The sequence below is a fragment of the Amphibalanus amphitrite genome, unplaced genomic scaffold, assembly GCF_019059575.1.
Source record: "Amphibalanus amphitrite isolate SeventyFive unplaced genomic scaffold, NRLGWU_Aamphi_draft 001298F_arrow, whole genome shotgun sequence".
Lineage (NCBI taxonomy): Eukaryota > Metazoa > Arthropoda > Thecostraca > Balanomorpha > Balanidae > Amphibalanus > Amphibalanus amphitrite.
The window spans coordinates 1-143,808 of NW_024882791.1; the positions used below are offsets into that span (position 1 = coordinate 1).

General features: G+C 51.9%; 2 protein-coding genes and 1 long non-coding RNA gene across 4 annotated transcripts; 1 reads left to right on the forward strand and 2 right to left on the reverse strand.

Annotated features, from left to right (window-relative positions):
- Nucleotides 1-6,862: 6,862 nt before the first annotated feature.
- On the reverse strand, nt 6,863-16,743 carry LOC122371954. Its single transcript, XM_043348757.1, has 6 exons — nt 16,332-16,743; nt 15,840-15,986; nt 15,341-15,430; nt 14,543-14,677; nt 11,665-11,901; nt 6,863-7,490 (listed from the first exon to the last, which is right to left on the reverse strand). Exons 1-6 carry the CDS (start codon nt 16,458-16,460, stop codon nt 7,005-7,007), a joined length of 1,224 nt encoding a protein of 407 aa, XP_043204692.1. The 5' UTR covers nt 16,461-16,743; the 3' UTR covers nt 6,863-7,004.
- A 21,496-nt stretch (nt 16,744-38,239) lies between these two features.
- On the reverse strand, nt 38,240-101,949 carry LOC122371955 (organic cation transporter protein-like). 2 transcript variants are annotated; one of them, XM_043348759.1, is made up of 12 exons: nt 101,393-101,949; nt 100,851-101,145; nt 44,291-44,428; nt 43,755-43,858; nt 43,301-43,455; nt 42,857-43,025; nt 42,248-42,371; nt 41,505-41,688; nt 41,072-41,200; nt 40,655-40,845; nt 39,944-40,086; nt 38,240-39,046 (listed from the first exon to the last, which is right to left on the reverse strand). In XM_043348759.1, exons 2-12 carry the CDS (start codon nt 101,079-101,081, stop codon nt 38,965-38,967), a joined length of 1,650 nt encoding a protein of 549 aa, XP_043204694.1. In that variant the 5' UTR covers nt 101,082-101,145; nt 101,393-101,949; the 3' UTR covers nt 38,240-38,964. The 2 variants fall into 2 exon arrangements, with proteins under 2 accessions (XP_043204694.1, XP_043204693.1); XM_043348758.1 differs by lacking the exon at nt 101,393-101,949 and having other exon boundaries at nt 100,851-101,184.
- A 22,204-nt stretch (nt 101,950-124,153) lies between these two features.
- On the forward strand, nt 124,154-129,873 carry LOC122371957. Its single transcript, XR_006254795.1, has 3 exons — nt 124,154-124,270; nt 128,780-128,909; nt 129,784-129,873. It is a non-coding gene; the product is annotated as an uncharacterized LOC122371957 (long non-coding RNA).
- The last annotated feature ends 13,935 nt before the right edge of the window (nt 129,874-143,808 follow it).

Sequence of the window (143,808 nt, forward strand, 5' to 3'; positions counted from 1 at the left end):
ATAAATTGCCCCCCGGCCCCTGGGTGATTGGCTTTACCCCGGGCCCGACCATGTTATGGACACTCCGTTGAATAAGCGTTAGGCTGAACTACATGATAAGTACGTATGTACAGTAATGCCAAAAAGATTACTTCCTCTTTATCTCATTAACACAAACATTTAACACGTAAGTGAAAACTGAGAAGTTTTCCAGGCAGTTGCCCAAATATTGCAAGTGTCCCAATTTTCTTGAGTGACACATCTCACATCCTGAACTCTGTGCATACCTTTTAACCCTCGCCCGTAAACGGCGATCTGCCACCTTCGCCATGCAGGGGGGGGGGTTGGTGCGACCCCCCCCCTTGGCGTTTGAAAACGGAGCGTCGTAGAGCTTAGCGGAAAAGACCAACGGATTGCTCTCGCCGAGATCTCGCGATTGGTGGTTATTTTTTGGTCCTAGGTCAACATTTGACCTACTTTTGACCGGTCAAAGGTCAAATTTTCGGAAAAATAGACTTTTTTCAACTTTCCGCGGCGATTGCGGCAAAACGGTGGGAGATATCGACTTGAAATCTTCACTATCGTGTTCCTTGATCAATTCTCTATCGTTTGGTATGTATTTCGTTTCCCTAGCTCTAAAAATGGCGCGTTGGAAGCGCCGGAAGTCGGCAAGGTCACAGTCGGCGGCAGAAATTCGAAAAATCAAAATTTAAATTTTTGATATCTGATTGTATTTTTGGATTTGGAAGGTCCATTTGCTCCCTATTGAAGCTAATATTGCTGCATATTCCCATTGAGGTGACAAGAATTAGCAAAATAGTGGTTCGGGCGCTTTTCAAAAATAGTACCGGACGCTGTTCCTCTTGTGACGTCATAGCTCCGTGACCTGACCTGACCCGGTCAAGTTTCTTATACCATATGATAGCCAATACTTGCCCCAACATGCATGGGAAGTTTCATCACGATCCATCAACCGATGTCCGTACCACCGGCAGGAAACCTCGGGCGTTGGCACTCAGTTTGTGAAAATCCGGCCGGAGGCTGTTCCCTTTGTGACGTCATAACTCCGTGACCTGACATGACCCGGTCAAATTTTTTTTATCAAAAGATGCGCAAGGTTTGCCCCATAAGGTACCCAAAATTTGGCGGCGCTGCGCGCCGCCGTTTTTGCACTATTTCCGAAAAACCTCAGGGGGGGGGTTGCACCAACCCCCCCCCCCTACATGGGCGAGGGTTAAGTAATAAATCATTAAATGATAGTCTAATTTATAAAAAAGCAAAAAGTTGATCTGTGTTTGTTAAGAGTAGCTGCAGTCACAAGGGCTTCCTTACCTCCTGGGCGCCCACGTTCTGGTCGCGGTACACGTCGAAGTAGCTGACGCCGGCGTCCCTCTGGAGCTCGTTGAAGCCGCCGCCGGCCTGACAGAGCGCCCTGCCGAGCAGCTGGCAGCCGGCGGTGCCGTCCGGCAGCTGGCCGTAGTTGAAGCTGACACAGTCGTCCCGGCGCACACACCGGGCCAGGCAGTGGGCGCGCCGCGCCAGCGTCGGTCCGGCCGGCACTGTCTGCAGCGGGGTCAGCGGCAGCAGGCCGGACCGGTGCAGTCCGGCGGCCGAGTGGGACTCCACGGCGCACCGGCCGGTCCGCGCCAGAGCCAGAGCCAGCAGCGCCAGCCAGCCCCGGCAGCCCGGAGCAGCCATGACCGCCGTCTGCCGGCCGGCCACCGACCGGCGCCGACGCCGCCCCGGCACCCGACAACGGAGTCCCAGCGCACCCGACAACGGAGTCCCAGCGCACCCGACAACGGAGCCCCAGCGCACCCGACAACGGAGCCCCAGCGCACCCGACAACGGCACCCGACAACGGAGTCCCAGCGCACCCGACAACGGAGCCCCAGCGCACCCGACAACGGCACCCGACAACGGAGCCCCAGCGCACCCGACAACGGCACCCGACAACGGAGCCCCAGTCCATTTAACATCATGGAACTGAGGCGTGGATCAATCGGACCGCAGAAAGTGAACATTTGAAAACTGGTTTTCCTAGTGTAAGGTAAGGTCAATACAATAATGCTTGATATTGATGTTATTCATTTGTGACAGGAATATCTTCTCGTTGCCAGGTTTTTCATTTTCGTGTTCGTGCTTTTGACGCATTTTGCTAAAGTGTTTTATTCAAACAGACGGGCGACGGATAGGTACAGGTCCCGTGGGTTTTAAGCGTAGGTTTTGCCTTTCCGGCTATATCTTTTTCGTCTTCCGCTTTGTAGGCTTGAAGATGTGACCGATTTATTCGTATGGCTCCCTCCCATGAGCATGGAAAAAGGTTTGATCGTATCACTGATGTTAGTTGTCGGACTTTCGTCCCCGTCTTGAGTTGAGATGTTAGTTTCACAACGTTTCGGCCAGTTACTTCTCCGGCCGTCGTCAGGTGTTCTTTGGCCCTTAGAAGGACCTGGATGTTGGTGGCGTTGCGCCGTACGCGTCATACCGTTCGAAAGCTCCTGTAGTCGCGGTATGACGACTGCAGGCGGTATGACGACTATAGCGAACGGTATGACGCGTACGGCGCAACGCCACCAACATCCAGGTCCTTCTAAGGGCCAAAGAACACCTGACGACGGCCGGAGAAGTAACTGGCCGAAACGTTGTGAAACTAACATCTCAACTCAAGACGGGGACGAAAGTCCGACAACTAACATCAGTGATACTAACACCTCGTCTCAAGCATTCAGAAGAACTATGTTTGATCGTATGCCGGCTAGTTTCGGAGAAATTAAAAGAAAACCACAAAATCCGCCGTTTGGGGCATTCTGACCGCGGCTTCCCTGCAGTCGCCTATGACTACAGTGGTGCCACCCAACGGGTAGGACGCTGAAACACAGAGGCATGAATGAATCCAGCGCGTGGTGACCGGTGGATAGAGGCGGGACTCGGCAGAGGCTATCACTGCGGCCCGCGCAGGGCGTCCTTGGACAGCGGACGAGCCTTCGGGCGGTGAGGCCAGAGGTCACGACAGCCAGGCGCTGTTTGGCATGAAGGGAGGGGAGGCGCTCGCCTTAGCCAGCCTCGCCTCAGCCAACTCAGCCGGTTTGATGGTAGTGGTGGTGGTGTGGGGGGGGGGAGGCGAGAAGGGCTAAAACGAACGGGATAAAATAGAATGGAAATTTCGTGCCAATGTCAACTTACAATATTGTTTACCTAATATGCATTAATTAACCTTACGAAAGAACTCACCATATTGAATTGAGAAACATACAGATGTTATTTATCGATGTTACCGTTTACTTTTAATGGAAACCCTACTTTTTATTAGGGGTGATAAAATGAGCCCCTCTCCTTGGTTTTTTCCTGAATAACTCGTGTAAATAGTGGCGGATAGCAGCGAAGCTTTCTGTGCCGTAAGTTATTTTTCTCCCCATAAATAAATAAATGCCCATGCGGTCAGGAGTCAGGATAAGTTTGGACTTCAGGCCATCTGCAATTGAAAGCTCACACCTACCCTGAAAATCTCATAAACCTGACCAAAATGACCTCTGGTCTGTGACCAGTTTCTAGAGCCCATTATAGGCCAGAATTCGGCGTGTCATGTCTCATTAATCGTTCGTTTCTAGACTTAAGCTTAGAAACGTTCCAACATGTGAAATTGTGTTTAGTCCCTTGTGTCTTATTTGGCCGGGACCAGCGGTGGAACTTGGCCGGTGCCTTCAGGGCTGCTTAACTACAAATTTGCCGATCTGCGGAGCGTATGGAGCCAATCTAGCCAGGTTCAAAAGCATCAAAACCACTAGGAATAGCATTGTAGCACAGCCAATCTTCAAGCTTTCCGCGCCCCTAGAATATCTGCTGTTTAGCTGCCGGTTTCCGGTCACATGGCCTAAAGGCGAGGTCACTAGCGATGGAAATGGAAACGCGTTGGGCAGGCTAGCTGTGAGAAGGATTAACGTTCATTATAAATCCGTGCATTGTCGCTTAATACCTATACCGACCGTTTTCTAAAAAGGCTAATTTCTCTCTCTCTCTCTCTCTCTCTCTCTCTCTCTCTCTCTCTCTCTCTCTCTCTCTCTCTCTCTCTCTCTCTCTCTCTCTCTCTCTCTCTCTCTCTCTCTCTCTCTCTCTCTCTCTCTCTCTCTCTCTCTCTCTCTCTCTCTCTCTCTCTCTCTCTCTCTCTCTCTCTCTCTCTCTCTCTCTCTCTCTCTCTCTCTCTCTCTCTCTCTCTCTCTCTCTCTCTCTCTCTCTCTCTCTCTCTCTCTCTCTCTCTCTCTCTCAAAACTTCTAGGCAGGTCTAGACCCTTCCGACTTTGGGTCATTAAACTGACTTGGAAGGTCAACGTATGACCTATGATCAACGATTGGCCTATATAATCTATAAATTGGGTATCATCGGCTTCCTCTCTCACGTGCAACATGCTCCTTCTTTTCAAGAAGCTCTGGTTTGATCAAAAGCCGATCAACTGTGAGGTCTGATCCATCCCCGCCCAAACGTCTAGCGCCTGCGGAAAACGACGATATGGGTGCGAGTTATGGCATATTTCTATATAAACAATGTTATGTTTTGCTTTTTTAGTGGCTTACATCCATTTTGTTATAAAAATAACGCACAAAATCAGCATACAGTGATGTTACTTAAAGTTTTACGCCTAGTTTCCTTTTTAATATTGCTGCGATTGCATTCATGCAACATATTTCTTGGTCAGTTTTGTGACAAAGTTTTGGAAATATAGTGCGGCAGAAAGCAAAACTTTGTTGTGAAACGACCTCCAGCCTCAGCAGGTCACGGTTAACCCTCGCCCCGTTGGGGGGTGGGCAATATAGCGCAATATAGCGTCAAGCGTGTATTTTCCTGAATAGCAAGGAAAACGGCGGCGCGCAGCCCCGCCAAATTTTCAATAGCTACCCGGGCATCAATTTGACATCTTCACACAAAACTTCAAGTCTTAGCTTACCTAAGGTCAGGGGTTATTGAGGTCAAACTGAGGTCATGTTCGAGCAAAAATGAGCAAAAAAACATTAAATCTTGAAACGCTCACATGACAAAAGCTACAGTTAACAAGCAATTTCGAAGCTCTATATCTGGTCGTGTAGAGAAAAAAACGGCGCTACAAAACCGCTATCTGGGATCTTAAAACTTTTGAGCTTTTGACCCCCAAATTGAAAAATTGGTCTGTTATAAAATTAAAAAAGTATTTTTTCGAGTTTAAAAAAACGGAATATATATGATAGTCCCTGCTCTCGGTGATCTACATAACAGATTGTAGATCGATACCTCCTTTTTTGGCCAAGTTATGACGAAAAGCTGTTCAAAATTGATGTCGTCAATTTTTAACTCAATTTTTAAAAACTTTAGACTACGTAGCGCAAAACAAAGACCAGCTGCCAGCATTAGACTCCCCGTGACGAGCTGCATCGAAACGATACCCTTTTTAAGCAAAAATGTCAAATTAGAAATTTGACCTGATTTGACCTGACCTTTACCTGACTTTCACCAGAACATAACCCAAACTGGCGCCCAAGGGTTGCCTGACCCACATAATCGCATTTGTCATGTAAAATGGACCAGACAACATCCATCACATAATAGTTATCTTCATATTGTGACTCTCAGTGACCTGGCCTCTGTGACCTGACCTGGTATCAGTGACCCCAAATAGCAAAATATGTGTTTGACGAGCAATTCCCCATCAAAAATAATTGTTATTCATCGATTCCTTATCGATGAATGACATGCATTTTACTCGATTTTACAACACATTTCTTGAAATGCCTGTAAACGGTGAAAATTCGACATTTGACCTGAACTGTGACGTCATCGGTTTGACCTAGGTCAATGAACTTGAGCCAAAAGGTATTTCCTCGTTGGGGCCATCCAACACCGTTTGCTGCTTGTTGTTATTTTGCGTGGTTCTCGAGATCTTAGGGGGGGGGGGGCAAAATGCTCCCCCCCATGGGACCGATGCTCGGGAGACCATAACGGGGCGCGGGTTAAATGACAGAACTGTTCCCAAGAAATAACATTACAGTCGTCTCCCGGCTTCCGCTAAAACTTTGGACGACTACCTATGAATCGGCACGCTGCCGGCTCACCCCGCCCGCTGGCTACGGGTGGCCTTGACCGTTCAATGCCGATTGGCCAACGGCCGAGGTCGTGCGCTGGTCAGCAGGCAGAGAGGACGGGACGCGGTACTGCACATTGTGAGTGACCTCTGACCTTTCCCCGTCCCCTGACGGCATGCCGTGTCGCCGGCCCAGGCGATAGAAACCGGTTTAAGCCTCTACGCAGGCTGCCACTCTAACCCTTCCCTCCCCACTTTACTATGTGCCGTAGTACGCGCTCGCGAGTAACTGGGCGGAGCAAATGGTCACCGATACAGAGGCGGAACTGGTTGCCCTCCCGCTCGCCGAGCGACCTACCGCTAAAACCCGCGAGACCTGTACCTATCTACCGCCGCGCGGTTACCTGCAGAACGGCCGTCAGTACTGGCAGCAGCCGCCTGGCGCCGGTAGACTGTGTCGCTTGACTTGAGTGTTCAGCGGCACAGTCTACCCACACCGTGTGATGCCGGCGCGGGGCCTTTTTCACGGCACCAGAAGATGACCGCGGAAACATCAGTTTGCTGTTCTAAGCACAAAAATGTTACGCTATCGGACCCTGAAAGCTATTGAAAAGCCGTGATGGGGTTCATATTTCGGGAGTGATTGCGATGTGACGTAATTGCAATACCTACCATGCCGCCGATTCCATACATGCTGCCGATTTAAAATCTCATTATTTATCGACATTTTTCGCAGACGAGCGTATGTGCAATGTGCATGCCTGAATATTGCGTAGATCATTCAATAGACATATGTACCTATGGGCCTATGGCTCCGAAGATTACGTAAAGCGTTTGCAAACGAGCATTTATTGACAGTCCTGTACAAAGTCAAATTTCAAAACAAAATATCATGATATTGTCAGATGAGCTTGTCAAAAGGCCAGCCGGCTGTGCCCTATTGCCATTCGCCGGAGATCAGGCTGGCCGGCTCGCCTAGCGGGGACAGCAGCTCATTTTGCGTTTCTCCTGGTTGAGCATGGTGAGCCGTCGGGCCGCCTCGCTGGGGTCCTCCTGCAGCGCCACCGAGAGCCGCTGCTGCTGCATGGTCATGGCCGGGTCGAACTGGGCCAGGCTGCCGTCCTGGAACTGCAGCGTGCCCGGGCCCGTGTCCTCCTGCGGCTCCTTCTTGCCGAACACGCGCGACAGCAGGCCGCGCCGCTTGGGCGCGCCGGCCGCGCCGGCCGCGCCGGCGTACGGGTCGGCGCACACGCCGCCGGGGCCCAGCGGCTGGCCCAGCAGCTGCTGCTGGTACTGCAGCTGGTTCTGCGGCAGCTGCACGCTCGCCTGGAACGCCGTCATGTTGGAGCGGAAGGCCAGCTCGCGCAGCCGCTGGTTCTCCGTGCGCAGAAACTGCACCTCGGCTTGGTCCATGGCCCGCGTGGTCCGCTCGTTCGTCAGCCGCTTCTCGCCCTCCATTATCTGTCCGAGCGAAACATCACGATCAGCAGGCACCATTGTCTATCCGCAGCGCGGTCAGCAGGCACCATTAACCCGCGCCCCACTGGGGGGGGGCTATTTATAGCCCCCCTCCCGTTTTTCTGCAATAACTTCCAAACCGCTTGACGTATCGACGCCAAACTCTCAGTACCTTAGGCTGCATCAATTAAACACCTTGTGGCAAAATTTGAACTTCGTACCTACTATAGGTCGGCCGGAATTGACGTCAGAGTGACGTCATGTTCGGCCGATTTCGACGCAAAACATTGAACCACGACAATCGCTCCCAAGAGCTCAGTTTTTAAGCTAGATCCGATTTCTTTGCATGAGAGGACTCAGAATAGACTGCGCTATCAAACTGCTATCTCGGATTTTCAAAATTTTGAAAATTTTGATAATTTAATACAATAATATCCAAAATTAATATTTTTACTTTTTTCATTTTTTTGACTTTTCGAAAAAAAAAACAGAATATATGTGATAAAACGCATTATTATGACTAACTCTAGCAAGTTTTAGCTAAATATCTTCAAAAATGGCAGAGTTTTACGCATTATTGCAAAAAATTCACAATTATTAATTTTTCAAATCAATTTTTCACCACGTATTTGACATCGTACGCCAATATAAATAGCACCATCGTGTTCCTGAGCTCAAACTGCATCCAATAGACACCTTGTTTGTTGAAAAAAATTTTAATTCAAAATTTGACCTTTTTTGACCTGAAAGTGACCTATCATAAGCTAAATTCGACTCAAAATGACCTCGAATGACACAGACGACATCAAATTCGAAATCTCTGACCTAAATGGACCATAAAACATGTGTCACGTGACCGACGCATGATATAATATTTTCGTGACCTGTGATGACCTGACCTTAACCTGAAAATTAAACGACAAGTTTGGTACCCTCAGGGTAACTAGAGCATCTGTTCCCGAGTGTGTGATCCAAAAATGAGCCTGATCTGACTTGTAAGACGGCGGCCAGGGCCCAAAACGTGAACAAGCCAAAATGCTAATAATTTTTACTTTGACCTGACCTGTGACGTCATCGGTGACCTCGAGGTCAATGAAATTAGGTTTCGCGCGACAGTTTTTCCGGGGCTATCAGACGCCGTTTGAATTTTGACGATCGGCCCAGTAGTTTCGGAGTTAGGAGGGGGGCTATGAATAGCCCCCCCCCCCCCCCCCAGTAGGGCGTGTTATACGCAGGTCGCAGACCCCAGTGGGGCGCGGGTTAACTGTCCGAGAACACGTCCCGGTCAGCAGGCACCATTGTCATTCCTAGGGAAACGCTACGGGCGTGTTTTAAGCCACGGTAGTCTCTCTTGAATTGAAAGTGTCACACAACAGTGCGGCGTTGCTACAGAGCCCGGCCGAGGGAGAGCCGAGGGAGGGCTGCCAAATTTGAGTCACCGAACCAATTAACCTGGGGGATGGATGGATAAAGATGGCGGGGGGAGAGGGAGAGAGAGATCGAACCGGTTTTAGCCGTTAGTTCACCGTTCAATTAGCCGTTAGTTCAACCTCCTTTCCCCGTGTTGCTGCACTTCAAAAGAAAGACTGCAGCCAAGGTAGAGGATGATTTACCCTCGTCACATATAACAGCACACAAACCGACACAAACAGATTCCCGTGACAGTATTCATATGAATGTCAGTCCAGTGTTCTGAGGCCGACTCTGGCGGCGCCGCGCCCGGGCGGTCGTTACAGGCCTGCAGGGACGCAGCGCTGAGGTGGCCGCTGCAGCCGATGGCCTACATCCTGCACCCAATTTACCGAGCCACGCTTATCGCCACTTGGACGCCGATTGACACGCGTAATCGCAGTCGCTGCCCCTATTATGCCATTGAAGTTTCCTTATGGCCTGCATTAAGTGTATCTCAGGAAGCGGAGGCCTGCCGTTAGCCGTTAGGTACTTACCTACTGATAACTACTCTTATAACTAATTGCGTAGCAAAAACATCCAGGTACTTAGGCACTTAGATAATTCCTTTTCTTTATTCGAGGTGTATATGCAGGTCAATGGATTATTGTCTGCCTTCTAAAGCATCATCATCCTTCGCTCTCTGATACCTTATTCAACAAAATTTTGCAGTGGAAAGGACAACCGCTGAATACTGAACGAACAGCAAACACGTTTCTTTCTGCTGCGCAGAAAATTTCTTAGTTTCACGAACTAATGTCATTGTGTTCCATTGTTATTTGCAAATCAGGGAAAGAGAAAATTAGGAAACGATAGTCTTTCATCTCGTTACAAGATGAAACGTTCTATAGAGTGCTTCCTTGCCGGACGGCTGACTATGCTGCACGAGTTTAAAGGGACTTTCCCACCTTTGACCCTCGCCCATGTAGGGGGGGGGGTTGGTGCACACCCCCCCCCCCCCCCCTGAGGTTTTTCTTAGCTACACGCCGAACCGTTTAAGAAAGCCTGCTCAAATTTTCATTACCCTATGGGGCATCCTTTGCGCAACTATTGGTATTTTTTTGTCAAGGTCATGTCAGGTCACGGAGTTATGACGTCATAAAGGGAACAACCTCCGGCCAGATTTACGCTAAAGTGGAGATTGCTTCACATTGGTATAAATGCCGACTGACCTGACACACTGATGGATTGTTTTAGAATCATAACTGGCTGATTTGACATTGGCACAATGTCCGTTGACCTTTTCAAGGTTACTAAAGGTCAAGGTCAGGTCAGTGACCTCGGTTGACCTGTAATGACTTCTTGCACTTGTATGCCTTTTCGGGGTATTTTGATGCCCTGAATTCGAATTTGCTATCCATTTCAGGCATCGTCGGCTGTTTCTTGTAGTTCATTTTGGGTCAGGGTCAGGTCAGTGACGTCACACGCCTGACGTGACTCAATGCACAAATGACCTTGCAGACTTCCGATGCTCCCAACGCATCATTTTTAGAGTTATGACATCGAAATACACACCAAACGATAGAGAATTGATCAAGGATCACGATAGTGAAGGTTTCAAGTCGATATCTCTTACCGTTTTGCCGCAATCGGCGCGAAAATCTGAAAAAGTTAGATTTTTCCGAAAATTTGACCTTTGACCGGTCATAAGTAGGGCAAATGTTGACCTAGGACCAAAAATATACCACCAATCGCGAGATCTCGTTGAGAGCAATCCGTTGGTCTTTTCCGCTAAGCTCTACGAGTCCGTTTTCAAACGCAGGGGGGGTCGCACCAACCCCCCCCCCCCTGCATGGGCGAAGGTGGCAAAACACCGTTTACGGGCGAGGGTTAACATGGGGTTTGAGTTGAGATAGCCAAGTTTGCGGCGAGGTTCAGAAACCACTATCTATCTAGGTTGCAACCCCCGCGGCCTCTTGGTGTTGAAGAAATTCGTTCCCTTCATTTGAAAATGGGCCTTGCACAAGGCCCATCTTCAACATGGAGCGACCGTTAGTGTGACGTCACCTCGTTTAGTCATTCTGATTTAAATGGGTTTGTTCGTTGAAAAATCGCTTAAAACTTGGTCTGAACTTTGTCGTGGTGCCTACAGAGTAAAAAGAATCAGCTTTATGACTATAATGTGGCCTGGGGAAGGAGGTAATTTTGGGCTGTGACGTCACATATTTGAAAGTTTTATGTTTGGAATATGGGAAGCCTAAGATGTTTAATGAAAAATAAATGCCATAACCGTGTTCCTGGTCATCCAATCTATAAAGTCGGGCACAATTTAACTGGTTTTAACAACATTTAAGAAGGTGGGATAGTCCCTTTAATTGAAAGGAGGTAGCCGTAGGTCCGTAGGAAATTCCGTAGGAAATTGTTATTCATTTTGGCTATCATATGTTCTATTTTAGAAGTCCTTGTCAATAAATAATCAATATGCATATGTCCTGCCATTTTTGAGTTCCGATTAAATTATTTGCAGAAGATTCACGAGCGCATTCTTTCTTTAGTGGATATGCTTCTATCCGTTCGCCGTCACTGCAGCTGATGGCTGCAAATGGTGGTCGGCGGTCGGTAACGCCTCCCCCCCTCCCTTCCACCCCTGGGCAGTGCCCGGACAGACAGGTCACCCAGTGCCCACTCCCCCCCCCCCCCCCGAGACAGATCACCCGGTGCCCCCACCCCCACCCCCCACCCCAGACAGTGACCCGGACAGGTCACCAGTTTGCCGCCGCCGCGTCACCTGCTGAGCGGCCATCCGCAGCCGGTTGCAGAGCTCGGGCGCCTTGACCATGTCGTCGTTGAGCGACTGCAGCAGCTGGGCGATCTGCGCGGCCGTGTCGCGCATGTTGCACCCGTCGCCCACGGGCAGGTTGTTCATGGCGATCTCCAGCCGGCTGATCTCCTCCTTCAGCTCGTCATTCTCCTCCTCCATCTGACGGCACCGGACCCGGTCCGACTCCAGCTGGCTCTGCAGCATCTGCGGCCAGACATACAGTCAGACATACAGTCAGACACCGGACCCGGTCCGACTCCAGCTGGCTCTGCAGCATCTGCGGCAGACATACAGTCAGACATACAGTCAGACATACAGTCAGACATACAGTCACAGACATACAGTCAGACATACAGTCAGACACCGGACCCGGTCCGACTCCAGCTGGCTCTGCAGCATCTGCGGCCAGACATACAGTCAGACATACAGTCAGACATACAGTCAGAGATACAGTCAGACACCGGACGCGGTCCGACTCCAGCTGGCTCTGCAGCATCTGCGGCCAGACATACAGCCAGACATACAGTCAGACAACAGTCAGACATACAGACAGACACCGGACCCGGTCCGACTCCAGCTGGCTCTGCAGCATCTGCGGCCAGACATACAGTCAGACAACAGTCAGACATACAGTCAGACACCGGACCCGGTCCGACTCCAGCTGGCTCTGCAGCATCTGCGGCCAGACATACAGTCAGACATACAGTCAGACATGCAGTCAGACATACAGTCAGACACCGGACCCGGTCCGACTCCAGCTGGCTCTGCAGCATCTGCGGCAGACATACAGTCAGACATACAGTCAGACATACAGTCAGACATACAGTCAGACATACAGTCAGACACCGGACCCGGTCCGACTCCAGCTGGCTCTGCAGCATCTGCGGCAGACATACAGTCAGACATACAGTCAGACACCGGACCCAGTCCGACTCCAGCTGGCTCTGCAGCATCTGCGGCAGACATACAGTCTCAGACATACAGTCAGACATACAGTCAGACACCGGACCCGGTCCGACTCCAGCTGGCTCTGCAGCATCTGCGGCCAGACATACAGTCCCAGACATACAGTCAGACATACACATACAGTCAGACATACAGTCAGACACCGGACCCGGTCCGACTCCAGCTGGCTCTGCAGCATCTGCGGCCAGACATACAGTCAGACATACAGTCAGACATACAGTCAGACACCGGACCCGGTCCGACTCCAGCTGGCTCTGCAGCATCTGCGGCCAGACATACAGTCAGACATACAGTCAGACATACAGCCAGACATACAGTCAGACATACAGTCAGACATACAGCCAGACATACAGTCAGACACCGGACCCGGTCCGACTCCAGCTGGCTCTGCAGCATCTGCGGCCAGACATACAGTCAGACATACAGTCAGACATACAGTCAGACACCGGACCTGGTCCGACTCCAGCTGGCTCTGCAGCATCTGTGGCCAGACATACAGTCAGACATACAGTCAGACATACAGTCAGACATACAGTCAGACACCGGACCTGGTCCGACTCCAGCTGGCTCTGCAGCATCTGCGGCCAGACATACAGTCAGACATATAGTCAGACATACAGTCAGACATACAGTCAGACACCAGACCCGGTCCGACTCCAGCTGGCTCTGCAGCATCTGCGGCCAGACATACAGTCAGACATACAGTCAGACATACAGTCAGACATACAGTCAGACATACAGTCAGACATACAGTCAGACATACAGTCAGCCACCGGACCCGGTCCGACTCCAGCTGGCTCTGCAGCATCTGCGGCAGACATACAGTCAGACATTCAGTCAGACATACAGTCAGACATACAGCCAGACATACAGTCAGACACCGGACCCGGTCCGACTCCAGCTGGCTCTGCAGCATCTGCGGCAGACATACAGTCAGACATACAGTCAGACATACAGTCAGACATACAGTCAGACATACAGTCAGACACCGGACCCGGTCCGACTCCAGCTGGCTCTGCAGCATCTGCGGCCAGACATACAGTCAGACATACAGTCAGACATACAGTCAGACATACAGTCAGACATACAGTCAGACATACAGTCAGACACACAGTCAGACATACAGTCAGACATACAGTCAGACATACAGTCAGCCACCGGACCCGGTCCGACTCCAGCTGGCTCTGCAGCATCTGCGGCAGACATACAGTCAGACATTCAGTCAGACATACAGTCAGACATACAGCCAGACATACAGTCAGACACCGGACCCGGTCCGACTCCAGCTGGCTCTGCAGCATCTGCGGCAGACATACAGTCAGACATACAGTCAGACATACAGTCAGACATACAGTCAGACATACAGTCAGACATACAGTCAGACACCGGACCCGGTCCGACTCCAGCTGGCTCTGCAGCATCTGCGGCCAGACATACAGTCAGACATACAGTCAGACATAAAGTCAGACATACAGTCAGACGTACCGTCAGACATACAGTCAGACATACAGTCAGACATACAGTCATGGAGTCAGACATACAGTCAGACATACAGTCAGACATACAGTCAGACACCACGCTGTATGAAGTGAGACACAGCGCATTTTAGAGGCAAACACACACACCTGGCCACGGCACCTGACACCACACGGCACCTGGCCTGCGTGGTGCCGTCTGCGTGGCGCCGGGCGACCATCAGGGGTATACTTCGATTGTGAATATGGTCAAAAATGTAACCCGTTACCCGTTACTCCTACCCCTACGCTTAACCCGTGATTGTGCTGGGTTTGGTCAGCCGTTGCGCCCACCTGGGTGTATTCAGTCGGTCGCTGCGAGGATCTGGGTGTACTCGTATACTTTACTCGGTCACTGTGCCCACCTGGGTGTCGTTGTCGCTCAGCCGCTGCGCCTCCTCCAGGCCGAACATTTTCTCCTGCAGCTCGTGTTTCTGGTTGTTGATGTCCCGCAGCTCCTGGCGCAGTTCCTGCATCAGACTGTCCCGCTCCGGGTTCGACTGGAGGACAGAACAGCGCGGTGACACGCACAGCACAGTGACACCACACCACAGCGCGGGGACATCACAGCGCGGAGACACCACAGCGCGGTGACACCACAGCGCGGTCGCCGACTGGAGCAGGTGGTCAGAGAAAGAGAAGTGGTACCTGAGTGTTGATTTGTTCTGGCAAAGCGACTGTGCCACCTCTACATATAATTGGGTTGAGATGGCTGAATAGATGTTAAAGTCGAGAAGATCCCGAAGACGATATTCATTTGACTGTCAGTTCCACTTCCCATGGTCCGTAACCCGTCCGGTCCCCACTCACCGTGGTCCGGGGACCGTCCACTCCCCGTGGTCCGTAACCCGTCCGGTCCCCACTCCCTGTGGTCCGGGGACCGTTCACTCACCGTGGCCCGTGGACCGTCCCCACCCCCTGTGGTTCCGGACCGTCCCCACACCCTCTCCCTCTGCCCCGGGGACCGTTCACTCCCTGTGGCCCGGGAACCGTCCCCACTTCCTCTGCCCCGGGGACCGTCCCCACTCCCTCTGCCCCGGGGACCGTCCCCACTCCCTGTACCCCGGGGACCGTCCTCTCTCCCTCTGTCCCGGGGGCCGTCCCCACTCCCTCTGCCCCGGGGACCGTCCCCACTCCCTGTACCCCGGGGACCGTCCACTCACCGTGGTCCGCGTGTCGAGGAAGGCGGTACAGCGGCACTTGCAGCCGCCGCCGGGGGAGGCGCGACGCGACTGGGACGCCCGGCCCAAACTCTGCCGGTGCGACACACGTCAGCGCAGACTGAGAGAGCTGCAGCGCCGCACAACACGCTACTGAGCGCGCTACACGCAGACAGGTGCACCGAACACGGCGATCCTACTTCGAGGGTGACTGAACTTTCAACCTTCTCCGATATAAATACATCTCTCTACTGAAAAAGCCTTAAAATTTCTGGAGTGGACGACGTAACTCGTCGAAGTGACGTAGGGTAAGACAATTTGAGCCTCATGCAGTTATTCTGAAACCTTTAAAATATACAGCAGAAATACGCAAATGGGCTGATTCTGCCCACTACCCCAGCGTGACTTTAGTGCTTGTGTTTTAGGTACTTGAGTTGCCAGAGTATGACTGAAAAAAATCACTGTTACTGCATTCATTGCAATCACTTCTATCACTGCTTACCTGAAACGATCTGGACCTTCCTTTCCCCTTAGCGAGCTCTCCTGGTGATGAGCTTCGATAAGGCTCACGACCCCTGCTTGACGCGCCGTCATGTTCAAAATTATCCAGTTCTCTTTGGAGCATGTCGATGCGATCTTCCAAGCTTCTCTAAAGTTGAGTAACAATGAAAATATGATAACGCTGATAAAGTTATTAACAAAACAAATTGTTGATATCATATTTCCACACCAGAATTTTCCTATCGGACGAGATTCGCATCAAATTATTCGGTGCAGTTATGAACTGATATTATTAATCGATCCTCTACAACACCATCAATAGGCTAACAAAGGTAGGCATTGTGTATCGAAACTTCGTCTGACATGCGCCGGCTAGCATGCATTTAAAATAAATGATTGACAGAGATCCCAGCCATGGTAAAGTATAACCTTCATAAATAGGTAGTTTTGTACCCACCCGTAAGGAATAGCGATGCTTTTTCAATTTTCTTACCTTTTCATAGACCATATCTTCAGACATATTATCGGTGACGGATTGTAAACTCTTTTCGAATTGGTCCAACTTACAGTGTATGCTCTTGAAATCACAGTTTAAACTGTCGTCATTCCAACGTCCACTCATGTTTAATTTATTGTATCTTGTAGAGCTGCACAAATAGCTTCCCTCTGTGACGGTGACCAACTGTTACCCACGTGTTGTTTCAGTTAAAAAAAAGATGCCAAGGATTTTGCTAAAACTTTTGAATTTTCTAACAAAAAATGTTTGTTTCGTCTACCTACACATTACACAGATATCCAAAGACTGTCGGCGATTCGCCTCATTCGATCATGACGCGATGACTGCTACGATAATTTAGGGACATGTTGCTTCAGCTATGTTTCAGTAATCTTGGTTGTTGCCACCTCTTGATATTCAATTTATTTGCTTCGTGAGTTGTCGGCAGCTGCACCTCTTCATTAGTTTGTAAAACCAATGATTCAGTGCACTCGTAGGTACCCTGCCCTGCGTTTAGCTCGCTTAAAAATCAATGCATTCATGGTGACACAAGAATGTCCAAGTAAATATGCTTCAAATTATTTAACCCCCGCCAGGACACCGGGGGTCGATGTAGGTACTAACCCTGGCTCGAAGCGAATAATGGGGCCAACATATAGGCCGTCGTGAGGGCTCTCAGAGTCAGATGCCGCCCAAAAAGTCGGCGTATGGGCCAAGAGACCGACATGGCGAGCACGAGTATTGGACTCTCAATAGTCCCAAATCGGCTTTTGTCTCTCTTCGCAAGTATGTACTAAATGATTCGACGGGTTCCTTGAAGGGCAGCCTACGGATTAAGGGAGTGTCTTTCCCCATCAGGTCAGGGGGCATCTTTCCCCAAGGTACCGAATTAAAGGTAGTGTGCCACCTTTGAAAGATTTCCCATTTTATTTTTCCTAGGATAAGAAGCTTCTGTTTTTACCTAATATCGCAAAAAAAGTCAAAAATGGGCCTGGAATAGTGCCTTTTTCGCCTAAAAGTTTATCGATTTTTCGATATGTATAAGAACTGTAGTGGGCTCACCTGCAAACAGGCGTCGGCAACAATCGCGAATGCGGCGCACATGTGACAATAAGCAAAGGTCATTATAGAGTTACGACGTACGGGAATGAGTTATCAGCTGTCTAATCGTAGACAACACAATGTCGAGCCTTAAACTGTAAGCCTGTATTGGTATTGTTTCTTTTATTTGGCTGTCGAACATTATTTATGGTTTGAAATATGATTTTATGTAAAATAATTGATATGAAAAAGCCGCCTCTTAAGTTATGACCCCATTTCACCACGCAAGTGGCAGAAATGACAATGATCAGCTGACGCATTTTTCTTGGCCGAAGTCAGAGCGCGCGGCCCGACGCACCACCACCGCACCACAAAGTATGAGCAGAAGCCGCGCCCAAAGCCAGGGCCCCGGTAACGTGAGGTAGCCGAGTCGGGGCAGCGTGCGCTGACCCAAGCCGGGGCCGCAGCTTTGGGCGCGGTCTACCGCATCCCCGCGGGCAGCCCCGGGCTATCACATGACACCGGGAGGACGCGCGGCCCCGGCTTGGGTCAGCGCACGCTGCCCCGACTCGGCTACCTCACGTTACCGGGGCCCTGGCTTTGGGCGCGGTCTACCGCACCACCTAACAGGCGTGTTCGAAACCGCAGGAGATGATGATGAACGGGTTTATCGAAACTTGATTGGATGAGCATATCGGTATTAGCGATTTCAGTGTGTGCATTTATTGTTCATAGTGGTGTAAAATGTGGTTGGGGTACGACCGACAACCCGTCGGGGCGAATTTCGCACTGGGGTACCCAAAATTTGAAGAATTTAAGACGTTTCCATGAGTTTTGAAGGTATGGATAAGTTCTAAAAATCCGGTTCTCGTTATCTGGGCCATTAACTCCATACGGTCCAGGAAAGCTGGCACACTACCTTTAACATTTAATCAATTTGTTAGCACTAAAGCTACACCCGAAAAAAACTAGTTGGGACAAAGTACACGGATATAAATGTATCACGACCATAGCAAGGGACTTACAAATTATATATTTTATCTAATATTCACAATGTTTTGACACCAAAATATTTTTTGAAAGCAGCACACATAAAACAAGCAGCCACCAGCCCACCGTTGCCAAACTGAGCTTGGCAAATTTTTGTGCAGTAAACAAGGAAGGCTTCCGCTTTACGCAAAGCGCATTAATTTCCAGGTTTGCTTCTTTGTTTTCGCGTTAGAGGGATGGAGCGTCTTTCCCACCCAGGGCATCTTACCCCACTCTCCCCTACCCTTTTTATGTAAAAATATCAATGGGCCACAAAACACAGTCCTAGTATCGTTTGGTCCATATTATGACCCTTTGTGACCTGACCTCTGTGACCTGACCTGGCATCAGTGACCTCCTAAGCAAAACATATGGATTAGGCGACCAATACTGCATCGATAATTTTCGATAGCATGCCTTTTATTCGATGTTACGAGCATAACACATTCCTTACGAGGCCCGTAATCGGTGAAAAATGCTACCTTGGACCCGACCTGCAACCTCATCGGCTGCACCTAGGGCAACGAAATTGGTCACAAGCAAGGTAGCTCGCTGGTGGCGCTATCGAACGCCGTTTGAATTTTCAAAATCGGTCAGTAACTTACTGAGATCTTAGGGGGAGGCCATTTCGCCCCCCCCCCCTTCCCCCTAAGATCTCGGTAAGTTACAGACCGATTATAAAAATTAAAACGGCATTTGATAGCGCCACCAGGAAACTACCTGGTGACGTAGTTTCGTTGACGTAGGTGAAACTGATGACGTCAAATGTCAGGTCAAAGGTTGCATTTTCACCGATTACGGCCCCTCTAAGGAGTGCGTTATAACATTGAATAAAAGGCATTTTGTAAAAAATAATCGATGCACCGTTAGTCGCCTAATATATATGTTGCTTAGGAGGTTACTGATGCCAGGTCAGGTCACAGAGGTCAGGTCACAAAGGGTAATGGATCCAGGTATACCGGAGTCGTGTGATACATATTTATGACCAATTTTACATTTCACATTCAATGGTGTAGGTTAGACGACCATCAGAGCCAGTTAGGTTCCGTTCTGGACTCTGGTGGAGGTCAGGTCAAGGTCAGGTAAAAAAGTCAAATTTCCAAGTTGACATTTTTGCATAAAAAGGGTACCTATTCGATGCAGCTCATCACGAGGAATCCAATGGTGGTCTTCATTTTACTCTGCGTTGTTACGAGCGAGCGAGCGCAGCGAGCGAAGCGAGTCTTTTCAATACGAGATAACGGAAAAATCTCAGTACAGTCGCCGACGTCGGCATGTTACTGGGACAACACGCCAAAAGCATCAGCCGGCGACGGGATTCGAACCACGTGTCATTTGAACGCGAGGTTAGAGCGCTAACCACTACACCACGCAGCCAGATGGCGAATTTAGTTTGTTTTGTTGGGTTATGCCCTTTCAGTCTGACAAGACCATTTCAGAGCCGGAAGAATGATAGGATGGAGACATTGGTCTTCTTGGCGAGCACCCTGGGTCCAGTTCATATAGAGTCCCATTGCTGTTACGTGACACTTATTGGAAAGGGCGACCCCACAAATGGATTCATATAGCCACCCTTACACACCTGCACCAACGTTTCCCAAAGTGTCCCTTTGATAAGTGGCACTTTGACAAAGTGACACTTGCCGACTGGCCTTTCTATATGAACTGGGCCCGGCCCTAGTCAGTTGCCGGGGCTGAGCCTGACCAAAGGATAGGCCGAGCAGCCCCCAAGCACTCACCGCACCCGGCTACGGGCGAGCTCGGCTTACGGGCAATCCCAAATGGGATAAAGTTTCCCGTCCAGTCCGGATCAGGGGGTTGCGGCGTGGAGGAAGATTTGAGTTTCCTGAGGATATTTTGAGTACAGAAGCTCTTTATGAAACATGAAACATGCATTTTATATTATTTTAACGGTCAAAACAGCGGCCGATGTCGGTCCGACGTCGCCCCGACGTCGGCTGGACCTCAGCAATTGATCTTGGTCCGACGTCGGCGCGACGTCGGCTGGACCTCGGCTGGACGTCGGTACATGCGGGCATACCCGACATCCAGCCGACGTCGTGCCGAGGTTGGACCGACGTCGGCATGCCGATGCCGAGATGCCGACGTCACCCCGACGTCGGCCGACGTCGGGCCGACGTCGGCATGTTTATTTTTACTGGGACTATAGAGTTAAAAACTCGCAATCACTTGTGGCACACTCATATGCCACCAGTGTTCATTTACCGTGGATTTGTTTTGTCTGCATCGAATTGTCTGCGCACTAACCTTGCGTTAAAATGACACGGGGTTCGAATCCCATCGCCGGATGATACTTTTGGCGCGTTGTCCCAGTAAACATGCCGACGTCGGCGACTGGGGGCCGGGGGCTCGAATCCCGCCGCCGGTTCATATTTTTGGCGCGTTGTCCCAATAAACATGCCGACGTCGGCCCCGTCGATCCAACGACAAACGATCTCGTCAACCTCGGCAGACGACCTCGGCCCGACGTCGGCTGGACTTCGGCTGGACGTCGGTACATGCGGGCGTACCCGACATCCAGCCGATGTCGGGCCGAAGTTGAACCGACTTCGGGCCGACGTCGGACCGAGCATCGGCCCGACGTCGGCATGTTTACTGGGTATGGATCCATGGGTGAAACTTTGACATCATCATTGGGGTCCCAAACGTCCAAGGGGGCCTCCATTTAGTGGGGACCTCCAAGCAATTAGGGGCCTCCAATTGCGGAAGCGGTAATTTACGAACCACGCCAGGGCCTCCTCTAAGAAATTTTCATTGGGGGACCAGAGGCTCAGAAGCCAAACCTGGGGTACCCCCAAATCCAGTTTTCTCATCGGATTTAGGCCACTTATTTTTCGTCACAGCTCTGATGCCATGATTTTTTTTTTGAATATTGATAAAGAAATGGTAGGTCACCTGACCCTACTGGTGGATTCAGGCCAGCAGGGTGACATTGTATGTAAATATCCCCCGCGGCATCCGAAATCGACGAAAATTTCTGGCTTTTTCACTTTTGACAATAAAACACAATGCCTTTATTATAGAAAAAAATTAACGGCACAGCATTGCGCAAGGAATCTAGCCGTAAGCCGACCCCAGAAAGTGTGAGGGTTAACCTTCGCCCGCACCTGGGGGGAGGGTCGCCACCCCCAAGTTAGTTTTTCTGCTCTACACTTAACATTTTTAAAGCTAGAAACCTGATTTTTTTTTGTATTGCTGCTTTTCTATCTTTTCTCAGCGTCCATTGAAAATTTCAAGTTTCTGTGGCTTTTGGGTTTGAAGATATGACCTTGTTCTTCAGGTCATGTCATGTCCTAAATGACGAATACCCAATATCTTGCGATGGCTATGGGCTGGGCCTTGTGAGCTTTTGACACGCTGATTTCGGCTTTTTTGCCAGTCTTACCTCCCACATATCATTGAACATATTGTTCTGCGATGTACATATGTCAGGGTCATGGTCAAGGTCAACCTAGGTCATCTAAAATTATTGCGCTTTAGGCAAGCTGAATTTACTTTTCGTGAAATTTCTTTGACTGTATGTTTAGTAAAAGCTTCTCACTTCATGATCAAGTGTAATAGGGACACACAAACCGATCTGTGCACACATCAGTACATACACAGACATACACAGACGTACAAACACACAGGGCTGCGGAGTCGATGGATTTTCGGCGACTCCGACTCCGACTCCGACTCAGGCTTTCAAAAACCAGCTCCGACTCCGACTCCGACTCCGGGCAGAATTGTCGACTCCGACCGACTCCAACTCACGACTCCGACTCCGCAGACCTAGCAGGGCTGCGGAGTCGACAGATTTTCGATGACTCCGACTCCGACTCCGGCTCGGGTTTCTAAAATCGACTCCGACTCCGACTCCGACTCCGGTCACAACTGTCGACTCCGACCGACTCCGACTCCGACTCCGACTCCGCAGCCCTGCTGAAACACATATCATTGACCTTGACCTAACTTGACGTGAAATGACCACAGCCAGCAAATTAGTCGGATAGTGTGACAAAGAGCTGTTCTAGCTGGCTTGGCACTAATACGGCAGCGTAATCAGTATATGATGGGGTGGCCCGCTGCTTGTGTAGGTATCTTATTCGACATCACCACAATTTTTTCTTACAAGATTTTAAGCCTTGCGGTCAAGAGCAACAGATTCTTTGGGAAGAGACGAACCCAATGATACCAATTTTACCTCATCAGGTCAGTCATTGACCTTCCAGGTCAGGTCAAACTAAAGAATGTTGCTGTTTGGGGTCACCGTTGCCCGTTGGAATATCACGTGCGCTGCTCATCATATAGGGGAAGTTGGGGCAATGCCGGAGTTGGGGCAAAGCCGAAATTCGAGATATTTCGAAAACCGTACGACATGGATGCCACCTGTCAGTGATGCTCTGAAGCTTAAGTGACTACCAATTATCGCATGTTTGTTACCAGTCGTCATTCGGAATACTTCGGCTGTGAGGGCGCCAAGAGCGTTTTCAAGGTACGTTTCCTTTGTACTACATGCGTCTTCGAAGCTGCATTTCCTACTCATTATGCTACCGTTTGTCTGGCCAATTCGGTCAAGTAATCTTCAGCACGTCTTTGCATAAGTGTGCTGCCTATTTGAAATTTATACAGCACGTTGAAAAGTTATGGGCCTGCAAATAAAAGTATGGCTGGCTGGCCGCTGGGGTAATGCCGAAAACGTGCAATTACGCGCGTTAAAGCACGCTACGTGAACTTTACCGCTGTAGAATGGCAACGCGTATTTTTAGTCACACAAATTACACTTTTAACCGACACAACGGCCTGTTACCATAAGGAATGATTTACCTGGCCTTTTCTTATTATATCACACAATTATAACTTCCAGTGTGCACCAAGCGTCCTCAAGCTCTTAAAACGCGTGTCAGATTTGACGAATTCTGGATTTGACCGACTGCTTCCCTGGTGGCGCAGTCGGTTAAGGCGTCGACCCGCGGTGCGGGCGGTGCCGGGTTCGGGTTCGATACCCGGTTCCGCCCATTTCGCGGGCGTCGTCCCCGGCTGCGTCACCAGGAGTGGGGTAGGCTCCCACTTCAGCCGTAGCCTGGGGGGTGGGGGAACAAGGGCCAGGAGGAGGAGGAGCCCTCCTGTAAATGGGATACAAGTGCCCGTTGGAGGGAGGCCTGAATAAAAAAAAAATTGAGATAAAATAGCAAAACATCAATTTCGGCATTTCCGTAGATCATTTCTCCCATTTTCGGCTTTCCCCGCAGTCCGGGACAACGCCGAAAAAGTCACTTCTTTGATATTTTTAGTTTGTGCGCTTAACGGTATGCGAATTCATCAAATGCGCCTGGTATGTTTGAAAGGCAAAAGACTGGCCTCTCGAATGACGCCAACAAGAATAGCTTATGTTGTCTACCTTGCGTGCTACGGGCGTCAGAAAAAAAGTATTCGGCGTTCCCCCAACTTCCCCTACCGATGACGCTGCCGTATTGTGGTGCCAAGCCAGCTAGAACCTCTTTGTCACACTATCCGACTAGGTTTTTGCTGGCTGTGGTCATTTCAGGTCAAGTTAGCTCAAGGTCAATGACATGTGTTTGTATGTCTGTGTGTGTCTGTGTGTATACTGATGTGTGCACCGATTGTGAATGTGTCCATATTACATGAGATCATGAACTGAGAAGCTTTTACCAAAAATACAGTCAAAGAAACTTCACGAAAGTAAATTCAGCTTGCCTAAAACGCAATATTTTTAGACGACCTAGGTTGACCTTGACCCTGACCCTGGCATCTCTACATCATTGAACAACATGTTCCATGATAGGTGGGAGGTAAGACTGACAAAAAAGGCCGAAATCAAGGTGTCAAAAGCTCACAAGACCCAACGCCAGCGCAAGATATTGGGTATTTGTCATTTGGGTTATGACATTACCTGAAGAATAAGGTCATATCTCCGAAACAACAACCACAGAAACTTGAAATTTTCAGTGGACGCTAAAAAACGATAGAGCAGCAGCTATACGAAACATCCGACTTCTAGCAATCAAAATGTTTAGTGCAGAGCAGAAAAAAACTACCTAGGGCGGGGGGGAGGTGGCAACCACTGCCCCCCCCCCCCATGTGCGGACGAGGATTACCTTTCTAAGTAATTTGAATATCAGAAAAATAATTTATTGAATCAGGTATACCAACAGAGTCCCGCTTTTTTATAGGTGACCTCCGATTTGTGTTGCATCTAAGTTGCCCAGGGGGCCTCTTATTTGTAATTGTAGGTACAGTACAGAGAGCCTCCTACTTCGACTACTTGCACAGACAGCCTCCTAGTGTACACACAGCTAAGCTTCTACAGGTCGAGCGTCGGTCTCTTGTACGTACAGAGAGCCTCCTACTGTTACAGAGGGCCTCCTGTTTGTCTAGGGGGCCTCCTATTGGTTAGCGGCGCCTCCTATTTGTCCAAGCGGCCTCCTATTCGTCTATGGGGCCTCCTATTTGTCCAGGAGGCCTCCTGTTTCTCCAGAAGGTCCCCTATTTATCCAGGGGGCTTCTATTTTCCAGGGGGCTTCCTCTTTATCTAGGGGGCCTCCTACGTGTTCAGGGGCCTCCTATTTGTCCAGGGGCCTCCTATTTATCCAGGGGTCTTTTATTCGACTAGGGGTCTCATATTTGTGCAGGGGCCTCCTATTTGTCCAAGGGTCTCCTACTTGTCCCGGGGCCTCCTTTTTTAAGGGACTCCTTTATGTTAAGGGAGCCTTGTATTTGCCCAGGGGGCCTCCTATTCGTACAGAGGGCCTCTAGCTCCTACTTGTCCATGGAGCCTCCTATTTGTTCAAGAGGTCCTCTATTTGTCCAGGGGGCCTCCTATTTGTCCAAGGGACCTGCTATTTTTCTAGGGGGCCTCTTTGCCCAAGAGGCTTCCTATTTGTCCAGCGTGCCTCCTATGTGTTCAGGGGGCCTCCTATTTGTCCAGGGGGCCTCCTGTTGGTTAAAGTAGCCTCTTATTTTCCAAGCTGCCTCCTATTTATCCAGAGGGCTTCTATTTTTAGGGGGCCTCCTCTTTGTCCAGGGGGCCTCCTTTTGTGAAAAGGGCCTCCTATTTGTCCAGAGGGCCTCCTTTTGTGAAAGGGGCCTCCTGTTTGTCTAGGTGTAGGACCTTCTATTTGTCCAGGGGGCCTCCTATTTTTGCAGGGGGCCTCCTATTTGTAAAGAGGGCCTCCTACTTGTCCATGGGGCCTCCTATTTGTCCAGGGGGCCTCCTTTTGTGAAAGGGGCCTCCTGTTTGTCTAGGTCTAGGACCTCCTATTTGTCCAGGGGGCCTCCTATTTTTGCAGGGGGCCTCCTATTTGTACAGAGGGCCTCCTACTTGTCCATGGGGCCTCCTATTTGTTCAGGGGGCTTCTTTTTTGTACAGAGGACCTCCTATTTGTCCATGGGGCTTACTATTTGTCTAGGGGCCTCTTATTTGTCTAGGGCCTCCTATTTGTCCAGGAGGCCTCCTGCTTGTCCAGAGAGCCTCCTATTTCTCCAGGGGGCCTCCTGTTTTCCGGGGGGCCTCCTACTTGTTCAGGGGGCCTCCTACTTGTTCAGGGGTCCTCCTATTTGTCCAACAGGGCCTCCGATTTGTCCAAGAGACCTCCTATTTAAACAGAGAACCTTTTATATGAACATCGGACCTCCGTTTGCAAAGTAGCTGGTGCGTCTCGGGGGCCTCCACTATTGGGGTCCCAAAATGACAATTGGGGTCCCAAATGTTCGCATTGGGGTCCCACATGGGACCTCGAAAGTATACAAAGTTACACCCATGTATGGATCCAATGGGTCTGCAATGGCGAAAATATTTTTGTTGCTGTAGGAAAAAAGAAGCATTTCTAATAAGAATATGTTCGATTTCGATACTCACAGACATGTTAGCAATATTCATTCGTCACAGTTTATTATCGAATAATGAATGTGAAAACGGCTCTAAAAGGCTTCTGCACTAGGGCCTATATAGGAGCATACGCCTTCTGCACGAATCTCGTAAACGGCCTCTTCCGAAGCACTTGAGACCAACGAGCGACTGTACAGGGTGTCCCGAAATTGATGCGCGGTTGGTGCCGCATGTTATGTTGTCCCTCCCGAGTGCTGAAAAACTGCAATTTTACCGGCTCTGGCACCACTGACATCTTGCTGGTCACACGATCACGTGAACCAAGCGGCTAACCCGACCACGGCCGGTAGTGGGCGCGGGAGGCCACTCTTGTCCAGACAGGCAACGTGGAGAAACTGCATATCACCAAAAGTGAAAAGGCACAAACTACCGATCCGCTACCGCGCGGTGGGGATGATCAAGGACGGTGTGACCCAGGTTCCGGATGCCAGAGAATTGGGCGTCAACTCTGCGACAATTAAACTTTGGATGGACCGCAAACGATCAGGAGAGACACTGAAGAACAGCACAGTTCGAGGGCGGAAGACTGCCTTGAGCCGAGTGGCGAAAATCGTGATTGCAAAGTCGACCTTTAAAAAGCACCATTCAACATCGCTGACAAGAAAACTGAATGAGATGCATGTCCCAGCATCCAAATCGACCCTCCACCAGTATGTGAAGACTCTTGAAGCTGAAGCTGCTCAGATTCAGGATGCCGACCTGGCTTACCGTGGTCCAGAATTGCAGGCAGCTGGATTTTGCCAAGACCCACAAAACTGGACCATTAAGAACTGGAGATGCCGCGATGCGTCCTTTTTAGTGACGAGGTGCCCTTTGTGGTCTCTAAGCCCCTAACTGCCAGAACGATCGAAATGTAGGCCAACGGCAGCTCTGAGGAGTCCGCTGTCGAGACGGTGAAACGTCTGCTGAAGAATATCTTTTGGAGCATGATGAGCTACAGAGGCTCTCTGAGCTTCACGAGGTGCCTTGGGGACAGACCGTGACCGCTGATTACTATGTCAGCGAGGTGCTGAAGAAGAATGCTGCCATAAAGATGCTGGAGAAAAGGTAAATGGTTCAAAAACCAGAGTCAAACTTTTGTCGGACATGTCCAGGGCCATTTTCCAGCAAGAAAGTGATCCAGCTTATCACGCCAGGAAGACACAGGACTGGTGCCGAGCGAGGCTTCCAGGCCTCGGGGAGACGGGGACATGGTCTGGCAACAGTCTGGACCTGTCCCCGATCCAAATTATCTGGACAATCGTCAGAAAAGAGCTCAGCAAGCTCCCACGGGCTAGCTCAGAGAAGAAGTTTTGGGCTCATGCCTGACGCCTCCGTGATCTAGACACTCTGTTGGCTGAGTAAAGGCCGATCGCCCACTGGTGGCAGTTCCTGCTCCTGGAACCACCCGCCACAGTGGGGTCACGACAGGAAAAATAAACAAAGAAGAACAAAAAAAAATTGTTGAGACCATGACCGATGGTCCGTCCCCTTCGCTGGCAAGAGCTCGAACAGCCGTCGTCGCCCTCAAAGGCAAGCTTTAAGAGCTCGGACGTGTGCTGAAGCCTTCGAGGGCAGGCAGCAAGCTCGCCCCCAAGGGCAATAAGCTTCCAATAGCTCATACAGGCCATCCATCGTCGCCCCCAAGGGCAGTGAGCTCCTAAGAGCTCACACGGCTACTGTCGCCTTCGAGGGCAGCAAGCTCGCCCCCTAAGAGCAAAAGGCTCCTAACAGCCCGTACAGCCAACGTCGCCCCCAAGGGCAAGAAGCTCCCAAAAGCTACCGTCGCCCCCCAGGGGCAGCAAGCTCGCCCCCAAGGGCGATGAGCTCCCAAGCGCTCGTGCAGCCATCGTCACCCCAAGGGCAATAAGCTCCCAAGAGCTCGTACAGCTACTGTCGCCTCAAGGGCAGAAAGCCCGCCCCAAAGGAAAAATAAGCTCCCAAGAGCTCGTACAGCCATCGTCGCCCCCATGGGCAATAAGCACCCAAAGGCTCGTACGGTTACCGTCGCCCCAAGGGCAATAAGCTCCCAAGAGCTTGTACAACCATCGTCGCCCCCAAGGGCAAATCTCCCAAGAGCTTGTATAGCCTCAGTCGCCCCCAAGGGCAATAAGCTCCCAAGAGCTTGTACAGCCATCGTCGCCCCCAAGGGCAATAAGCTCCCAAGAGCTCGGACGGCTACCGTCGCCCCCAAGGGCAGCAAGCTCGCCCCCAAGAGCAATAAGCTCCCAAGTCGCCCCCAAGGGCAATAAGCTCCCAAGAGCTTGTACAGCCATCGTCGCCCCCAAGGGCAATAAGCTCCCAATAGCTTGTACGGTTACCGTCGCCCCCAAGGGTAGCAAGCTCGCCCCCAAGAGGAATAAGCTCCCAAGAGCTCGTACAACCATCGTCGCCCCCAAGGGCAAAGCTCCCAAGAGCCCGTGCAGCCTCAGTCGCCCCCACGAGCAAAGCTCCCGAGAGCTCGTACAGCCTCAGTCGCCCCCAAGGACAATAAGCTCCCAGGAGCTTGTACGGCCGTCGTCGCCCCCAAGGGCAATAAGCTCCCAAGAGCTCGTACAACCATCGTCGCCCCCAAGGGCAAAGCTCCCAAGAGCCCGTGCAGCCACAGTCGCCCCCAAGGGCAATAAGCTCCCCAAGAGCTTGTACAGCCATCGTCGCCCCCACGGGCAATAAGCTCCCAAGAGCCCGTGCAGCCTCAGTCGCCCCCAAGGGCAATAAGCTCCTCAAGAGCTTGTACAGCCATCGTCGCCCCAAAGACAATTAACTCCCGAGGGCTGTAACAGCTACCGTCGCCCCCAAGGGGCAGCAAGCTCGCCCCCAAGGGCAATAAGCTCGAGAGCTAGGACAGCTACTGTCGCCTTCAAGGGCAGGAAACTCCCAAGAGCTCCCACGGCCGCCCGTCAGACCCGCGATAGTGGTGCCCGTAGCGGTCTGCCACCCTCCCCCCCCCCCCGGTCATCCCGCGGCGCTTGCCCGGTCGCCACCGGCGCTCTGCTCCTTCAGCGCACCCTGCCGAAGCTTGTCTAAGCTCGTTCTTATCAACCAGGAAGCAGGTACCGTAAAGTGGGGCTATTTGAGACAGTGGGGCTATTTGAGACAGTATTTAAAATAACTATAAAATGAAGATCGTTTGATATTTTTGTGAAATGTTTGCTCAGGGTGGTGCTGAATCGAGCAGTGAATCGCCTGAGCAAAAAATTAAGCATGAATATCAAACGGTTTTCATTTTATTACAATTTTAAATACTGTCTCAAATAGCCCCACTGTCTCAAATAGCCCCACCCTACGGTATAGAAGAAAAAGCGTTTCTCGTCCCCCGAGCAAGTGATTGTTCAAGCTGTCCAAGCCAGTGTAACCTTTGTTCAACCATCTCCCGAAATGAACATTAGACAAATCGGAATTCCGAAGGTCCAATCCCAGGTGACACCACTAATCGGTCCGCGGCGTCGCATGTATTCTGCCAACCACCAGCGACCCGCACCACTCGGTCAAACTGGCCCTCGACCGCTCACGCGGCTGCTCCTCGCCCGGCAAAGGCGGTCAAGCCACGCAAAGACGCGGGCACGTCAGAGCCCGCGTGGTCCGGAACAGCGACAGCCGGTGGGTATCCGTGGTGTGCCTGCGAACCGACGGCGCGCCGCTGCGCGCGCTTTAGGTCTGTAAAAACTCAATAAGACATCATCTGGGACCACCACGATCACCCCGTTCCGGAAGGGTCACTGCCCCCTCGATTCTCCCTCAAACACCATGTTCCAGTTTCTCCTTGGCCCTGTCCCACTGCCCGTCCCATGACTCCAGCGGACATTCAGCCATGCTCCAGCTGTGAGCCATGCGGCCGGGCGCCGCCATACGACACCGTGACCGATAAGGCCGGGCTGTTTACTTTATTGGGTCTCCGCTGCCCGGTCCGCCGCGCCGCGGCGCCGGCGGGCCCGTGGACCGCGCGGACAAAGGGAGGGCCATTCCCGGTTTTGAGCGGTATTTCACTCGATGCTGCTACCACGCTGCTATCGCATTTTGCGAGCTGAAGTCACATATGTGACGACATTTTGGCAGGGTTGGAGATACGGATGTACGGATGTCAAGGAAACCCAATAAGCACGTGTGATAGCGCACGCTGGCATCGGCCGTAAACAGGGCCCTGGCCCGGCGCCTAGATCTGGCTGCGTGCGGCGTGCTTCGATGACGTCACCCACCCGGCTCCGCTCGCTCAGCCGGAGCGCAGGGGTTAAGCGCCGCTGCACTGTTGCAGAGCGGAGCGATACCAGGGTGCAGGTGGTCACGGCCAAACCTGATATCAGCCCTGAAAATGTCACCCGAGTTCACCAAGTCACTGACCGCGTTCGCCCCCAAGGGTACCGCACCGCACCCACCAGCCCCCAAAGGCTTCGAAGACCAACCAGCAGGCCCCTCAGCCGCTGCCACACTCCGTATGCACAGGGACGTCTGACCCCGTCCCGCTCCTCCGCCGCAGTCGGCAGTCGCGCTGGCAACCAGTCACCGAACTGTGACAACAGGAGACCAGGCAGGCGCTCACCCACAGTCTGGGTCCTCACGGAGCGCTCCCACGACCACAGCTGCCGCGGTGGCGCGCTTCAAGCGTCCAAAAGCTCTTGACGAAGCAACGAAAAACGTCCACGACCGACTCTCCCAAGCCGATATTGCCAGCCTATTCAATTTGTAGCACGAGATGTCGGACAACACCATCCAGATTAGACAGCGCGTGACTCCGCAATGACGCAAGTCGCGCGAATTCTGTCGGCCCGCTGATTATACATCGACAGCTGACAGCCATGACAATAAGCTCCCAAGAGCTGGAAAGTGGCGCCTTCGCGGTCTGCCCACAAAAGCATCCCTGCTCTCGAGAGCGCAGGTTACTGCGTCCATCAAGCTGTCGCAGCACCCGGCCAGTTACACAACAGCGAACTCGCCCCTTCGCTTACCTGTAGTCAGTGGCATCTACTGACAAACCTCGCGTCATGAGTCGTCACAGGCGGTTGATTCTCTGCCTCCCAGCTCCTGCGCTGCGCTGAATCGCAAGGCACCGCCCTTCTGAGTACCATGCCACCACTCCCTCTTTCGCCGTCACTATTCATAGCCTCTCTGTCACTCTGTCACTCCGAGTGTCACAAGCCAAAAAAAATTGTTGAGACCATGACCGATGGTCCGTCCCCTTCGCTGGCTCGCCTCTGACTGTCCTATATCCCGTGCTCCCCTCGTGCCTCCCGCCCCAGCCCGCCCGCTCCGCTTATCTCTCTCCCTCCCACCCTCCCTCCCTCTCCCTCGCTCTCCCCGGCATCTGTTTGCCCTCGCCCAACGCCTCTTAGCCGGGGGCCGCTAAGTTGCCAGTTTAAGAAGACATAAACGGCATGGCGTAGTTTCAAAGGAGAGACTCTTGACAGCCTGAAACGTGACACGCTAGAGTGCAATAGACCGCGTATGCAACTGAAAGGGGACTTGCTAACATATAAGCCTTGAAATAAATTCAAGACTTCATAAGTTATTGAGGATAAAACAACCGCGCATCAATTTCGGGACACCCTATAGTTATCAATGCGGCTAATCTCGGGCATTTGTTGCGAGCTGTGCTGGTCGGTGAAAGAAGCTGGCCGTCTTGCCCTACCCATGTGACCGTCTTACCCCATGGGGTAGGGTATGACGGGTTTTTGCAAGGTTTTGCAAAAATAGCTGCAGTTTATTTGCTGAATCAGGTCTAAGTCTCATCTTCTGGCAAATGGAAGCAAAATGTCTGAAAAACGTTTTCACTCAGTTTCTCGTGTTTCTATGATCTTTCTAACCGGCCGAAAAATGGCTCCAAAGTTAAGATGCCCATCTTACCCCACTTTCCCCTACCTTTTTTAGGGGTGTTAGATCCAAAAATTCATTTTTTCAACTTAAGGGGTAAAAATCCAAAATTTACAAAAATCCGAGATAGCAGTTTTGCAGCACTATAGGGTGAATAGGTCAAAAACGCCCCCCCCCCCCTAAGCGCGAAACCTTCTGACACTCAACCCAACACAGATTACTTAAACCTTTGGGCACCATCATGTAGCTCATTCTTTTTACTACGTTTTGAGACCAAGAAAAGACACCTGCGTGTGGTATTTAACCCCCCAAAAAGGTTTTCGCATACCCTTGCAAAAGGGCGTTTTGCCCCATACCCTGGGTAATACGCCCACACCCATGTGCAAAGCGCCCCCACCCCATCTATCAACAGAAAATGATGAACATGGCAGAACTTGACGTCATTCTGACGTCATTTGTGGTCAACCTATCATAGCCTTTGGAATAAAATTTTGTGGCAATGTGTAAAATGGATGCCCGGAGGAGTCCTGAAAGTTTGGTGACGATATCTGCAGTCGTTTAGGATATATTAGCAAAAAAGGACAGGGAGAGGCCTTTTCGGCCCCGACCTACAGGGCGCTACCCTGCACTCTCCCCAGTAAACATGACGACGTCGGCCCGACGTCGGGCCGAGGCTCGGCCCGACGTCGGCCCAACGTCGGTTCAACCTCGTCCCGACATCGGCTGGACGTCGGATATGCCCGCATGTTCCGAAGTCCAGCCGAAGTCCAGCCGACGTCGAGCCGACGTCGGGCCGAGATCGTTTGCCGAGGTTGACGAGATCCTTTGTCGTTGGACCGACGGGGCCGACGTCGGCATGTTTATTGGGACAACGCGCCAAAAATATCAACCGGCGGCGGGATTCGAGCCCCCCAGTCGCCGACGTCGGCATGTTTACTGGGACAACACGCCAAAAGCATCAGCCGGCGATGGGATTCGAACCCCGTGTCATTCGAACGCGAGGTCAGTGCGCTAACCACTACACCACGCAGCCAGCTAACGACTCAGGTTTGTTTTGTTGGGTTATGGCCTTTCGGTCTGACAAGACCATTTCAAAGCCGGAAAGATCATAGGATGGAGACATTGGTCTTCTTGGCGAGCACCCTGGGTCCAGTTCATATAGAGTCCCTGGTCCCATTGCTGTTACGTGCCACTTATTGGAAAGGGCGACCCCACAATGGGTTCATATAGCCACTCTTACACACCTGCACCAACGTTTCCCAAAGTGTCCCTTTGATAAGTGGCACTTTGGCAAAGTGACACTTGCCGACTGGCCTTTCTATATGAACTGGGCCCGGCCCTGGTGAGTTGCCGGGGCTGAGCCTGACCAAAGGATAGGCCGAGCAGCCCCCAAGCACTCACCCCACCCGGCTACGGGCGAGCTCGGCTTACGGGCCATCCCAAATGGGATAAAGTTTCCCGTCCAGTCCGGATCACGGGGTTGCGGCGTGGAGGAAGATTTGAGTTTCCTGAGGATATTTTGAATACAGAAGCTCTTTATGAAACATGAAACATGTATTTTATATTATTTTAACGGTCAAAACAGCGGCCGATGTCGGTCCGACGTCGCCCCGACGTCGGCCCGACGTCGGCTGGACCTCAGCAATTGATCTCGGTCCGACGTCGGCTGGACCTCGGCTGGACGTCGGAACATGCGGGCATATACGACATCCAGCCGACGTCGTGCCGAGGTTGGACCGACGTCGGGCCGACGTCGGCATGCTGATGCCGAGTTGCCGACGTCACCCCGACGTCGGCCGACGTCGGGCCGACGTCGGCATGTTTACTGGGTCACCACCGTGCAAAACGCCCCCCTTTCAGAAAACTGGGGGCGTCTTGCCCCATGCATCGAGTAGGCGTCTTGCCCCATCCACTCCATTTCCGGTCAACAAAATATTGACAAAAAACGCGCCACTAACGCCGCAGCATAATATATTCAACAGAATGACAATAAAACGCAGTTTTGAGTGATGTGCACAATAGCAAGGTTTGTGATATAAAGAGGGCATCAAAATATTAGGAATCTTCTGCAAAAACAACAAAAACAACATCCAAAACCAACATCAGCACCTACCCACGCTGCTCCTCAAGACTCAGAACCGGAAATAGAGACCTACGTAAGTCGTAAACAAGCAGCTGACTGTTCTGAAAGACAGGATAAAACACCTATCCGTCAATAAGAAATACGATTTTTTTTAGGGGAGGCGTTTAACCCAGGGGTGCGTTTTCCCCACAGTTACCCTAACCCTCGCCCGTATTGGTGTTTTTCCAGCCGCGAACGTACAGTAGGTACCAGCTTCGAAATCAGTTGTTAAAAAGCTCTCCAAAAGTTTCTTTCTTAACCAGTATCATTGATTCATTCAATTCAGTTTGCATGATGATATGCCTTGTGTGATAATGTAATTGAAAATCATCTTGGTTATCGGGTAGTTCTATTACCCGTTACCTCCTATTTCTGATTTCTTTCTTTCTTTCTTTCTTTTTGATTTGATTTAAACTTAATTTGATTTTGATTAAATTTATCTTATTTTTATTTTTATTTTACATTTTGTCTTTCGTTCTTGGCGTTTCTTGACATTACCTCCCGATTGTGTTATGTTGACTTATTTACTTATTTACTTTTTTATTTTAATTAAATTTTATTTCTACACTTGTCACCTCGGAACTGGCCTCTGTGGGCTGTCCGACAACAAGCCTTGCTTAGTTGGACGGCCCTGCAGGGGTTCAGTAACTGATCCTGCTCGAATTTGACCAGAAAGATCACCTTCAACCATCCACTTTATTTGTATGACTGCTCCCCCTCTATCACCTTCCTCCCACTAACATTACCCTGTATGAGTGTATATCTGTGGGCGTTTCAGGGGTGTAGGAGGGCAGTCACTAACTGTTTGCAGTTGTGACCACTTTGCTTCTCTTATGTTAACATATTAACAGCATGCTCACTCCACAGCTATTTGCTTTCTTTTGTTTTTTCCTTACTCTTAGCAGGGAGTGCCGCGACTTGTCATATTAAGTTTGGTCTGGTGTTAACGTAAGGTTCTGTGTGTCGCTGGGATAGAGGGAGGGCGCACTCCTGGTCACCTATTCATGGGTGGCGGCGTAGAAAAAAAAAATAAGGGGGGGGGGGGGTCCGTTGGACACCCCCTTGCCGTTTCGCCCCTGATCGAGCTAGAGCTTCGCGGAAAAAACGAGCGTGTTGCCCGTGACGAGAGGAAGCCGATGATACCCAATTTTAAGGTCCTAGGTCATTGGTTGACCTTGCAGGTCAGGTCAGTCAGGTCAATGACCCCAAAGGCGGGAAAATCGGGACCTGTTAGAACGTCGTAAAGTGTGGCTGCAATTGGGTTTTCGGGGTGCTGATCACGAATATCATGTTAGTTTTGATCACAGATGATGTCTTCATGTATTTAGGCCAGGTCGGGTCAGGTCAGGTCAGGTCAACCAGTAAGGGTATTCGTAGTAGGTGGCAACCGCCTCTGACAGCTTCGTAACATGTTACGAAGGCACCAAAACTACTTCGTAAATGTTCATATGGTTGCCAAATTCGAATTCAGCTCCAAAAACTGGCCTAGAAACATGTAAAAATCGAAAAAGTGAACCGAGGTCATCAAAGGTCAATGACCTGACCTGACCTTCAGGTGACCTTGACACCCACCCTAATGCATGGGGGCAACATCATATCACATGTTTGAACGCTTGAAACCACGAAAAGACTGCAAACGCGCGGCTAATGCGAGCCGACATACGCCGAATCGCGATTCCAGCCAAACATGGCCTCGAAAAGTAGGTCACAGGTCAAAGGTCATTTGGGTCAGGGTCATGAAATTTTCAGGGTGGGTGTGAAATTGATGAACGCGAGGGTACTGAAAGTTTCGTCGCGATCGGCCGCTTTTTACGCGAGTTATTCGCGAAAAATCATGGGGGGGGGGGTCCGTTCGACCCCCCCCCCCCCTATACGGGTGAGGGATAACTTACTATACTATATACTAATTTCATACTAATTTTACACCTTTGTGAATTTCTGGTGTGAAGTGCTTTACCGAGGAACATAGCGAGAATAAATATTTGAAGGATCACTGACCTTTTCCTCGAAGAAGTAAAAACAATGCCAAAATGTATATTTAATGTGGTGGGCTTTCGGATACAAGCCTTCGTCAAACCAACAAAATGACACGATTCAAAATTCACGATAATTTGGTATCGTTATTTGGTATCGTGTGTGTCATTTGTCATTTGCCATTTGTACTGTCAAGGCTTGATATCTTACGCCTGATTAACCGTGTGTGTTTGAGATCATGGGTCAAGTTCTGCATCTATTGTTTTGTCTTTTTGGTTGAAATTGGTACTTGGAACTCCCACCCCACCCAACTCCTCCCGTCGGTGCAAAGTTGGCGCAAACCCCGTCGGTGCACGAGCGAAAGAAACATGTGTTTTCCTGTAACTTTTTTAGCTGCGAGTACAAGGTCATTAAACTATAAAAACGCTTTAACCCGCGCCCCACTGGGGTCTGCGTATAACACGCCCTACTGGGGGGGGGGGGGGGGGGGGCTATTCATAGCCCCCCTCCTAACTCCGAAACTACTGGGCCGATCGTCAAAATTCAAACGGCGTCTGATAGCCCCGGAAAAACTGTCGAGCGAAATCTAATTTTATTGACCTCGAGGTCACTGATGACGGCACAGGTCAGGTCAAATAAAAATTATTAGCATTTTGGCTTCTTTACGTTTTGGGCTCTGGCCGCCGTCTTACAAGTCAGATCAGGCTCATTTTTGGTTCACACACTCGTGAACAGATGCTCTAGATACTCTGAAGGTACCAAACTTGTACTTTGATGTTCAGGTCAAGGTCAGGTCATCACAGGTCACGAAAATATTATATCATCCGTCGGTCACGTGACACATGTTTTATGGTCCATTTAGGCCAAACATTTCGAATTTGATGTCGTCTGTGTCATGCGAGGTCATTTTGAGTCAAATTTAGCTTAGGTCAGGTCACTTTCAGGTCAAAAAAGGTCAAATTTTGAAGTGAAAATTTTTCAACAAAAAAGGTGTCTATTCGATGCAGTTTGAGCTCAGGAACACGATGGTGCTACTTATATTGGCGTACGATGTCAAATTCGTGCTGAAAAATTGATTTGAAAAATTAATAATTGTTATTTTTTTGCAATAATTCGTATAACCTGGCCATTTTTGAAAATATTTAGCTAAAACTTGCTAGAGGTAGTCATAATAATGCGTTCTATCACATATATTCTGTTTTTTCGAAAAGTCAAAAACTTTTTGAAAAAAATGTAAAAATATAAATTTTGAATTTTATTATTTAAAATTTTCGAAATTTTCAAAATTTCGAAAATCCGAGATAGCAGTTTGATAGCGCAGTCTATTCTGAGTCCTCTCACGCAAAGAAATTGGATCTAGCTTAAAAACTGAGCTCTTGGGAGCGATTGCCGTGGTTCAATGTTTTGCGTCGAAATCGGCCGAACATGACGTCACTCTGACGTCATTTCCGGCCGACCTATGGTAGGTACGAATTTAAAATTTTTCACACAAGGTGTCAAATTGATGCAGCCGAAGGTACTGAAAGTTTGGCGTCGATACGTCAAGCGGTTTGGAAGTTATTGCAGAAAAACGGGAGGGGGGGCTATAAATAGCCCCCCCCCAGTGGGGCGCGGGTTAAACAGGATCCTTGCACAAGCACTGATAAAACTTGTAAACCATGTGTAGGTAAGCCCCACTGCAAGTGCAGAATGCAAAGTTTAGAGGTGTCAAGTTTATTCTCAGTACATGTTATCCCGTCAATTAATTACTGGAGCGATTGCGCTGAATCTTGGCATGTGGGAAGACACCAACCGGGCTGCGGGCAACGCATATCCAAATGTCACGGTTGGGGTGCTACTGCACGTGCATTCGTGCAGGTATCGTTTCCAGGTCTCGAGAACGGCTGGACCGATTGCGCTCAAACCTGGCACTCGGTTAGGGATCGGTGTGTGGGGTGCCGGGAAAAAGTCAGTTGAAACCCCGTTTGCACGTGCGTACATGCGCACTAGCGCATGTACAGGACTCACACTCGCACTCGGTCGTTTATCGTCCCAAAAGGCGGCATACTGGTAAAAGTGTGCATACCACCACACATATTGTTTATTCGCATTCGGTCACTTTACATGTTTGCGCTGTTCCACCGAACGGTATGCATGCAAATGCATTCTGAAATCAATCACGGATAAAAAGTTTTCAAGAAATATCATTAGCACAAAGAAAGTACCAATATATTTTTTTTTTGTCACACACAATAAAACATTTGCGTATCGTAGGTAGCATATTTCTTGAATATTCAACATAGCTATACGACATTTTTAACAGACCTACTTTGATAACCAACAACCCTAATTAAGCTCGCCTGAGTAACCAGGTTGCATTGCTTATATTGCAGGCATACGTCACGGCGTCTACAGTGTGTTGAGCTGGACGTTCCGGCCTGAACAGACGGCTGCCACTTTCCCGCCATCGGTCACAATCGGTTACAAAAACACACCTTCCTGTTTGGCATGAATGTCCGGCCGGCTTCCGTTCAGGTGACCTGAACCGGTCAGCCCAGGTGATCGGGCGGTACAGTCACCTGTACCAGCAGGTACCAGGAAACCGAGTGGTACAGTGACTCGTACCGGCCGGCCCCAGGAGACCGGGCGGTACAGTCGTCTGTAGCGGTCGGCCCCAGGAGACCGGGCGGTACAGTCGTCTGTACCGGCCGTTGTCCGTTCAGGTGACCTGTACCGGCCGGTACCAGGAGACCGGGTGGGCTGGTACAGTGACCTGTACCGGCTGGATGTCCTCACGCCGGCGCCCGCTCCGGGTGACCTATACCTGGGCCGTCCAGGGGCTGCTGCTCAGCTGTTGTGTCGTGAGTCTCAGACCTGGCGAAAAACGCTCTGTGACAACACGGGTCTGGCGCGTAGAAAATTATGTGACGTAACAGCCAAGAGAAGAATAGTAGATATCGTCAGAGATACAGGCAAGCTGGCAGCGCTGCATCAGGTGCTAACGTAGAGAGGGAAATGAACATATTACCTATACAATATTTATTCAGCAGGTAAAAGGAAATGTCGGCACAAAAGACAGTTATCACATCAGGTAGTGACGGCCACCTAACCCTGCAGGCTGCCGCACTGCGCTGATAACCACCGAGAGCTTCATCGGGCCGAACGGCCAAGTCAGCCGGACTTGGTAGCGTTTTTGGACAATAACAAAGTACCTGGGCTCATCCCATCAGAAAGCCAAACATGTGAAGGTCACATAACATACGAGGAATGTATAGGATCGCAATACGAAATATGTATGGATAAAGCACCAGTCTGATTATTTGAACGGCTCTTTCTGTTAGTCTCTGACAGCAGCTCCAGTCTCTGACAGGCCCTGACAGTCTCTGACAGCAGTCCCAGTCTCTGGCAGAGTTTCTGACAGTCTCTGACAGCAGTCCCAGTCTCTGACAGGCCCAGACAGTCTCTGACAGCAGTCCCAGTCTCTGGCAGAAATTCTGACAGTCGCTGACAGCAGTCCCAGTCTCTGACAGGCCCTGGCAGTCTCTGACAGAAATTCTGAGTCTCTGACAGCAGTCCCAGTCTCTGACAGAACCCAGACAGTCTCTGACAGCAGTCCCAGTCTCTGACAGACCCTGACAGTCTCTGACAACAGTCCCAGTCTCTGGCAGGCACTGACAGTCTCTGACAACAGCCCCATCGCCGAAGCGGTGTCCGGCCAGTCTCTGACAGCGGTCGCTGGCCAGTCTCTGGCAGCGGTGTCCGCCCACTGACCTGCGTGTGTCGCCGAACACGTCCGCCACGGTCTCCGGCAGCGGCCGGCCGGCCGTCTCGGGCAGCAGCAGCACCGAGAGCCCGGAGCCGACCGCCGACAGGCCGTACACCACCACCGGCAGAGACGGGTGCACATCGTCCCTCTGCGCGGTCATACCGGGGCCACAGTGGGGTACAGTTACACCGGGCCCAGAGTGGGGTACAGTTACACCGGGGCCACAGTGGGGTACAGTTACACCGGGGCGCAGTACAGTTACATCGGGGCCAGAGTGGGGTACAGTTACACCGGGACGCGGTACAGTTACATCGGGCCCAGAGTGGGGTACAGTTACACCGGGGCCAGAGTGGGGTACAGTTACACCGGGGCACGGTACAGTTACACCGGGGCCAGAGTGGGGTACAGTTACATCGGGACGCAGTACAGTTACACCGGGACCAGAGTGGGGTACAGTTACACCGGGGCGCAGTACAGTTACACCGGGGCCAGAGTGGGGCATATACAGTTACACCGGGGCCAGAGTGGGTTACAGTCACATCGGGGCCAGAGTGGGGTACATTCACATCGGGACACAGTACAGTTACACCGGGGCCAGAGTGGGATATAGTCACACGGACTACAAAGGGTACAGGGGCACATGGGGTACAGTTGCACCCGGCCATTCAAACCTTAGCTGGTCCACCTTACCCCACCTTCCCCCACGGCCCCCTCACCAGCAGCTGCAGCATTGGCGCCAGGATGCCTCCGAAGCGCGAGCCGACTGAGCAGACGGCCAGGCCCGTGTTGCGCAGCGCCGTGGGGAACAGCTCGGCCGAGTACACGTAGATGGCTCCGAACGAGGCCGTGATGCCGAACCGGCCGAGCAGGCCCAGACAGACCACCGGCCAGCCGCGCTGCCACGCCGCTGCCGGAGAAGAGAGCGTCAGAGGAGCGTCACACAGCCGGTCGAGCGGTGTCAGCGTGGGGTACAACACGATGACGGCTGTACATTAAGAAACCGAGGGGCGGGTACCACTGTTTGTATGTTCCGTTTCAGTGCCATCGCCAGTTCGCGGCGCCAGCGGGGTCGTCTGACGCTGCCGAGTGTCTCCGGCAGGTGCCGTGAGCAGTGCCGGCAGCGCGCGGCTCACCTGGGTCGAAGGCGAGCGTCAGCAGGCAGCTGAGGCCGGCGACGGTCATGGCCAGCGCGATCGGACGCCGCCGGCCCAGGCGCAGGATGGCGTAGATGCAGGCGGCGTACGCCGGAATCTCCACCGCTCCTGAGCGAGGCAGAACAGACGGGCGGCGACACACTGAACGGCACTGGCTACCGTGCACACATGACACATACTGGCCGCTCGACTAATCACTGGAGCCGGGAAGAGTGATACTGATCGTGGATTTTCCAGCGGCTCATAGGCATCTCAACCAAAGGAGGTGAACAGGGTAATTTGGTATGTTCGGATGCAAACTATATTATAACCCAGAGTTAAACCATTTACTTCAACTAAATAAATAGATCGGATCTCAAACCATTAATCTCCCTAAATTGAGCAATACGCTTGTTCGGGCTGTGATATGTACCTCCAAGGAAGGCGTTCATGTAGATGTTGTCTCCGAAGTCGCCCGTGTTGAGCAGGATGCCGTAGAACACCATGCTGTTGACGAGCCAGCAGACGAAGAGGCAGCCGACCAGCGCCAGCATGCGTCCGTCGGCGGCCAGCGGCCGGCAGCCGGCGGGAGTCGCCTCGCCCGGCTCGGCGCGGCCCTGCCGAGCGCGGAGCAGGGACACGGTCACGGGTCACACCACCGCGCCACTGCGGACTCAGTGAGCTGGGAGACACGGTCACACCACCGCGCCACGGCGGATTCAGTGACACGGTCACACCACCGCGACACTGCGGATTCAGTGGGCTGGGAGCGCAGGCCAGCGACCAGCTGCAATGTTTCATAACATGCTTAGGTACGGCTTCAATAATTCAAACCCTGTCATCTTCTCATGCATTTCAGCCCAGTCACCATGCGTGATTTGACTCAGGCGCTTACGGTTCTATCTATGCTGCAACATAGGGAGGGCTCAGGAGACAGACGACGCCACGGGGTGTAAAGGTTTTGTCGATTTTTAAGACATTGCTGTGCAGTAAATAATCATTTTAGGCTCTAAGGGAGCCCAAAGGTTAATATCGAACTGCCTTAGAGGATAAAATACTCGAAGATAAATATTGGCGAAGATTGGTCGACACCCGCTGACGTCATCATTCAAGGTCACCGATGTAAACAAACGGCTAACCATTCAACCTCCTATGTAAGGCCTTGGTTTGACTGACCTGAGTAGTGAGCAGGTTATCCAGGACTGGCATTTTGTTATACAGGCGGGCCCTCTTCATGATGGTGACGGCCTCGTTCACTCTGCCGCGCGACAGCAGCCACCGCGGCGACTCGGGAACAACCCTGGAACGCCGCGTATCGGGCGCTCGTGAGTATCGTCTGGACCATGGGTTCACCGTCACGCGAAGCTGCATGGATTGAGTGCCCGCTACGAGTGCCAGCCCGTCACGTGGTACGGGCGGCCTGACCACACGCCCTTGTAGCCTTTATATATCTCGGCCACCGCTCGACCGATCGACAAAGGGTCTGCTGTATAGAGACGAACAGTACCTAGCAAATAGCCCATCCCTTCAATCATCAACTCAATCACTTGCGATGCAGATGTGACTGCCACGGCACATGCCACAGGCCACTAGCCATGGGGGTGCCAGCATCGTTTCGCTTGCAATAGCACCCACATCGAATGGGCAGATTGCACTGAAACGTGCTGGTGGACACCCATTGTGGCGATACGCTTTACCTAGGTGCCGGCGATAGGTACAGACTCACCAGTACTAGGCCCTGTGAGCAGCGGTTCTTACGGGTAGTAGGCAAGCGGCGGTTCTCACCAGTAGTAAGCCATGTAGAGGATGCCGGGCAGCGACACGGCGACCTGGAGCGCCCTCCAGTGGCGCACAAAGTAGGCCAGCACCGCCAGCGTCATATAGCCCAGCGACATGGGCATGCAGAAGGCGATACCGACCACGACGCGCCACCAGTCCCCGAGCATCTCCATACCTGTGAGAGCGAGCGCCACGCGGCACCAGTCACTTCGGGACGGATCGCCGCGTTATTGAACACAGGTGTTGAACAGCACCCTAGGTCTAAGAAGCAAAGATGTAGTAAGCATCCATGAAAATAATATTATCTCAAGACAATGCCTGATCGTTTCCAGCTGCCCACGGGTGCACCGGTACCAGCGCCAGTGTCCCCTGCTGCAGCGCCAGTGTCCCCTGCCAGCGCCAGTGTCCCCTGCCAGCGCCAGTGTCCAGCGGCGGCGCGCTGCCACTCACAGGTGACGAAGCAGGCGCAGTAGGCGCCTATGCCGCAGAAGGCGATCATGAAGCGGAAGACGAGGAACAGCTGCACGCTGTTGACGGCAGCGCAGCCGTTCCCGGAGAGACAGGCCAGCATCACACAGAGCAGCAGCGTCGGCCGACGGCCGTACCTGGGGCGGGGAGGGCCGCCGGTCACTGCACGCGGCGGGCGAGCGCCACCGGTCACTGCACGCGGCGGGCGAGCGCCACCGGTCACTGAACGCGGCGGGCGAGCGCCACCGGTCACTGCACGCGGCGGGCGAGCGCCACCGGTCACTGAACGCGGCGGGCGAGCGCCACCGGTCACTGAACGCGGCGGGCGAGCGCCACCGGTCACTGCACGTAGCGGGGAGGGCCACCGGCCATTAAACACAAGAGGGCTCGCCGGTCACCGGGTCGAGGTCGCGGTCACCGGAGCGGGACCACTCACCTGTCGGCGAACACGCCCCAGAAGAGGACGCCGCAGCCGATGCCGACCATGTAGATGGCCTGAGCGAACATCTGCAGCCAGCGGCGATCGCACACCAGGTCCCACTGGCGGTCAGACCAGGACCCATTGGCGGTCAGACCAGGACCCACCGGGGGTCACAGGCGAACACCATTAGTCGGGGTCAGACCTCACACCTGGCGGTCAGCGTGTGGCATCTAAAATAGGTACCACACGCTGTGGTGTTTTAGATGCCTAAAACACCGCAAAACGTCGCTTGTGGTGTTTGATGCGCTTGGGAAACGTCCTGTTCCAGCTGTCAGCTGTCTACATACATTGCATTGGCACATTTTCCTTGTCTGCATTTATTTTCTCCACGCACACCCTACAACCCCGCAACCGACATCTGAATGAAGGAAAAGGCCGCTGAGAGGCGCGTCAGCGTGCTGCGTGGTGCTATGGGCCCCATAAATATCGTAAGCGGGCGAGTTCAGCATGTGCTGATTAGCCGCCCTCCTTTGTCTGACACGGAGTCTTACCTCAATGACGACATTGTTGGTGTACTCGGAGGTGTTGTACGTCCACCGGCGGCACGGCACTGTGCGGTTTCTGTCCAGGATGCGCACAGACGTCGAGTTTGTGTCGGCGACGTACGATCGACATCCCCAGGCTGCGCTCTGAAAATGGCCGACCACCTCAGAAACGGCAACATAGCCAATCCGAGCTGATATGTAACGATAGACATCGTTTGTCGGTCTCCAGAAAGGGATTTGTCGATATGACCGCCTTTGTTAGCGCGTGCGCCATTATTTTGTGTTGGTGCGCCATGGTCGTGGCGGATTGAGCGGAAATCGACCATGATGGGCGTTGGTGCGGTGTGGTGACGTGGCGGTTGAGTTGCGTGTACCGATGAAGCTGTTTTGGGACGACGACTTGGAAATAAAAACGAAAAAGATTACGTGAAGACGTAACAATTAACATCAGCGGTGGGATGTGAATAAACCATACTCTGAGAAGAAACAAAGAGATTGGCATTTATGATACGTGCGGATGAGTGAAGTAAAAAGTGAACGGGAGCCAGAAGAACCGAAAGTGACCAATGGGTTAAAATCTTTGGAACAAAGTGCTGATTGTACTGGATGGAGAGTGCAATGATGAAACCAAAAAGCTACCAGGGGGAAGACCCTGAAAGTTATTTGCGAGGCTTTGTGAGGCTGGCAAGAGCCAACAAGTGGGATGAGGAGTGTCAGCTAGCCATTCTCCCTGCCCTCTTTTCGCAGACTCATGACCGGCTGGCAAGAGAACTAGAGGATGGTGAGCACATACAAACGCTGGCACAGGCCAAAGAGAAGATATTGGCAAGGCTGATGCCTGCTGAACGACGTAAAACTTGCCTGCATGATTTTTATGAGCTGAAAATGTCTGACCGATGAGCCCAGGGTGTTCGTCTCCAAGCTGCAGGCTATGATCCGAGCAGCCATGCCTGAGCTGGGCCCTGAGGGTCATGAGCAGCTGGTGTCTGAACAGCTGACGAGGTCAGTTCCCTCACAATGGCGGCTCAGACTCTTGGACTATGAAACGACCACGAAGGAAGGACTAATTCGGAGGTTGGAGAAGATAAAGACAACAGAACAGCTACAGAAAGACATGGGAGCCTCCAGTATCATGGTGAGGAAGGTGAACCCGACTTAAAGTCTGGCAGCTGGTGTCAGGAAGCGAACCAGCTTCAGGTGTGGGCAAGGTGGGTCATATTGCCGTGAACTGTCGTTCTGCCAGTGCCTGTCCTCGCCCTGGAGAGGAAAGGCCTCAGCAGCCAGTGACCCCTGGACAGGAGGAGCTCACCAGCCAACCCAGAAGCTCAGCTGGGGTGGAGTGTTTCCAGTGTGGTGGCCGTGGACACTACCGTCGTCAGTGCCCCTCTGCACCAGGCAGTGCCCGTCCCACTTCAAGGACAGTGAAGCGGCTGGGTACTCAACAGCCAGTTGCTAAGGTACGTACTGTGGTTCAGCTGGAAGGAGCTGATGCTCTGACAGTTGTTGACACTGGCAGTGTGAACAGTCTTCTGAGTGACGAGTTGGCGTCTCCTGCACTTGAAGGTGGAACAAGCAGTGGATCGCTTCATTGCAGCGAATGGGAGTGTCGTGACTACAGTTGGGAGGTCACAAGTCTGCGTCAACATCGATTATGTGGAATCCGTGTCCAGCTTCGTGGTGGTTCGTGACCTCACAGATCCAGCTCTGCTGGGAATTGACATTCTGCAGAAGGTGGGGGCTACTATTGAGTGTGCCTCTGGCAGCCTGGTGGTGGGTGGCAGGAAAATTAACACTCAGCTGCCCATCAAAACAAGAAATCAAGTCTCCTGTGCTGCTAGGTCGGAAACCTTCATCAACATCAGGCGTGTGGCAGCAGAGAAACCTGTCCTCTTCTACCCAGAAGAAGTTAAAGGAGTGAGTGTGGCAACTGCAGTGCACCTGGCTCACAAGGGCGTTCCAGTCCGGATCCTGAACCTGAGTGAAGAGGATGTGGTCATCCCTGCAGGCACGGTGCTGGGGACTCAGGAGAGCATCACTGAGTGGAAGCCGCTGGAGGAACCTGAGGAGACAGATAGAAGCCGGACCCGAAGCTGCCATCCGTGGACCACCTGGATCCAGACGACAGGACCCTGTTCCACGAGTTACTGCAGGAGTACAGTGATGTGTTCTCCCAGTCACCTGAGGACATCTGAAACAAGGGGGGTCATCAGCTTGTCATCAACACGATTGGGAAGGAACCTGTTCGTCAACGAGCCTACCGCACACCTCTCCATCTTCGAGCGCTACTGAAAGAGAGACTGTACGCTCTGCAAGAACAGGGTGTCATCGAAGACTCTACGTCACCCTGGTCTTCACCCATCGTGATGACCAAGAAGAAAGATGGTGGAGTGAGGATCTGCTGTGACTACAGAGCCGTGAACGCCGTCATCAAGCACGACTCCTATCCTCTGCCGAGGATTGAAGATCTGCCTACTGGGCTGTACCCATTGCGCCTGAGTCCAGAGAGGTTACTGCATTCACCTCCGAGTATGCCCTCAAGCAGTGGACGCGTCAGCCGTTCGGGCTCAAAACGAGCCCTGGGATGTTCTAGCGGATAATGGAAGACGTACTGAAAGGCCTCAACTGGGAGACAGCAGTGGTGTATCTCGACGACGTCATCGTCTATAGCCCTTCCATGGGAGAGCACCTGACTGCGCTGAAACAGGTGCTGGACCGGTTCAGACAGGCAGGACTGAAGCTGCATCCTGACAAGTGCCAGGTGGCTGTCAAGAAGGTCGACTTCTTGGGGCACCAGCTGGACGAGACAGGGATCCGGCCAACACAGAGCAAGGTGGAAGCGGTAAAGCACTGGCCGCGACCGAGCAACCTGCAAGAAGTTCGTCGGTTCCTCGGGATGGTAGGGTACTATCGACAGTACATACCACGTTTCGCGGACAAGTCGGTGCATCTCACGAACCTACTTCAAAAGGAGACGCCGTGGAAGTGGACGGGTGAATGCGAAGAGGAGTTCCAGAACCTGAAGAAAGATGTTCAGTGGTATCCGGTCCTGCAGAGCCCAGACCCTACAGACGACTTGTGCTCACCACCGACGCGAGCGGCACAGGCTGGGGTGCTGAGCTAGGCCAGTCTACTGGTGTAGTGGCCTTCCCCTCTGGGAAGTGGACCCCAACGGAGAAGAACTGGAGTGTCACCGAACGCGAGCTGGGTGCAGTGGTGAAAGCAACGTCTAAGTTCCATCACTACCTGGTGGGCAAGCCGTTCCTGCTGCGGACTGACCACGAAGCTCTGAAGTACTTGCAGCGCTCGAAGTGCCCATCCGGTCGACTGTTCAGGTGGATCGAGCAGCTGCATCAGTACGGTACGACTACACCGTGGAGCACGTGCCGGGACGCCAGATTCCACACGTGGACGCGCTGTCTCGCATGTTCGAGATGGGCGCAGGGAAGCCGCAGCTGCGTCCGACTGCACCAGAGTTCGTACCGAGGGGAGGCGCGTCCGAAACTCCAGGGGACAACACTTCCAGGACTCCAGAGGAAGGCAAGTCCAGGACGCAGGGAGACAGCGCTTCCAAAAATGCTACATGATCCAGGGGCGCAGAGAGATCAGAAGTGCGCCGCACAGTCAGTAATGTTAAGTTCGTGGGGACGTAGAGGCGCCAGACGGTTATGAGGGCGCCATTCTTCTAGAAGGGCGCCGAGTGATTGGAAACGCTATGTGGTCCAGGGGCGCTGAGAAGCCATGGAAGGGCGCCGAACACTCGAGAGAAGAGATGCACGGTGGACAGAGGCATATAAGGGCGTGAGATATACGGACGGCGCCGTTAGACCATGTGAATGGTTCGGTGCTGTCAAAAGGGCGCCATTCTCCCAGAAGGGCGCCGAGTGATTAAAAACTCTAGGGGAGAGCGGGGCCAGTTGAAACACGGGGTCAGATGAAACATGGCTTTATTTTCAACAGTATGCAACATATGGCGTTGCCGACACCACTGCGCATCCGCGCTCGACCACTTCCTTTGTCAACGGTGTTTGGGCGGCAAACGGACGGTAATTTTGATTTGACACTTGTTTTTGTGTTTTTTAGGGGCGTTTGGGAGAAATCGTTTTTATGAATATTTTGTGATATCTCATATACCTTTGTTTGCTGAAAGAAGAACTCCTGGCTCCGGAATAACACCTTATTTGGCCCTTCAGTCAGCATGATGCCGTCCCTCCAGCTCGTTTGACATGTGCTTTACGGCGCGTGCGAGATGGCGGGAGCGGATGGGGTCAATTGAAACGCTTCTCTGAGGGTCAGTTGAAACAGGGCCACAGGCCGTTTCAATGGACCCCGGTGACCTTTGCAATGGTTATTGTTCAGGGTCTGTAAACATTAAAGGAAATAGTCCACCTTTGAAATGAGCTTTTAAACTGAAATAGTAGTTTAATAGAGCTCAATTTTTGACCCCTTTTTCTCCAGCCTTTTGCTTGAAAGCACACTATAGCCTGAGATATTTCTCATTTTCCTCATCCGCCCATTTTACCATAGTCTATGTACTTTATGTCACCTATTATGAGGAACTTTGCACTTTTAGCTTTCCAACGACCTATTGAATGTAGCATTTGGAAAAGTAAACCGGACAAAATATCTCCTTAAGAAAGTGGCCTTAAAGAGGAAAACATCCCATTGTTAAGGATAGGTGCAATTGACCCCATGGGCTGGTTCAATTGACCCTCGCATCGGGGTCATTTGAAACGGGCGTAGAGCTGTTTTATAAGCATGTGTTTGGCAGCAAAATATGTTTGAAACATAATTTTACATATCTTAAAATAAAGCCAAAAGAGCATATTTTTTCATGGGCTTGTGCAATTTTCGATATGACAACTAGATCTCGCTGTGCATGTCAATATATAAAAAGTGGTTCAACTGGCCCCGCTCTCCCCTATATTATCCAGGATCGCGAGACGGTTAGGACGCCGTTAGAGCATGCAAAGGGCGCCGTGCTGTCGAAAGGACGCTTGTAGCTTTGTAAAAGACTTGTGGGTGCATTCTCATCATTGTGGGGTCATATTTCAGGATTGTGGGTGTATCTGCCCCCACAAAGAGATATAAAATTACACCCCCGCATGCACGAACATGCCCCACAACGTTGTTTTTTATACCTATATTGCAATATTCATTCTTGAAAGATGGCAACTTTATTGAACGGAGGAGTTTACAACAGTTCCGTGGATAGAGTGAGCTTCTTCACGGTGATGTTTGAAAAGCTGAACCGCATTTACGAGTCAGAATCACAAAATAGATGTTTTGACAAAAGTTTGGAAAACGCTCGAAGAATGCAACTTTGCGATTTTATCAAAAAGGTATAGTAGCAGGTCCACTGTCCAGTGTTGTCTTCTACAGTGAACGGGGGGCGAGGGGAGACAATGCTAGCAATAATTGTTTTCATAATTTACCTAGAGCATGGACAGCCACTCGTGTTCCCATAAACTGCCATGGACGAATGTGCCCCATGCACGAAAGTGCTCCGTTCTCCCTCACATGAGACACATCAGCTAATTAGTTTGCGACAGTCAAAAATCCCTGTCGTCTGTCGACCTAAAACACGACAACAGCAGTACGGATAAACGTCATTGTTATTGCTCTGCATGGGGCGCAACCTGAAACTCTGCACATTTCTTCACATTATAAGGCTGCTCTCGCTGACGTTATCTCGTGGCCTCTGAGCTGACATGTGGCCAAAACGCTACGAACATGCCAAAAGGATACTTGTTTGACGTCATCCCCTGCCTTTCGTTATAAAAAATCGTGCGGGTGTTGCACCCTACCAATCGATCTTGGAAGCGTACATTGACCGCACGATACCCTTTCAGATGAAGACAGAGTGGAATCCTTGCTGGAGTACATGGGTTCCAACTCAGAGGATATCTTCGACAGTGAGTCTGGTGAATGGCAGTCCACGTGGACGCTGATGGGGCCGGGGAAGCTGCGCTCATCGCCGTACAGCAGCGTGCGCTCGAAAATCTGCAACTATCGACAGGTGACATGCTGCTGTTGTGGGCTGCTGCACACCCGGTTTTTAACCAGAGAGTGAGTGCCCAAAAAGACGAGCAAAATAGCCCTCAGCTTCGTAACGGAGCATATCCTAGGTAGGGAGGGGACCGGAACTATAATCCCAAACAGGGCCCTGAACCGCATCGAGCGGCTATAGAAGCTGGTGGGGTGATGGTAGAACCAGACCCTGACCCTTGAGAGTCTGGGCGTCATGCCAAGGAGCGTCTGATTCGGGAAGCTGCAGTGCAAGGGTGATCGTAGCATTAGACCCTGACCCTTGATCGTTTAAGCGCTAGACCAAAGACCGTCCGAAGAAGCTGGACGCGAGTGTAGTTCTGCCGTTCTGGGAGAAAGGAACACTTAAGCTCCATGTAGTTGCCGCTGTGCGGAGGCGCGTCCGGTGCAGGGCGCGCGTGCGAGTTATCGCGTGCGGCTGGGATTTGTTGTGGAAAATGTATCAGCGGCGAGTCGGTCGGCGACAGCGTGCGCGGGAGGGAGCGGCGCGGGGCGGCCGCCGAGCGTTGTTTTTGCAAAGTCGGTTTATTTTCTGTGCGAGTTTAAATACAAGCTATTTCGGCATTATGGCGACGAACGTGACAGTGTCATTGGACCAGGTTCCGGTGATGGCAAGTGCAGTGGCGCCGACAATCGTCCCGCGACCGGTGATAGCGCCGGTGCCGGTTGGTGATGTGACAGACTCGGCACCCTTGTTTGTTGATTGGGGCTTTAGGGCGCGCCGACTGCTAAGGTCATTTTGCGCCCATAACGTCGTACTAATAAAACAAGTGTGCCACAAGAAAGAACCTTCTAGATACTAAGACTAGAAAGTAAGACTCGATATAAAATAGCAAGGTAAGATAAAACAGCGCAAAGGTGTCGTCCTAGACAACTGACTAGATGAAAGGACTAGAGAGGGCTAGTTGGATTGGGGTCAGGTCGAGTAAATCACTTGGAAGTTGATCGAACGGATAAAAGAAAAGATGCTGCCGGATAAAACCCAGGGTGACTCGTCACCCAGTAAGCGGCGGATAGTGGTACCCGGAGCGATGCGCCCGAGGTAGCGTGTCCGGTTCGGTTCAGCGAGAGGACAAGACAAAAGCACGTGAGAGACAGTGAGAGGCACGGTACACCTGCGACAGGTGGGCTGCTCTTCTCCGCGGAGGAGATGACCATGCGTGGCATACGTATGGCCGATGCGCAGCCTACATAAGACGACTTCGTTATGTCTGTTACTTTGCATGGATGACGACCAAGGCTCGAGAGTTGGCTTGATATCTCTCAGCTTACTGCTCGCGCGCGAGTCCCACTCTGCTTGCCACTGCGAGAGCATGGAAGATCGTACGACGGGATAGTAATCCCGGGCAGGCAGAGGAAATCGCCGAGTGTAGGGCGCTGCGGCAGCGCGTCTCGCGGCGGCGTCAGCAAGCTCGTTGCCTTGGATTCCAACATGACTGGGAATCCAGCAAAACCGGATAGTTTTTCCGGACTGTTCCACCGAAGTTAGCCGAGTTAAAATGTCCTGAATGATCGGGTCGTCAGGATTAAACCGTCGTAAAGCCAACAGACTGCTTAGTGAGTCTGATAAAATCAAATAGAAAAAACCGTCGGACACCTCAATAAAACACAGAGCCTTTTCGATGGCGACTAGCTCTGAGGAAAACACCGAGGCGCTGGGTGGAAGGGAAAACGAGCGGGTGTCCCGACCAGCGACAAAAGAGCAACCCGCTCCCTCGGATGTTTTTGAGCCGTCTGTGTAGACTGAAATAAAACCATCATACGAGGCTATATGCTCCAAGGCTCTGGTTTGTGCTTCATAGGACAGCAGGCTATCCTTTTTTACTTCGGAAAGCGAGAGGTCTACCTGCGGCGGGGCGTTTCTCCAGGGTGGAGAAGGCGTTCCCCAGATACGCCGAACGCCGCGCAAGTCTATATTCGATGTAGAGAATAAACCTCTCATGCGTGCTCCGAATGGATGACTCGTCCCATTACCAGGTGAAGCAATGTGACGCGAAAAGACGTACGGGTACGTCGGATGCGTCGGGAATTGACGTAGTTTAAGAGCATAACGCATCCCCAGCGTCTGGCGGCGGAGAGAAAGTGGCGGCTCGTGCGCCTCAGCAAGAATGCTGCTCCTGGGCGAGGTGCGGAATGCTCCGGTGGCTATTCGGAGTGCTGCATGATGGACTGTATCCAAGACCTTCTTGCTGGATTCACTCGCTGAATCATAGACAAAGGAAGCGTAATCCAGCTTCGATCGTATAATCGATCGATAGAGAAGAAGAAGGGTCCTGCGGTCCGCACCATAAGATGTGCGGGCGACACATTTTAAAACGTTCAGGGATTTAAAACATCGTTCCCGAAGCGTTCTAAAATGTTCTCTATACGTCAAACGACTGTCAAAAAAGATTCCAAGAAACTTCGCCACCGGCCGAGTAGGAATCACCTGTCCATGGAGCTTGATTCCCAAGGCTAAGTCGTCACAGCGGCGGCGGCAAAAGTGCATAGCGACGGTCTTCGTTGTTGAAAAACGAAGGCCGTTGTCGTCGCTCCACCTCTCCAGACGGGTTACAGCGAGCTGCAACTGTCTGGCAACGTGACGGGCGGTCGTAGCTGAAAACCAGATTGCGAAATCATCGACAAATAGTGATTTGCCGATAGATGGTGCGAGATTGTCGCCAATGTCATTGATCGCCACAGCGAACAGCGCCACACTGAGCACTCCGCCCTGAGGAACTCCGTTCTCCTGAATAAAACTGCTCGAAAGACGGCTGCCAACACGGACTTTGAACCGACGACCCGATAAAAAGTTCTTGATAAAGAGACCCATTCGGCCACGTATGCCGTACTTATGTACTTTGGAAAGTATTCTGTGTCGTAACACTGTATCATAGGCCGCCTCAATATCAAAGAACAATGCTCCAAGGTGCTTCTTTTCAGTAAAACAGGTGCGTATCTCGGTGTCGAGGGCTAAAATGTGGTCAACAGGGCTGCGGTGCTTTCTAAAACCGCACTGGGCGTTTGTAAAAACACCGTGATGTTCCAGAAACCAGCTAAGACGCACATTGACCATCTTCTCCATCAGCTTTGAAAGCGATGATGTGAGAGAGATGGGCCGATAGTGGAGAGGGTCATGTCCCGACTTGCCAGCCTTCAAGATAGGAATGATAGTGGCTTCCCGCCAGGTCTCAGGGAAAGTGCCAGTCTCCCACAGCGAATTGAAAGTTGCTAGCAGCGCCTCGAGGGCAACTGCCGGGAGATGACGGAGCATGTCGTTGTGGACAGCATCCGGACCTTCTGAGACGCTGCGCAACGAGCTGATGGCAGACGTGAGTTCAGCCATAGAGAAAGGCTCGTTGTACACCAAATTTTCAGCTGTGCTGAAGTCCACGGCGGCTGGTGCAGGTCGTGAGGACTGCTCTCCTCGGCAGCGCTGATAGAGTGCACGGCCTATCGTCTCTGCGACGTCTGAAGGGTGAGATATGTCCGTGTTGTTCACTCTTAAAACCGGAAGCGGAACAGAGCTGAACCGGCCTTCAATGCGCTTCATGCGTGCCCATATTTGGGTCGTAGGAGTAAAACGGTTTAAGGAACTTACGTAAGTGCGCCATGAAACAGCCTTTGCCTCCTTTAAAACGCGTCGGGCAAAAGCCCGCGCTCTCTTAAAAGCGATGAGGTTCTCAGTAGTACTACTCCGGTCAAACTTTTTAAAAGCGCGCTTCCTGGCACGAATCGCATCTCCGCATTCCTTGGTCCACCACGGGACCGGAGGACGACGAGGCTGACTCGACGTCTTGGGTATGCACCCGTTTGCGGAGTCAATGAGTAAACATGTAAAATCCTCTGTAGACATCACAGAGGGGTCGGCTCTGGATAAAACAGAGGCCTCTACAGCGGCCTGGAATTCGCCCCAGTCGGCTTTCCGAGCATTCCACCTAGGTGGTCGGTTGCCTGACACTGGGGACTCCTGGTGCTCCAGCCACACTGGGAAGTGGTCGCTCCCGAGTGGGTCGTCATGGACGGACCAGGTAAAAAGCTGAGCTAGCCGCGGACTGACTAAGCTCAGGTCCAGAGCCGATGTTTGACCGGAGGGTGTTGTAAAATGGGTGCGCTGTCCTGTATTTAAAATACACAGCGCCTCATCGCGGATAAAAGATTCTAAAAGTCGACCACGAGTGCCAGTCGTGTCGCATCCCCACGCCAGGCTATGGGCATTAAAATCGCCGACTACCAGGACCGGAGGTGGAAGCTCATCGACGAGTCGATGCAGCTCAGCCACCGGGAGCGCTATACCTGGTGGAAGGTATAAAGAGCATACAGTTAGTTCCCGGTGGTTGAAATCAACTCTGGCGGCCACCGCCTGCAGGGGAGTCTGCAGCGGCACCTGGCGCGCAGGTACGCTGTGGTGAACCGCCAGAAGCACACCTCCATGGGCAATGGTAGGGGTGTCCAGGTCTCTCCTAAAAACAGAGTAGCCCTTGATGGCAAGGGTGACATTTGGCGCAAGCTTGGTCTCCTGGAGACCTAAAACAAGGGGTGTGCGCCAACGGATAAGAGACTGTAGGTCCTGGTAGTTGGCCCGGAGGCCTCTACAGTTCCACTGTAGAATAAAAGGCGTGGTTAAAAAGGCGCAAAAAGGGCGCGTATAACATGAGGCAAAGGCGCACGCAGATACCTGACTGACCACAAAAAAGGTAAAAAACACCGAGAGAAATGCACCTGGTAAAAAAGCGCAATAGCGCGAAAAAGATAAAAGGATAAAAGAGGAAATGACTAGACTGAAAGACTAGACTAGGTCCTCTAACTCCGAGGAGGCGCTCCCCCCGTAACGGATACGGGGATGCCCTGAGCCCTCTCGGTGTAGCCTCCCTTCAGCAGAGGCAGATCGGGCGTGGCTCGAGCCCTGCTGGGGCTTTTTCGCCCGGGGGGCGTCACCCTCCGAGGGCGACCAGCTCGGGGGCGTCTGCCGCTTGGCGAGGCGCCCTGGAGCCGCGGAAGGCTGTTGCCGCCCCGACGGGGATGTCGAGGCGGCGGCCTGTGTCCTCGACACAGGCGTCTCTGGCAGCGGCGGTGGTGGCCGCCGCTGCGGAGGTGGAGGAGGCGGCGGGGGACCCATGATGGGCCGAGTCCCCGCCTGAGGGGTCTCCGGGGTGTCAGCGGCGACAGCCGCATTGGCACTCCCGGAGGCGGAGGCGGCAACAGAGGCCTCCTTAGCCTCGATGGCCTTTTGAACGAGGCGAGCCCTCCTCGCCTCTCGTGCCCTCCTCTCCTCTTCTCCCCGCCGCAGAGCCTCCTGCACCGCCGTGGGCGGTCGGGGGCGGGGCGGGGTGGATGGCGCCTTACCCTGCGCCGGGGGGCGCCGACCACCCTGTCGGCGCTGGACGACGGTCCAATCGTCTCCTTCACCGCTCGCAGCTGGAGCGGGACTGGGTGGACCCCACACTGACTCTTGAGCAGTCTGCTCTGTGTCACTCGGCGGCGCACCAGGCGCCGAAGAGTCCGCGGAGTCACCAGTGGCTACGACAGTGAGGCCAAATCTTTTGAGAAGCTGCACGAGCTGTGCCACGCTCATCTGGGAGGCATCGGTAGCGTTTGTCACTTTCACCTTCTGGGCATACGAGGTCTTCGGGTGATTTTGGTTATATACCTCCCGGGCCTCTTTGAATGACAGATTCCTGGTAGCCTTGATGGTGTTGATCTCCTTCTCCTTGACGTATGTAGGGCAGGACCTGTCATACGCGGAGTGCGGTTTCTGCCCCTCTCCGCAGTTGACGCATCGAGGGGTCTCCGAGTCGCACGTATCGTCAGTGTGGTCCTGAGAAGCGCACTTGGAGCATGTGGGTCTACCCCGGCAGTTGTCCTTCGTGTGGCCGAACCTCTGGCACCGATAGCAGCGCATGGGTGCCGGGACGTATGGGCGCACGCGGACCTTGATGTACCCCACACGGACCTCGTTCGGCATGTCGGTGGTGTCAAATGTCAGAATGATGTTATTTGTCGGGACCGTGCCTCTTCGCGTGAGGATGCGGCGGGCGGCTGTCACGCCGTACTCCGAGAGCCCGTCCGCTATGTCCTCGTCACTCACGTTCCTCAAGTCGAAGCAGTTTATAACTCCTCGAGAGGAGTTCTTGGAGCGGTGTGGCTCCACCGTCAGCGGCAAAGAAACGAGCTTCCGACCGGAGGCACGTCCTTCCGAGTACACGAATCGAGTGGCAGTTAAGGCATTCGTCGCCTCTTCGCTTTTCCGGAACTCCACCTCAAGTGCTCCGTCCCGCATGCGGTCGCAGCGGACGATGCTGCCAAACCGGTCACAACCGTCTTTTCGCTGGAAGGGCGACAAGGAGCTCAGCTCCCTGTCTGCGCTCCGGAAGATGAGGATTCTGGGATTTTTCGGTCTTTGAACGTGCAACGTTCGCCCGTCGGCCGAGGCCGGCGGGCGAGAATCGGCCGAAGCCGAGGGATTGGTGAGAGAGGGGGAGGAGGGGTTGGTCAAGGTATCCATGCGAGTCTGTTGGTCTCCGCCAGCTCGGCCGCCGACGCTCCGCAACGGCGCCGCTACAAGGCCTGGGACGGCCGAGCTGACTGTACGGGACTTGGCGGCACCTTCCGAGGGGGAGAGAGAGACTCACCACCCCCCACGGTCGGATACCGCCTCCTCCCTTGACGCCTAGCCGAGTCACCGCCAGGGGCAGCGACAGATCAGCCCCACCGACGGAGGACGAGCACAAGTGCCCGAACCCCGCCGGCGACACCTCTCCGACACCACCCCCGGCGGCATCACGACTGGGAATGGCTCCTCAAGTGCGGCGCCCCACTGAGTGTCCCGCCCTTACAGAACTCAGGGCCAAAGAGGCGTGTTGCCCAGCCACCGCGACTGGCTCCGCACGGTGGGGGGCTCAACCTCCAGGATCCCGTTGTCCTGGGGTACGGGTCGGCTCGCCTAGCCTAGTAAAACCGGCTGGTACCCGAGGGGACGCCACTCCCCTTACACTAGCCCAAATCGGCTGTGTTCCTGCGGGTGCAAAAAACAACGAAAAAAAAAAGGGGGGAAAGGAACCAGAAAGCTGTGATCGAGCGAAACGCGGACATCCGGTGAGAAGCAAAGCAAAAGCAAACAAAGACCGCTCAAGAGAAACAAAACCACGGAAACCAAGAAAAGTCGGGCCGTACCATCTGTCCATCCAGTGACCAAGAGCAAATCGTAAGCAAGCGTGGGTCAAGCTGGGGCCGAGGGGGCGCTACTCCCCTTGCTGGCCGAGGCCAGGGCCGACGCGGGGCGAGGGCCCAAGGAGCCCAGTCCAACAGCGACCCAGGCCACTGCCAACCCCCTGCGGGGCCAATCCAGCAGGCAATCCATCCGGCAACCAAAGCAAGTCCAGGTCAAACGCGCGTCAAGCTGGGGCCGAGGGGGCGCTACTCCCCTTACTGGCCGAAGTCACAGCCGCCGCAAAGCCGGGGCCAGATGACCTCGGCTAAGCAGCAGCTCTGACCACGGTCAGCCCCCTGCGGGGAGACTCGGCACCCGTCTCACAGCCTGTGGTCGCGGTACCGTCGGCACCTTTTGATGCGCGGCTGATACCGGAGTTTGACGGGACCGAAGATGTGGTCAGCTGGCTGGCGCGTGCTGAGATGCTGTGCCAGCTGAGGGGAGTGGCCGCCGAGACTGTGATTCCTCTGCGCCTCGCTGGCGGTGCTTTCCACGTATGGTCCCAGCTGCCGGCGGCCAGTCGCTGCTCGCTGACGGCCGTGAGAGACGCCCTCCAGGCGGCGTTTGCTCTCGATGAGTACGCCGCCTATGAAGCGTTCGCCGCTCGGCGACTGATGCCAGGAGAGTCGGCGGACGTATTCCTCGCTGACCTCCGCCGGCTGGCGGCGCTGTTCGGAGGAGTGCCGGAGCGAGCGTTGGCATGCGCATTCGTGGCAGGCCTGCCGGACAGCGTCCGGCAGATGATCCGTGCTGGCTGCCGGGCAGATGGACTGGACCTGTCGTCGGTGCTGGCGCGCGCTCGCGCTGTGCTGACCGACGAGCGCCTCTCCGCAGCAGCAGCAGCGGCGCGTCGGACTGTGCCGCCGCCGCCGGCTAGCCACCCACCTGCGGCGCCTGGACCCGGCCAGCCGCCGGTGCCGACGCGTGGACGGCCTCCGCGCGTGCCGCGTCCGCTGAGATGCTGGACCTGCGGAGAGCCCGGTCATATCGCTGCGAGATGTCCGCGTCGGTCGGAAAACGGGGCCGGAGGGGACGGGTCAGCACCGCCGTTCTCTCCTGCGCGACAGTGAGCGGTGCGCTGCCGATTACACGCCTGCACGTGGACGGACGAGAGTGCACGGTCCTCATCGACACCGGGAGCACCGACACCATCATCTACGCGCCATTCTGTGCACAGTGGAGACGACGGGTGGTGCGCGTCACCACGATCAGCGGCGACGACCTGAAATGCAGCGGCATTGGCAGTGTAACGGTCGAGGCGCCGACGGGCCATCGTGCCGCGCTTGAAACGCTGGTGGTGGATGAGCGGCCGCTCGGCGTGGACATGGTGCTCGGGGTCAGCGGTATCTCGGCTCTCGGGGGCGTGACGGTGCTGTCCCCCTCTGTGGTGCGGTTCTGTGGAGCAGTGTGTCGTGCGCCGCCAGACATTGAGACGCCGGACTTCCGGGTGCAGTTCAACGCGGCTGCCCGGAAGTGGTCGGTTGCATGGAAATGGTCCGATGGGATCGGACCCCAGTGCCTCACGAACGCTGTGCCGCAGTATGCTGTGCCGCCCGCCGCTCGTCACGAGTTCGAGACAGAACTTGACGACTGGATAGAGCGGGGGTGGCTCGTGCCGTATGACGAGCGGCGGCAGGGGCCGCCGAAAGGGTTGGTGCCGCTAATGGCTGTGGAGCAGCGCAATCGGGCGAAAGTTCGACCGGTGATGGACTACCGAGAATTGAATGGCTTTGTGACGGCTCACACTGCTGACAGCGACGTGTGCGCGGAACAGCTCCGCAAGTGGCGCCGGCACGGCGCAAATGTGGCGGTCGTGGACCTGAAGCGTGCCTACCTCCAGCTGCACCTGGAGGAGCGACTCTGGCCGTTTCAGACGGTGATGGTGCGGGGGCAGCGATTCTGCTTGACCCGCCTAGGTTTTGGTTTGAATATCGCGCCCCTCGTGATGAAGGCTGTCGTGCGTGCTGTGCTCGATCAGGACCCCGACATCGGGCGTGCCGTCCTCCCATATGTGGACGATCTCCTTGTAAATGAGGACATTGTCAGTGCCGAGCGCGTGGTGGCGCATTTCGCGCAGTTTGGGCTGGACTGTAAGCCGCCGGAGCGCGCGGCCAGTGGAGCGCGGCTCCTGGGCCTGCGGGTGCACGAGGAGAACGGGCAGCTGCGGTGGAAGCGGGACAATACCGTGAGCGCGCCGCCAGAACGTGTGACTCGCCGATCTGTGTTCGCGTGGTGCGGACAGCTAGTGGCCCACGTACCAGTGTGTGGGTGGCTTCGACCCGCGGTCGCATGGCTTAAGCGGCGTGTAAATGAGCTGACGCGCGGATGGGACGACATCACTGATGACGCCGCGCTGCGTGTGCAGATGGACTGTATCGCAAGTCGCCTCGCCAGTGACGACCCGGCCCGTGGCGTGTGGTGTGTCGACGGGGACGAGGTGGTCGCCTGGACAGACGCCAGCTCGCTGGCCACCGGAGTGGTCCTGGAAAACACAGACGGTGAGGTGATCGAGGACGCATGCTGGCTCAGGCGAGACGACGCTGTAATATGGCCGAACTCGATGCCGCTATTAGAGGCATTAACTTGGCTGTTGCGTGGGGCGCACGGAGAATCGATCTCCGAACCGACTCGGTGACGGTGAAGCGGTGGATCGACGACGCGATCAGTGGCCGCGCGCGCCTCCGTGCTAAAGCCAGCGGTGAGCTGCTCATCCGACGGCGTGTGGCGATTATCCGTCAGCTGGTCATCGAGCTGGAGCTCCGTCTGACCGTGGCGCTCGTTCGATCAGCGGATAATCGCGCTGACGCACTGACTCGAGTGCCCAGGGAGTGGCTCCGAGACGATCTGACGTCGACAGTGAGTGCGGCCGCTGTGAGCGCGGCTGCATCGGACGAGCCGTCGGCAGTGAGCGCGGCCGCTGTGAGCGCGGCTGCAGCGGGCGAGCCGTCGGCAGTGAGCGCGGCCGCTGTGAGCGCGGCTGCAGCGGGCGAGCCGTCAGCAGTGAGCGCGGCCGCTGTGAGTGCGGCTGCAGCGGGCGGGCCGTCGGCAGTGAGCGCGGCGGCTGTGAGCGCGGCTGCATCGGGCGAGCCGTCGGCAGTGAGCGCGGCTGCAGCGGGCGGGCTGTCGGCAGTGGGAGTAGCTGCGCCGGCAGTGAGCGCAGCCGCGGTGGGTGAACCGTCGGCAGTAAGCGCGGCCACAGCGGACGAGCCGAACGCTGTAAACGCGAGCCTCGATGGTGCAGAGAGCGTGGCTGAAGTGCACGAGCGAGCTGGTCATCCGGGCGTCCGACGGACATTGTATTTTGCTCGCCGATGTATCGGCCGCGTCTCGAGAGACCAGGTACGCGCCGTGGTGACAAATTGTGATGTCTGTCGAGCGATCGACCCGGCTCCAGTAAAGTGGCGACACGGGTCGTTGGGTGTACCACAGACGTGGCACAGACTGGCCATTGATATAACTCATTATGGGGGCCATCCGTACCTCAGTGTAATCGACTGCGGGCCGTCGCGGTTCACTGTATGGCGGCCGCTGCGACGGCAGGACAGTGTGTGCGTTATTCAGCGGCTGGAGGAGATATTTTTTGATCGAGGAGCTCCGGCGGAGCTGTTGTGTGATAACGATCCTGTGTTCCGCGGCCGACCGTTTGCAGTGCTCGCCGCGCGCTGGGGAGTGGCTGTGAGGTTCCGGGCGGCCCACGCACCGAGCGGGAACGGTGTCATCGAGCGCTGCCACCGGACAGTGAAGGTGATCGCCGCCCGAAAACGGTGCGATATCGCCGAGGCGGTCCACTTGTATAACGTGACGCCGCGTGACGGCGAGGCGGTGGCCAGCGCCCCGTTTTGTGGCGTGTACAGGTACGAGCCGAGTGACTGTGTGCGGTTGCCGGCTGCTCCGCCAGGGACGGCCGCGGACGGTGGGGCCGGGGCGCGGGAGCTCCCTGCGGTGGAGACAGGCCCATACACAGTCGGAGACGCGGTGTGGGTGCGCCGCCGTGGGACGCGCTGCACGGAGCCGTCCCGCCGGGGTACCGTCACGGCGGTGGTCTCTCCGCAGGTTGTCGATGTGGACGGTATGCCACGACACGTCAGAGATTTGCGGCGCAGAAATAGTGAACCGCCCCCATGTGCTGAAATGGACGTGGACGACCCCATCTACGTGATGGATCCCCCGTCTCTCCCAGTCCTCCAGCCGGCTCCAGTTGAGCAGGGGCCGGAGTTATGCGACGCTCCAGCGCCGGAGCCTCCTGCCGTGGCTCCTCGGCGAAGTCAGCGCACCCGCCGTCCTCCGCAAGGATGTTTCTGTGAGGGATGTAAATGATCCTCAGGATCAGGGGGAGGTGTAGTTGCCGCTGTGCGGAGGCGCGTCCGGTGCAGGGCGCGCGTGCGAGTTATCGCGTGCGGCTGGGATTTGTTGTGGAAAATGTATCAGCGGCGAGTCGGTCGGCGACAGCGTGCGCGGGAGGGAGCGGCGCGGGGCGGCCGCCGAGCGTTGTTTTTGCAAAGTCGGTTTATTTTCTGTGCGAGTTTAAATACACTCCATGTGCTTCACTCACCAAAAGAGAGCAGCTGTGGATGTGCATATAAGGCTGAGACACAGCACACTAATGAACCCACTGAGCCAGCCCATTATTTTCTGGGTGCTGTAACCTCACTTCCTGATGACCGCCATCTTGGCGGTGGGAACAGTGAGAGCACTGTTGTGGCTTGAATTTAGTTGCGCTGTTCGTATCAGCTGCGCCAGAAGTGTGCGAGTTTATTTGGTTATTTTTAGTGAGGACCTGAGTCGCGTCAGCTGATAGTAAATACCGAACCGACGCCAATGTGACATGTAGAAGATAGACGTTTCACGCCCAGGCGTTGTAGTCGTGCTTAGTTTCTTATTCGATAGGCACAATGATAGTAAGAACGCACACCGCCCCTCTCGTCTTGTGTTTAGTCATCGGCATCGGCCCACCACTAAGTCCGGGGTGGACTTCCGGTTATGGCGGCGTAGGCGTTGATCACGTGTTATTTTGATCTTGTTGTGCGGCGGCCAGAATACATGTCCGGCAGTTCCGGTGATTGTTTTCGGCCGCCCGCCTCTCACCAGGCCACAGTGCAGAGGCACCACAACACAACTCGGGCCTTACAGCCCAGGAGAGAAACAGCCATTTCGAGTAGAAAAATGCAAGAAATGCTGCTAAGAAACTGAGAAAAACAATAGAGGCACTCGACAAGTTTCGTATCCCAAGGAAAAACATCATCGTGGAAAGGCACAACTTCTACAACAAAAGGCAGCAACAGCGAGATGAGACAGCGTAACAGTATGCAAGTTCGCTTCGTTCATTAGCTGTCACCTCACTTGTAAATTCACTGATAGATGAAATGATCCGCGATCGCCTGTACTGTGCATGGGCCTGAGCAACCCTTTGAGGGTAACTGAGCTGCTAAAACATGGATACTGTACCGCGAGTAGCTGAGTTGCAGCAGTTTAGTAGGGATACGCCCCTCGTACCTATACGCCCCTCGACCTTTAAGCCGAGCTTGTTGGGTGTGGCCGCTACGCAACGCAATACAAGAAAACTTGGCTAATCTCACGGGCGTAGGAACGTCATGAAAAGTGGGTGGGCCACCCTGTCAAGGGGCCTCCTTTTCTAGGGGGCCTCCTATTTTCAGGGGCCTCCAACTTTTGCCTCGTCCTGCTTAAGCGAACAGTGCGGAAAGTCCGCACCATTTTTTAAACTTATTCCCCCTCCGATTTTTTTTAGAATCTATTTGCCGCAAACGGCGCATGACCCCTGAAAGGCTGAAAACCAGGGATGCGGAGCCGGAGCCGGAGTCGGAGCCGGAGCCGCCGGAGCCGGCATATTTTGCCCGGAGCCGGAGCCGGAGCCGGAGCCGGAAACAATATAGCCCGGAGCCGGAGCCGGAGCCGCCAAAAAAGGGGGCGACTCCGGCTCCTTTTTATTTTTTGAAGAGGAAAAAAATAATTGACCTAGTTCGGTTTGACAGTACAAGGCAGTAAAACATATGGTACTTACGTCATGGGCCATCAAGTGAATGAAAAAATCCGAATATCCCCAGTATCCCACAGTACGCAAACAGCTTCCTGTTTGCTCTTCCCCCCCCCCCCCCACGTCTACTGCATCCCCAGAACATGAGGACCAGTCATCAGGTGACGGCCATTGTTTTCAAACCAGTGCAGTGGACTGCGACTCCCAGCACCGTCTCATCCCACACCCCCCCCCCACCCCTCACCCCCCCCCCCCCCCAATGCAGCCGAGACGGGTGTCAGCTTACGATGGTTCACTGAACTCCGATTCGCGGCGACTGCGTTTCCAATGCCATCGCTTCCTAGCCCTTTGTTCTGCCAGTTCTCTCCGAGGTGCGTTTGCGCGGGGACGCGGTGAGCCGGTCATGGCAAAGAGTAACGCGTATAACCAATCCAATTTTTCTTCCACCCGTATTTAATTGATTGCGTAGGTGATGTACTGAGTCGGAGCCGGAGCCGGACCATTTTACTCGGAGCCGGAGCCGGAGCCGGAGCCGCCATAACATTTCACCCGGAGCCGGAGCTGGAGCCGATTTTTTTCTCCGGAGCCGGAGCCGGAGCCGTCTGAAATTTCCACGGCTCCGCATCCCTGCTGAAAACCCTTACACAAATGTCTTCCTCGTTTCCCAGGTGCCCCCATTAGCTTCATAGGCGCCCTCTTTGGCATATAAGCGCCCTATGTATAGGTATATCATCAGAGACATCCCTATATGTCCCACAGTCACCCCGTTGTCGCATACAATGTGCGCTCATCATAGGCGTCTCTCTTTTATGGACACTTGAAGGCGCCTCTCTTTGCCATGCCGGCGCCCCTGTTTCTTATGAATGCACCCCCATGGCATTGGTCAATTGCAAGTTGCAGACCTCTATTGCATGTGGACGCCCATATACATGCATACCTATGTAGGCCTCAGAGGCGCCCCTCTTTCGCATTGAGGCGCCCCTATGGGCTTCATAGGCGCCCCTCTATTGCACGTAGGTGCCCTACGTCTCAGAACCGCTCCCCTTTGGCATGCAGACGCCCATCTTTCGTACGGAGGAGCCGCTGTGGCTCTTAGAGACGGCATGGTGCTCCCAGACGCAGATGGGGCTCTCGGAGTCGACAGTGTTGGTGTGGGACCTTCAGTCGCTGATGGGTGCCCGCCAGATGTGGACCCTCGGAGACGCCGGTATGTGGCCCTAAGAGATGCCGGTATGTGGCCCTTAGAGACACCGGTGTGGAACCCTCAGATACTTCAGTGTGAAGCCCTTACAATTGCTGGTGTGGAGCTATGAATGCGCTGGCTTAAATCCCTCAGAGGTCGGTACATGGACATTAGAGCTAAGTGAGAGCTTGTGTGGTGCCTTCAGTGGCCTTGAGGAGCCGTTAGACATCAACATGGTGCTCGACCCCCACCAAACACGATTTGGCAGCACTGTAATGACGCCTGCTGGGCGTGAAGTTTTCCCTTCACCATAGGGTTTACACACAAACTGGTCAAAGTTTGAGCCAGGATATACTAGTCTAAAAATGCAAAAAATGAACAAATTTTGGCATCAATAGATTCAGCATTTCATCTTGTGCCTCAAACCGTCCATCATTTGGCCTCAAAGGAGGTAAAAATTGTTCAAAATCGAAGTTGAAAAGATGCTTTCTGAGCACATAATCTGGTAGCAATCACGTGACCTGCTATAAGCAGCTTATCGATAATTTACAAACATAATTATTAATATGCTGCTTTAAACAACATTAATCATACATTTTGAGCTTTCAGTACTTTAAATAAGGTCAAAACATCGCAAAACACAAAAGTTAATACAATAGTCACGTGGGTGTCAGGAAATGTCACAGGTGCGTCAAATTTGTGACTGGGGCTTTACTTTCAAACATCGGATCTACCTGTTTCTTATAGGTATCTTGATGGTGCTCTCAGGAGCCGGTGAGTCCTCAGAGTCACCGGTGTGGGGCATTCAGAGCTCCGAGATACTGGTGTGGGGCCCTCAGAGGTGTCGGTGTGGGTCCTTCAGATGTACCTATAGAGCCTTGAGATGCACAGGGTGGTGGCCCACAGAGGCGCCGGTGTGGGGCCCCCAGAGCCACCGATATAGGGCCCTAAGAGACACTAGTATGACCCTCAAAGGCGCCGCTGTGTGGCGCTCATAAACACTGGTGTGGAGCCATCACAGGCGGGTGGAGCCGTTTAGAGGCCGGAAAGGGCCCTTAGATGCCTACAAGGAGCCTTCAGAAGCCGGCGTGGCACCCTTATGGGGATAAGCGTGTCTACTTAGGAGCCCTTGAGGTGCTCTGAGCTCTGTGGGGCCCTACCGAGCCGAAATATGGCCACGGCCAGTTGCCGCCGCATGGCTCTTCGGACTATCATTCTCAGGGGCCTCATCTGCCTAGTTTGAATAGAAGGGCCTCTCAGACCATCAGTCTCATCACCACCGATGGAGACCATCAGGGCCTCCTCTGGCTAGTATAAATAGAAGGGCCTGTTAGACCATCAATCCTAGGGGCCTCCTCTGGTTAGTGTAAATAGAAGAGCCTCTCAGACCATTAATCTCAGGGGGCTCCTGTGGACAGTATAAATAAAAGGGCCTCTCAGTTCATCAGTCTCGGGGGCCTCCCTAGAAAAGTGTAAATGTGGATAGAGGGCCCCCTCAGATTCATTAGGAGTGGGCCTCTCTGACTATCAGTCTCAGGGGCCTCTTGTGGCCAGTATGAATATAAGAGCCTCTCAGACCATCGGTCTCAGGGGCCTCTTCTGACTAGTGTGGATAGAGGGCCCTCCCAGGCCACCGGTTTCAGGGGCCTCCAGTGGCCAGTTATATGAACAGAAGGGCCTCACAGCCATCAGCCTCGGGGGCTTCTTCTGACTGGTGTGAATATGAGGGCCTCTGATACCATCAGTCTCCGGGGCCTCCTCTGTCTAGTGTGAATATAAGGGCTTCCCAGGCCATCAGTCTCAGGGGACTCTTCTGACTGGTGCCGGATTGAGGGACCTCCCAGACCGAAAGTTTTGGGGGTCTCCTGTGGCCAGTATGAATAGAGGGGCCTCTCAGTCCATCAGTCTCATGGGCCTCTTCTACCTGGTGTGATTATAAGGGCCTCTCAGGTCATCAGTCTCAGGGGCCTCCTCTGACTACAGTGTAGATGGATAGGCCTCCCAGACCATCAGTCTCAGGGGCCTCTTCTGACTATTGAGGATAGAGGGGCCTCCTCTGACTAGTGAGGGTAGGGGGCCTCGGCTAGACCACCAGTGTCAGGGGCCTATTCTGACTAGTGTGGATGGAGGGGCCTCCCAGCCCACCAGTCTCAGACCTCTGACTAGTGTGGATAGAGGGGCCTCCCAGACCGCCAGTGTCAGGGGCCTCCCCAGACCAGTGTGGATATTGGGGCCTCCTCAGATCCACTAGGGCCTCTCAGGCCATCAGTCTCAGGGGCTTCGACTGACAAGTATGAACAGAGGGCCTCCTTGGATCCAACACGGCCCCCTTGGAGTCCGTGCGTGGGGATTCGTGGAACTTATTTTTACCAAGTTTGTTTATTCGGGAAGGTGACGACGTCCTCTCAAATCGAGACGAGGGGCCTCGAGTAAAAAGTGGGTGGGCCAAAACACATGGTTGGCCCCCCCACCTCGAAAAGTGGGTGGGCACTTGCCCACCTGGCCCCCCCTGTTCCTACGCCTATGGCTAATCTAACTTCTCTGCAAGATATCGATACATGGTGCCCCGAGTGAGGAAAACACAGAGAAATGATCAGCAAATTCATTGTCGATAAGCTAGAGAAGTGCCAAGGGTATTCACAGTGAAACTACGCAGCAAAACGATTGGATATTTTTGTGACGAAAGTGACGCAGAGCATCAAAGCAATTCAAGCCGATATTGAAGGTTATTTTAAAAGCAATTCAAGACGAAAGCAAGCTCAAAAGCAGGAGGTAAGCAAAAAAAATTGAAATACTTTCCATGTGATAATGCCTCTCTATCCACCACCTGAGAAATTTGATTGTAGAGCACCAGAGGATTGGCCAAAATGGAAGGAAAGCTACAAAATGTTTAGAACTCTACATCGATTGGATAGGGAATCTCAGGAATATCAGGTTACCTCACTGCTGTATCTCATGGGAATGCCAGACAGTGGTGAAATTCTCGATTCGTTTGGACTAACTGAAGCTGAAAGGGCCAACTTCAAAGTAGTGATGGACAAATTCACTGCATAGGGGAGAGTGGGGTGGGTTGTATCAGTTTTTACTCCGAGACCCATAACCTCGTAACTATCCGTGATAAACTCATTATTTCCATACTATCCCCTTCCTTGATTCTTCTGCTTTTTTGTGCAAAGTAACTTTTCCGCTACCTCTACCAGTTTTTCTTCTACGGTCTCCCGAATAGAACAATGTTTTTGATACAACTTGCCCCATGGCTTGGGTGAGTTGTATCACATGGTGGGGTAATTTGTATCACTATTTCACGTTTCAGGGAGTGTGCTTCCTATTGGTTTTGAACATAACAACAACATTAAATGGGGTTAATACAATGTATAGGTATGCTCAAAGGCTTCACTTTATTAGACCAAACTTAGGTCAATGCAATCCGAACGAAACATCAACAGACTAGACGCAAAAGTGGCCCGTTAAGAGCAAAGAAGCCAACACATTGTGCCGGAATGGAACGAGCATTGACTAGCTACCTACAAACGCGAGCCAGGGCTTAGCTTTCGCGATCAAAAGCAACATACCCATACATACATACATACATACATACATGTTACAACATACCCCACCCGGCTCTGATACAACATGTACCTAGCCGCCATCTTGGAAAAAACATCCTCGTGCTAAAAAAACAGCGGACAGCTGGAGAAATCCGTTTTCACTCACGCAGCCTTAGAACCTACCCTCACCACCGCTACGGAGATCTTTCAAATTCGTGCACATCTAAATGCCCAGAACACACATTTTCTTGCAACTTATTTTTTTAGAATGACATTAAAAAAACATAAAATCGGCTCTCACCTCGAGACGCGTCCACTCAGCCACAAGACAGAACAGGGAAAGATGGCGCCCGGAAAACCTCGTCGGCTGGTCGTGTCGCGAGCGCCATCCATTGGATAAGTTTGGCACAATTCGCCCTGATACAACTTGGACATGATACAACTCACCCCGCTCTCCCCTACTTTCTGCCAAAATCCAACAGTTCAGTGAAAAGGTCACAGTTTCATTAACGAAACCAGCATGAAGGCGAGACAATCGATGAATATGTCCGAGCGCTGCACTCAATGGCCCAGAGCTGCGGGTTTCAGCAGAAACGCGACCAGATCAGGGACAGATTCCTTGTTGGGGTCAAGGACACTGGTCTAATCGAACGACTTGCCCTTGAAACAGGCCAGGAGCTGGATCACCTGATCAACTACGCAAAGAAATATGAAGCAGTGAAAAAGGCTGTGAAGGAGAAATAAGAAGAAACAAAGCAAGCTCATGCTGTGCAATGGTCAAAGCCCAATCTGCAAAGCAACAAAAGGAACTACCATCCAGATAACAGGAGAAACAACCAAGAAAGCAGAAACCAAAGACAGCAAGGTGTTGGCACTCGTCCAAATCTTCAGACAAACCAGCCAATGACTAGGAACGTGCAGGGAGCACACGACGCAGGCAACAGAAACCGGTACCAAGCTCCCCACTGGGAAACCAGTGGCAGAATGTGCAACTTCTGTGGCAGAAGTCATCGTCTCGGCAGAAACAACTGTCCTGCGTACGGAAAAACATGTGCAAGATGCAACAAGAGAAATCACTTCCCAGAAGTCTGCCGAAGCGCAGTACCTCATCATTGTTTGTTTATTGGGGCTTTAGGGCGCGTCGACTGCAAAGGTCATTTTGCGCCCATAACGTCGCGCTAGTAAAACAAGTGTTTCAAAAGAAGAAACTTTCTAGATATCAAGACTAGAAAGTAAAAGACTATAAAAAAGACAGGGTAAAATAAAACAACGCAAGAGCGTCGTAATAGACAACTGACTAGACAAGGAGACTAGAGCGGATTTGGGTCAGGTCGAGTAAATCGCTTGGAATTTGACTGCACGGATAAAGGAAAAGATGTTGCCAGATAAAACCCAGGGTGACTCGTCACCCAGCAGGTGGCGGACAGTGGTACCCGGAGCGATGCGGCCGAAGTAGCGCGTCCGGTCTGGTTCTAAAAGTGGACAAGATAAGAGCACGTGAGCGACGGTAAGAGGCGCGGAACAACCGTTGCAAATGGCCTGCTCGTCTCCGCGGAGGAGGTGGCCATGCGTGGCATATGTATGGCCGATTCGGAGCCTGCACAAGATCACCTCGTTGGACCGGTTGTCTTGCAAGCAAGACCTCCATGGCTCCAAAGTCGGCTTCACCTCACGGAGCTTTCCGCCTCCACGTAGGCTCCACTCTGCCTGCCACTCAGAGGGAATGAAAGATCGCACAGCCAAATAAAGGTCACGCGCCGGCAATGGCAGACGTCGAGTGCAGGAGGCTGCGGCCGCGCGCCTCGCGGCCGCATCTGCCAGCTCGTTGCCGTGTATGCCGACTTGGCTGGGAATCCAGCAGAACTGAACAAATTTTCCCGATTGTTCCACTGACTGAAGTCGAGCTAAAATGTCTTGAACGATCGGGTCAACTGGATTAAAACTCCGTAACGCCAAAAGGCTACTTAGGGAGTCCGATAAAATCAAGTAAGAAAGGCCGTCCGACACCTCGATAAAACACAGAGCCTTCTCGATGGCGACTAGCTCAGATGAAAACACCGAGGCAAAAGAAGGTAGAGAGAATGAGCGGGTATCGCGACCTGCGATAAAAGCACATCCCACTCCCTCAGGTGTTTTTGATCCGTCTGTAAAAAACGGTGTTAAAACCATCGTACGAGACGATGTGTTGCAAGGCCCTGACTCGCGCTTCACAAGGCAGCAAGTCATCCTTCTTAACTTCGGAGAGTGAGAGATCTACTTGAGGTTTTGCGTGTTTCCAAGGCGGAGAGGACGTACCCCAGCTACGTCGTACGACACGTAAACCTATGTTGGCTGCGGAGAAGAGACCTCTCATGCGCGCTCCAAAGCAGAGCGATTGTCGCGCTCTACCAAGTCGAGTGTAGTAGGTGGAGAAGACGTATGAAACTCCGAAAACGATCTTCGTTCATGTCCCAAACAACATTACCCTGAGGAGATGATCGTCTGCAATAGCAGGAAGAGCTGATGCAAGTACTTTGAAATCCACTATCAAGACGGTGCTATTGTTGTAATGATCACTGTGAGGCGAGATATTTTGTGCAAGGGCTGGGTGTAATGCCCAGGAAATGAACTCCATTCGCCCCCTGACCGGTCAGGGTTATAAAATTTGAGTGGATGGCGGTCCGTTTGGGGTTCAGATGTCAATTGTATTTTGTTACTGTCAAACAATACATGTTATGCTGGCAGCGAATGTGTGTAACGTCGTTTTTCGAAACAGAAGTTAGAACTGTAACGGCAGAGTGCTTGCTGGTCTCATCGTAAGTATTGTAAGTGTTGTAAGCAAAAGCATTGTCAATATTGTAAGTATTGTGAGCATTGATGTATGGTAGATATCACCTCACATGATCTCGGCTCAGATAACCCTCACCGGTGTCCCTGTCAGTAAATGGCACCTGGATCATTACAGATAAGATAATTTGTCATAATTCTGAAAGAATTGGGTGGTTTTGACTCGTTTACTCGAGGTGCAGGTCGCATTTCAATACTTTTCCATAGGCTTGCAATGTAAAGGTCACGACTCTGACCTAACCTCAGGTCACAGATAAAAAATTCTGAGATATACAAACGACACATACTGCAGGTACTGTTTTGAAGACTTGATGAGAGGAAATAACTTCGTGAAAAACTCAAGCTCTGACGTGTTTGCAAACTTTTCTGAGGTGGGGTCAACAAACCCGCTCTGGTTACCTGACCTGACCTGACCCGGCATTTTTTTTTTTTTTGCTGAGATGTGCGCAATGAGCATTTAGGAAAAGTCGCCAAATATGAGCTGAATGTCTCGCGGCGTTTGGCAATTGTACAAGAAAATCCTGAAAGGTCTCCCCGTCCGAAATAGGGTTAATGTGCCTATGAAGAGTTGCAGATGCCAAACATACCCAGATCTAAGACTGCAGTTCCCAGCGCCGCTGCAACGTTTTTAAAACAAACATACATAGGACATACAAACATGTTTATTTGCATCTGTTTTGGATAATAGCAACTCATGGCGCCATCACCGGCGATAACTGTTAGGATTTGAGATATATTTTTATTTAGGCCATTAGTTTGGCTGTAATGTTTATTAATATTAGTTGGGCGGAGTTTGGTAGTTTTTTATTTAACTTGTGGTATGTTGTGCTGATTGCGGGTTGTTCAAACCTTTCAAATGTAAGGACCTTATTGAACTCAACCCTACCCCTACACTACCCTACATACGACTGGACGCTTTCCAAGCCCACAAGCATCACGACGCCGAGATGGAATGTAGCCGAGAAATCACCCTCGCCATCTGCTCTAGAGCTAATCGTGTGGGGCGGCGTGTGGGGCGCCGCTTAGCCTATGGGGGTGCACTTCTAGTGGATGGGGGACGGGAGTGCACCTGCACCCCTTTCATATGGAAAGTTACTTCCCTGATTACAGCTCCCCGTATTGCACCTAATCAGGGAACGGCCAGCAAACGAAGGAACTATTTCTGGATGACAGGCGAATAACCGCTCACGCAAGGAGCGGAGCTCCGCCCCGTCCAAAGTGGCCAACAAAGCAGAGACAGAGGCAGCATCACATCTTCCATCAAAGAACTGGTTTCTGGCTTGGAAGATGAGCTCCATCTTTGCATCCGAGTCGGTGCTGTCAGGAATCAGCTGGTCTAATGGAGTGAGAGTAGTGAGACGACTAGCTATTGTATCAGAGCTGCCTGGTCTTCGTAACATTTGCACCGATTCTTCTCGATCGGACTCTGAATTCTGTCCCTCCTGCGTATTACTTGAGGCATTGCTATGTAGCTAAGTCTTTGGCAGAGTTTCATTATCCATGCTTTGCAAACAGTGCCATAACAACACAGTTAATTAATCACCAAGCTTCTTTGCAAGTTCCAATACAGTTGAATCGCACGCGATTTGAGTGCAAAAATCAAGAAAAGTGCCAACTTGTTCCCGTAAAATATTTTGAATATTTACCTAAAAAAATGAGTAATTTCCAGATAAAATAACAGCGAAATCAGTTTTCGCTTGCCAATAAAACTCACAGATATTGAAGCTCCATTATTAAAGGAACATTTTAGTATATGCCATTCTTGATAAAACTTCTTAGCCACGCAATACCAGCGCAAAATAAAGAGACACTGAAAACACGACCAACCACTCCGATTTACCATAGGAAAATACATAGAAAATGTATGTCTCAACTGCGCCAAATATACAGACAGTTATAGGTATACCTACATGTGACGTCATGATTAGCCCGACCAATCAGAAGCAAGTTGTTTTCAGCCACAAATAATTAATTTCTGAACTAACTAGGCATTTTTTTTAACAAAGGGATTTTAAATTAAATCATTAAAAATTCTGAGCTTTTTTATTTTACCAAAACATACAGAGCATGCAGATAGGTCCCAACCCTATTTAATCAAAAACCCGACTTTCGATAAACTGTTATTTATACCTATCAGTGGGTAGGAAATTGTCTGAAGTTATCTGATAGAACCTTATTTTTAAGCCACTTTACCATTTGAGGACTTATATCCCTGCCGAAAGTAGGCCCACGCTCCGGTTCCTAAAATCGGGCTATGGTACTGATAAATATGTCCAGTTTTCAACGTAAATTTTAAGGAAGTTTCGAGAAGATATATGAGAAAATAGCATATCACCGGATAGCACAATTCATGATGAAGCTGTTTCTGCTATCATGGTAGCTTTTCAATGAATGGTTTTTGAGTTTAATGAGTTAGAACAAGAGCCCTGCATGTGTATCGTTCTCACGATAGTATTTAATAAAGAAGTTGAAAAATGTCAAAATGGATAAAAATGGATATGACGAATAGGGCATGGCTGAACTCTCCGCACCTTTCTGAACATAAGCGAGCAAGTTTCAGCTGCCAGTTTTTGCCTATTTGCCGTCAACTCAGCTTTGAACATGTCTAGTCGGCCGCCCTATGTGACCTGACCAAGGTCGGGGGCGGCGCGGCCGGACAGGCTCCAGCCTAATAAACTATCTCAAGCACACGAAATCGTGATTTCATGCACTCCTTGCAAGGTCCGATGCTTCAACTATGCATTGTTGGTCTTACGTGACGTCATTTATGACGTCACTAGGGTAATAAGAGTTTTTCGTCAATAACTCCCGATTAAATTGAGCTAGCGAGTCGAGAAAGCCACCAATGGACTCAGGAAGACTTGCTGAATCGAATGATATGCAACATGACCTCCTTCAACCAACTTCGTGATCTGGAGGACTCTGACCTGACCTTGACCCACGGCCAACACCTTAAGTTAACTTCAGCCGAACAAAAAGTATACCATTCGACGCGCCTGAGTGAGGCGAACATGATGATACCAAAATTGCGGCTCTGCGGCATTTTTTTCGCGAAGTTATTAATAAAAAATGAATCCGCGCCTGGGTCACTTGACCTGACCTCAGAGGTCACAGGTTGGCCTAAGACCTTAAAATCGGATACCAGTCGCTGCGTCTCGTAACGGCGCACACGCTCGTTTTTTCCGCGGGGCTCTAGCTCCATCAGGGGCGAAACAGCGACGGGGGTCGTACCAACCCCCCCCCCTTCGGCCGGCGCGTATTTTGAAAACCAATAAGTCCGGCGAGGGGTAAGTGTCAGTTTTGGAACCAGAGAACCATTTTCAGTGGATCCGAGCAGCGCTGGGATTAAATTCGCGCTAAACTGGTGTTCGGCCACACTGTGCGGAGGACGACGAGGCTGACTCGACGTCTTGGGTATGCACCCGTTTGCGGAGTCCATGAGTAAACGTGTAAAATCCTCTGTAGACATCACAGAGGGGTCAGCTCTGGATAAAACAGAGGCCTCTACAGCGGCCTGGAATTCGCCCCAGTCGGCTTTCCGAGCATTCCACCTAGGTGGACGGTTGCCTGACACTGGGGACTCCTGGTGCTCCAGCCACACTGGGAAGTGGTCGCTCCCGAGTGGGTCGTCATGGACGGACCAGGTAAAAAGCTGAGCTAGCCGCGGACTGACTAAGCTCAGGTCCAGAGCTGATGTTTGACCGGAGGGTGTTGCAAAATGGGTGCGCTGTCCTGTATTTAAAATACACAGCGCCTCATCGCGGATAAAAGATTCTAAAAGTCGACCACGAGTGCCAGTCGTGTCGCATCCCCACGCCAGGCTATGGGCATTAAAATCGCCGACTACCAGGACCGGAGGTGGAAGCTCATCGACAAGTCGATGCAGCTCAACCACCGGGAGCGCTATACCTGGTGGAAGGTATAAAGAACAAACTGTCAGCTCCCGGTGGTTGAAATCAACTCTAGCGGCTACCGCCTGCAGAGGAGTCTGCAGCAGAACCTGACGTGCGGGCACGCTGTGGTGCACTGCCAAAAGTACACCTCCATGGGCAATGGTCGGGGTGTCTCTTCTAAAGTCTCTTCTAAAAACAGAGTAACCCTTGATCGCAAGGGTAACGTTTGGCGCTAGCTTGGTCTCCTGGAGACCTAAAACAAGGGGTGTGCGCCAACGGATAAGAGACTGTAGGTCCTGGTAGTTGGCCCGGAGGCCTCTACAGTTCCACTGTAGAATAAAAGGCGTGGTTAAAAAGGCGCAAAAAGGGCGCGTATAACATGAGGCAAAGGCGCACACAGATACCTGACTGACCACAAAAAAGGTAAAAAGCACCGAGAGAAATGCACCTGGTAAAAAAGCGCAATAGCGCGAAAAAGATAAAAGGATAAAAGAGGAAATGACTAGACTGAAAGACTAGACTAGGTCCTCTAACTCCGAGGAGGCGCTCCCCCCGTAGCGGATACGGGGGTGCCCTGAGCCCTCTCGGTGAAGCCTCCCTTCAGCAGAGGCAGATCGGGCATGGCTCGGGCCCGGCTGGGGCCTTTTCGACCGGGGGGCGTCACCCTCCGAAGGTGACCAGCTCGGGGGCGTCTGCCGCTTGGCGAGGCGCCCTGGAGCCGCGGAGAAGCTGGAGAAGCAGAAGCTGGACATGCTGAGTCTGATGCATATTTGGGGCTCATTGAAGAAATGACTGGCTGCACAGAAATGAAGAAAGAGATGGACAAAGCACAGGTCAGTGCAGTGGAACATGAACAGAACTCGGGGATGGTCATGCTGAAGATAGGCAAAGCGGAAGAAGAAATCCTGATGAAAATAGACACTGGAGCAGACGTCTCTGTCGTCAGCTATGACACGCTCAAAAAACTGAATCTGGCTCACAGAATGCAAAAAGCGAACATCAAGTTGAACAGTCCCGGTGGCCAAGTGGACGTGCTAGGCAAAGTTGTCACGAAACTGAAGTCTCCAAATGAGAAAGTCGCAGACGTCGTGCTGTATGCTACACACAGCCTCGTCCGCCCGCTGCTAGGCAGAGAAGACTCACTGAAGCTAGGACTGGTAAAGCTTCTCAATGAAGTGAACATTCCTAGTGAGGTGTTTGCCAAAGAAGTTGGACTGTGGAAAACAACGCCGGTCAGCATCACGCTGACAGACGGGGCTGTGCCCTACGCCGTGGTGACAGCACGCAGAGTGTCACTGCCGCTGCAGCAACCCGTCAAAGAAGAGCTTGCGCGCCTGGAAAGCACCGGTGTCATCGAAAAGGTCAGCGAACCCAGCGACTGGTGTGCGCCGATCGTACCTGTGCCGAAACCAAATGGCAAAGTCAGACTGACTGTTGACTTCAAAAAGCTGAATGCCTCTGTGAAGAGAGAACGCTACGAGCTGCCAACCTTCGTGGAGCTGAGCAATGCCGTTCGAGGATCTGACACCTCCAGCAAGCTGGATGCCACCAGTGGTTTCTTTCATCTCCCGCTGGCAGAGAAGTCAAAGCACCTCACAACGCTCCTGACGCCGTTCGGACGGTACCGCTTCAACCGCCTACCGATGGGAATCACCCTGGCTCCGTAAGTGTACCAACGCAAGATGGCAGAGATGTTGGACGACCTACCGGGAGTCGTATTCTTCCAGGACGACATCATCGTGCACGGCAAAGGCAAAGAGCATGACAAGCGCCTCTCTGCAGTCCTGCAGCGCATCAAAGAGACTGGCATCAAGCTCAACGAATCGAAATGTGAATTTCGCCGAAGAAGTGTGGCGTTCCTGGGTCACCGCCTACGACGAGCAAAATAGCCCTCAGCTTCGTAACGGAGCATATCCTAGGTAGGGAGGGGGCCGGAACTATAATCCCAAACAGGGCCCTGAACCGCATCGAGCGGCTATAGAAGCTGGTGGGGTGATGGTAGAACCACACCCTGACCCTTGAGAGTCTGGGCGTCATGCTAAGGAGCGTCTGATTCGGGAAGCTGCAGTGCAAGGGTGATCGTAGCATTAGACCCTGATCCTTGATCGTTTAAGCGCTAGACCAAAGACCGTCCGAAGAAGCTGGACGCGAGTGTAGTTCTGCCGTTCTGGGAGAAAGGAACACTTAAGCTCCATGTGCTTCACTCACCAAAAGAGAGCAGCTGTGGATGTGCATAAGGCTGAGACACAGCACACTAATGAACCCACTGAGCCAGCCCATTATTTTCTGGGTGCTGTAACCTCACTTCCTGATGGCCACATTCTTGGTGTTGGGAACGCCAAGGTTGGTGAACCTCAAAATGGGTGTGTTGATGCGAAGCTGTCTTTCCTTTTCCTAAACTGTCCTTTCTTTTCATTTGATAGCTCACACCCGCCTCTTCTCAGGCCCTCTTCACGCCTTTTATATAGAGGCGGGCCGCTTCTGGGTAGACTTCAATTTGTTGCTTATTTATTCGTAGCCTATGTTATTCGATGAATGTGGGTCCTCTTATCCGATAGCTTATTAAGTGTGAATTTAGCGATTCAGTTATGTTCAACTGTGAAGTCTGTTTTTTTTTTTATCTTAAAATCCTCTTTTGCTGCAAGCTGCCACTATAGGCGGTAGTGTGGTGGCGACCACACCGGGCGTGCGCCGGCTTTGCTGGCGGTAAGCTGTGAGCCTGTGCGGAGCGGATGTCTGTCTCTTTCCCAGGTGCCTGTCTGAGGGAAGACTGGACTGGAGTGGTCGAACTGCACCACTTCTCCGACCCGAGCCAGCGAGCCTCCGGTACCGTCTCGTATTCCCAGGCTGGAGTTGGCTGCTGCGAAGCTGGCAGTTGAGGTCGGACAGGAACTAGCCCACGCGCTGGACACTCAAGCTGAGCAGACCCTAGTGAAAAAATCCTTAAGGACAGTCCTATGCATTTCTTAAGGACGATCCTTAACAAAATCCTTGTACGAAATTGATACACAATCCTTAAGGATTTTGTTAGAAATTCCTTAAGGATTCTGCGGAAAATCCGTAAGGATTTTTAGCTAAATCCTTAAGGATCTCTAGCAATGTCTTTAAGGACATTGGTAATAATCTTTAAGGACTTTGTGGCTTTTCCTTAAAGATTTGTAGCAAAATCTTTAAGGATCTTGGCGACAATCCTCAAGGATTTTGAGGCTCTTCCTTAATGAGCGATATATAAATCCGTAAGGATCAAACCCTAGCAAACACATTTGTACGGTCTCTGGTGGTATATTTTTTACTTAAAACAAGCACATTTAGCCATTTTTCATTGCCAGGAATGGAGCAGCCGCCAACCACAGGCGGCCGGGTATACATATATGGAGCTCTAGGCATTCGCAGGTTGCAGCTGAGGCTCCGAGAAATATAAACCGAGGACTTCCGAAAAACATATTTACATGAAGATAAGTCTACACTTTTTCGAGTCAGCCACGCTTCAGATATTATCACGTCACACGTCCTCGGCCGCCGCTCCTCCGCCATCCACATTCTACACATCTTGAGCGGTTGAGTCGCCCGTCGCCTGTCCAGTCTTGCATCCTGCATTCCTGTAACAAGGCGGATATTCCTATGTAATAACAGCAATATACTGATCAACAATACCTACTCAAAGGCTCACGAATTCTACTCTTAGGCTTAGACTGCAGTCCCAGCCAAAGAATATTGGTGAGCCTTTGAGTAAATTCAGTTCAGTCATTTCCAGCTTAGATGCCTGTGTATGTATGTTCATTTAGCAATGCAATATGCACCTACGTCCTACTACCCTGAATCCATTCTATTATACATATTTACCTGGGCCTCGTTTCAAGGCATGACGCTAAAAGACGCTACCGGTAGTACTTTCATTTGCCGCAGCCAAATGAATGACGACGACGATCGCCATTAATTGAAGTGAACGTTTCAGCGCCGGTTTTTGTATCTATCAATGCAATAACTAGGATCAATTATCTCATTGATACACAGCATGGCAGAGACTTACATGGCCCGAAGAGGAGACGGCAGACGGCACAACACACTCAACAGACTCGTCCGCATCCCGCGAGCGGCAGCGGCACAATGCGACAGGGGGACGCGCGGTCTCCCCTCTTGCCGGAGGCGAGGATCAGACCGCCCGCTGCCGCCCGTACAGTCTTTGAAACGGTCAGCGGTCGCTAAATTCCAGTCGGTACGGTCTCTGAAAGAGCACAGCGCAAACACTGTGGCACCGGTGGCACTAAGGCCATACGATACATGCATACTGTGGCACTTGGTTGAGATACCAATAGGTACTTTTTATCAGAACTATTCGTCTATCCGATTTGGAGTCTGGGTGAACCCAGCGTGGACATTTAGGTGACCATCCCAGCTGAATATTAATTCTGAGTTAAGATAGCCAAATTGTTATCCCTGGCTCACAATCACCGGTTTTGGCACTCGCAATATCGAGAAATGCCATAAATCGAAAATATTTAATTTCAAAGTTCAGCACAAAAGTGGGGGCAAGCTGCTCCCACTGCCCCCCTCGCCTCCCGGTTCCCGCGCCTATGATGATAGCGAACGCTGTTTTGGTCCGTCACAAAGTTTTTACATGCCGTATATGTCATATGGCTAATAAATTATCGGATACGGAGCACGGAATAATAGTATAGGGATGATTCAATCACTCCATAATGATTGACGTATATACTGGCTGCATCGGCTATCCTGAAGGATTAAGCGACGCTAGCAAGTAGCAATTTCCTTACGGAATACTGAGCGATCCTTAACCCTATTCCTGGCGGGCTCCGCCGGGACAAGAAACTGGCGGGGGGGCCGATTCGGCCCCCCCCTGAGATCTCGAGAACGAAGCAAGATAGCGACAAGCGGTAAACGGCATCGGATACGCACGGCCAAGATCTACAATTTTTACTAAGGTCATTTTCAGGTCAGGTCAAAGATGACGTCACAGGGGTCGAAAAAGTCAAAATGGCGGCGCTAGATATGGAGAGAGTTTTTCTCGAATAACTTTCGAATTAGTCAAGATAGGAACAAAATAAGTGCATCATCGTGATCCTCTCGTCAATCCGCATCGAATGATATATATGTTGACCTCGAAAGGTCAAGGTCAAAGGTTGACCTCAGGTCACGTGACCTCGAGGTCATCATGTATATCATTCGATGCGTCTTGACGAGCTGAACACAATGAGACCATCCACGCGTCTGTATCTTGTTCCTGTACGGAGTTATTGGCCAAAAACCTTTGGTGACCTTTGATGACGTCACATGACCTCACAGCTGCCCAACAGCAAAACAGACCTCAAGGTAGTGAAGGTTGATCGTATATGAAGTCATGTATGGTATATGGGGCCATTCCGACCCGTTTTAGTGGTAAAAACAGGGAGTTGATTTTTCCCCCATTGACTTATAATGGGGAGGTCGCGAAATTGACCTGACCTTAGGTCACCGATATCAAAATTCCGAGATATACAAATTGCACATACTGGTACCCTAACTAAACCCTGAAGAGAAGAAATTGATCGGTCAAAAACTCTAGCTCTGGCGTGATTGCAAACTTTTCTGAGGTAGGGTCACCAAACCGCCTCTGGTGACCTGACCTGAGGTCATATCAACTCAAAATTTTCAGACATGTTGCGTAGAAGCCTTTTAGGAAAAGTCAGAAAATTTGAGCTTCCTAGCTCAACGCGTTTGGGAGAAATAACCAAAAAACCTCAGGGGGGGCTCCTGAGGCCCCCCCCCCCGCCAGGAATAGGGTTAAGGATACCAAACATCGCCCTAAAATCCTTACGGATCGGCGAATGCGTCCTTAAGGATTCAAGAGGGTCCGTAGAGTCCTTAAGGATTTCATATCTGATCCTTATGGGTCCTTATGGATCCTTAAGGATTGTGGGGATTCTGGCGAAATCCTTAAGGACTTTTTCACTAGGGGAGCTTCTCGTCTGACAGCGCGACCGTACTCAAGTACATCCGGAACGAGCGGACACGACTTCACGTGTTCGTGGCGAATCGCCTCGCGGCGATTCATGACGGGTCGATGACTGGCAGATCTCGCGTCTGCCGGGCGAGGACCTGCTCAATCATCAAAAGGAGGCGTGACCTGGCGGTCTCTGTCGCGAGATCTGCCTTCTCTGCTGCAGCAGTAAAGAGACCGCGTCCACGAGGGACACCAGGAGTGCGGAACTTGTCTGGTCTGGCTCACAGGTAACGACATTCATAGTCGGCTGACGGAGTTGGCGAACTTCGAGGAGAGGACTGTCGGGCCGGTGGTAGAGCACGCCAAACATGTGATCCCGGAGTTGCTTCCACACGCGAAAGACGTCATAATTGTGGGACCTCTCCCACGTCTCAGCGGCAACGTGATCCCTATTAAGTGGGAACAGACCGCAACTTTCCATTTTTTTCCGTCGCCTCAAGCACGCTCTGGAGGGGGTTGTGCGGTTCATTCCGCTGGGCCGCCAACTCACTCGGAAACAACACAACGTGCGCTCCCCGAACTGCGACTGCGCCGTTTGGCTCCAGCGTGACTTAATGCACCTCTCCCCCGAGGGCTACGGGAGAGGGATGGACGCTCCGGAGCTGCCCATATGGATCAAAATGACCGCCGCCCCTCTCTTAAGTGAGCCGCGACCGACGGGGTGAGTTTGCGGCTGTCTGTCGGGAAAAGTGATATTGCTGCTCTTTTGTTGAAAATGTGTTAATGTCTAAGTTCCCACATTTTGGTGGGGAGAAATGTAAATATTTGGTACCGTTCTACGGCTGTCGGGCCGTTCGGCTGGCCGCCGCTGCTGCAGCGAGCAGCGCTGCGGCGCAGTCTACCCAGCGGGCGCTCGGCCGCGCCGCGCGGTGCGTTTGCTGACTGGTGACCGGATCACGCGACTGGCGGTCGATGTGGGGCCGGTGCCGCGTGGCTCTAGGAGTCGGACTGGTGTGCCGGCTTCGTCAGCTCGCTCCCGAAGTGACCTGAGCGTGACAGACGACAAAAATCGTTGTCGTTGTCGGTCAGAAGTGCTTGTGGGATGCCTTTATTTGTTTGTGCTGCCTTCTGGTCTGAGTCAACTACAACCCATTTGAAATTCATAAAGATGAGTGCGACCGGAAGCAGCGAGCTAAATAGCCGAGCGACATCGAAGTGTGGTTCGATAACAATCAGGTCGTTGGGAAAACAGCGCGTATTACAGCAGGCGGCCGATCACTGATGAGTGGATACACAGCGCTGTGGGCCATACGTGTGCCTGGCGACAATATACAAACAGACAGGACTCTCAAGCCATCGAACTTCGAGAGTTTGGAAAATCGCGAACTAAAAGCTGCCCTGGAAAAGGTGAACAAGGAGGAGGAAGAGCTTAGTAACGTCTACAGGAAGTGCCGGCTGGCGCTTTGGACATCAACAATACAGGAGGTCTGCACGGAGCAGGTGACGAAGACAATGACGGCAAAGACTCGTGGACCGGATGGCTGCCCAGCGCAGCGCTTAAACCTCCAACAGCGTCTGCAAACACTGCTTGCCTGTGTTGGCAAACGATGGCAAGAGAAAGGCATCCAAATGTCGCAACATGCCAACAAATGCTGACCCCACCGAGCGTAACAAGAGACTCCCTGATGCTTGGTGTGCCGTCACAGCATGCCGACAAAGTGGACCTGTCTGATGGAGAGGTGTATGAGGAGATGCTAAACTCCTACACGCCCTGTAAGGGCGTCCTGGAGCACATCCGTGCACAGGCAAACGTCGGGCAAGATCGTAAGATCCGTGGGCTGCGACACGTGCGAGGAGACACTGACGCAGACGCCATGGAGCAGCATGACGAGCGACACCCGAGGTCTACCATGAGGTTTCACAAGCTGTATAACTGGTTGCTGCCCCGTCCCGGTCCTACACCACACCGGGCCCCGCCGATTCTCCTCTGGACGTCACCTCCACCCAGACCTGGACTAGCCGCGTGCCAGAGGGCCTTCGGCGGGAGACCGTCCGTGGTGGATACAGCCGCAACAAATTGAGCATCTGCAAGGCGCCCTACGCGCCGGATGACGGGCACTTGTGGGTGTGTTGCAGTTTCCGAAGGGCCCGTGGGCGTCAGGTTTGTCAATGGCGACCGACGGTGTGCGCGACCGCGCTGCAAGACGGCAGAGAAGCTGACGAATGTGCCCATTTTTTGCCCTCGCCCCTCAGGCCATCTAGCTTGCTGAGGGCAGCATGGTCCAGGGAAGCGCTTACTGCATAGTCTTTCGTTTAGTGAGGGGCGGAGGTGGAGTTAGCGTTTTTGACAGAACTGGTAGCTTTAAGAACAATCCGGGTTTAGCGTATGTGCCAGCGTTGTGAAGCTGGGCTTGGCGACTCGGGTGTGCCAGCTCCTCGGCGCGGCACAGGCTAGTAGCTGGTCAAAGTTTGCTGGGATGAGGCTTGCGAGCGACCTTAGCGGTCATATATTGGCATGCAAACATGCAATCATGAAAACATCATGGAAACATGTCATATTGCACATCATTCGAACCGGCTCATCAATGCGAGTCATTTGGTGCCTAATTCGACTCTCTACGACGCTTCGTTCAGAAGTTATTGGCAATTTGGTAATTTTGGACCGTGCAGAGGGTAGAGAAATGACGTCATAGGTCAGTGACCTGACCTGAAAATTTTCAAAACGTCATCCGGTCCGCCTTGGATGTAAGGTAGCATAGCAAAAAAAAAAAAAAAACGGCGGCGCTGGCGTGAATCCGGAAAAACCGTCTGGGGGGGGGGGGTGGCATACCCCCCTAGGCCGGCGAGGGTTTAAGCTTTTTAGGGGCTCTGTGTCTGACGTTTAGAGAAGCCGATGCTGCTGTCATTAATGTCCCTATGAGCGCAAAATGACCTTTGAATCAAACAATGGTTTTCTTTAGATCGGATACTTTTGTGGATTATTATATTTGGCACCTACTATTTATTTGTGGTATGCGCAATATGCTGTATCATTTCACTGGAATCAATTTAACCAACCGCGTTGTTCGGGCTGTTACAGGGGACAGCGTCAGGGATCTGTGCCTTCTGGCTGGAGAATGCAGCGAAAGTCTCGGACAGCTCTGCTCCGCGGTCGGAGGGCGTGTACATAAGGAGCGGTCATGTGTGGGTGGGGGAGACAAAACTCCTCGAGGTGGAGGCGCGTGCCGAACATGATCTGGAAAAGCTTCTTCTCCTGGCGGCTATCCACGCCGTGTTTTATCTGAGATTCGCAGGGGAAGGAAAGCATACGCTAACACTGATGTACGCCAAGGCGCTGGGGTTCAACATCCCACTGACGCCGATGGCAGCCGCCGTCTGGAAAAAGATAAGCGATGGCTCAGCCTAGGTGCGCCGATCGGTCGACGGGTTCTCAGGCCTCACCGTGTCACGCGCCCGTCTGACAGCGCCATATAGACGGGCCGTGCAGTGGTGAGCACCGTGCGGTCAGCTGGAGCATTAGCCGTGAGCAGACCGGCTCAGACAGGGTTAGTCAGCGCTCGACAGTTTTAGCCGGGATTCAGTCGCGGTCGGGGCAATGTTTTAAAATCCTTCGAAATCATACTTTGTTGTCAAAATCTACAAAATATAATAACGTCTGTGATTGATGCCTGTGATTATGATGCTTACCCTAGTCTTTCCGTTCCGTTCACGTTCCGACGGTTATAGCCGGTAGCATAGCCGATCGGTCGATGGGCTCGGAGGGAGGGAGGGGAGGGAGGGAGAGGGACTACATATACACCCATCACTACACCCTCTCAAACGTGAAAGAAACAAAAATACTCCTGGTTGTACACCCTTATACGGTGGCAAAATGTGGGGTGTTGTAGAACACCCATTCAACCGCATTCACTCAAAATGGATACGATCAGAAAACACCGAGCGCAGATATAAATACACTCCATAGGGAATTTAAATGCACCCAGGGTGGTTTGAAAACACCCATGGTGTTATCCACGGTGATTAACGACACCCATCGGGAATATTGTTATTCCCAATGGGTGTATTCACATTCCTAGCTATGGTGTTTTCTTGCCATGGTGTAGTGAAACACCGTGGAAAACGTGACCAAGATAGGGGAGAGTGGGGCAAAGCGGCCACCCATCGTTTTAGCCCTTCATGGCTGGCGTCAGTTCCAATTTATGGTTTCCAATTATACTTCTCTTCACGGTCGTTCGAATGAGCCAGACCGGGGTTTCAGGCCCATCACTTCTGTGAAACACGGAAAAGCATTTCTTGCCAGGTTACCAACTATGTTTACAATTTTTAAATGTTATGTTATTCCATAACCGTTTGAAATTTTTATAAGCGTTCTTGTCCATGCATTGCATGGTTATCGTACATGTATTATACCAATTTTAATGTTTTTTACCCCACTAATAGCTAAGCTGGAATATTTTTGTCTCGGACGGTATGCGCGGGGCAAAGTGACCGGGGCAAAGTGGCCACCCCCCAATTGGCCATAAGTTGCTTCCATCTGGATAAAAAACATTATTTATATTCTAATATGTCGTCATGCATTCATCTTGGCCACTTTTCAGTTGCATGAGTTACCAAATAATGCAATTAAATGTTTTTTTTCATGAAAATCCTTTCTTTGTTTACCTACAGGTGAAGATGATAAAGTAAACATCCATCCTCGCTTAACCTTGTCACCATAAAATACCCTAGTCGTACACGAGGCAACTATTTTGTTTCTCATATCGGGACTTGAGAAGACGCCGGTGGCCGCTTTGCCCCAGGGTATGGGGCAAAGTGACCAATATGCATAGGTTTAAAGTTTTGTCAATATCTTTCATATTGAACGCCTTTGGAAATAAAACGTAGTTGAAATAAAAGGCAACTTAATAGGGATCACATTGGTATAGAAAGAATCTTTCCAAGTTTAAAAATCAAGCGTTGGCATAGTGAGAAGCGTTAGGGTGGCCGCTTTGCCCCACTCTCCCCTACACCAAAATTGGGGATAATTCGATTAGTGTAGTGCTTTTTTTAATTCTGAAAAGTATAATCACTTTTTGCACGGTGTAAAGTGTTGTAAACACCCCCAAGAGGGGTAAATATTTTTCCGTGCAGATGTGTGTTCACTCCAGAGCAGGAAGATGAGCCCGCGGCCTACGTGCTGGCCATGGAGGAGAGGCTGTTCGGCCTGACGACCGACGACCTCAAGAAGCTGACAGAAAGGAATCAGCTCAAGCACAGCTTTGATGTGGATAACGAACGAGGCGGCGCCGACTGGCTCCGTTTGTTCCCGAAAAGACACCCGGAACTGTCGTTGCGTCGTCCAGAGCCAACCTCAGCCGCTCGTGCTCGGGGTTTTAACAGAGCTGTGGTTGAAGAGTTCTTCGGCCTGGTTGAAAAAGTGATTGACGAAAACAAGCTACCGCCCAACAGGATATACAACTGTGACAAGACAGGAATCACGACGGTGCCAAAAACTCAGTCACTCATCATCGCGAAGCGCGGAAAGAAGCAGGTCGGAGCTCTGACGTCAGCAGAGCGGCCATCGTTTGAGTTGGTAGATCAAGAGAAAATGATGCGTGAGCGCATCGCGATGGGAGTCAGAGACCGTCGAATCAACAAGCTCTGCTGAAGAGGTCTGACCTGACACTCCAGCTGGCCCTGGATATCGCGCGTTGGCCGAAGAAGCGGCCAGCCGTGACATGAAGCTCATGACAAGTTATGAACAGCGGCCTCTCACGACAGAGAGCGCCGCCGCCGTCTCTGCAGCGACCCGCGGGTGTCGGTTTTGTCGCCAATGCCATCCCAGGTACGACAGAGATGTCCCGCGTGGGAAAAGCAGTACACATCGTGTTGCGGAGCTTATCATTCCGCAGGCAGTATCGTATGCCGGGGGAGGTCTGCCGAATCTCAGCCAGCAGCCAGACCGCCGACCTGCCGACCGACAGCCGATGCGCCGCCCCCCCCCCCCCCCTCTGCTGGCCGGCGGCGGCCGTACGGAGCCGTTACGGACCGCCCCAGACGGCGGCCCTGGAGCCACATGACATCCTGACTGCCTCGTGCGACAGTTTTCCAAGTAAGGCACATAAAACTCTATGCACAGTGACGGGCGCACCTATGGCATTTCTGATTGACTCGGGAGCTCAGTGTGACGTGATTCCGCGCTCGGAGTCGTGCCAGTCACGGGGTCGACAGAGCGGCACGATTAAAACCGTGCTCAATGACGCTCAGAATGTATGACGGGGCCGGGACTGGTCCATACTGAAGGCAAAACTGATCTATTCCGATTCTCAGTCCCAAAACCTCGCTGCGCCTAGGCTTGATTGATGTTAAGAACTGTGATCCGTTGGAGCATGTGTACCACTCTGAGACCGACCGGAGCTCTCCCACTAAAGCACCCCCGCCCGCTCACTCACCAACAGCCGGCCACGGGCTGTTGTCGCTAGTAGTACCTACCATTCGATCTCGATGCGTGACCAAGGAAAAGAAGCTACAAACAAACGTTACATGGTGCCAGAAAATGGCTACGAGCTTTCGCCCTCAACCAGATCTAAATGTGAGGTAGCTGACGAATGTGCCTACTGATGTTCACCAGGGGCTTCGAGAGAGTGACAAAGGCCAACGGATCTGCCTACACACTGCTTTTGAGAAAGCTCTCAGCAAGCCCCCTGTTTGTGTAGGTACTACATACTGAGCGAATGTGTCGGTTAAGCTTGAGGGCCGTATCAATAATTACACGTAACCCTGTGAGTGACCGTCGTGCTGGGAATACGCATCAATTTAAATAATACTGGACAGAAGATGCACTACCGAATGAACGAGAGAACCTCAATACCTGAAAGGCAATGCTGGGCATCACCGGACCGCAGGCTGTTTGAAAAAAAAAAACATCACCAGACCGCAGGTAAATGTTTGAAAAAACGCCAAAAACGCAACCGCAAACAACGCAAAAAAAAAACGCAACGCCCGCACGCCTCCAAACGCAAACAACGCCACCCGGACGCACTGTGGACAAATGTGAATATGTGTATAGGAGGTCGGTGAGAATGCTGGCTGACACAGACTCTGCCGTCAGTATCTTACCGTCTCACATGCAAGAGAATGCAGTTCCCTGAAGTGGCTCTCACCGGAATGACTACAAGGCTCGAAGGATACGGTGGCCATCGTCTTCCGGTTCGAGGTATTCTTCACGTAGGTAGATGTACAGGTCCCGCGGGTTTTAAGCGTAGGTTTTGCCTTTCCGGCTATATCTTTTTCGTCTTCAGCTTTGTAGGCCTGAAGATGTGACCGATTTATTCGTATAGCTCCCTCCCATGATCATGGAAAAAGGTTTGATCGTATGCCGGCTAGTTTCGGAGAAATTAAAAGAAAACCACAAAATTCGCCGTTTGGGGCATTCTGACCGCGGCTTCCCTGCAGTCGCCTATGACTACAGTGGTGCCACCCAACGGGTAGGACGCTGAAACACAGAGGCATGAATGAATCCAGCGCGTGGTGAACGGTGGATAGAGGCGGGACTCGGCAGAGGCTATCACTGCGGCCCGCGCAGGGCGTCCTTGGACAGCGGGCGAGCCTTCGGGCGGTGAGGCTAGAGGTCACGACAGCCAGGCGCTGTTTGGCATGAAGGGAGGGGAGGCGCTCGCCTTAGCCAGCCTCGCCTCAGCCAACTCAGCCGGTTTGGTGGTAGTGGTGGTGGTGGTGGTGGTGGCGGAGGGGGGGGGGGGCGGCAGGCGAGAGGGGCTAGAACGAACGGATAAAATAGAATGAAAATGTCGTGCCATGGGCAACTTACAATATCATTTACCTAATAAGCATTTATTAACATCAAGAAAGAACTCACCATATTAACTTGAGAAATATACAGATGTTATTTATCGATGTTACCGTTTACTTTTAATGGAAACCCTACTTTTATAAGGGGTGATCAAATGAACCTCTCTCCTTGGTTTTTCCTGAATAACTCGCGTAAATAGTGGCGGATAGCAGCGAAGCTTTCAGTGCCGTAAGTTATTTTTCTCACCATAAGTAAATAAATGCCCATGCGGTCAGGAGTCAGGATAAGTTCAGGCCATCTGCAATTGAAAGTTTACACCTACCCTGAAAATTTCATGAGCCTGACCAAAATGACGTCTGGTCTGTGACCAGTTTCTAGAGCCCATTATAGGCCAGAATTCGGCGTGTCAGGTCTCATCAACCGTTCGTTTCTAGACTTAAGATTAGAAACGTTCCAACATGTGAAATTGTGTTTGGTCCCTTGTGTCTTATTTGGCCGAGACCAGCGGAGGAACTTGGCCGGTGCCTTCAGGGCTGCGTAACTACAAATTTGCCGATCTGCGGAGCGCATGGAGCCAATCTAGCCAGGTTCAAAAGTATCAAAACCACTAGGAATGACATTGCGGCACAGCCAATCTTCAAGGTTTCCGCGCCCCTAGAATATCTGCTGTTTAGCTGCCGGTTTCCAGTCACATGGCCTAAAGGCGAGGTCACTAGCGATGGAAATGGAAACACGTTGGACAGGCTAGCTGTGAGAAGGATTAACGTTCATTTTAAATCCGTGCATTATCGCTTAATACCTATACCGACCGTTTTCTAAAAAGGTTAATTTCTCTCTCTCTCTCTCTCTCTCTCTCTCTCTCTCTCTCTCTCTCTCTCTCTCTCTCTCTCTCTCTCTCTCTCTCTCTCTCTCTCTCTCTCCCTCTCTCTCGCTCACGACAAAAACTTCTAGGCAGGTCTAGACACTCCCGACTATTGAGTCATTAAACTGACTTGGAAGGTCAACGTATGACCTATGTTCAACGATTGGCCTATGATCTATACTAATTGGGTATCATCGGCTTCCTCTCGTCACGTGCAACATGCTCCTTCTTTTCAAGAAGCTCTAGTTTGATCAAAAGTCGATCAACTGTGGGGTCTGATCCATCCCCGCCCAAACGATAGCGCCTGCGAAAACGCCGATATGGGTGCGAGTTATGGCATATTCCTATATAAACAATGTTATGTTTTGCTTTTTGAGTGGCTTACATCGATTTTGTTAAAAAAATAACGCAAAAAATCAGCATACAGTGATGTTACTTAAACTTTTACGCCTAGTTTCCTTTTTAATAATGCTGCAATTTGGGCATTGCGCATTGCGCAACTTAAGTCCGCAACTCCGCAACTCCGCAACTTGCGGACTAGCCTCTTGGTAGCGGAGTTACGGATCGGCTACCGAGCCCAAAAAAGGTGCGGAGTTGCGAGTTGCGGAAGCGAAAAAATTCTAAAGCGCAACCGCTACCGGGGCCGCCACCGCCGGTGGGGGCGCCACTGCACCCTTTGCACTGCACTGCACACTGCACGTGTTTCCAGGCTAGTTTTTGAAGCTGATTTGGAATTTAATAACCGTTTGAACGTTAGCGAAGTAGTTTTAGGTCCTTCGTAACATGTTACAATCTTTCAGTGGTGGTTGACACTACTGGATTGGCGGTAGATCAGCGCCCCGAAAAAAAACATAACAGCTTCACTTTACGAAGTTCTAGCAGGTCCAATTTTCCCGACTTTTGGGTCATTGACCTGGCCTGGAAGGTCTATCAATGACCTAGGACCTTAAAATTGGGTATCATCGGCTTCCTCTTGTCACGGGCAACACGCTCGTTTTTTCCGCGAAGCTCTAGCTCGATCAGGGGCCAAACGGCAAGGGGTGGGGTCCAACCGACCCCCCCCCCCCACCCTACACATTAGAAGCTGGCAAACGCCGCACACATGCGAGGGTTAACCCTCGCCCGTATAGGGGGGGGGGGTCGAACGGACCCCCCTCCGTTTTTCGCGAATAACTCGCGTAAAAAGCGGCCGATCGCGACGAAACTTTCCGTACCCTCGCGTTAATCAATTTTACACCTACCCTGAAATTTTCATGACCCTGACCCTAATGACCTTTGACCTGTGACCTACTTTTCGAGACCATGTTTGGCCGGAATCACGATTCGGTGTATGTCGGCTCGCATTAGCCGCGCGTTTGCAGTCTTTTCGTGGTTTAAGCGTTCAAACATGGGATATGATGTTGCTCCCATGCATAAGGGTGGGTGTCAAGGTCACCGGAAGGTCAGGTCAGGTCATTGACCTTTGATGACCTCGGCTCACTTTTTCGAGTTTTACATGTTTCTAGGCCAGTTTTTGGAGCTGAATTCGAATTTAGCAACCATATGAACATTTACGAAGTAGTTTTGGTGCCTTCGTAACATGTTACGAAGCTGTCTGAGGCGGTTGCCACCTACTACGAATACCCTTACTGGTTGACCTGACCTGACCTGACCCGACCTGGCCTAAATGCATGAAAACATCATCTGTGATCAAAACTGACATGATATTCGTGATCAGCACCCCGAAAAACCCCATAGCAGCCACGCTTTACAACTTTCTAACAGGGCCCGATTTTCCCGACTTTTGGGTCATTGACCTGACCTGGAAGGTCAACCGATGACCTAGGACCTTAAAATTGGGTATCATCGGCTTCCGCTCGTCACGGGCAACACGCTCGTTTTTTCCGCGAAGCTCTAGCTCGATCAGGGGCGAAACGGCAAGGGGGTCCAACGGACCCCCCCCTCATACGTTCGCGGCTGGAAAAACACCAATACGGGCGAGGGTTAAGTCGACTGGTGTCGCAATGACCTGCGCATTGAGCATTAGAGGTCACGTGACGTCATCAAAGGTCACCAACAGTCAGGTCACCAACAGAGGTCAACCAAAGGTAGTACAAAGGTACCTGTCCAAAGGTACCTGTCAGACATAACACTGCGCTTCAGGACTAAAACTGATAAAACATAGGAACCTAATGTCCTAATAGAGGTTGGTAGCGGAGTTGCGGAGTTGCGGAGTTGCGAGTTGCGGTTTTACTATCTGCAAAATAGTTTCGGAGTTGCGATTGCGCTTTGGGTACCTCAGGTTGCGGAAGGTAGCGGTAGCGGTTTCCAATTTTCGGTAGCGATGCCCACCTCTGGCAATTGCATTCATGCAACATATTTCTTGGTCAGTTTTGTGACAAAGTTTTGGAAATATAGTGCGGCAGAAAGCAAAACTTTGTTGTGAAACGACCTCCAGCCTCAGCAGGTCACGGATAACCCTCGCCCCGTTGGGCGGTGGGCAATATAGCCCCCTGTGTATCTTCCTGAATAGCAAGAAAACGGCGGCGCGCAGCCCCGCCAAATTCTCAATAGCTACCCGCGGGCATCACTTTGACACCTTCATACAAAACTTCAAGTCTTAGGTTAACCTAGGTCAGGAGTTATTGAGGTCAAACTGAGGTCATGTTCGAGCAAAAATGAGCAAAAAACATTAACCCTCGCCGGCACAGGCCATTTTGCGTCCTTCGACGGCACAAGGGGGGGTTGGTACGACCCCCTTCGCGTTTGGCCCCTGATCGAGCTAGAGCTTCGCGGAAAAAACGAGCGTGCTGCTCGTCACGAGAGGAAGCCGATGATACCCAATTTTAAGGTCCTAGGTCATCGGGTGACCTTCCAGGTCAGGTCAATGACCCGAAAACCGGGAAAATCGGGATCTGTTAGAAAGTCGTAAAGTGTGGCTGCTATGTGGTTTTCCGGGGTGCTGATCATGAATATCGTGTTAGTTTTGATCAGAGATGATGTTTTTAAGCATTTAGACCAGGTCGGGTCAGGTCAGGTCAGGTCAACCGGTAGGGGTTGTGACGGGTATTCGTAATACGTGTCAACCGCCTCTGACAGCTTCGTAACATGTTACGAAGGCACCAAAACTACTTCGTAAATGTTCAAATGGTTGCTAAATTCGAACTCAGCTCCAAAAACTAGCCTAGAAACATGTAAAACTCGAAAAAGTGAACCGAGGTCACCCGAGGTCACCAAAGGTCAATGACCTGACCTGACCTTCAGGTGACCTTGACACCCACCCTAATGTATGGGAGCAACATCAAATCACATGTTTGAACGTTTGAAACCACGAAAAGCTTGCAAACGCGCGGCTAATGAGAGCCGACATACGCCGAATCGCGATTTCGGCCAAACATGGTCACGGAAAAGAGGTCACAGGTCAAAGGTCATTGGGGTCAGGGTCATGAAATTTTCAGGGAACGTGTAAAATTGATCAATGCGAGGGAACTGAAAGTTTCGTCGCGATCGGCCGCTTTTTACGCGAGTTATTCGCGAAAACCTTAGGGGGGGGGTGCATCAACCCCCCCTGTGCCGGCGAGGGTTAAATCTTGAAACGCTCACAAAAGCTACAGTTAAGAAGCAATTTCAAAGCTCTATATCTGGTCGTGTAGAGAAAAAACGGCGCAGAAATTTGACCTAATTTGACCTGACCTTTACCTGACCCTCACCAGAACATAGCCCAAACTGGCCCCCAAGGGTTGCCTGACCCACATAATCGCATTTGTCATGTAAAATGGACCAGAAAACATGCATCACATAATAGTTATCTTCATATTGTGACCCTCAGTGACCTGACTTCTGTGACCTGACGTATCAGTGACCCCAAATAGCAAAATATGTGTTTGACGAACAATTCCCCATCGAAAATAATTGTTATTCATCGATTCCTTATCGATGAATGACATGCATTTTACTCGATTTTACAACACATTTCTTGAAATGCCTGTAATCGGCGAAAATTCGACATTTGACCTGAACTGTGACGTCATCGGTTTGACCGAGGTCAATGAAATTGAGCCAAAAGGTATTTCCTCGTTGGGGCCATCCAACACCGTTTGCTGCTTGTCGTTATTTTGCGTGGTTCTCGAGATCTTAGGGGGGCGGGGGGCAAAATGCTCCCCCCCAATGGGACCGATGCTCGGGAGACCCTAAGGGGGCGCGGGTTAAATGACAGAACTGTTCCCAAGAAATAACATTATAGTCGTCTCCCGGCCTCGGCTAAAACGTTGGACGACTACCTATGAATCGGCACGCTGCCGGCTCACCCCGCCCGCTGGCTACGGGTGGCCTTGACCTTTGAATGCCGATTGGCCAACGGCCGAAGTCGTGCGCTGGTCAGCACGCAGAGAGGACGGGACGCGGTACTGCACAATGTGAGTGACCTCTGACCTTTCCCCGTCCCCTGACCACATGCCGTGTCGCCGGCCCAGGCGATAAAAACCGGTTTTAGACTCTACGCAGGCTGCCACTCTAACCCTTCCCTCCCCACTTTACTAAACGGTTGCCCAAAAGTTCTCACACCTTGCCATGAATTGCCCTTAATCATGTGTTTTTTGTTGCAGATCACGTTGAAAATTTCATGAAACGTTCCTTTGGATTAACGCTACAAAACAAAGTTGGCAGATCGCTTGAATATGTCCGCTAACCAAAGTTATGAGGCAAATGGAATGGCCATCTATCGGTTACTGCAAGCGGGCAAGAGGGTCGTCGACATCGTGAGAGACCTTCAGGTGTCCAATAGGGCGGGTCGAATGCATGTCCAAAATGTAAATTTCGGTTTTTTATATCGGCACACTGTTTTTCCTATGTAAAAAACAATTTTAAAGACATTTTATTATGTGCACTTTTTCGATTTGAGCACTCCTTCAATACTTCAATCGCACTTTTTCTAAGCGATTTCTCTCTACCGAGTTATATGCGGCGGCGCTACTGTTGAGGCAACTAACACAGGAAGTCACCCACAAATGACAGTGTTGAGACACGCTCCCTCCTCTCCCCAGCTGTTTCTCAACACGCCATGCTCTTTCAACTTTTCTCACATAGAAAACGAGATAGATATTCCATGGTTATCGACTCTGGGAAACGGGATGGGGGGGGGGGGGTAACGAGGCATGTTCCCGCACCCGTGATTGATTGTGTGCGATATAATTTTGTTGCGCTGTTCTCAATGTTTTATTTGACGAATCTGGCGCTCCGCGCCGGGCATACTGACGGAGTGGCTGCGCCGGGGTCAGTGATGTGATAAGTGGTGGAGGGAAGATAACAAGGGTAGGGATTTTTTTAGGGTAGGGAACAAGGGATTTTTAATGTTTGCATGGGCTTATCCTTTATATCCCTTGGTCCCGTTAGTACCAACCTATATAATCAAACATACTAAAGCGGAGAAAGCTGTTAATTCTTGTGTCCCTGCCGGTTTTCTGTCCTATCAATCCTTACCAGTTTCCTGTGATTTGCAGATGGCGAACCCAGCGGCTTCATCGTCTCGGCCAAAGACTAGGCGTCATGTTGCCAGTAAACTAAGTGATTTTGTCGGTGGAGGGAAAGAGTTTGATCCAAGCGAATGCCGACTTTGAGAGCAGTTATACAGAAAGGCATCCTCGTCAAGCAGAAGCTAATGATAGAGGAAGAGACAGCAAAGCAGAAGATTGAGAGAGGTGACATTTTGAAGACGGTGGTCCCTTTAATTCTGGGGCAGTGGCACAAGGCGAATGCAAAATTCTGCCCTCCTGTGATCATTAAGGAGAAAAGCTTGGCCGTGAGGATTGAAAGGCTCTGGAAAAGAGTTGAAGATGTGGCGTGGGGGAGGGTGAAAAATAAGAAGGAGAAGGAGGCGGTGGAGAAGCTGTTGGACGAGCTACTGGACATCACCACCTGTCACCACCGCGTCATGCTATGCCAAGACCCGGAGTCAGGCTGTGTTGACCAGGATAAGTGCAAGTTCAAGGCTCATGTCAGGTGCTGTTGCCCCCTGGAAAGCAAAATCCCAAAGATGGAGCTCAGATGGCTCTATAGCCAAAGGCACAAGAGACAAGAAAAGTCAGACATGGCGATGGGTGGCGACGACAGGCCAGAATCAAGGCGACAGAGATCAGCAGCGAAGAGGAAAGCAGATGCCACCGATGCTGGACAGAAGAGAAGAAGGAAGCAACAGGAAGAGGAGAACAGGCTGTTGGAAATGCAGGAACAGTCGAAGCTACAGGAAGAGGAGGAAGGAAAGGAGAGCGAGGATACAGAAGAAGAGTTTGTTCCTCCCGTCCAGGGGAAGAATAGAGATCGAGAGGAGGCACAAAAGCTGGTGGACAGGCTGCTGAAGGATCGGCTGGGCCACCTAGCGTTCCTGGTCATCAGATACCTTGACCGACAGAGGCCCAGAAACAACACAATGTCGATCATGAACACAGCGAGAGGCAGCATCAGGTGTGGAATCTCCGCTGCAGACGCCGCTACTGTTGCCAGCGAGTTTCTGAAGGACCTTATTGCAGCAGGGCATTTGGCTCCTGAGAAGCGTACCTCGCCTGCGACCCCAGCAAGATGAAGAGGGCCAGGAAAGCGGCGATGATGGAGGCCAGAAAGTTGGACAAGGGGAGGCTTCAGGAAGAAAACAGGATCATCGGCATGGGGTACGATGGCCGCAAGGATTCTCACACCAGGACGCTGGTAGCAGACGACTCTGGCAAGGTGAGGATGACAATGGTAAAAGAGGAGCACGTGACGGTCAGCGAGGAGCCCAGCGGGAGATATCTCAGTCACTTCGTGCCCGAAGAAGTGGTTCCGCCTGAGAAGCCAGCCCAGAAGATCGCACAGGCTCTGAGGGATCTGCTGGAAGAGTACGACTCCTTGGACTCTCTGAAGCTGCTGAAGGGAGATTCCACGAACCTCAACACTGGCTGGAGGAGGGGCATTCACGCTCATCTGGAGCGGCTTCTGGAACGTAGACTATACTGGGGCATATGCAATATCCACACAAATGAACTGCCCCTCCGTCACTTGATCAGTGCGGTCGATGGGCCAACCAGCTCAGACAAGGGGTTCATGGGGCCAGTGTGCTCTCAGCTGGGTGGAGTCTGTGATATGGAGTACGACCCCAGTTTCAAAGCGATGCCGGGAGGAGAGGATCTGATCCCCATCCCAGAAGAGGTGCTGACAGAGATGAGCAATGACCAGCGGAACTGCTACCAGCTGGTAATGGCGGTGAAGTCAGGCCACCTTCCTGAAAGGCTGCGCCAGATGAAGTGTGGACCGCTGTGCCACGCCAGGTGGCTCACCACGGGCCAGAGAATCCTGTTCCTGTGGACCAGAAAACACAACGTGACTGGCAAGGACCTGAAGGTCTTGAAGATCCTGGTCAACTTCTGCTTGCAGGTCTACTTCAAGATCTACTTCGACATCAAGGTGAAACACTCTATCCAAGACGCACCGTACCACATCCTCACCCAGCTCAAGGTGGTCAAGACTCAGCCCAAGAGGGTGAGGGAAGCAGTGATGCCCTACATCAGGACCGGCGCGTGGTACGCCCACTCTGAGTGCCTGCTCCTCTCCCTCCTGGCCAGTGAGCACCGCGAGGACCGCGAGTTCGCCATCGACCAGATCGTGAGGCTCAGGGGTGACAGCGAGTTCGGTGACGTAAGTGTGCGACCACGGATCACACCAAAGCTCAACCCGTCCGCCAGCAGCCTCACCAACCTGATCAGCTGGCAGCCGGATGAGGTGTACGAGCCTGTATTCACTTGCCACATGCCGACTTCCGACATCAAGATCTTCGCCGACAGTCCCTACAGGCCTCCCAAATTCTGCAGTCACACACAGTCCACCGAGAGGTGCGTAAAGCTCGTCACCGAGGCGGCCGCCGAGGTCTGCGGGCAAGAGGCCAGAGACGGCTACATCCGTGCCAGGGTCCGTCACAGGGAGGCGATGTCCGCCTTCGATAGCAAGAAGGACATACTTGCGACCTTCTAGTCTGCATGTGGTCGTATGAGGTGATGTCCACCTTCGCTTGCAGCATTCTAGTCCGTATGTGATCGTGGAACCGATGTTTATTCCAGTCTAGCCGATGTCTAGTCCACCGTTTATGTCTAGTCCAGTCCAGTCCAGCCATGTGGACTCCAGTCCAGAGCCGATGTTATGTCTAGTCCAGAGTCGATGTCTAGTCCACCGTTAGAAAGGACTGTGATGCACTTAACGTGTTCTGATGTCTGCGATTTATGGAGAGGTGTACAAAGTACCTTGAAATACACTCTTATGTGGTGTTTTCATTGTCATTTCTCTTGGCTGGTCAGCATTTCGTCCAAAAGTACGCTGATATGTCTTTGAGAGCCGCCAGGATCTTTCGGGCCAATTATGCATATACGCCACAAGTCATGGAGGATTAAAATTGAACATTAGGACAAAATGGTCCAATGTATGCGTAAAAAAATGACAAAATTATGATTCTAAGACCATAGAAACCCATGAAAACATGCCCCTAACAGTTACAAAAGACACCATCGCATTGCTCTGACACCATAATTTTTGCATTAAACTTGCCTGCTGATTTCGCCATTAGCCGCTATATAACAAGCCCAGCAAATACAAAAGTGCGATTGAAGTATTGAAGATGCGATTTAATCGAAAAAATATCTTATACAAAGTCGCTTTAGAATTCAATTTTACATAAGAAAAACAGTGTGCCGAAGCAAAAATAGAAAACTCGATTATTCGACCCGCCCTAGACTGTCCAAGTCGACCGTTATGAAGGTCAAGAGGTTGATCAAAGCTGGCCAGAGTCTTGATACTAAGTCAAGAAGTGGAAGGCCTAGGTCAGTGAGGACGATGGCGAACATCAAGAAGGCCCGAAACGTGATCAACAAGAACCCAAAGACCACGATTTCGAAGGTGTCCAGGACCCTTGGGATCAGCCGCCAGACGGGCCAAAGGATTATCAAGAAAGACTTGTCGTCGAAGAGCTTGAAGATTAGAGACGTGCCGAGTGTTGGTAAAAGTGCTGAAAGGAGGTTGAAACGTACAAAGGCCTTGAAAAACTGGATAAAGAACTCGGCCAACTCCAAGAAGGTGCGAATTTTCTCAGACGAGAAGCTCTTCGTCATGGACGCCGTGGTCAACAAGCAAAACGACAGATACATCTCTGACCTTCCCGTGAGCTTGGTAAGCCCTGAGATCAAGTTCAACTCGGTATCCAAGAACCCTGCGAAGATCATGGTCCTCGGCATAGTAGCCAGCGATGGCAAGAAGTGTCCAATGATTTTCATCCCCGAGAACGAGAAGGTCAACGCCGTAGTGTACCAGAATCTGCTGAAAAGGCATTTCTTGCCTTGGCTAAGGAAGAATTACCCTCCTGGCACTTATGTCTTGCAGCAAGACGGCGCCCCCTCCCACACAGCCAGGTCGACGCAGGCCTTCTTGACCTCAGAGGGGGTCGAGTTCTGGCCACCTTCCATGTGGCCCCCCTCCTCACCCGACCTGAACCCGCTGGACTACGCCATCTGGTCGCGGATGGTCGGGGAGGTCAACGCGGAGAGGCACAGCAACATGGACAGTCTGAAGAAGGCCATCAAGAAGAGCTGGAGGCACATGGACGTGGCCTTCATCAAGCACGTCACCGGCCGCTTCCGCGACAGGCTCGAGAGGGTTCTGGAGGGTCAGGGGGCCTATGTGTCTTGAGTGTGTGGAAGATACTATGAGGTCATCATTCTGTGAAAATTTCAGTTTGATATCTAATAAAATGGATGACCTATTGGACTTTTTCTTAAAATGGTGCGAGAACTTTTGGGCAACTGTTTATGTGCCGTAGTACGCGCTCGCGAGTAACTGGGCGGAGCAAATGGTCACCGATACAGAGGCGGAACTGGTTGCCCTCCCGCTCGCCGAGCGACCTACCGCTAAAACCCGCGAGACCTGTACCTACATAAGTGCCTGCAATGGTAGGAACTGCACTGCCCGTGTGTATGTGGTTGACGCAGGAACTCCGCTGTTGGGCATATACCTGCAGATGGAGCTGAAGCTGTCATCAGGAACGGTGAAGCCGAGTGTGCGGTTCAGGAGGCTGATGGTGTCTTACCAGGGACAGCAGGATTCGTTCACCGGATTCGTGTGAAGCCTGAGGCTGCTTCTATGCAGCACAAGATGCGACCACCCCCGTTCACCCTGAGACCCCGCAGGTGAAGGAGCATCTGACAGAGCATCTGCAGGAGGCGGGAGTGATCGAGAGGGTGGACAGCTCGCACTGGATATCACCGATCGTGGTATCCAGATAGACGTATTAAACGTGCTATCGGACCGAAGAAGAACGATAAACTGAGAATGTGGGTCGATCTCAAAGCCGTTGACGAGGCTATCGAGGCCAATGGCCATCAACTGGCAGCCATGCAAGACATGCTTGACAAGGTGCAAGGGGCCATTGTTCTCGTGTTTGGACTTGAAGTCGGCATACCATCAGTTAGAGCTGCACCCAGACTCGTGGCCACTGCTCACGTTCGTATGCCACGAGGGAACTGTCCGTACGGCGCCAAGAGCCTACCGATGGCGTCCCAGAAGGCGATAGAGGCGATGTTGAAGGGCCTGATCAGCGTGCAAGTCTACCTCGACGACGTCATCGTCTTCGGAGCAGACGGCAGAGAGCGTGAGCGACTGGCTGCAGCGTTGGCTCGTATGACTGGTGGATCGTGCGACTGATATGCTTACAGCGAGTAAATGGGAAAAATAGGTTACTAGCATAATGGGTCGATAATATTGTCCACTTTTTCTCAGCGCGAGAATGCACCACGTGGAAGTTTACTGCATGAGAAGTTCACCTTTCAGGATAATTCTTCGAGAAGGTAAGTATACTTTAGTTATATATAGTTTGCTATCACATGTTCCACAAATATCAAACCCTGCACGCCTACTTATTTGTGGATTAAAACAAATAAATACCTCACAAAAAAAAACAAGAATGCTGCACGCTACCCCTTCGAAACAAAACAACATACGTACCTGTTCGCAAACAACACGCACAATCTCCAATAGTGACTGTGAGAAGCATTCGCCAATCACGTTGCGTGCTTTCTGCTAGCGCTGAATTGTGCCGTGGGCAAAATGCCGTGAGTAGTGATGCCGCACTATCGTCTTTATAAGATTGCGTACTTACATGCCATGCATAGGGTACCGTGAAATGTCAGCACGGCATTTGATAACACGCCCTTTATAAGATTGGGCCCCGGTGTGATCTGGTTCTGGTCTGTCTGGGCCCGGTCTGATCCATGTCTGGGTGTGGGTCTCGTGTCCCGTTGGTGTCGTGCCTACCTCGGCCGGGTTGGGGATGCCCTCGCGCCGCCACTGTTGGTCGTCCCAGTGCGGCGAGGGTGGCGCGCACCAGTGGGCGGTGGGCGGCGCCAGGAAGGCGATCACCAGCACCTGCCAGCCGCAGACCACGCCCACCAGCGACAGCAGCAGCGACTGGCACGCCTGCCACCTGCCCACGGTCCCCATCGCGGCCAGCACCGGGTCGTCGCCGCCGCCGCCGGCCGCCGTCATGGTCCCGAGCTGAACAGACAGACGGAGCGGCGCGCTGAGAGTGGCAGACGGCGGAGCGGCCGACCTGCCAGCAGACAGACAGATCCCAGAAAATGGTTCTCCCATCACCTTAATCGCCCTGGGTCTGAAATTTTTACAGCAGCAGAAAAGATGCATGAAAAGGTACCCGCGTTTTTTGAGACATGCGAAAACCGCAGCGGGTGTTCAAACACCCCACCACCGCTGTTCCAGCCCGGGGCGGGCTGGCGATTGAATGCGCCGTTCGCCACTCCTTGTCCAGCCCGTCCCCAGCAGCCGTCAGCAGCCCGTACCTGCTGTTGGCCTCTGCCTCTGCCTCTGCCTCCGTCGCTCGGCTGGGTCCGTGGCGGCCGGGTCTCCGGCTCCGGCTCCGTCTCCGGCTGCGGACCGCCGTCTCCGGCTGCGCTCCCAGAGTCCACGACCCAGATCACACTCGCCGTTGGTTGCTTCACAGGTCAGTCAGCGACCACGGCCAGCCGCTCCGTCCACCACAGCACAGGTCAGTCAGCGACCACGGCCAGCCGCTCCGTCCACCACAGCACAGGTCAGTCAGGTGACCACGGCCAGCCGCTCCGTCCACCACAGCACAGGTCAGTCAGGTGACCACGGCCGACTGCTCCGTCCACCACAGCACAGGTCAGTCAGCGACCACGGCCAGCCGCTCCGTCCACCACAGCACAGGTCAGTCAGGCGACCACGGCCAGCCGCTCCGTCCACCACAGCACAGGTCAGTCAGGTGACCACGGCCAGCCGCTCCGTCCACCACAGCACAGGTCAGTCAGGTGACCACGGCCGACTGCTCCGTCCACCACAGCACGGGTCAGTCAGGCGACCACGGCCAGCCGCTCCGCCTCTGGGTCGGTGCCAGCTGTGACGTCATTCCCGGCGATCGAACGGGCCGGCGCGCGCGCAGATCCCCCAGGGCGGCGCGGCGGGGGGGGGGGGGAGGTCAGGTGACAGCCGCCGGGGACAGATCGGCTGATGCCCCCGGTCCGACAGAGCAACAGCTGAGCATGCCCGACACTTGGCCCGACAGAGCGGGCACAGGTGTTCAGCTGCTTCTACTGCTTCTACGCTCCGGTGGTAAGGTGTCCTTGTCCTCAGGAGATGACACACGGTGCTACTGCTGCCGCTCACGAACGTTCTGCCGCATTGCGCAACTTGGCAATGAAAAAAGTGGCATCTTCTCGTCAGCCCTCCGTTCAATAGACATTTTACACAGGGCATCATTGCCCAACACATCCCTATGCTCAATCCTGGGGAGCCGAAACTCCCTAGCAGCCACACAAATACCACTTTAGATTCGGCAACAGTGCCTGGTTCGCATTTCGCTCCGAGTATCTACCTACTATGGAACAGGCAGCCTATCAAATGCCAATTAAATCGTACAAGGCGCCCAGGTTATATTCAACATCCCTAAAGCGGCAGTGGAGCCTATCTTGAGATGTGACACCGTGTTATGTTAACTATAGAATATGTGATTCATGTTATGCAATATGCATGGTGATTGGTGACCCAAATCCCTCGCCAGACCTATCCAGTATCCATCCTCTACAGACGCTTTGGACGACCGTGGGCGTGCAGTAGGGTTGTTAAAAAAGACGATTTTGGAAAAGCATACGGGCTTAGGGCTCGTGTGGTGAGGTATTCTTTTCTGAGATCAATGATACCTTTTTTCCGAAAAATATTGAAAGCCAGGGGTCCCCTAGGCCCAAACGGCTTAAAGAGGATCATGTCGCGCCGGCCAGCCGGCTGGTGTCAATAAGGGCGAGAATGCCGCGCTGCGCCCGCGCAGAAACGTCTTATCGGTAGCTCGGCGGCCGGAGATTCGCCGGGGGCAGGGGATGGGTGCGTGGTCGTGTTCCACACGATCGGGTGCGCTGGGTCAATGGGTCATGTTATTGGGGTGGGGACACAGGGGCCGTCGGCCCAGCAGGGACAACCAGTTTGTCGTAGTTCTTGTGAAAGAGTCAGTGTCGCATCAGTGCATCTGTCGTGGTCCTTAGTGGTGCAGCGAGTTGTATAATTTGGTTGCGGTGACTTACCTGTTCTCGCCAGGGTGAATGGCGCGGCTGCGCCAGAACTGTCGTAGCGTGGGTTGTTGGAGGACGCGGGGGGACGTGAAGAGGGGGTGTGATGATGTGGCTTGAGGTGGGACATGAGAACCGAAGAATGTGAAATATATCAATCAGCAGTAAACACGCGAGTCCAGAGACAAAGGAGAGAATCCATTTCAGTGGTGGCAGTCGGTGGGGTCTCTGGTGCGGCGTTTTTGATTGATTGTTTGATCTAAGTGAAGTAACGGACTAGATAATGGCTGAGAAAGATATTGGACTCGAAAAGTTCAGTGGCACAAGCGCCAAAGAATGGGTGGTGTGGTTGGAGGACTACCGCATTTTTGGTGGACTGAAGAAGTGGAGTGAGGAAAAGCTGGTGGCTAACTTGAGATTTTTTGTAACTGGTGAAGTCAAAGACTGTGTGAGGCAGCTGTGCAGTGAGAATCTGCCGAAAGAACTCGGTGACCTCGAGTCAGAGGTCTCCAGCTTCTTGGGAGGAGCTTTGGATCCGGTGAGTGCCGTGCAGGAGCTTGACAGCCTTGGATATCTGGGTAACGTGAGGCGCACCCTGCTACAAATACAGGCACTGATACCTGCTGCATACCCAACTCTCATGAACAAAGCCGACAGAGATCAGACGTCTCTGCTGCATCTGATGTAACTACTCCCACCCTCCGGTAAACATGAGCTGGTCAAAATGGGAGTGACAACACTTGACACAGCTGTCAAGACAGTGACAGGAATAGAGAGAGCTGAGAGGGCACTGGGAGACCACACTGGTGCTGGTGTTCACAGAGTAGTGGCACCAAAGGACTGTGACAGTGGAGAAAAATCAGTCATGAACTGTTATGTTTGCGGTCTGATGGATCACCTTAGAGTGAACTGCCCCTTCAAACATCCGGACGGCACCAGTTCCCCTCAGAGCGGCTTCCAGGCCGCCGGTGACAGGCGGTCTGAATCCGTCCCGGGCACAACCCGCTGCACTCGGGACGACGGTGAGACAGCCAGGGGCAACCCAGTCAAGACACCCCTCTGCCTGTGTCCAGAGACACCCCTTGAGACCCAACCCGGCTGGGGGATGGGACCAGTCAAGGCGCGGCCAACCCACTAGCCGTGCCCACGACCGACCCTCTGCGAGCGGCGAGTCCGACTGGGACCGTGAGGGGCCTCCAAGCAGCGACACAGCAGGTACACACACTGACGAGGACACGGGGCGGCCCACCATCCATGCAGACGAAGGCATGGTGGGTTCTGCAGGGGACCAGGAAACGGCTCCCGAGAAACGTACACGTTCCGGCCGAGTAAGTCGTACCCCTACCAAACTGACAGACTTTGTAGTGGGCTGACGGTGTATGATGTTGACTGCCGGGTGGTGCGTCGATAGGGTTAGCGTTATAGTTTAAGTTGCTTGTTTCAATGTCCATGGTTAGGATATCATTGTTGTCGCGTCGCTCTGCCGTGGGTTCGTGGCCTTGGGGAAGTGTTGGTTACTTTCCATTGCTGCATCTGTGTGATATTTTAGGGCCCAAAATGTCGCTCGGATACACTTGTGTAAATGACTTGTAAGTGGAAGAACCGTTTGAACCCATCTTGTAGAGTCGCCCCGCACAATATTTTCCGAACCAGATATGTAGGTAACTTTTGTTGTTGTTTCCGGGGCGGAAACTTCAGCGGAAGGGGGTATTGTAGCGAGTTGTATAATTTGGTTGCGGTGACTTACCTGTTCTCGCCAGGGTGAATGGCGCGGCTGCGCCAGAACTGTCGTAGCGTGGGTTGTTTGAGGACGCGGGGGGACGTGAAGAGGGGGAGTGGTGATGTGGCAGGACGCGGGGGGACGTGTCCGTGAAGAGGGGGAGTGGTGATGTGGCAGGACGCGGGGGGGGGGGACGTGAAGAGGGGGAGTGGTGATGTGGCTTGAGGTGGGACATGAGAACCGAAGAATGTGAAATATATCAATCAGCAGTAAACACGCGAGTCCAGAGACAAAGGAGAGAATCCATTTCAGTGGCACACCCAGTGTCAGGGATGTTCAGAGAATTCAGCCCTCTGCTCAAAATGTGAACATGTTGGTGCATCTTCTGGTCCCGGATGCACACCGCAAGCCGGTGCGGTACGGGATGAGCCTGTCCCGGTTCGTCCCCGCTTTCGACGAGAGTCAGTGCTTGGAAGTGCAGCAGGCCGTGGAACAGCTGCAGTCAGCGGACAGTCAATGGTCAGGAGGCCATCGACAGCCTAATGGAAAATCCGTTCGCCGCCCGCAGAAATCTGATAGTACGAGAAAACGTGTCCGTGGCGGTCATCAAGGAGCAATACGGTGCGCATTTATGTGCTGATTGTCATGCTTTTAGCATTTCTGTGTCATTGCAGCCCGCTGCTGCCTGGCCTAGGAATGATCTACCGGGTGGTACCGAAAAAGAAAAGGTACGACTCTGTGAACAGCTGTTGGTACTGCCAAAATAAAAATAAAAATGAAACGCCATCTCGAAACTGTACATGCCTGCGAAGAGCGTGTTAAAGCTGCGTCGACCGGCACAAAAAGGGAGCAGCACGCCAAATTTCAAAAACTTCTGAATGAAGGCAATTATGATCACAACATGCGTGTGCTGGAGGCTGGACACGAAAAGCTCCTGCGAAGAAGGCACTCAGGGACCAGAATCCCAATATCGAGCTTCTTGCCATGCCCATCGTGCAAAGCGTTCATGTTGAAGGATGACCTGTACAAATTTGGAGATAAAGTTCGGAAAGGAGAGGAAAGCCTGTACGGACAATCGTGGCGGAAGCTGAATGTATGCTTCCGTCGTCAGAAAACGATGTGATCATGTCCGACCCGACAGTGTTGGAATATGTAAATGTTCGGTACACTATGAAGACCAAAGGCACGACACCAAACCAGGTAAAAACACTGAAAACCCGTCTCAGGCTGCTGGCAAAGCTCCTGATAAGGGCGAGAGAGATGGAGCGAACGAACATGTCCATGCGAGATATGTGTACTCCTGCTCGTTTCGAGATGATCATCAAAGTTTGGCAAGAGCTCGGCGGTAGTGAGGTAACTGATGAACAACCGGGCTTCAAAACACCGTCGGTCCCCAGGGCAATAGGCCAAGCCCTTGGAAAGGTGATCATGGTGATGGTGATTGGGATTGTGGTGTACAATACATTGGTGGTGTACATACACGAATATACATTCTGATTCTGATTCTGATTCTACAGGTCAACGACACGGACATGGAGTTTGTGGTGGACACGGGAAGCCCAGTGACCATCATAGGATCGGACAGCAGTGTTCCAGGTCTGTGCCTACAGAGATCGGACTTGGTGCTGTCATCGTTCACTGGGCATGCCATCCCTGTCAAGGGTGAGGCAGTAGTGAAGGTTCAGCGTGGCACAAAACAGAAGAACCTGCGTCTGGTGGTGGTCGACTTCCCCAAGCCAGTGAACCTGTTGGGCAGGGAATGGATGGCAGCCCTGGGCCTGACCCCACAGGGGTGCTGCAGCTGAAGAGGGAGCAGCAGCTGGAGGATGTGTTGGCAAGACATCAGGAGGTCTTCAGTGAAGAACTGGGAAGGGTGCCGATCAAGATCAGCTTGAAGCTGAAGGAAGGTGCCAAACCAGTGTACAGGAAGGCAAGATCTGTACCATTTGCCCTGCAGCCGCTGGTCGTTCATTGTAAGGGGGGCCGGGTCGCGCCATCGGTGGGCTAGGCTGACCACCTGGAGTTTATGTGAGCACCGCCAGGGGCGCGGTGATCGGCGGCCGGGGCTGCGGCGGGCAGTCGCGCGTCGGCGCCGGGACGGGGATTGTGCGCGTGCAGTTACAGTGCCGAGGACGAATACACCCGTCACCGTTGCGCCTGGACTATCACGTGGGGCCTCCGATGAGCGGCGCTAACGTGAACGCCCGAGCGAGCGGAGGACAGAACAGGGATGATGATGATGATGATTGTGCGGGGTCTGCCACTTAATATAGTGGCAGCTCTTTTGTAGATGGTGCGGCCGTTTGTTTGTTTACGTTCCGCCGCCAGCTAATACAGTTCGCCCTTGGGCGCCAGCGTGTGCGGACGCGCGCTGTGCGCGGCGACGGTTCGGAACCGAGGGATCCCCGAACATGACACAGCCGACAGTTTTTAGGCGATATCTATAGGTAGATGTGCGGCTCACTGAGGGTTGTGGCTGAATCGTGCTGCCACTTATCCCTGTGTATTTGGGGGTGCCGCCGCGAGTCGAGCCGGGGGCGGGGTAGACTGGGGGGGGGGGGGGAGGAGGCAGCTGTTTGTCGGGAGCCACTGGTTGTGTGTGAAGCTGCGCGCATATCACAACAATCTCAAGGGAATAAGTGTTCTTTGCTAAGAAAGTGCAGCCAGGAGTATCAGCCAATTATTGAGTTTTGGCATAGGCAAAGACAGAACACATTCCACGTAGTTTATCTCTCCCTGTCATTTACACCGCTAAATTGGGCTTGATAATGCTCTGTACGCCTTTTTGTGCATTTCAGGCTATCGTCCGGAGGTGAACAACTCCGCTGCTGCGGATAAAGTGCTGCGGATGATCAACCGAATGAGGCTGGGCGAGCGCGACTCCCATCTTACGGACGCCACTGTCTCCAGACGTCGTCGTGAAGTCCTGGGACATCCTCGCCGCGGAGAGAGAGAGAGAGAGAGAGAGAGAGAGAGAGAGAGAGAGAGAGAGAGAGAGAGAGAGGAGAGAGAGAGAGAGAGAGAGAGAGAGAGAGAGAGAGAGAGAGAGAGAGAGAGAGAGAGAGAGAGAGAGAGAGAGAGAGAGAGAGAGAGCAGTGTCAGTGGCGAAGCTGCTGAAGACGTACTCGGCGCTCATGGAAACTGATGAGGTAGTTTAATGCTTCAATTGATGAAAACAGTGTGCACTGTGCATGTTTGCAGGGTGACCTAAAATGAGCTCCAGCCTTTGATGAGTCTGTGGTCCCGGCACCGGCCCTGCCGCTCATCGGCTCTGCGCCGGGCCTCACCTGCGCCATCTATCACCGCTGCGTCGGTGACAGCTTTTATATGCTCCGCGAGGTGGCGCCAGATGTGACGATCAGTATTCAGTATCACGAAATAGAATAGAATTATTTTAATCATACATCACATTCTTTGCTTTGCTTCACAATCATTCATAGTAGATCATTTCATATGTAAATTACCAGTATAACGCCTTTTGGGGCGACTAACGGAGCGAGCGAGAGGGTGAGCCTTGCACGTGCGAAATTTCGAGGGGGTGCCTCCAGCTGACTTGTGCACGGCACCCTACTAACCGGTCTCTAGCGATGTGCCAAATTTGAGCACAATCGGCCCAGCCGTTCTCGAGATCTGGGAGCGACACCCTGCACGTGCGCACGTGCAAAATGGGTCCCAACTGACTTGTGCACGGCACCCTACTAACCGGTCCCTAACTGTGTACCAAATTTGAGCGCAATCGGTCCAGCCGTTCTCGAGATCTGGAAACGACCCCTGCACGTGCGCACGTGCAGCAGCACCCCAACTCTGGCACATGAATATGCAGTGCCTAGTGGGTGCCTACCTACATGCCAACTTTCAGCGCAATCGGCCAAGTAGTTACCGAGATATTGCAACAATTACAAAACTGACACCTCTTCGTTTTGCACGTGGCACGTGCATAAGGGGTCACCCACATGCATCGGGAATAGTCCAATACTTGGTAGAAGGAATGAAGCTACCCTACAAAAATTACCGCATGTAAATCGGTCAAGTGGTTGCTGAGATATAAGCCTCGCAAAAGCGTCCGCACGGCCGGCCGGCCGGCCGGCCGGCCGGCCGGCCGGCCGCTCATACTCAGAAATTTCCGTTATTCTACGTAAGACTCCGCTCGCTTCGCTCGCTCCGTAATCAACCTAGCCGACAATCTGTTCTCAAAACCGTATTTATTGATAACATGTTTTCCGTAGCTCCAACTCTGGAGACGCGACTCGTTCTTCCGCTTCTGGTTTTGTTCCGCGACGCACGTATATATCAAGTCTCTAATATACCAGTATTATTATCACCGTTCAACACGCATATCTGATATCATATTAAGTAGCGGCCAAGGATAATAATTAACGCGCTACATTGGTGACCCCAAAGTGATTTTAGTGCGTCATAGTGACCCGGGAAAGCATTAAAGTGCGCCGCGACCGTCTCAAACATGTCTACCAACGGCGAAACCGGCGGTGCTGGAGCGCCCCCCTCGGCGCCTAGTCAGCGCCGCCCCTCCGAGTGCTACTACGATGACCGGTGACCCTGCCCCTAGCCTCGGCCGCCAGCCGGCCTGTCGCCTTCCTGCGGCTGCCCCCGTTCTCCACGGAGGAGAGTGAACTGTGGCTGTCGCAGGTAGAGTGCGCGCTGGGAGTGGCCGGAATCACCGACGACCTCACCCGCTACCAGGTGCTGGTGGTGAGCCTCCCCACCGAGGTCGCCATCCAAGTGCGAGATGTAATCAGCAGCCCGTCGCCCTCCTACACGGCCCTCACCACCGCCCTGCGAGACCGTCTGGCCCAGTCACGAGCATCAAGACTGGAGGCGCTCCTCCGCCACCAGCAGCTGGGAGACCAGCGGCCGTCCGAGCTCCTACGCCGCATGCAAGGGAAGCTGGCCATGGCAGGGGTAGCTGCTGCTGACAATGGGCTACTGAGGACGTTGTATAAGCAGCGCCTCCCCCAGTCAGCCCGTGCCGCGCTCTCCCTGCTGCCAGAGGATATCCCGCTGGCCGACCTGGCCAGTGCAGCAGACAGATTTATGGAGGCGAATGCTGCTGCCGCTCCAGCGCCCAGCGTCTGCACGGTTCAGCAGCCCCAGCTCCCTGTGCCCAACCAGTCAGCTCTGGACCAGCTGACAGCATCAGTCGCTGCCCTCACAACTGCAGTCGGCCAGATGCGAACAGACATGGAGGCCATGCGGCATGACCGGCGGCACCACAGAGGCCGCTCCAACAGAGTCAACTCTGCTACTTCCACCAGCGGTTCGGGGCAGCAGCGCGTAAGTGTGCAGAGCCATGCTCGTGGAAACCAGCCCAGCAGGGAAATGGCCAGGCCTGAAGGGAGCAGCGTCTGCTCCCTCGGGCCGGCCACAACTGGCGCGCCTCCTCCACGTGGCTCGCTCACTCTGATGGTCGACACAGGCGCCCATGTGAGCACCATGCCGCCAGCCAGCGTGCCTGCTAACCCCAGCCTGGAACCTGCCATCAGACCCAGCCTCAAGGCAGCTAATGGCTCTTCAACTACAGTCCATGGCCAAGTCCGGATACCGCTGGAACTGGGGGGGGGGGGGGGGGGGTCGCCAGTTCCCCCCTGGACCTTCCTCGTGGCAGACACGACCACACCAATACTCGGAGCTGACTTCTTGCACCACCACCAGCTGCCAATCGACATGGCAGCCGGCACCCTGAGCCTGAGCCTGCCGTCTGAAGCTGTGGTAGCATCAGCCGCCACCCACCACGACATCCCGGCTGGCATCCAGGGCCTTCGGCTGACGGCATCACTGGAGGATCTTTGGAGCAAATTCCCGGATGTGACGATGCCCCCTGCTGGACCAGCCAAGGTGGTCCACAACACCACCCACCACATCGAGACCACAGGACCACCTCAGGTGTCCAGGCCCCGCAGACTGGCCCCGGACAAGCTGAAGGCAGCCAAGAGAGAGAGAGAGAGAGAGGTCGCCAAGCTCCTGGACAGCGGCACGTTCCGACCATCAAAATCCTGCTGGGCATCACCAATTCACCTGGAGCCGAAGGGGCAGCCTGGACTTGGCCTGGACAATTCCGTCTCTGTGGGGACTACAGACGTCTCAACATAGCTACCATCCCCGACCGCTATCCTCTTTCGCATATCCAGGACTTTTCATCCAACTTACATGGTACTACCATCTTCTCCAAGCTTGATCTCCAGCGCGCCTTCCATCAGAATCCCGTCGAGCCTTCCGACATTCCCAAAACCGCTCTAACCACTCCATTTGGCCTCTTCGAAGCACAGATGATGCCCTTCGGCCTCCGCAACGCTGCCCAGACGTGCCAGCGCCTGATGGATGAAGTGCTCCGAGACCTGCCTGGCTGTTTCGTGTACATAGACGATATCTTGGTGGCCAGCGAGTCAGCCACCCAGCACAGAGAGCGTCTCCATGCTGTCTTCAAGCGCCTCTCCCAGCACGGAATAAAGGAGCACAAGGCGAAGAGTCAGCTGGGGGTGGCCGAGCTGGACTTCCTCGGCCATCATGTCTCGTCGGCAGGCATCTCGCCTCTCCCCAGCAAAGTGAAAGCCATCACTGACTTCCCAACCCCACAAATGGAGCGCCAGCTGAGAAAGTTCATCGGAATGGTGACTTTCTACCATCGCTTCCTGCGTCGAGCAGCTGACCACCTGCAGCCACTGTACAGCCTGCTCACTCTCAAGTCCACCTCACGACAAGACCGAAATTCGGTTTTTTAAATTCGGTTTTTGTCGGTGAATTTGGTAGCTATTCATTTTTTATCTTTCCGAACCAAGGGGTGGGAAGGTTTTTGAAGGTGGGAGCCGGGAGGGTCCCTTTAAACGTATTTCGGCGGAACAGTTTGCATCAGCACCCGACTACGTCAATTTACGCAAGTCGCAACTAATCTCTCTCTCTCTCTCTCTCTCTCTCTCTCTCTCTCTCTCTCTCTCTCTCTCTCTCTCCTCTCTCTCTCTCACACACACACACATACGATGCTGGCAGATCTGGTCAAAGCTGGATAGAATGAGGCGGAAAGAACGGACCCCAGCTCCCGGCATTCAAGAAGCGTCTATCCGACTACCTCACCGCCGTGCAGATGCTCACCGAATGTCAAGGTGAGGCTCAGGCTCCGACTCCCGACATCTAGCTCGTTGCCGCGACTCCGGGCAACTCCGACTCCGAAACCCTGATGTAAACATCATCTGTAGTCTGAACTAATGACGACAGCTTTTGCTATTCCCCGAAGCCCTATTAAGCAAACAATCTTAGCTGGGAATGAGAAATAAGTACCGTTTGTTTCAGATGATGACAAGGTCGACTCCTTGCTGGAGTTCCTCCTGGTGAATCCCGAGGAGATCATCGGCTCCAAAGACAACAAAACCACTCCTCAATTTGAAGAGGCGGACCGGGACGGAATGCTCACCCTTATCGTGGAAGGACAACGGGTGGCCGATGTCACTCTGTCAAAAGCTGATGCTCTCCTGCTGTGGGCTGCAGCATTTCCTGTTTTCAATCAGAAGGCACCCTCTAAAACAGCCAAGAATGCCCTCGCATTCGTAACGGAGTACATCTTCGAGAAGAAGACAGGGAACCTCGTGATCGGTAAGAGAGTTCTCGCGCGCATCACAAAGCTGAAAACGCTAGTGGACTAGCCGCTGACATCATAGCGATGATGCGGAAAGGTTCGAGAACCGATATGCTGCCTTGTCATTGCTATGTGTCACGGACAAATTTTTCTTTTGTTTAAAAGTGTTGGCCATGTGACGACCTTAAAGGGACCCTCCCACCTTCAAAAAAGTTAATGAATTGGCATGAAAGTGATGTCCCTTGGTCCAGAAAGAGCGAAAACGAATATCTACCAAATTTCACCGAAAAATATTCACTGGTTTTCAAGATATTAGGCTTTTACTTTTGTTTACCTTTTGGGATCTCCCCTGTTACTAGCGACTTTATTTGGAAGCAATAATTTGGCAGCCCTAAAGTGCGGCAGACGTTGCGCGCAAAGCAGCGTATACCACCACGTGTTAACGATGGTTTTAGGCTAAGATTTAAAAATCGTTAGATCTCCGCTGACGTCACAAATTCTAAGGGGGCATTCCAATGCATTAGCCCCTTAGAATCCGAAAACTGCAAGTTTGAAATTCCATATCTTCGAATTAAAGCATTTTTCGATGTTGTGAGTGTCCAAACCGGTATTTGTAGGTCATGGCCACCAATTTGGCTATCTCAACTCAAAACTAATGTTAAGGTGGGAGGCAGGGGCGTCGACGCGTAAGGAAAACTGGTCCGACTTTTTCTCAGGGGGCCCCCACCGGTGGGGGCCCCCAGGTGTCGAACGGCTTCCCAACGTACATTTACATACATACATGAGTATACAAATGTATAGGCCCCCGCGGTGTTTAGCAGGGCCCCAGAGGCGCAGCAGGGCCCCCGAATTCTATAGCAGGGGCCCCCGTGGCCGCAGCAGGGACCCCCGTAGCCGCACCAGGGGCACTGTAGTCGCAGCAGGGCACCCGCGGGTCGCAGCAGGGCCCCTGCGAGCCGCAGAAGGGGCCCCAACGTTGTCTAGCAGGGCCCCAGAGGCGCAGCAGGGCCCCCGCATTCTGTAGCAGGGGGGGGGGGCGAGCCGCAGCAGGGCCCCGCGAGGCGCAGCGGGGTCCCCGTGGCCGCAGCAGGGGCCCCCGTGGCCGCAGCAGGGGCCCCGTGGCCGCAGCAGGGCCCCCGAGAGCCCCAACGGGGGCTCCCGCGAGCCGCAGCAGGGGCCCCCGTGGCCGCAGCTGGGCCCCCGAGAGCCCCAACAGGGGCCCCCGCGGCCACAGCAGGGGCTCCCGCGGTCGCAGCAGGGCCCCCGCGAGCCACAGCAGGGCACCGCCTAGTCGAAAAAGTGGTCCGACTAGTCGGAAAAGTCGGACCGGTGTCGACGCCCCTGGTGGGAGGGTCCCTTTAAGGAACGGAACGTGTCATTCCTCATGCGTGCCACGTCCAAAGCTCACTAACGCACATTGTACTGTGAACATGAATAATATTTTCCAAATAAGTTTTAAACACCGATGATATAACGTTCTGTTAAACGCCGTGCGATCTATTGATCAGTTCAGTTATAATTTCTGACAAGACGTCTATCCCAGTAGGGTTGGGCTGTCTGGAGTCTAGCTAGCTACGAGCTAGGAGTCTGGAAAATAAGAGCCAGGAAGAAATAATTTTGAGTAAAATTAATCGTCTGTGAAATCAATGTGCGCCAGCCAGTTTTCTCAGTAATTCAGCTAGCAATTCTCGTGTTGTGTTTAAAGAGACGATTTCAGTGAGGGTCGAACTTAAGAAAAACGAGCTATAGTTGTGTCAATCGGTTAACAAAATTTCGGTACACCAATACCACGGAACATAATAAGGGAGAGTGGGGTGGGTTGTATCAGTTTTTACTCCGAGACCCATAACCTCGTAACTATCCGTGATAAACTCATTATTTCCATACTATCTCCTTCCTTGATTCTTCTGCTTTTCCGTGCCAAGTAACTTTTCCGTTACCTCTACCAGTTTTTCTTCTACGGTCTGCCGAATAGAACAATGTTCTTGATACAACTTGCCCCATGGCTTGGGTGAGTTGTATCACATGGTGGGGTAATTTGTATCACTATTTCACGTTTCAGGGTGTGTGCTTTCTACTGGCTTTGAACATAGCAACAACATTAAATGGGGTTAATACAATGTATATGCTCAAAGGCTTTACTTTTATTAGGCCAAACTTAGGTCAATGCAATCCGAACGAAACATCGAAACGTCAAACGAACGAAACATCAACAGACTAGACGCAAAAGTGGCCCGTTAAGAGCAAAGAAGCCAACACATTGTGCCGAAATGGAACGAGTACCTATTGACTAGCTATCTACAAACGCGAGCCAGGGCTTAGCTTTCGCGATCAAAAGCAACATACCCATACATACATACAAACATACATGTTACAACATACCCCACCCGGCTCTGATACAACATGTACCTCGCCGCCATCTTGGAAAAAAACATCCTCGTGCTCAAAAACAGCGGACAGCTGGAGAAATCCATTTTCACTCACGCAGCCTTAGAACCTACCCTCACCACCGCTACGGAGATCTTTCAAATTCGTGCACATCTCAATGCCCAAAACACACATTTTCTTGCAACTTATTTTTTTTAGAATGACATTAAAAAAACATAAAATCGGCTCTCACCTCGAGACGCGTCCACCCAGCCACACGACAGAACAGGGAAAGATTGCGCCCGGAAAACCTCGTCGGCTGGTCGTGTCACGAGCGCCATCTGTTGGATATGTTTGGCACAATTCGCCCTGATACAACTTGGACATGATACAACTCTCCCCGCTCTCCGCCTACGACAGTCGTAGACTATATATTTCGTGCCAATACCGAACAAATACCGATTCGGTATTCGGTATTATATACCAAAAGCATTTGGGATTTTGGTCGGTATTATGAAAATCAACTACTGCCATAAAAGATTTGAAAACCTTTTCGATAAACCTTCTGAACTTAAACTTGATTTACTAAATGACATTGGATGAAGAAAAAATGGCAATCATGACACATTTCTCCCAAATGCATGATGTCTTAACAAATGGGACATGGGGCAACACATCAGTCTACCAATGTTAAATGGCAACTTATCAGTGCTAGCAAATTCCAATACCATGAGGACAATTATCTTACAAAGAAAGCTAATGTGCAAGACATAAACATGCATTAATTTTAACTCACTGTATGCTGGAAAACATACTTGTGTCTGGTGGCATCTGATGATGCTAATTTTGTCATGGTTAATTTGGCAGTGCTGTTATTACACGTTTTTTGCAGAGGTGAAATAATTGACTTTCTCATTCAATTGGTACGTTTTGCTTCCCTACTATTCATTTTTTTTTCAGTTGGCATATGAACCTGAAGGAATCGATAATGAACGTTGTTATCCTAAATCAACTTTTGCTGCTTTGTGCTTGTCTGTCCTCAATAAGAAGCATAATTGACCCTGCCTCTCCAATAACCGCCCCATCTTTACTATTTAGTGCTCTCCTGCCTCTATTGCAGGTGAGAGTATGCGCTTCTTAATTGTTTTATCCGTGTCGTTGATAGGTGGCTGGAGAAGCTGAACGCGTCACCCGGCATCAGCTCGGTCATGATCGAGCAGCTGAAGGTGAAGGCAGAAGAAGATGAGACCTACCGTAACTGCACGCTGATGTTGGACGGCATGTCGATAAGGCAACACATCACCTACGACAGCGCCAAGGATGACATGGTGGACTTCGTGAACCTCGGCGACGGCCAGCAGGGTGCAGCCAGGCGGCCAACGACGCGCTTGTGTTCATGGTCGTCGGAACCTCAGGCCACTGGAAGGCTCTGGTCGCCGACTTCCTGAACCACGGCCTCACAGCAACTGCCCAGTCCCAGCTCGTGCTGCTGACGCTCTCCAGGCTGCACGAAGCCTGGAGAGTGGTTCGCGCCCTGACGATGGACGGCCACACATCAAACTACCGGATGTGCGCAGTGTTGGGGTGTGATGCATCGCCTCAGAACAGACATCCTTCCTGGAGCCAGCAAGCCAGCGGGAGGTGGCAATCATCTTCGACGCATGCCACATGCAGAAGCTGCTGAGAAGCATGTTGAAAGCGTACGGCATGATTGTCAGCGCTGACGGACAGCAGGTGAAGTGGGCTTTCATCGAAGAACTGCAGAACTGAACTGTCCTCATAGGAGGGGTCCTGTAGACTATCAGAGGCACGTCAGCTACTAAAAACCTTGGTTCTCATTAAGAGAAAGGCCTTAACATTCATTTAAGATGCTTTGTGACATTTGACTCGCATTCAAAAGTTCGTGCGAGCCCCCCCCCCCCAAAATGCACTTTTTAACACGGGAGGGTACGAGCGAGTCTATGATGTCGACTGTGGTTGGCCGCCCGGCCGCTTCACGTATCTAGCGAGCGGGTTTTACACAGGCCTGTCCTATCTAGTCTTTATATCTATGGCTCTGTGCCTAAATGCAAATGGCCGCCGGCCTGATAACCGACGACCTCAAGAAGCTGGCCTTCCAGCTGACAGAAAGGAATCAGCTCAAGCACAGCTTTGATGTGGATAACGAGCGAGCCGGTGCCGACTGGTTCCGTTTTTTTCCTGTTGGCTCGTGGTGGACTTCGCTCCAATATGGTAAGGGAAAATAGGTGTTCTTCATAATGCCTTTTATTTTGTTATGCAATGTAATTATGGCTGTTTATTGTTAGTCTGGGAATTATCCTATGTCTTCTCAACGATAGCTCTAGTCTTCTTATCAGCCAAAGACAGGAACGATAATCCACAGTTACTGTTGCAGCTCCTGTTCTCAGTGCCAAGAGCAAGGCCCTATATGCCAGGAGATGCGATATGCATTACGCTAGTTGTGGTTTTGCCTGCGTTTGGGATGGCCGCTGCAGCTGCAAGAGGACGCGCGTTGCTGAAGAAGCAGCGGCCCCGTGATGACTACGGCAATGTGGTGTAGTTCACCACCGTCGTGATGGACGGTGAATCCTCCAGATGAAATCGAGCTATACAAGAAAACCATCCAAGAAAACGTCTCGTGCACAGTTTCTTGGATGGCTGGCTTGCATTGCAACACTGCATCAAACATACAGGAAAATGTTGAAACAGTTAAATTTGACTCTGATGACCTCTGGTGACCTAACCTTTGACCTGACCTAGAAAATGACCCAAATACTTCCTTCACATTTTTTACGCTCTTTCGAATACCGCTTATCGCGCGTCGCTACATGGTCCAAGAGCCGAGTTAGACGGGAGTGTTCAAACAGTAAACACCCCCTCTCCCCGTTCCGGCGCGGTTGGCGTCGAGCACCGGTCCGACGCGGGTAAAAGAAGTGTTCCGATTTTGTCAATTAGAATTTAATTAATTATTCTTATTTCCCGACGACGGAAAGGTGGATGCTCTGCTGGAGTACGTCCTCACAAACCCTGATGAGATATTTGGCGAGCAGGCAGGTACGTCTCCTCGCATCGAGGAGAACGAAGGCCAGTACAGCCTGATAGTGGAAGAACAGTGGGTTGTGTGCAACATGAGTGGCACCAAGGCAGACCTGCTGCTTCTATCGGCGGTCTCATTTCCGGTCTTTAATCAGAAGACCCCGGAGAAAACTGCAAAAAAAAGCTTTCCTTTCCTCGCTTCGCATGAGCTGGAAAAAGCCGGCGGGGTCATGGCGAGCCGGGTCTATGGACGAGTCATGAAGCTAAAGGGGGTGATCGAGTAGAAGGGACGTCAAGTTCTTGCTCGTTAGATATGTAAGTTGTAGTGTAAGTTGTAGATATGTAGATATGTAAGTTAGTAGGGTGCATCACTGCACTGCTTTTTTTAAGAAGGTTCCACTTTACTTTTCAGGTTCTTGCGTTGTTAGCTGCGTTGCCTGTTGTCAGCTACGGTTACCTACATAATCATGCTAATGACAATGCTTTTTGAGTGCGTACTCGTGATCGTTATATGCTGCCCCTTTCCAGCTACGGCTTTTAGAACGCGTTCCCGTTTTCAGCAGACTGCCTTTGCAACGCGTACTCATGATCTTTGGAACATATTTCTCGATACGCCCACAGACCCTTACGGACAAAGGTCTATGCATGATCGTTTCATGTGTTCAGCACGCACAAATACAAAATAAGGAGGCGTGCAGTGCGTTGAACGATATACTCGAAAGTGTCGAAGCTGAGTGTCACATGTCTTTTATGTTATTAATATACGTTCACTGTTTTTCACAATGTGTATAACAGCGCGTGTTGATGTGAGCATCTGGGATGTGCCTTAGGTATTACAAAATGTACCGAAGGTGGGACGCTTAGAGACAGTGGTATTTGAGACAGTGTGTAGTGGTTTAGTAAAATCGCTATAAAATGCACACCGTTATATATATTTTGTCATTTTTGCTCAGGTTGGTGTGGAATCGAACGGTGAGCAAAAATGCCCGAGCAAAAATCACAAAAAAAATATCGAACGATTTTGTAGTGGCGACTTCGCCCCTCAGATTTAGTACCTTTGTGAGTAGGTACGTGGGGTAAGGCCAATCAATCCATGGAGCGGTAGTTACCAATTAGAGGTGGCAAAATGTGGACCCGGGGATCCGGTCCAAAGAACCAGTCTGGACCCATATGGGTCCAGACCGGTTCCTGGAAATTTTCTGACGGGTCCAACCGGGTCCTACCATGAACTATACATCTTGCACACTACACATTATTGCAAAATATGAAGTGAATGAAGTGAATGTTTCTTGGCACACAGTAGCTCTTGAGAATTCCCAGTGAGAAATAGGCTGTTTTAAATGATGCAACTAATGATACCTACAAGTAGTTTGAATTAATTGACTTTTGGGGAACGGGTCCAACTGGTTCCGGTTCCAGCTAAGACCGGGTCCGACTGGTTTCAGAAATGTCCAGCCGGGTCTGGTTCGAGTCTGGTTCCCAAAATTTTCATCTTTTGCCACCTCTATTACCAATCCATGGATGAGTTTGCCATTCTGCTCGCTGATTGGCTGAATCTCGGCGTGGTCGACGCCGCCGACGCCAGTTTCCGGCAGTTTCGCGCGTACCGGCTGAGGGTGCAGTTTGGTATTGTATGTCAGTGTACCGTTGCGCGAGTTGCGTGAGGTCTGGTGCGTGAGGCCCTATTTTTCGTCGTGTCTGAAGATGGGTAAGTTACATGTGTGTTTGTGCTGTGAAAATTGCATATGACAAGTGTGTAATGCACGAAACATGGGGTGACAGTACACGGGGAAAGACGACATGACACTTTGAACCGGAAAATGGCACCCGTGACCCCTCCTTATGAACTTGAGGTCATCTCAGGTCACGGAGGATATGCAACAGTTTTTCGCTAATGACTTTTGATAGATACATGCTAGAGCAATGAAAACACCTTAGATGTGCTCAGCTTGATCATATGTATCGAATTATGTGCAACACGACCTTTTCCGGTCAGGCCATGGTCTTGACCTGTGGTCCTTTCTTTAAGGTGACCTTTCAAGGTTAAACTATAGAGCTCATTCGATGCATCTCGACGAGAGGAACACGATCCTGGTAAAATTAAGCTCGTGCAACTTTTGAGTCAGAGTTATTGCAGAAAAGCTGTTTCAACAAAAAAAAACGTCCATTTTGGCAGTTTTTGTCCCCTGCAGGCTTTAACTATTGACTCAGGTCAAATCTAAGGACTTATTAGCGAAAAACCGTTAAAAGAGCAATTGAATGCGCTTTTCTGCGGCGCTGTAGTTCTATCGGTATTCAGTTCCTGAGATATGCGCCGGTTTGTGTAAAATTGTCAAAGTTAGACCTAGAAATTTGCAAAACTTTACCTTAGATGACCTCTGGTGCGCTGACATTTGGCCTAACCTTAACCTTCGACATGTCGTCAGGGCATGGAAATCCAGGAGCCCCAGCGGGTCGCGGGTTAAAGTAATAATTTGCTGATCAATGAATGCTTACAATTGACATGAGGCGGTCTTTTCCCAGAGGACGGACTGATGCGAGAGCTCCTTGAAGAACTGGACGGCGCCGACATCAGGCCGTCTTCGGCGCCCTTCATCGAAGAGACCAAGGAAGACGGCCCAAAGCTGGTTGTAGAGTGTATCAGCATCCCTCTCACCATGGGGAAAGTGGAACAAGCCCTGGCCTGGGCCCTGGCCTTCCCGGCACTCCAGCAGAAGCTCCCGGCGGGGGGCTGTGGGGGCCGCGCCCTGAGGTACGCCTCAGCATTCCTATACCGATATGTTCTGGGCATCAATGGTGGGCCGCAGCTGCCTAACAGGCTCCTGCGTAAAGTGCAGGCTCTGCTAAAGTGAAGGCGTGGACAGGAAAATCGCTAGTCACCCATAGTCAACTTGGGTTTCCTAGCCCGCAATTACCGGCTTGGGCACTCACAACACCGAGAAATGCCTAAATTCGGAAATATTTATTTTCTAAGTCTGCAGCACTCGAATCCTAAAGGGGTAAAATCATTTGAATGTGCCTTTAACTTCGAATGATTTTGCCCCTTAAAATTCGAGTGCTGCAGACTTTAATAATATATAGATCCGAATTAAGGCATTTATCGATGTTGCAAGTCCCCAAATAAGTAATTGCGAACCAGGAAACCCAATTTGACTATTTCAACTCAAAACTAACGTAAAGGTTGGATAGTCACAACGTGCGTCGTCGGTAACGCTCAGGTTTGTGTCCTAAGCGGTGTTTCACGGCCGCTAGTAGCGCGCTGCCAGCGCATTTCGCGAGCTGACGTTATATGATGACGTCACACTAATGACGTTTCGTGTAATCAGTGAGCTCCTTCAAAGCTGCCATTGGAACTGAGTTGCTGTCGCGTTGAATCGAATCTATTTGATACATTTGCTTTCAACGCAACAACAACTCTGCATAGGTGGGCAAGTCCGTTAAATCGCTAATCCGTTAATTAGCGGAACTAAATTTTGGGTTAACGATTAACGGACTCGCTAATTTTTTCCACGTGTAACGGACCCTTTTAGTTCTGTTACTTTTCGGCTCCGTTAATCGTTAAAATTTAGTCCGTTAATCCGTTAATCGTTACTTTTATTTCGAAGCAAAAAGTTTACTGTAGCGCGGTTTGCATTGATATCACGTGAGCACACATTGCTATTACGTGATTTGAAGTTGAGGTTTATTTCAATGATAATGACCAGCATTTAGGATGTCCACGGAAGAGCAAGACAGATGGGATCTGCATTTGGAGGTTGATGATGTGAAGCCTCCAATGAAGCTCCAATGTGAAGCCTCCAACGATATGACATGTCGTTTTGACGTGATTGGACACGACGCTGCATGACATGGCGTAATGCGTACGACACAACACTCCTATGTAATTTGTCACCTTTTTATGATTAGCAGAAACGTAAAAAAAAAAACTGTAATTCTGCGTTCCAGATGGAGATGACAGATGTGCGTGAAAACCTGGCCGCCCTTCGCCAGGAGGTGGCCTCACTGAGCAAAGTGGTGGCCAAAGTCCAGGGGGAGAACGCCGCACTTCACGGTGCGGTGGTCCGCCTGGAGCAGGCAGTTATCGAAGAGCGGACCACTCGCCAGACCGTGGTGGAGGTCTGGCGAGTCAATCTAAGGAAAGCCACAAACCCAATGAGATCAAAATCAGAACCCCGAAGGAAGGTCATCCTAGAATTAGCTCCGGCTTCGGGTAAAATGGTCCGGCTCCGGCGGCCCCGGCGGCTCCGACTCCAATACTCAGCACATAAAATACGGGTGGCAGAAAAAGAAGATGGGATTGGTGCATATTGCTTCTGCATTTGCATAACAAGGCTATTTTCATATTTTGAATACCGCATGTTTTACTGCCTGGAACTGCAAGCTCAAGGCAGTTCGGTTTGACAAACCGAACTAGGTCAATAATGTTTTCCTTACAATTTACGCCAACCTCGACCTGCATTTGGAGGTTGATGCTGTGAAGAAGAAAATGGCCCAGAGAAGACAGACAGTGCCTGCAAGCCCTCACCGGCAAGTCGTACGGCAGCCACCGAAGAACCCTCAGAACGGCGTATATCGGGTACATCCGAGCCCTGTACGACTACGGCGCCGCTGTCTTCGGAACCCACTGCGCACCGGCGGTAAGGGAGCAGCTTGAGGCGGAGCAAAACAAGTGCTCTCGACTGATCACCGGGTGCATCCGACTGATCAGGACAGGCGCACTCACCGCGGAAGCCGACCTTCTTCCCCTGACGGTGAGGTCCAAGCAACTTGCTGGCATCGAGTACCAGCGGATGGTACGCCTCCCAGAGAACGAACCAGCCCGAACCCTGATGCTGACGTGCCCGCCGCCACGCCTCAAGTACCGAGCCCATGAGGCGTGGACTAGAGCGTGCTCAGAGGCTGCAGCCGGGCGCCGCCCACTACCGAAACCGCCGGATGAAGACGCCACCCTGACGCACAAACCATGCCTGCGCAGAGTCGGCCGGTGGATGGCCGAGGGAGCTGAGCTGGCGTCCCTCCCTGCGGAGCCGCTGAGCCTCCACCGGTGCCGACCGCCCTGGCGCCCTGGCAGCGGAGCGGTCCGCTTCGTGGTCAGCCTACCGACTGCAACCAAGAAGACGGACCCACCGGACAAAAGAAGGGAGGCGGCGCTACGCGCCATCGCCGAGCTACCACCGACGGATGTGACCATCTGGTCGGACGGATCGGCGGGGGGCGGCACCCGAAACGGAGGCGCGGGCGCGCTTATCGAACTCCACCGACTGGACAGGAAGGTGGAGGTGCGCGCCCCCGCAGGCGGAATCTGCAATAGCCTGAGGGCCGAGCTGACGGCCATCAAGGAGGCTCTTGCGGTGGTCGCCAACCTCGACGCCGAGGAACGCGCGCAGACCCGAAGAATTCGCCTCCTCACCGACTCCATGTCAGGCCTGCAGCTACTGCGACGGGGCCCGGAGGCCCAGACGTCGGCTCTCGCCACCGAAGTCTGGCGCCTCATCCACGAGCTGGAGGACGGTGACCACCAGATCGTGTTCCAGTGGGCCCCGGGCCACGCGGGAGTGACTGGGAACGAGGCTGCGGACCGCCTGGCGGCGGAGGCCGCAACCGAAGACCAGGCACGGGTGGCCGTCGACCTGGCCAGCGCCCGCGGAGCGATCAGGCGCCACGCCGTGGAGATGGCGCGCGCCCGCGCCCGAGACGCCCACCCGTTCCCGGCTGCCACCCCGGGGCACGACGAGATGACGCGCTGGGAGTCGGTCACGGTCTCCCAACTGCGTACCGGATGTTCGCCACTCACCCGGGATACGCTGCTACGGCTGGAGCTGGCGGAAGACGACCGCTGCCCTGCCTGCTCCGAGCCCGATAGCGTCGAGCACCTACTAACGGAGTGTCCCGCATACTCCCGCACCCGAGGCCGGCTCTGGGGTTTTACGCCAACACTCCGTGAAATCTTCCAGGAGCCGGCCAATAAAATCACGGAGTTTCTCCGAGGAGTGGGGCGCGCCGAGACCCCGTCGACGTGCTCCCGCGGCGGCCCCCTAGGGGGCCCGCCCCGTGGCGTGCAAGAAGAGAGAGAGAGAGAGAGAGAGAGAGAGAGAGAGAGAGAGAGAGAGAGAGAGAGAGAGAGAGAGAGAGAGAGAGAGAGAGAGAGAGAGAGAGAGAGAGAGAGAGAGAGAGAGGTTGATGATGTCGGCACGAGTTCATCCTCTGAAGATGAGCAGAGCAACCAGCCTGCGATCACCCTTGACCCCATCTCAAGCAGTATTTCCAAGTCAAGTGTGTTGAAGGAAATCATGCTGTCTTCACATGTGTTCAGTGTCAGACTGACAAGGCGCGTGAAAGAAAAACTGCAGAACGCCGAGCGTCTGGACCACGCCGACTGGGGCTGCATCACGCAAGCTGTATACGACGAATACACGGCAACGCACGACAATCCGTAAGTGATGGATTTCGACTCAATCACTTTGTCGGGGAGTGGGTTCATATGCCTTTTCCAGGAATCCAGGCGACTTTTCCAGCAAAAAGTTTTCCACTTGTTTAAGCCGGTTTAACTGTCAGGAGGTGGCGAAAAGGTAAAAATGACCCCTAATTCAAGTTCCTTGCTTATTACAACATCTCGGCCTTGATATGCAGCATGTGAAGCCAACATGGTAGACTGAAGGGTAAACACTTAAGCAGTCACTGCTAATGTCCTTACTAGAATTGAATATTTTTCACATCTCAATTCTCATGCCTCATGAAGAACTCACCTAGACTCGAACAATAACAATGTTTGACAGACGAGCTGCTAAAATAGCAATAGCTTGCGTTACTACATACCGGGATTGTACCTACAAGCTATCCTGCCCGCTACGATCGCCTTGCTGGCGAAATCCTGGACCAGTATCCAACCATATGTCATGAGCATGACCTGGCCGTCTCCTCGTCAAAGGTAAGCTATGTCCAGTGGGGCAAAAAATCAGCCAAGGTTAGGGGAGAGTGGGGAAAGATGCCCAGGGTTTGACTAAGTCATATATTATTCGAAAATGACGATCGGAAAGCCAAAACTTGGAGTTTCAACGGAAGCCGACATCATTTTTCTCCAAAAATATCACACTTTCGTGCCTGAAACATGATAACTTTTTTGCTATTAAGCATTTTCCTGAAAAAGTGAAAGGGGGAATCTTACCCCACAGGGTGGAAAAGACGCCCCCTGGCGTTGGGTAAGATGCCCCCTGCACTATAAGTGACAAAAATAGGCACGTGAATCGCCTGAACGAATCAGTAGTCCCTTCGAGCCTGCAGTAGACACCAAACGTCATCGTAAGGGCCCTCAAAAGTAGTCGTAAGGGGCTTCAGAGGTCATCGTTAGGGCCATCCACTGAACTCTATAATGTGGAATGCGCATCGGCCGCCAAATGGTGTCCAACGGTGCCGCCATGTTGCGCAGACCAGAAAGCGGCCGCCGCCTGTGCTGGGGAATAGGGAATTCGGGACCTCGATTTACGTTTGCGGTTGCTGCATCCGTTACGCTCAAGCTATGTGGACACGGAACCCAGCATCTTACGCAGAATTGAGTGGAGAACAAGATGAAATCCTAAAAAATCATCAGCTATAAGGAACTAATACGTTAAACCCTTATAAGTCAATGGGGAAATATGAAAATTGTTATTTTGGCGCCGAGAATGATCTGGAACTATCTCAAGCATATAAAATCATGATTTCATGCACTCTTTGCAAGGTTCTATGCTTCATATTTGCATTGTTGCCCTTGCGTGACGTCATTTGTGACGTCACAAGGGTCACCATTTTTCTTCAATAACTCCCGATCAAATTGAGCTAGCGAGTCGGGAAAGCCACCAATGGACTCAGGAAGACCTGCCGAATCGAATGATATGCGACATGACCTCTTTCGACCAACTTCGTGACCTGGGGGTGCTGACCTGACCTTGACCTGAGGTCAACACCCTAAGTTGACCTGACCCGAACAAAAAGTATATCACTCGATGCGCCTGAGCTAGCTGAACACGATGATGCCAAAATCGCGGCTCTACGGCCATTTTTGGCGAAGTTATTTACCAAAAACCGAACCCGTGCCTTAGATCACTTGACCTGACCTCAGAGGTCACCGGTTGACCTGAGACCCTTACAGCGGGTTCTTACCAGTCACTCTGCATTATACTTTGCCGCATACGACCACTTTACCGCTTAATTCTAGTTAAATTAGCGGTGCATTAGCGAGGTGGGTTCAATCAACCCCCTCGGCCGGGGCAAATGTAGGTCAGGCGAGTGAATTTGAGGAATTCTGAAGATACGATCGTGTTCCCCACTCAATTCTGCGTAAGACGCCGGGTTCCGTATCTACGTAACTTGAACGTAACGGATACGGCGGCCGCAAACGTAAATCGAGGTCCCGAATTCCCTATTCCTCAACACAGGCGGCAGCCGGTTTCTGGTCTGCGCAATATGGCCGCCACCGTTAGACACTACGGCCAATGGGGTTGAAGCGGCATTGCTCCCCTGTGGGGCCATCATAGTCCAGCGTGGCCAAGCAAGCCTCCGTGCACAGTGATGCAAATGGGGTTCACGAGTGGCCATAAATACCCAAAAGTCAAGTTTACCAAATCGAGTTAATTGCGATATGGCCGAGTAGGCAAATGTTTGGGGCATCTGAAATCACATGGTGTTCATGTTTTTGTCAAAACCGGCCTCGTGTATTATCGTCAGAAGTCGTGACATTTTCTAGGTCGTAAAATGACGGTCAGACACTCGCAAGTTCAAACGCCGCTGGTTTGCGTTCATTTCGTACAAATTGAAAAAAAATATGCATGGGAATGATCCCCAAAGCCTTCTGCTTCTAATGCCGGGTCACAAAAAGCCGTATCTCATTCGCTTTGGCGGTAATCTGACTATTTATCATCATGTTGCAATCGCAGTTTTTTACTAAGAAAAAAAATGCTTTCGTTTCACCTACAGCACTTAACACAGTGTGTGCCCGTTAGTCCACCATACCATAGCCTTCCCTAATCATTTCTGAGTCGCATCGTGAAAGAATTAAGGTGCTAGCACAGGGCTGACCGGCGCTACAGAGGTTTTTGTCCGGGCGGTCGGGCGCCGCAGTGGGCGCGTAGTGGGCGGGTGGGTGCCGTCGCGCGGCGTCCGGGCGGCGCGGCGGCGCGGCCACCCGGGCCGCGCCACGGCACCCGACCGTGCCGGACGAAAACTTCTGTAGCGCCGGTCAGCCCTGTGCTAGCGCCTTAATTCTTTCACTGTGCGACTCAGAAATGATTAGGGAATGCTATGATATGGTGCACTAACGGGCACACACTGTGTGAAGTGCTGTAGGTGAATTGAAAGCAAATATTTTTGGTAAAAAACTGCGGTTGCAACATGATTACAAATAGTTAGCTCACCGCCAAACCAAAATAGATACGGCTTTTTATGACGTGGCATTAGAAGCAGCAGGTTTCGGGGATCATTTTCATGTATAATTTTTGCAGTTTGTGTGACATGAACGCACGCCAGCGGCACTTGAATTTCAAGTACCTGACAGTCATTTTACGACATCGAAAATGTCTCGACTTCTGACAATCATACACGAGGCCGGCTTTGACAAAAACATTAAAATCATACTTTTTCAGACACCCCAAACATTTGCCTGACTGACCATATTACGATTTATTCGATTAAGTGAACTTGAATTTTGGACCTTTTTCGTATTTATGGCCACTCGTGAACCCCATTTGCATCACTGTGCCGTGGTGGCGTTCGGAGACCACTGTGGGGCCCTTATAGGTCTTCATGATGCTTAAGGGCCCTCAAGCCCATCGTGGGGACCTCAGATGCCAGCGCGGCCCGTGGAGCCAACGTGGGAGCCCTCCAAGGATGTCGTGAGGGGCCCTGGAACCAATAATGGGGCCCACAGAGGCCGTCGTGAGGGCTCTCAGAGTTAGATGCCGCCCAAAAAGTCGCTGTGTGGGCCGAGAGACCGGCATGGGAGCACCCGACCGTACCGGACTCTCAATAGTCCCAGGTCGGCTTTTGTCTCTCATCACAAGTATGTAATAAATGATTTGACGGGCTGCTTGAAGGACAGCCTACGGATTTAGGGGGGCGTCTTTCCCCATCAGGACAGGGGGCATCTTACCCCAAGGTACCGAAGTAACATTAAATCAGCACAATTTGTTAGCCATAAAACTACACCCTGAAACAAACTGTTTGGGACACAGTACACGCATGTTAATGTATCACGACTATAGCAAGGGACGCAAAAATTATCTACCTTCTTTGATATTTACAATGATTTGACGCCAAAATATTTTTTGAAAGCAGCAAATAAAAAACATGCAATCACCAGCCAGCCGTTGCCCAACTGAGCTTCGCAAATTTTTGTGCAGTTAACAAGGCAGGCTTCCGCTTTACGCTAAGAACATTCATTTCCAGGTTCGATTCTTTGTTTCCCCGCTAGAGGGGGTGGGGCGTCTTTCCCACCCTGGGCATCTTACCCCACTCTCCCCTACTGCAAAGAAATGCGTTTTTATGTATGTTTACCCAGTCCTATCCTGTTTTACCCAGACCTGTTCTCACGGAGCTCGTGTCTATAAGTGGATTGGGGTTCGAATGGCTCCATTCTATCAGCTTATAATAAACGCAATTTATTATTATCGCAATTTATGGTCAGCTGGCTGTACTTACCCTAATCCCTTATTTCACTAATCCGCATTGATCCAATCAGAGAACTAAACGATTAGCGCGATTATAAATCTTCTAATCGAAATTCAAGCTATTTTTATTCTCGGCCGATAGAACAGTGTCATTCAACAGTGTCTGATATCATCCCGGGCGGCTCTAAGCCCCCCCCCCTCCCGTGTGAGGCTAATAAGTCGCTGCACAACTTTGACACATATGACGCAAAATCCAAACATGCCTATTACCTACAGCTTCCTGCCCTTATGTATGACCTCAGAACTTCCTGAGCAAGAAGCTGCAGAGTAAGTTTAGAAACGAAAGGAAGAGGTCAACGAGCACGTCTGTTGAAGAATACAGGCAAGCGTACCACGCGAAACGGCAGAAGTTGAACATCTCGGCCTTGAAAGGTATGGCTATGCAAGTTTGCAATCGTTATTTGTTAGTAATTATATGTATTTCTATGTGATTGACACAAACCGCTCCATGGTTCGAAGACGGACTGATGTATGTGCAAGGTGTCCCAGAATTATCCATACAGTTGCTTTTTACGTCTCACACAAAGACCAAAACAGTTCCACCGTTTGTTTTTATTTATCAGTGTAGCCACCTATAACCCTCGCCCGGGTGGGGGTCTGAGACAGTCCTTCGCCCTGGTGGTGGTGGTGGTGGTGGTGGTGGTGGTGGTGGTGGTGGTGGTGGTGGTGGTGGTGGTGGTGGTGGTGGTGGTGGTGGTGGTGGGGTCAAAATGACCCCTTCTAGCTCGCTAACTCGAAAACGGAGGGAGCTAGGAAGACGCGACAAAAGCAAACGAAAGCCCATAACAAGTACGTTCGAAAGTACTTCGGTCATTTTTTTCGGTCAGGTCAAAAGCTAAGTCACCAGAGGTCACCGAATAAAAATGTCCGTTTTTCGGGTCAGCACTTCCCCGAAGCGGGGCAAAATGACCCCCCACACCAGGGCGAAGGTTAAGCTGGGATACAGTGACGCACTCAATTAAGCATACCGGCTATAATATTTGTCAGCAGATCAGGAAAATGTTAGTGTGCTCCGGACGTTCAAAAAGATTTACAAAGATCTACAAAATGTCAACAAGATCGAAACAAGGTAAAGATCTACAAACACAGCATCTACGGCCCAACAATATCTACAAACTGTCATTGTCGCTGACGCTGTCGGTACGTTGCGTAGTTTTCGAGATCTATCCTCCCCTCCCCCGCTGTAGTGGGTTAAGTCTAATGACAACAAAACAGTGTATCCTATGTGGTGTTTGCTCTCCTGCAGGTTATCGCCCTGACGTGACGAACGATGCCATGCAAGATGAAGTCGCCATCAACAGGATGAAGCGGGGCGGCCGGGACGCGACACACAGCAGTAGTGGCCGGACCGCTTGGGATGCACTACGACACAGACGTACGAGCATGCTTCACGGCGCGGGCCGTCAGCTTTTCACCATCATCGATGCCAAAATCTCTTTGCAGTGAAACACCCATCCTTATGGAAATCCTCACGAGACACGTGGGACACGACAAGAATGTTCACCGCACCTACTACAGGAAGTCAGATGCCACACATGAGCTAACGCGAGCCGCCATACTCATGATGAAGCTATGACTGGCAGCTGCCGAAGTATGCTGGTGTCTCGCTGGACCACATCCTGGAGCTAGATATGTGAAACCATTCCATCATTGATCATTCCCTCTCATTGAGATCCAGTGTGGCACTTTATACCTTATCACAGCCAAGTGGCGTAGCCTTTCATCAGTATCATTGAAGCAAAATTGATGTGGTATACACCAGAACGGTCGGTGTGTTGTGATACCGTGTTGACCAATCGCGAGTGTGCACTGCGTATTCAAAAAGCTTCGAGCCTGCTCTATAGCAGGAACTTGAGGAAGTACTAGCTCTGCTCGATTCATCCCCAACAGGGGAACCGGTAGAAGATCACGGGTCTTCGCCGACGCCAGACGTGTACCATCCATCGGTCTCGAGGAGGTCCCCGATCTTGGCCAATCACCTCGCTCTGTGTTTAAATACTAAATACTACAGGGCCGGCAGATGACCATCTGTGGTTTAGGGCTGACAACTGTTCGCCGCGCCCCAGCCCTGAGACTGGGTAACGAGAAACCGGCGCTGCTGCACGAGCTGATCAGAAGATGCAGGCGTCGATTCAGAGCCGTCAGATGCACGTGGCTGTGAAGAGAGCCTAAGAAGACATCCGCAATCAGTATCTGTAGTTGTTTGCAAAGGGCAGCAAGGACAATGGGTAAGTGAAGAGCTTAATGCACATGCTGCATTCAGGTCAGCCGTCAGTGGCATCCACGCCATACAAGGTTCCTCTACACTACCAATAAGACGTGGATTGCCAGATCGACCTCGGGGTATGCAAGTCCAGTTGTTGCCGTCAAGAAGCAAAGTGGAAACGAGTGACAATTTATTGGGATTAACCTTCGCCCCAGTGGGGGGGGGGGCATATGTTACCGCAGACGGGCACTCTTGTGACACGCGATGCGATATTGGTCACAAATGTAAAATGGGTATTCCCTCCAACAGGTCATCGGTGGCTACTGTCGAGCCGACTGAGAACACCATTCCGTACTCGCCTGTCTTCAGCGACTTCTCTTTCACGCCGGGTACCACTGCACCAACTCCTGGACGGGACTTGGCAGAGGCGGAGATGCTGGAAGAACTGTATGTTTATCTAGACATTTTGAGTGTTTTCTCGTGATTCCTTTTCCAATAGTATTTGGTATGATCAGTTTGCTCGGTTATGTCGCCTTTGTTCTTTATGATAAATGACGCTTGATGCCACACCCAATATAGTAATTTTCACATTGTTAGTAATTTATATAGTAATTATAGTAGAAAAATATAGCAATTACCCATCATATGCTTGTCCGTATGTAAAATCATCGCAACACGATTGCATGCACGATCCGAAACTGTCTAAAGGTGGCCGCACACTGGGCCATTCGGCGGGCGAGATTCCGCAAAAGCGGAATGTCGCGGGCGACATTCCTACAGCGGCTTTCCGCTTGTTTTCAGCAGTTTACGGGACCATTCGGCGGTGCGATTTTCTACTTAGTATTTTCAGGAACTTTATGTGAAATATTTTATGATAAATATAAACGAATGCAAACTAAATACATTTAAGCAAGTATAATATTTGCTCATTTAATGCGATTATGCTATATTTCTGTACAATAAAGTTTTGAATATCTATTAATGTGACATAATTTCTGGAGGAAGTTGCAAAAAAATAAAGCTCGTGATTAATGTAAACAACCGTGTTTGTCGACAAATGCAAGAAACCTAAAGACAATCGTGGAGAGGCACATAGCAACCTGCTATTAGAATAACCAATGAAGTGTATAAAACAAATACAATCTAATACTGGGGAAAGAAGTGCCGCTACGATACTTTATCCAAGACTTTATCAAGTAAGTCTATTTCTCGGCTGCTCCATCAATAGTTGGTGAGTTTCAAGTTCCACAATTTCGGGTGTCCGCGGCGTCGCCGCGGAAAAAGCTGAACCGGTCCAGCTTTTTCCGCAACTCCGCGGCTGTCCGCGCGCATGCGCACTCTACCCGCGGACAGCTGGCTGGCAGCGGTCGGCTGGTAATTTTGTCGTTTCGGCAGCTGATTCGGCGTCCACGAAAGCGTAATGTCGCTACGGAATTGCGTTTTTGCGGAATGTCGCCCGCCGAATGGCCTAGTGTGCGGCCGCCTTTACAGAAACGTCGACCAGGAGGCGGCGGACGACCCTAGTGCCGTAGCAGATGAAGAGCCAGAGGTCACTGACATCTCCGAAGTGGCCGATGACCCGGCGCTGAATGAGCCTGAGCTGCTTCAGCTGATCTCCGAGGCGCCAGCCGTCTGCCCTCAATGCCAACAAGAGGTGCCACCACACGTCACGCGACAGAGTCTGTCGGACCACGTGACATGAGTGAGTGGCTTGCATCAGCATGACCATGCAGATCAGGCGTTTGTTTCAACCCAGGGGTTTTCATTGTCAATTGCTTGACTTTAAAGTTACTGGTAGGTATATGCGGCACGAGCAGTATAGCATTGGCTGATTTCCTGGTCGATTATAATTTGGTAATTATCGTCTGTCATGCGATTGTACGTCGTATTTTCTTCTTGTTTCTAATTCGTTGTTATGTTTTCAGACGTGCAAGTGTCAGACAGTCGCCCGGAAGCCATGGCACTCGACTGCGAGAGAAGGGCAGGTGTGCCAAATTCGAAGGCAATCGGCCCAGCCGTTCCTGAGATCTGAACCAGCACCCCGCACTTGCGCATGTGTAAGCTGGGTCCAAAGTGACTTTTGCACGGCACCCTACCAACCGGTGCCTAACCGCATACCAAATTTGAGCGCAATCGACCCAGTCGTCTCGAGATCTGGAAACGCCCCCTGCCCGTGCGGAGAGGGGCGCTACGCTTTGTGTGTGGAAGTTGTGGAAGGAGGGCGCTTCGCTGCAGCACAAGTACGTCGCAACGCGCTCATCCTTTTTCACAGCCTGCCACAGTGTTTTTAACCTTGAGTTCGGTTGTATGTAGCATCAACGGAATGGGTGTTTACCTGCAAAGAGATTTTGGCATCGATGATGGTGAAAAGCTGACGGCCCGCGCCGTGAAGCATGCTCGTACGTCTGCGTCGTAGTGCATCCCAAGCGGTCCGGCCACTACTGCTGTACCCAAGCGGTAGCGGCCACTGTTCTGTTGTACCCAACCGGTAGCGACCACTGTTCTGCTGTACCCAACCGGTAGCGACCACTGTTCTGCTGTACCCAAGCGGTCCGGCCACTACTGCTGTACCCAACCGGTAGCGACCACTGTTCTGCTGTACCCAACCGGTAGCGACCACTGTTCTGCTGTACCCAAGCGGTAGCGACCACTGTTCTGCTGTACCCAAGCGGTAGCGACCACTGTTCTGCTGTACCCAAGCGGTCCGGCCACTACTGCTGTACCCAAGCGGTAGCGGCCACTGTTCTGTTGTACCCAAGCGGTAGCGACCACTGTTCTGCTGTACCCAAGCGGTCCGGCCACTGTTCTGCTGTACCCAACCGGTAGCGACCACTGTTCTGCTGTACCCAACCGGTAGCGACCACTGTTCTGCTGTACCCAAGCGGTAGCGACCACTGTTCTGCTGTACCCAAGCGGTCCGGCCACTGTTCTGCTGTACCCAACCGGTAGCGACCACTGTTCTAGCACTGGAAGCTTGCATGGAGAACAACATCATCTTCGTCTATGTCGTGCCAAACTCAACACATTACTGCAGCCACTGAATGTCAGTGTGTTTGGCCCAGCCAAGCGGGTGTGACGCAAGGCGATGGAAGACTGGAGGAAGGAGGCCAAGACAAAGACCAGCATTCTAAAAGCAGTGCTGCCATCACTGGTGAGCAAGCTATGTGCCCAGATGCCACGGGAGAACCTGGTAGCAGGCTTCAGGGCCACGGGGATATTTACCAACCAAGGCTCTGAAGCGCTTGCCTGGGACGTGTGGGAAAGAGCCTACGTCTATGCTGAATGAGTCAGTGACCAGTCGTCTGCAAGACCTCTAAAAGCCAGCTGCAAAAGGAAAGAAGAGGGGACCAAATATCCCAGCAAGAGTGGCTGTTGAGCTGTGAGTGGGGCTGGCAACAAGTGCTCCCAGGAGCAAGCAGAGCAAAAAAGGTGAAATGGGAAGGCTGTGAACCGTGTGGCACATGGTACCATGTTCACTGTTCAGTGTATCACTATCAGAAGTGCGACCTGTTTACCTCCGCCTGTTTACTTCCAGGTATGCGCGGAACGACGTTCCTCCAGGTGAAATGTTATGTGCAGAAAAATATACTGTAGGTACCTACTTGTTTTATCTTCATTTTTTTTTTCAACTTCCAAAAACTATCATAGTCCCCCTACTATGGTGCTTGCTTGATTAACATGTTCATTGTTCACAAACCAAAGGAGTTTATAAGAAACATCATAGTTACCCTACCCATGGGGAGAGAATGATAACTTTTTTGGACACAAATAAAATATTTCTAATAAAGATGCAATTTTCTGCTACATATCAGCTGATAGAGAATTCTTCACTTGGCACGGGAAAAAGTTTTACATTCCATTCCATTCTATTGTTTTGTAAAATGTAAAATATCCACAAAATGCTTGCCAATTATTCAATGTCGGCAGACGAACTGGTGGGCCTTCTGGTATTTGGTTGCGGAACAACGATCTCCGAACTCGAGGACCACAGTCCACATAAACTCACTGAGTGTTACTCAAGAGCGCCTGAATATCCAAGGAACTATTTCCGGGTTCCAAGTACCTGAGTCAAAACTCGAACTCATCACGACAATGGCCGCAGATCATGAGGCGCTCTACCTCCCATTCAAGGGGCCGTCGAAGACGCTTATGGAGATTGTGTTACACCTTGCGATACACAAATTGTGTATCGCAAGGCGCTCAACTTCGCCATTTCTCCCAGTGTGAGCGCCCAAGAGGTCATGCACGTGATCGACGCCGCAACTGATGCCTGGAGATCAGCTGCGGACGGATTCAGTGCGTCCCGCAGCATGAACGGACGCTGCACGGTGCAGAGCGTTGTACTATGAAGGAGGCACAGCACACTGTCATGCAACTGCAACATTGGCTGACCGTCCCTGACTATCACTGTTATCACTGAAACACCCGAAGAGTTATTCTGAGAGTTTTCTGTTCTGCGGTGCCCCAAGATGTGATGCTTTGTTTGTGGCGAGAAGCGCAGCATATTTAGCGCGCGCGATTCCACGAGGTCAAAAAACCGAGATGGTGAATTTTTGAGAGACAATACTCTGGAAAGATAACGGACTTTAAATCGTATTTTTATTACTTCATACTCCACATTGACGAACAATTAAGCTTTAATGGCAAGTAGGTCAATGACCCGGGCGAAAAAATAAGTGGCCGAAATCCGATGAGAAAGGCAGATTTGGGGGTACCCTACCTTGTTAGCCCCGTTACATATTGACCGGCCGCCGCCTTTGGGCCCTACCAATCATTTTCGGAAAACGACACCCCTGGCAACTGGGATTCAGCCAAGTTACCGATTCGCCTCCTGTGGGAGAGCCAAACCAGGGGACATACTTTTTAGAGATACTGTACGCAATTATCAGTGTAGACGGGCCTGCCCTGGCGCCCCGCCCGAGCAACTGCTCATCGTTGGAGCAAGTGCAATGGCGCATCCGAGGCGGCGGTAAGGATTGTCGGTCACCTGGAGACCTTCTTCGCTACATTGCAACTGCTGGTGCCCGGTGTCCAGCCGGTCATTTTTAGCGTGCTGCCGGTGCTGAGCCTGTCTGAAGAGGGCCTCTCGCTATTTCGCAGTCTCTCGCAGACCCTTCGGAAGACTGCAAAACAGCGAGAGGCTCTCTTCCTTGACGTGGAGGCGATTCTGCGTCGCCATGTCGCCGATGCAGTATCGTGCCTAGGTCCGGTACCAAAATTTGCTGATTTTGGTGAGAAGCATGGATGTAACTTAAATTTAAATTGGGGTTGTAGCTGCATTCTGCAGCCCGATGATTTTGTAATCCAGCATTGCACCATCATGTATGGAGGCATGTCTAAAAATGGAGGTTTTATTTCTTATTTCTTAGGAGGATGCATCCGTCGTGGTCCAGTACAAAATCAACCTTTTCCGTACCAGAGGGTTATCGCAACAGTCTGTGCGTGACCTGGCAGGCGCTCTTGGTGATGCACTGAAAGCAGGGCTACTACAAGATGCCGACAGTCTCTCCACCACTTTCAAAGATCTGAACTACATGGAGTCAATCTCGCCAGAGGCATAGCTTAAATAACGGGAACCATCCATCGTAGAGTTCATGTCGAAGATGACGTCGAAAAAGGGACAGACTGTAGGACTGAGGCTGGGGATGCGCTTGTGGTGGCAGAAGTGTCTGCTGTTGCTCAGGGTATGGGTCTTAGCCTCGGCTGAGATTGGGCAAGTGAATGTCTTGTGTTTGTTCGTGAGTTTTGTTTTGTTTATGTGGTGTGCTTGTGAGGCTCATCAAGGAGCGTTTTCCCTGAAATTTTGTATGGGTGTTGCATGGTTGGTTTGTGCGCATTTGTTTGCTTGGACCTGGAACTGCACGCTTAAAACACACACGCGTGTAACTAACTTAATACACATTACTGTTGGATTTAAGGTATCGTCTGCTGTGCTCGGAACTATGTAGTACGTTGACGAACAAGGCGAGCCAGTTGTTGTTCAAAGTATTGAAGAACTACCAATCATGCTAGTTGACACCTTGGATTCATCAATCTCGGAGCCAATCATGCCGGCGGCGTCACTGACCTAGTCATCCTTAACCTCGACGCTGAGTCCGCCTTCTTAAAAAGCTCACACCCCCGGGAGACGGCCGATCGTAAGATATGCCCGACACCACAGGCGTAAACCTCGGCGTAATGCCGGGCGGAGTAACTCCGCCAAACTCTTCTCTTTCTTCTTTACTGTCTACTTCTACACCTCCTGCTTCAGCTGTCGACCCGGGTCGTAAGACGCGGGACCCTTCCTGCTGCCCTATCTTCGATGAAACAAAAGATTTTCTTCCGGTCGGATACGATGAGCACTTTGGGTGCTAAGAGATGCAAGAAGCGGCGCATGGAGAGTGTGTGCCTGGCGTGTGAGAGGAGCGACAGCGAGTGTGAGTGTGGAGAGTGGGAAGTTCTCGACCGTCCCGGAACTCGCGACGAAAAAAAAAAACACTCGCGACCGGAAAAAAGTACAACATCATGTGCGAAGGAAACCATGAACACAACAAAAAGGTGATATCCGGAGAACGTCAGAGCAATCTGATTGTACTTAAAAGACCCCGCACTGACACCGACCAAAATGTTTTCAAGCCGTGCCACGCACATGCTTCGGGTACGTGCTTAGCAGCGAGCTGTGGCGCCACGCCAGGCGGTGCCCAGTGACGGCCGATCGTAAGATCCACTGACAGGATCCCCTCCCCCAAACTCGAGGCTCCGTCAGCTATCGGCTACGGTCGCGGGTGATGGCACGGTCGGAGAAGCTGAGTCCTCGCGTCTGCTCGGAGAAGTTCTCAATGGATTGCGGGACGATGAAGTAAAACGCGTCATCGCCGACGACGACCTACTGAAGTCTCTTTGATGTTATATGCTGTGTAGCAAAGGGAAAACTGGAAGCCTGATGGTTTCAATGAAACAGCGGCTGCGTTCATTGGCCAAACTGATCCTCTGCGTGAGGAAGAAGGTTGGTAATGATCGTCTTACGATGGAGGACGCGCTTCAGCCGCGACACTATGACAGCGTCATCGCGTGTGTCCAGGAAGTTTGCTCATGGGAGTTGGGAGATGCCAACCAGCCTCCCAGTTTCAAGACGCCATCGCTGGCTTTGAAGCTGGGTCACTCGCTCAAGAAGGCTGCCGAGATCGGCATCGGACTGGCAACAAGGGCAGAGGACAACGACAGAAAGATAAGAATGGAGGAGTACATCAGTTTGCACGAGCGCGAGTGGGGAGATCGGGTGTCTCATGCGGCGTTGTTCACTCTTGACATCCGGAAAATGAATGTGAATTGCTGAATTGTGGCCATCCTTCATATCCGATCAATCTGCCTAAAACCCTTCGCCTACTTGTGTTGAATAGGGTGTGCACGAGTTTCATTTCACCCGAATGCCGTGGACCCGCTGGTCTGATTAGCCCCAGAAAGGAGTGTCTACAGTCCGCTCCGCCAGAGGAGAGTCGGGCGCCGCGCGGCGCGGTGTCCCGTCGAGCACAGGCCGGCGCGTGGCCGCGACAATGACACTGACGATGCTGCACGTGCGGTTCAGCCAGCCCCTGCCCACCATGTGTCTATCAAGGCGCCTGCCTTCATGGAGGGTGCCGTCCAGGGCTGGTTCGCCATCATGGAGGCCCAGTTTCACATCGCACGCATTACAAACGATACAACCAAGTTCTATCATGTGCTGGCCTCCCTGCCTCCCATGACAGTCTCTAAGCTGGATGGGTCAGTCCTCACCTCCCACAGCTACCAGACCCTCCAGCAGGCGGTTACGGAGCTGTATGAAAGGAGCAAGCCGGAGCTCTTCGACCAGCTCATCTCAAAGGTCCAGCTGACTGGTCGACCCTCCCTCTACGTGCGTGAGCTACAGGAGCTGGCTGGCAAGGTGGGAGTCGGTGAGGAGCTGGTACGTCACAAGCTGCTCCAGTCCCTGCCTCCAGCCGTCGGTGCCGTCCTTGCTGCCCAGCGTGACCTGAGCCTTCAGCAGCTGGGTAAGCTGGCGGACGAGCTGATGCCTCTGCTCCAGACCAGCTGTCTGGCAGCCCCGCAGGCTCAGCTGAGCAGCCACCAGCGCGACCAGCGTCGACCACCTCACAGGAGAGGCGAGCAGCACCAGACCGACTACTCAGCGCCTCGCCACAGTATCATAAACTGATAAAAACATGGCATTTGTGTTATTTACTTTCTAGTTGACTGTAATTGAAGTATTTTCATTCACTTATATAATTATTTTGTGTTCTGTATAATGCTATCTGAGTGATCTGTTGTCATTGTCTGCTGGGTATATGTTACCGGCTGTATATGCATTTATGGTTGTGAAGTTTGATCAGATACCAAGTAAATTAAATTAAACAAGTGCATATCTTATATTAGATTTACTCGTAAGTGCTCCAACGTACTTGTGTAACACAGCCGCTGTGTCACTGTCGTGTAATGTGTGTGCACTGCCCCGCGTCTGGGGGCCGAGATGCCAGAATCCAGATGGTGTTCAATGCTCAACAGTAAGAGCTTGAGCTGTGTTTTATTGATTGCAGAAATGAACCTTAGATATCTTAAATTGAAATAACTACAATTTTAAAAGAATGTTAATGTTACAGTACCTATTTCATTTTTTTCTCTAATTTATTTTGCAGTCAAGGTATTCATTTGATCCCTACCCACCACCTGCCCATAATTGCATATATGAAAGTGGGATACTAAGTTTTTTTTTAGGAGTGAGTTTTGTACATTAATTTGTGTCTCTTTTTCAGCACTGAAACTACCTAGCCATAGTAAACAAGACAAGATGCAAACAGTAAGTTGTATTTTATAGATTTTAGGCATAGTGTACAAGTAAGTGTCAAGCTGCCCAGAATTGGCACATCTCATGCAGGTATGTACCAGCCATTTAGCACAAGTAAAATCAAGAATGTTCAATGCTCATATCCAAATACCTAATAACCTAAAATGAATGTTTGAATGTTGAACAATGAATGCAAGCAGCTGCTGATCAGTGCTATTAAGCATACAATATTGACATTTTCTTAAGAAATAGTTGTTGTTCGCTTTCAGCTATCTTATATTATTTTTATAACATCCTGATCAGCATGTGTGGCGCTCACATTTCACATCGGTTCTTCCATATCGTGGAGGACAAGGGGGTCAAACGCCAAGAAAAGATGGGCTACATGTGGCTCTTCGCTCAGATGCAGAAGGCAACGTCTCTGGCTGAGCTGGACAGCTGGTTCACCAAAATGTGCGTCCTGACTCTGTCCAAGGAGGCGCCTGCAGAGAGCCTCAATTTGCAGCCAGCGGAGGTGTCTGCGAAACAGCGACGACAGTAGCCTGGCCGAGCCGCTCCCAGAACCCAGGGAGACGTACCGGACGGGCACCTCGTTCGGTCGCCACTTCCAGAAGATCGCAACCAGAGAGGCAGGGCGGGCTCAAGACGGCTCAGTGGTGACCAACACATACCACTGCCCATCACTGGTCCAGTACCTGCTGGGAGGCATCATGCCTTTAGCCCCGCGCTGTGGAGCCAGCTCCTTTCACCCGCTGTCATTTCAAATGCAGCTGTGGAGGCGCACATGCGGGTGCTGAAGAAGCAACTGCTTCGTGGGCGAACCAGACTTCGTCCCGGAGACTTCAGCCGCCTGCTGTTGAGTGACATGGCTGCCCGCATCAAGGCAGATGTATGTAGTGCCAGCTCAGCCGGTCCCAAGGGGCAAGAAGCTTAAGTTGGCTGCTGAAACAGCTTTGACTCACCCCGAAAACCAAGAGGAGTGCTGGCTTAAGAGAGTACCGAGCGACAAAAGGCCAGTCTGGCACGCCAGGACACGACTGCATGGTACTTCGGCTGCAAGCTTGAAATGGAACAGACTAATGTCTTGTCTGCATGTGGTAGCTCGGGCAGAAGTCTTACACCTGCTTACGTGTCCCGAAGCAGCATCTTACACCTTGTCCTGCTCTCCCACAGAGGGAGCAGGCCACCAGCCAGCTGATGCAGAGCCCAGAGGGCGTTCGCCACCAACATCTGCACGGCGCATCTGCAGAGATGTTTTCTGCTATGGAGCCGCATCCGCGGCTCCATGGCATCATCATTCCATCATTCTCCATCATCATTACCGGAGCTCACCCGGCGGCGGAAACGGCTGCCACCCGGCGACGCCCGCGCCCCGCCTGGCCGTCCAGCCTGCGCGCTCCGCCGCGCGCCGCGGGCCCGGCTCGCCGAGACGTCCGGCTTAGGTCGGCGTTTGAGGCGCGGCGGGGGGCAACGTCTCTGTGCCCTGCTCCGGGTCCCCGCCACCTGCGGCCTCTTCTGCTGCCGCCACTGAGGAAAGCGGCTCTTCTTTGAAAAAGGCATCGGTCGGCGGTGATGCTGGCGGACCGGCGACCGCGTGCCGGGTGGCGGCGCGCCCCGTCGGCAGCGCGCCTCGGGAGGACACTGGTGACGAAGAATCTCCATCGCCGTCGGCACCAGTCGCGAGCGAGTCGCTGTTTAGTTGACCTACTACAGACTTTGTTGTGCCAAAAAGTGCGACTGTGGCCAGACTGGTATACGATTTGTCAGTGCTTACGCCCCTCTTGCGCTCTTTGCCGTCTATTGTGGATGCGTTAGAGTTATCGTTTTGGGGGTTTTATTCCGGTATCAAGATTGATTTAAAAGATGGATTTTATCACATTCTTCTCGCACGTTCCACACGTCCTTTTGGTGTTTTGTATGATGGTAAAACGTATATCTTTTCTCTGTAACCAATGGGCCCTAAAGTAGCTCCTTCGGAGATGCAGTACCTAGCAGATGCTTTCAGTGAACTTGTAAGAGTCGAGATTTAACGTCAGGTGTTTGGCGTATTTAGATGATTTTCTTTTTCTGTCCAAGGACGCTGAATGGCATCGCTGCGTTTCTCACTAGTGTTGGGTTGTGTATTAATTTCAATAAATCAGTTCACGTTCCGTCGCATGTACGTTTCTTGGTAAGTCGATTGACTTAGAGCGTGATTGTGCGCGTGTTCAGGATAATGCCTTGTCACTATTGCGGGATGGTTTGGCGGTGCTCGCCAGACTCGCCGCTCGTGTGGCGACAGCGACTCGCTGGTTTTGTTAATTTTGCGCGGCCGCTGCTGCGTCTGCCGCTGTAGATCGTTGCGGCGGTACGTGACGGGAACCGTTCTGCGTGCGCGGCTGCCGTGCCGTTTGTCTCGACCGTGACTGTTTAGGGGTATCGTTTGTCTCGACCGTGGCTGTTTGGGGGTATCGTGACGTCCTGGCATGGACTACACGGCACGACAGTGCGATTGTCGTTGATGCGACGCTTCCTTGTATCGGTATAGCTCGGCCGGTAAAGCGTCTGAGAACCAAGCTCAAGAATGCACGCTACCGTTCGCAGGCGGAGGAGATCGAGATCCAGAGAGCGTCGAAGAAACAGAAGCGTGCGTCCGGCGACGGACACAAGCGGAGCATGCCGCACTACCTACCGACCAACTCGGCGCCATCCATTGAAGTGGTTTGTTTGGTCTTCGGGTGCCTTTTCTCAGTGGAGAAAAGCTCGCTATATAGTGCGGGGCTTGCGGGCTGCATTACATTGTTTGCATTATTGTTTACATTGTTTGCATGTGTGCATTATTGTTTACATTGTTTGCATTACATTGTTTGCAAATGCGCATATACATTGTTTTGAGGGAGGACGGCGAAAGCAGCGAGAGTATTTGTGATGGTAGTGTGTAAGAGCTCTCGGAAGAGAACGAACGTCGGCCGTGTTGGTGGGTAAGAACTCTCGGATGAGAACGAAAGGTTAGAGAGGAGACCACGCAATGGTCTCTGAATAATCGAGCGAGCATTGTCTGTGGTCTCGGAGAGCGATTGATACATTGTGCGATAGTTCTTAGTCTCTTTTTTTAGATAATTTATCTCAGTGGAGAGTGATGGAGCAACAATAAATTCTCCACTGAGAACTTGGACTAGTCTCTGAGAACAATAGATGCTCTCATTGGTGAAAGTTCTCTAAGGAGACAAGATGGCTCCGAGATAAGTTAACCAATATTGCCTCGACTCCGGGTCTCCGAAAGTGTGGTGCTCAGCGGAGAACGCTTATGTTACTCCGAGAACCTTGGGAGGTCTCATCCGGCTCTGAGTGCAGCGGTTGCTCCCAAGCATATATCGACAACGATGCCAATAGAATGGCCACTGGCCAAACTTGTTGATCGAACTCATCGCGACTGGGATACAAAATTACCGTCAATATTGTCTATCGGACCGCAGTGAACGACAGCACAAAGTTCAGTCCTCTCTTTTTCCTTTATGGACGTGATCGTAACACCAAACACACGCTTTGTACAATCGGTGCATGCTATTGTGGCGCGGCGCGGATTATTTAGCTGCGGCGTGTCCGTCCAGCCCGGCCGCGCTTTGCGCCGCCAATCGCCGCCTCGCGCAGTGTTTATGTTATTTTTCATGAACGTTTGTTTTCCTCTTTTATATTATTGTAAATTCGTTAATATAGTCACTTGTGTTTTATAGTTTTCAACCGTATTTAATATCTGTCCTTGCTTTAATTTGCTGTAATTTCTAGATTGACTTTTCGCCATTTCCATATACTCGATTCGTTTTTGATTATGTAAAAGTGTTTTAATTTTTGGCTGTGTAGTTCCGTCCCCGTTGGTTTCCTGTTCTGACCTGTTCGTTTTTGATCTCTATGGTTTTTGGCATGTGCTTTCAGTTAAAATATAAATTTAGTATCTGTACGCAGAGTGTCAGAGAGGCTGAGCATTTCGACGAGTTCCTAGTTTTATTTCTCACGTTTTTCTCCCAGTTTAACCCATACCTAGGGGAAAGTGGGGTAAGACGGTCAGGGTAGGTAAGACGGGCACCCCTTCTGCAGACCAAACCAATAGCGCTACGAGCGAGAAAAATTAGGACCAGAATTGTCTTTCCCACTACACACCACCATTGAAGTTTGGTGATTTTGTGTTCAGTCGATAATCTTTTATTTTGATTTCTTTAAAACACTAATTTCATTGAAAACATCCATAATGTATTGTGCAAGTTTTTGTGTGCAGCACTATACAGCTAAAA

Excerpts from the sequence above, each read along its gene's own strand:
- LOC122371954 (XM_043348757.1), bottom strand. The coding sequence starts at position 16,460 with ATGAGTGGACGTTGGAATGACGACAGTTTAAACTGTGATTTCAAGAGC. Across the intron at positions 15,431-15,839 it reads GAAGGTCCAGATCGTTTCAG|AGTTTGGGCCGGGCGTCCCA; the intron begins GTAAGCAGTGAT and ends TCGCACCGGCAG. Across the intron at positions 14,678-15,340 it reads TCCTCGACACGCGGACCACG|TCGAACCCGGAGCGGGACAG; the intron begins GTGAGTGGACGG and ends TCTGTCCTCCAG.
- LOC122371955 (XM_043348759.1), bottom strand. The coding sequence starts at position 101,081 with ATGACGGCGGCCGGCGGCGGCGGCGACGACCCGGTGCTGGCCGCGATG. Across the intron at positions 43,859-44,290 it reads CCAACAATGTCGTCATTGAG|TGGGACCTGGTGTGCGATCG; the intron begins GTAAGACTCCGT and ends TCTGACCGCCAG. Across the intron at positions 41,689-42,247 it reads ATAACCTGCTCACTACTCAG|GGCCGCGCCGAGCCGGGCGA; the intron begins GTCAGTCAAACC and ends CGCGCTCGGCAG.